The sequence below is a fragment of the Heterocephalus glaber genome, unplaced genomic scaffold (assembly GCF_053883595.1).
Source record: "Heterocephalus glaber isolate CG9 unplaced genomic scaffold, H.glaber_assembly_v1.0 deba00001532, whole genome shotgun sequence".
Classification (NCBI taxonomy): Eukaryota; Metazoa; Chordata; class Mammalia; order Rodentia; family Bathyergidae; genus Heterocephalus; species Heterocephalus glaber.
Window position 1 is genome coordinate 10,471,589 of NW_028258330.1, and position 144,179 is coordinate 10,615,767.

General features: G+C 37.4%; 1 long non-coding RNA gene and 1 pseudogene across 7 annotated transcripts; one reads left to right on the forward strand and one right to left on the reverse strand.

Moving 5' to 3' along the window:
- Nucleotides 1–32,827: 32,827 nt before the first annotated feature.
- Nucleotides 32,828–119,196, forward strand: LOC110348336 (uncharacterized). Of its 7 annotated transcripts, none has more exons than XR_015441962.1 (5): nucleotides 32,828–42,371; nucleotides 42,808–42,971; nucleotides 93,668–93,774; nucleotides 95,393–96,874; nucleotides 117,924–119,196. It is a non-coding gene; the product is annotated as an uncharacterized LOC110348336 (long non-coding RNA). The 7 variants fall into 7 exon arrangements; XR_015441960.1 differs by having other exon boundaries at nucleotides 32,829–33,153; nucleotides 36,999–42,971; XR_015441963.1 differs by having other exon boundaries at nucleotides 32,833–33,153; nucleotides 39,703–42,971.
- On the reverse strand, nucleotides 33,276–33,385 carry LOC147824643 (U2 spliceosomal RNA; annotated as a pseudogene).
- Nucleotides 119,197–144,179: the final 24,983 nt, after the last annotated feature.

The window sequence follows — 144,179 nt, forward strand, 5'->3', positions numbered from 1 at the left end:
AGAGTATGTTAGTACATTTCTATATGAAGGGTGAATGTTTGACATTATTATTATTTTTTTGCTTAAATTCTTTTATTGGTACATTTTAGGTATACAATACATTTACATTTAACATTGGGTGCTTGTACCTGTACATGATGTATCTTAGTTCTTATTTTTTCCCCATTACCTGTGTGCCCTTCCCTATTTACATAGACTTTGTTTCCATTTTTTCCTTTTCTTATAATTTTTCCTTTCCCTTCTTCCCTTTCCCCTTCCCCTCCCACTTTCCCTACCCCTTTGAACCTTTTCTTCCTATTTCAAATTATCAATTATTCATTTTAATCATTATTTACACTTTCAGTTTCTCACACTGGACAAACTATTCAGTATTTACACATGTGTGTCCTATTTATGTTTGACATTATTGAAGAAAAAGTGAACTATCTTTTAAGAAAGAGTCATATATATCATAACTGCGGCTGCCTGTGTTTGCCTTGTCGAATTCAGTGGCTAGAATGAAACATTAGCATCATCATTTGATAATCATAAAGCATATTTAGAGTTAGCAAACCAAGCATGATCAATTTTCATCTCAGGCACTTAAAAGAGGCCTGTATTTCTGTTGAAAAGAGTTAAATTGTCAATCTTTGTTGAAAAATTGACACTTGTGCTGTGCTTTTCATTTTCCTCCATGTGTTTTTCTGAATTATTATTTATCAACATGATAGTTTTCTTTTTGTAGTATTTTGAACATCAAGAGAAAGCACTTTGCCCCTTTGTAAGGAAAGTCTGCACTGCAGGTAGTGTGGGGATTCATCCTGAAGGATAAGGTGGGCTTTATGTTCTTTGTAAGTGCTAAAAATCAGTCAGTCCATTCCAAGAACAATCATTCAACAGGGCCCTCATAGAGGGATCACACATCAAAGCCAGTTTTCTCACCCTGTGCTTCTAATGTTGCCTTTTGAAATGTTCATGTTTGCGCATTCATATTCATTAGGAGTTGAAGCAGTTGGCCTTCCTGGTTAATTTCCCCATGCAGACAGAGATGAGGTTTCTATGCTACTGCCTGGGGTGGGCAGTGAGGAATCCCTAAGTCCTCTTGGTACTTTTCCCCACTGGGTAAATGATTCCTCAGAATAGTTAATAGGGCGTTGAAATCTGCACAGACATAAATGCTAATGCCTCTGCCAAATACCTACGATTTTCAGCTCAATCTTTAGAGGTAGAAATCTGACATAAATCCTCTGAATGTATTAAAGTCAGCCACTGTACCTGGTGGAGAGGCCCGTTATGTTGACCTTGGACAAAGCTTTCCCTGACAGCAATTCAATAGAAAGATGAGTGCCAAGACTGTATTTTTACAAAGAAGAGAATGAAGAAGCTGTGAAGAATTTACTCCATGCACAAACAAAGCAGGATGCAGGTTTCTGGGTGTGAACGGTGCCCCTGTGTGACCCTGAGGAAGAGGAACATTAAGCCAGGATCCCAGAAAGGGAAGTCTAAATGGCCAAGATTGCTCACTTTACTGGGGGCTGAACATGCCTGTTGAGTCTGTGCTTCTGGTAGTGTTGTCGCCAGCAACTGCGATGTTGGTGGGCGTTGGTGCCCATATGGACCCATATGGGCAGGAGATCATGTCCCTAAAGTTTCTCAGATAATTTGGAGGTAGGGATATATTGAATAAAATCACTAAAGATTTCCTAATGAGGCCTGACTGGTGAAATTAAATTCTATACCTATATAAAAACATAAAAGAAAGTGGATGTCACTTATAAAATAGCTAAAGACCCATTTATCTCTTAAATGCACATTAAAGTTATTAAAGGCCCAAGATCATAATAATGTTGGATTAATGTTTTGGAAATATTGGATTAAGTATAGTTAAAGTTAATTTCACTTTTTAAAAAACTTTTTTAATGCAGTAAAAATGTTAAATTTTAGTAAATATTAAAATTACATTTATGCCCTACATAGGGCACAAATGGGTTATTTTATTCTAGAGGGGGAGTTGAATACCCTATGGCTTATGAGCTAAATCTGTCCTGCAACCTATTTTTATTTATTTGTTTTTATTCATTACGTTTATTGGTAAATTTTAGGTATACATTATGATTGCATTCATCATTGGAAATTTGTACTTGTACATGATATATCTTGATTCTTGTCTTTTCCCCATTCCCCTTCCCTCCCTTCCACCCCTCTACTCCTCCCTATTTACAAAAGCTTTATTTCCAATTTTTCCTTCTTTTCTCATTTTTTTCTTTCCTTTCTTTCCTTTTCCTCATCCCCCTCCCTAGTTCCCCTTCTCCTTTGAACCTTTTCTTCCTATTTCACAAAGTCTATTATACACTTTGGACATCATTTATACTTTCAGTTTCTCACATTGGAGAAACAATTTGGTATTTACACATGTGTGTCCTATTTATTTCACTTAAGAGTATGGTCTCAAGATGCATCTATTTAGCTGTAAACGTCTCTAGCTTACCATTCTTTATGGCTGAGTAGTACTCCATTTTATGAAAAAACAACATCTTCTTTATTCAGTCTCCAGTTGATGGGCATCTGAGCTGTTTCCAAGATTTAGCTATTACAAATTGTGCTGCTCTAAACATGGGTGTGCATATATTGCTGTGGTATGATTTCAGCCTATTTTTGTAAATAGTTTACTAGAACACAACCATGCTCATTTGCTTATATACTGTGTATGGTACTTTTGATATAATTTTCTTCTAAAATTTAACTGTTCTGTTGGAAAAATTCACTACATTTTGATCACCTGTTTTGCATTCTCCTCTTTCTACTATATATTGCAATATTCATTTTATTGTTTGCATTCTGTTCCCTCTCTAATCCCTTTACCTTTTCCCTTGTCACACCACACTCTGCTGTCTGTTTTTCATACATCAACAAGAAGTAAGTAATATTTTAGAACTCACATAAACTGTCACTTCCTAAACTAAACCTTCCAAAGACTTAGCTTATTTAATCTAACAGCAAGTCCATGGGTTACAAGACTGTATATAACTCCAACTTTGATGATCTCATCAATCCTTTCTCCTGGCATTTTCAGTTGTGCACTTCACCCTAGCCACACTGGCTCCCTTGCTGTTCTGAATACAGTACACAGAGGCTGTGCCTCCCTCAGAGCTTTTGTAGAGGCTGTAATTTCTAGCTGGAACACACTTTAGATTTGCTCATCTTTTGCTACTTCACTTCATTTATAGAAAAAATAGCCACTCCTCCAAGGAGACTTTCTTATTTACACTACCTAAAATATTATGCCATTTTCTAAATGAGCAAATATGCCCTTAATCCTGCTTAGCTTTTCTTCATAAAGTTTATTACCATTAGCCATTGTAGTAGATGCCTCATACAACTTTTCATTTAATTATTGTTTCATGGTTTGTTTATGCTTATTTTAAGTATCTTCTCCTCAGAGGTAAATGCCATTAGAGAAATGATATGTTGTATCTAACTTGCACTGTAGTGTAAAAATCAATTTTTAAGTTTCCTGGGTTAACACATAGTCATTATGAAACACTTAGTCATCTAATTGAACACATTATATTGAAAGCAAAGGTAATGCTCAATCCTCATCACTTGCATATTGTTTTATTTCATTTCACTTTTATTCATACTTTTGAAATTACTTATATCTATTGCATCTACAGGATCGAAACTCTATACAATGGTACATCACAGCCCATCTCTTATAAACTCTGAGTTCAATTACATTGATGAGTTGAAACTGGCTATAGTGGATGTATTCATATCATGAAAAATGGCAAATGCTACAAATCAGACTCTTTTGGGGAGGGTAGTGGTTAGAGGAAGTCTTTAAAAAAACCACCAGCACATCATTATATAAACAGGAAAGAAATATATCATAAAAGATTTGGAAAGCTTAGAAGCTAAAGAAGAATGGTGTATGGGGAATGTGTGAGAGTGTGTGTGTGTGTGTGTGTGTGTGTGTGTATGCAGGCATATGTACATTTTTGGTCAAAACAACAATATAAGCAAATAAATAAAAATAAGACATTTAAAATAAGTTCAAGCGTGGCACATGGAGCCATTTATGGCTCAGAAAGATAGAGAGATGAGAATGATTTCTGCAAAGTGATAAGGATTTCAGCACAGCTCTGTATTTTTGAACAAATTAATACAAATAGGCCCACGTCTGTCCTTTTAGTGCCATGGTCTCTGAATTGGCTTCAAGATGGCTTGGCTGCCTCTTTTGCTCCCTATTCTTGGTAGCAGATGAACATTTGCATGGTTTTATGGCCTATTAAGAAGCACTTGGCCCCAGAGTTTTGCAATTCCTTGTATTTGTTCTTTTTCTAGCTCATCAGTATATAGTCTTCTTACCTACAAATTCCTGCATTTTTTATTTTTCTTTAATTTTTATTTTTCTTTGTACATATTTGTAGTACATAGTGAAGCTTTAGATGCTATGAAATATTATTTCAGACTCATACAATGGATCCATGAGCAGCACTGTGTTGCATTCAAAAGCATTTCACCTGTATCAGCTGGAGTCACTTACTATTGAGGGATGTGAGCATGGGAGAGGAGATCTGGCTTCTCCTTGTTTGACTTTGGTTTAATATGTAAACCACATAGGTGAGTTGGAAATCTTTAGAGCCCTACCAGACAGAGAGAAGCAGTGAAGATTTATTTATTTATTTTAGAGTGCAAATTGAAGAAAACCTAAACCAAACTGGCCTAAAAAGAGAAAGTATACTCACCAAAAGTGTAGAGATAGAAAATAAAACTAAAAAAGATGCTTCCCAACATATAACATCAGAGAAGTGCAAATTAAAACAATTAGATCCTACTAAAATATATAAGAATGACCAAATCCAGAATACTGACCACAAAAAATACTAGTGAAGATGCAGAGAAATGGAAATGTTCAGTCATTGCTGGGAGCAACCCAAAATTGTGCAGCCACTTTGCAAGACAGTGACAGTTTTTTACTAAACTAAACTTGCTCTTACCATACAATCCAGCAATTGTGCCTCTTGGTGTATGTCCAAATGAGTTGAAAACTTATGCTTACACATGAATGTTTATAGCACTTTTATTGATATTTGCCTAAACTTGGAAGCAGCCAAATTGTCCTTCAATGGGTAAATGGATAAATAAACTATTGTATATTTTGATGATGAAATATTATTGAGAGCTAAATAAAAATGAGCCATAACCTATGAAAAGACATGGAAGGAACTTTAATGCAAATCACTAAGTAAAAGAAGCCAATCTGAGCAGGCTAAATTTTGTGTAATTCAAACTATATGATATTGTGGAAAAGCAAAACTATAGAGACAGTAAGAGGATGATGAGTACTTGTTGGAGATTTGGGAGGAAGGAGAGTTATATATGGTCAGGAAATAGAGATGGATACATATCATTATCAATTTGTACATATCAATACAATTCATTAATCCTAAAGTGAACTACATATAGATTTTTAGTGGTAATGTGAGTCAGTGTAAGTTTATCCATTGTAACAAGTGTAGAATTCTGCTGAGTGAGGGATTTTGATAATACAGAAGACTGAACATGTGTCAAGAAGCAAGAGGTATATGGGATGTTTCTAAACATTTTGCTCAATTTTTTTTTGGTCCTGGAGATTGGACTCAGGACCTTGCGCTTATGAGGCAGGTGGTGGAACCACTGAGCTAAATCCCTGGCTCATTTTTCTCAATTTTGATGTGAATTTAAAGTTGCTGTAAAATAAAGCATACATATAAATATATAAATTATATATAGATATATATAATTTACAAAATTTTATATATATAAAATTTTCTGTGTCATAGAAAAGGGCTTTCCTTAGGGATAGCTTGATGTGCACTTTAAATGATATCATCAGGATCAGTTTTTACTCTCTCCGATCTCTTTGTTTCTCTATCTGCCATCTTTGCTTTGTTTTCAGACACTTACTACCCTCACAGCCATAAGATGATGGTGGCAATTCCTGATCTTATATTTTCTGGACTTCAAATCCCATGGTAAAGGGTAGGTAGTTCTTTCCTACAGTCTCAAGGGTGAGAGAATAACAACTAGTTTTTGAATTAACTTTTAATTTGCTTCTTGATACATTGTTTATATGAACTCATTTCATCTTTACATCTTCCATGTGAAAAGTGTACCTAGATTATTCCTACATGGGGTAAAGACAAGTTAAATCGTGTTCCAAAACTGCACATACAGTAGGCAACAGTGTGGCAACTGGAAGCCAGGCAGCTCCTCCCCAGGGTGTGACTCGTGATCTCCCCATGACCCATTCCATCTGCTATCTTCCAAGCCTCTCAGGTCTCTTTAGCTCTGATTGGGCCACATGCACCAATCCCTGAACCAACCCCATGGGCACTGGTCAATCAGGCCTGAGTTGAGTAGGGTACCTTGAAGTTGGGGTATCCTTCCCTCTGTACACTGCATAAACTAAATGTTGGGGACAGTGGCTCTGCTCAGGGCCATTATTAAGTAGAGGGAAAGAAGGAGTGTTCACTGCAGAAGACCCCCAAGCCACTGAGTGAGGTGATTTTCACCTGGGCAGGACGGATTCCCCTACAGAGTCACAGCAGGTTTTCTGAACCTGTGAGCAGGGACTGGGCCAATTCCTCTCCCAAAAGCACTTGAAGAGGAACTCTTTCCTGACCCTTTTGGGTATGGAGAGCCTATGTGCCATGTTCTGTGGGGGCTCCATTCCATTAAGAAGATGATGAGCTCTCTGCCCCCTCAGTCAATGGGGCTTTAATGCTTCCAGCCACAGTAGAAGGCATTTGCACACTCACTGAGAGAAGCCATTTGTGCTGGACTTTTGAGTGATGTGTGGCAATAAACCAGAAGCAAAGACTGCCACTTTGAGAAACGATAGAGTCATGTCTTCACTGAATGTGGCTCCTGGGGGCAAAGCATGACCCACTGGCTGTCAGACCTTTCCACCCTGTCAGATCAATGAATCTGAGCACCAAAGCCTGCTGGCAATTGTCCATGCTCAGAGTGAGACAGTGATGTAATTCTGATTAAAATAGTTAATAAGGAATTAATGAGAGGTTATCTCCTTGTCTTCAATCATTTCCTGGTGAGAAGATTCTCTAGCAGAGCTCATTAGAGCTGTTCTTTTTCAGCTGCTAAAATTGCCCTGTTTTGAAATTGCTCTGGGTTGCCAAGAAGCAAACTCATTTCAAGTCATTATTTTCTAATGTTATAAAACTCTGTAGTATGAGAAAGTTTTCTCTTTTTTTCAGTTCAATCTAGTTGAACAAATACTCACCATAAACATTCTGTGTTGTGATAAGTAGAAATATTTAGGTACAAAATGAAAGAGGATCATCTATAGAATATAACTGTTAAGAATAATGAGTTCAGGGTCACACTGAAAGTTAGAAATCTCAGCCCCATCATTTACCATCTTTGTGATTTTAGGCAACTAAATTCTCTAATTTTCAGTTTGTAATACAGAAAATGGAGATAAAAATACTTGCCCTTCTGGGTTATATGAGGAGTAAAAGAGGCAATCTATAAAATGTATTTTGAAAAGCATCCAATGTATAGTAAAGATCCAATGTATATCTGATCAAGAAGCCTAGATTATTATCAAATTAAATCTGAGAAATTTTCATTTTCTTGGTGGAAATTTGACCATGTATGTGGACCACTATCTGTTTGGCTTCTGTCAGCAAATTATGTTTTATTTCAGGTGACCCATATGGCTGTCAGAGAATCTGCTTTTGTCAGCGAATGTAAGAAGACAGAAATTACAGCCATATATAATTATATATATATATAATTACAGCCATAATATATATATATATATGAGAATTTTACCAATACTGCATTTTAATTAGGGATATTTTATTGATTATATCATGCTGAAATAATTATGACCTACATGGAAGAAAATCTGGAACTTCTTATGCACTACACACAAATATATATTCTAGGTGGATAAAAAACTAAACAAAAGTCTGGCAATAAATTATACAGTATGATTTTCATAATCTTGAAATCCCAGAACGTTCTTAAATAAGTCAGGAATCTCAGGAAACATCACACAAAAGAGATATTTGATTACATAAATAGCAAAAGGTAGTATAGTAAATATACCATTAGCACTATGAAATTTTAATTTACATAGATTGTTAACATCACTACAATAGCAATAACAAGCAAAAGTTTATTGGTTCTGTATCCCTGTGGGTATCCCTGTGGGTGTGCATATACAAAAATGGGTGGGTGTGCATTTTACAAAATGAATTATCATTTTTGTGTTATCAGATTGGCAACCTAATGTGGTATTATTTTTTGGTAGAGGGAGAAGGGGAGGGGCCTCTTTCAAATATTTCTCATGGGAGAGTAACTTGGTAACATATTTGGGAAGGTTACCTAGAAATAGGGTTTAGAATTAAAAATGTTGACATTTTGGGCAATAATCCTACCTCAGGGAATTTCACCCACAGAGATAAAAGCATAAGAAGGTGACGATATATGTAGGGGAGTGTTTATTGGAGACTTACAGAAGAAAAAAATGGAAATTAAGCTGGAAAATGTATCAACAAGGTAAGATTTGAATACAACACAGATCATACACAATATTAAACATTAGGCAACTTTTAAGAAAATTAGTTATGGGTATTCATTTATTTTTTCATTGGCTAAATGCATTTTTCCTGACTCTCTTGCATTTCTGCTGGCTTTTCTCAGCCTCAAAAAGGAAGCTTTACTGTAGCTTTAAGTTTACCTCCATATCAAGAGTAAGAGAACTGTAGCCTGGATGGAAATTCACCTGTTAGATTCATATTCTGTGCAGCATGAAATTACTGTCCCAGACACAGTTGAGGAAACAAGAGAGATGGAATATGGAAAGCATAGCAACATTAGTGTGGAGAAGAACACACGATATAAATTATTCATTTAGCTTCTTTGCTTCTTAATGAATTTTAAATAGTGGGTCTTCCTCTCTGGGGAACAGGGTACTTCCTTACAGATCACAGAGGATTTAGCCATACAGCCTTGGGTGGCTGTCATGGCACAAAGTTAAAGTAGCTGCCTTCTGGGATCTGCCAGCTGAAGTCATAACTACCTTCTGAATCATGATAATAATTCAATTATTTCTCTAATAGCTTCATCTTAGCCCTCTTTGATCACTGTGGAACATTTCTTACAATATCTGAGCTAATTCATTTATGCTGTCATTTCCACAAGTAATTATTAAACACCTGATATGAGTCATACACTGTTTTGAGTACCTGAATGGTAAATCAAATAATATTCCAAATCTAGGGCCGGGAATTTAGCTCAGTGGTTCTGGTATCTACCTCGCATGTGTAAGGTCCCAAGTTCTATTCCCGCTACCAAAAAAACCCAAATAATATTCCAAATCTATATTCTTAGGATGCTTAAATTCTAATGAGGTTCAGAAATGCAAAGTAGATGATAGAAAAATTAGCAAATGGATATTTCGAAGAAGAAGAAGAGTTTGCAAAGAAAAGTAAACATATAAGGAAACAGAGCATGAAATTTTTTTTTTTTGTATCAGGGATCGAACTTGGGACCTTGTACTTTTGAGGCAGGCAGTGGAACCACTAAGCTAAATCCCAGGCCCCACAATATTATTTTAAAGAGGATGTTAAGGCACAGTAGCTTTTCAATGAGACTCCAGTAAAGAGAGGGCAGGCACTATAGGGATCCCAAGAAAGTGTTTTAGGCACGAATACAGTAAAAGTGTCCCAGGCCAGGAGCATACTGGCCCTCATGTTCCCAGGTAGAGTGAGGTGGTTGGGCCACCCAGAGAAGCCTGAGTGATGGGGGATAGGTAGATTCACAGATCCCTGAAGTCACATTAGTTGTTGTGAGGATCTTGGATTTTCCTCTGCTTAAAGCTATATAAGGTTTGGGAGCAGGAGGCTAATGTCAGCCTGGTGTCATTCAACATTTTAAGAAGGATCCCTCTGGATGTCATGAAGAACAGAGACAGAGGAGAAGCAAGAGTAAAAACAGGAAGCCAATGAAGAGGCCCTTTAAAGGTTGAGGGGAGAATATGGTAGTTTGGACCAGGATTGGAATGGAAGCTCCAGAGGCAGAAGATTGGGGAGATTCTGAAGATAGAGCTAGTCAAACTGCTGTTGCCTCAAATGCAGAAAAGAGAAGGGAATCAAGGATGACTCTTCTAGTTTGGGTTAAAATTCTGGAAGAACTCTTCTCAAAGATATTTCCATTCTCCTCGTCTACCTCCAGAGGGATCCCTAACCAGAAGGGGTTGGAAATTTGCATACCAGACTTCAGAAGTGGAGAAGGCCTCCTAGTTCACTTGTTCTCCTTTCAACTCTTGAGGTTAATTATAAAGCTCATATTGGTACCTTGTTTTAGAATTGAGCAAAAGTTGAACTCCTTCAAATCAGTCATTTAATACTCAAAACAATCCCTATAGTCTGTCTGATCCTAAATCTTATTCTTATCCTGATTTTGTAGATGAAACAACTCAGGGCCAAAAACTAATGTGGTTTCTCCAGTGAGATAGGGCTGTGACTTGAAGCCAAACCCAATGGTCTCTTTGCCTCATGTTGCAAAATTCTACTTGCATGTGGTTGGCCATTCTGTATGCCCAATCTCATCCACATATCCCAAAGACCTCGCCCACCCTGTGGAATAGATAGAAATAGATATAGAATGTGAGCAATGAAAGTGAAGCTGAGAAGGGTGAACGTAGAGGCTCACTTTGCATAGAGATGAAGGTCATTGTCAGGACCTGAGTCTCCTGCTCCTTAGCTTACTGCTGAATGCTGTGGTTCAGTGCCAGAGAGACTGCTGGCAAAAGCAGAGATTAACAGCTCCCATCACAGAGGAGGCTTCCGGGTCAACATGCCACAGCTCCCAGTGCAGAGGAGGCTTCTGGGTCAACCTTCCAGAGCTCCCAGGGCAGAGTAGGAGTCTTCCATGCCAACCTACCATTGCTCCTAGCACAGAGGAGGTGAGCTGCATGGGTGCCAGCATCAAACCCCTCCCCACACCCCATCAAAAGGAGAAGACATGTAAATAAGCCTCAGAATCAGACTTCCAGATCACCTACAGAAACTCCAAAGGGAAACTCTGATACTCAACCACCTGGACTCCCTGAACTAGCAATGAAAGAGGATCTGGAAAAAATGAAATCAGAAATAATTTCTCACATAACAGCAGAGATTGTGCCCATAGTTCAAGACATGATTAATAAATCTAGAGGGGACAAAGATAAAAAAATAGAGGAGCTGAGGAACATGATGGAATCCCAACATAGGAAACAAATGGAATTCATAAAACAGATGCAAACAGATTTCCAGGAGATTAAAAGCTCCATCGAAAGTCCACGCAGCAGAATGAGACAATGTGAAGACAGAATTTCAGATTTAGAAGATAAGATTGCAATTAGTGACCAGGAAAAGAAAAAATTCTTTAAAATTGTAGGGGACCATGAGAAATCAACATGGCAGCTGGTAGACTATTCAAAGAAAAATAACATAAGACTGATTGGACTCAATGAAGTAACAGGAGAGAGTGCAGATGACATACAAAAATGGTTCACAGAAGTGATGGCAGAAAACTTCCCAAGCAGGGGATAAGAACTTGACATACAAATAAGTGAGGCATATAGGACTCCAACTAGTCTTGATCAAAAAAGATCAACACATAGGCATATAATTGTTAAGATTCCAGAAACTCAACAGAAGAACAAAATTCTACAAGCAGTTAGAGAAAAGAAAGAAATCACATACAAAGTCAAGCCCATCAGAATCACAGCAGACTTCTCAATGCAAACTCTCCAGGCAAGAAGAGCTTGGATTGATGTATTCCAAGCACTAAAGGAAAACAGCCTCCAACCCAGACTGATGTACCATGCAAAACTGTCTTTCAAAATTGATGGTGAAATAAGATGTTTTCATAACAAAGAACACCTTAAGAACTTCATGAATACCAAACTAGCACTCCAAAAAATTTTAGAAAAAATCCTAGGAAAAGACAATGAGGATCACAACCCCAGGAAGCTCAGCAGAATGAATCCACCAGGCATGACAAGAAATTAAAAGCAAATGGGGAGAATCCAACAAAAAGAAAAAGTCATGACAATGATAACTGAATACATATCAGTTATAACTATCAATGTTAATGGTCTCAGTTCACCAATGAAGAGTAATAGACTAGCAGAAGGTGTCAAGAAGCAAGATCCAGCAATATGCTGCATACAAGAAACACACTTAATTAAAAAAGAAACTCATAGAATGAAAGATAAAGAGTGGCAAACAATACTCCATGTGACAAGAACCTGAAAAAAAGCAGGAGTAGCTATCCTCTTTGCAGACCAAGTAGATTTCAAATCCACACTGATTAAGAGAGATGAAGAAGGACACTACAGCCTTGTAAAGGGAACAATCCAAGAGGAAGAGATGACAATCATAAACATATATGCACCAAACACTAGTGCACCCAACTATATAAAACAAATACTAATGGACATGAAAAATCATATAAGCAATAATACAATAGTAGTGGTAGACCTCAATACCCCACTGTCACAAATAGATAGGTCAACTAGACAAACAACAAGCAATAAAATACTAGAACTCAATCCAACTCTTGAACAAATGAACTTAACAGATGTTTACAGAGTGTTCCACCCCACACAATCAGAATAAACATTCTTTTCAGCTGCACGTGGGTCTTTCTCCAAAATAGACCACATATTCACTCATAGAAGATATTTAGATAAGTGCAAAGGAATTGAAGTCATGCGATGAAATTGGAGACCAATAGCAAAAGAAAGTGCAAAAATTTCATAAACATGGGGAAATTGAACAACACACTTCTGAATAACCAATAGGTCACAAAGGAAATTAAAGAAGAAATCAGACAGTTGCTTCCATTAATTGACAATGACAATAATACATATTGGAATCTATGGGACACAACGAAGGCAGTATTATGAGGGAAATTCATAGCAATGAATACTCATATTAGGAAAACAGAACGAGCCCAATTAAACAACCTGATGTTAAACCTCAAGCTTCTAGAAAAAGAAGAGCAGGACAAACTCAAAGCCCATAGAAAGGAGGAAATTATAAAGATCAGGGTAGAAATCAATGCAATGGAGACTAAGAAAACAATACAAAAAAATCAATGAAGCCAAGATCTGGTTCTTCAAAAGAATAAACAAAATTGTCAAACCCTTAGCCAATATTATCAGAAAAATGAAGAAATGGTCCAAATCCATGCAATTAGGAATGAAAAGGGTGAAATTACAACAGACCCAGCAGAAATCTAGAGGATCATAAATACCTACTTTGAGAACCTATAAGCCAATAAGATGGAAAACACAGAAGAAATGGATACATTCCTAGACATGTATGAAGTACCAAAGTTGAAAGAAGAAGACCTAAAATTTCTAAACAACCTAATATCAATCAATGAAATTGAAAACATAATTAAAAACTTATCAACTAAGAAAAGCCTGGGCCCTGATGGCCTGACTGCTGAATTCTACAAGACATTTAGGAAGGAACTACTGCCACTACTGTTTAAGCTCTTCAATGAAATTGAAAGGGAAGCAATACTCCAGGATTCTTTCCAGGAAGCAAGCATCACCTTGATCCCCAAAGCAGAGAAAGACCCAACCCAAAAAGAGAACTATAGTCCAATCTCAGCAATGAACCTAGATGCAAAAATTACTTAAAAAGATACTGGCAAATAGAAAGCAGAAGATCATCAAGAAGATCATATACCCTGACCAAGTAGGATTTATCCCAGGAATGCAGGGATAGTTCAACATACACAAATCAATAAAGGTAATACACTATATTGATAGAGCTAAGGACAAAAACCATATGATCATCTCAATAGATGCAGAAGAAGCATTTGACAAAATCCAACATGCATTTATGATAACAGCCTTACAAAAAATTGGAATAGATGGTGTCTACCTCAATCTGATAAAAGCCATCTATGAAAAACCAACAGCAATATCATACTGAATGGTCAAAAACTCAAATCCTTCACACTAAAATCAGGAACAAGACAAGGATGTCCACTATCACTACTCCTGTTCCATATAGTTTTGGAAACACTGGCCATGGCAATTAGACATGAGAAAGAAATAAAAAGAATGAAGATAAGAAATAAGTCAAATTGCCATTATTTGCAGATGACATGATACTCTATACAGAAGACCCCAAGAACTCTACCAAAAGTCTTCTAGACTTAATAACCAAATTCAGTAAAGTAGCTGGATACAGGGTCAACAGAAAAATCAATAATATTCCTCTACATGAACAACAGACTCACTGAGAGAGAAATAGGGCAACAATTCTTTCACAATAGCAGGCAAAAACCCTGAAATACCTAGTAATCAACCTAACAAAAGAAAACAAAGACCTCTTGTCTGAAAACTATAGCATTTTGAAAAGAGAGATTGAAGACAATATCAGAAAATGGAAAGACATCCCTTGCTCCTGGGTAGGAAGGATCAACATAGTGAAAATGGCCATACTTCCAAAACTGTTATATAGGTTCAATCAACCCCAATTGAAATCCAGCAGCATACTTCATGGACCTTGAGAAAACAATCCAAAAATTCATTTGGAACAAGAAGAGACCCAGAATAGCAAAAGCAATACTATGCAACAGAGACATGGCAGGGGGTATCACAACCCCCAACTTGAAACTATACTACAAAACTACTGTGATAAAAGCAGCATGGTACAGGCAAAGAAACAGACCTGAGGACCAGTGGAACAGATTAGAAGATGCAGAAACAACTCCAGATACACTCATCCACCTCATCTATGACAAAGGAGCCAAACACCTTCACTGGAGGAAAGATAGCCTCTTTAATAAATGGTGCTGGAAAAATTGGGTTTCAACTTGCTAAAGCCTAAAACTAGACCTATATCTCTCACCATGCACTCAACTAAAATCAAAATGGATTAAAGAGCTAAATATTAAAACAGGACATTGAACCCACTGGAACAGATGTTAAGTCGAACTTTGAAGACACTGGTGTAGGAAAAGGTTTTATGAACAAAACCTCAGTTGCCCATGAATTAGTGTAAACAATCAAACAGTGGGACCTCTTCTTACTAAAAAGCTTCTGCACAGCAAGAGAAACCACCAACAGTGTGAAGAGACAACCCACAATGTGGGAAAAATTTTAGCAGCTGTATCTCAGACAAAGGTCTGCTAGCTCTAGTCTATAAAGAACTTAAAAAGATCAGACCTCCCAAATTTAAAGACCCAATCCAAAAATGGGCATCTGAAATGAACAGATATTTCTCACACAAAGAAGTAGAAATGGTAAATAAACATATGAAAAAATGTTCAGCACCACTGGTCATTTGAGAGATGCAAATGAAAACAACGCTGGGATTCCACCTCACCCTTGAAAGAATGGCTGCTATCAACAAATCAACCAATAACAAATGTTGGCAGGGCTGGGGGAAAGAGGAACCCTGCTCCACTGCTGGTGGGAATGTAGACTGGTGCAACCAGTGTGGAAATCAGTATGGAGATACCTCAAAGAACTAGGACTGGAAGTCCCATTTGACTCAGCTATTCCCCTGCTGGGTATCTTCCCCAAAGAATTAAGACTCATGCCACAGTGATATATCTGTACCCATGTTCATAGCAGCACAGTTTGTAATAGCCAAAACTTGGAAACAGCTCAAATCCCCATCAACTGGAGACTGGATAAAGAAAATGAGTTTTTTTTTTTTTTTTAATAAAATGGAGTACTACTCAGCCATAAAAAATGAGAAATTAGAGACATTTATTGCTAAATGGATGCACATTGAGGCAATACTCTTAAATGAAATAAATAGGACACACATATGTAAATACTGAATAGTTTCTCTAGTGTGAGAAACTGAAAGTGTAAATAAGGACTAAAAGGTATAATAAATAATGTGAAATAGGAAGAAAAGGGGCAAAGGGGAAGGGAAAGTGGGAGGGGTAGGGGTAAGGAAAGAAAGGAATGGAATTAATATGAGAAAATGAAAAAAAAGGAAAGAAAGTCCTTGTAAATAGGGAGGGCAGAGGAAGCGGGAAAAATAACAACCAAGAGATTATATAAAGGTGCAAATTTCCAAAGATGAATGTTATTATATTGTATACCTAAAATGTGCCAATAAAAGGATTAAAAAAACCCCCCAGATTAATAGACAGCTCCTCTCTCCAATTCCACCTAACCCCAATCTAGAAGTTGCGAGAACACAAGATTTCTTTAAATACAGTTTTCTATGAAGCTAAATTTAGCAAGATCCTGCCTGTTCTTGTGCATTCTGCTCATTTGGCTAAGGATATTTTTGGCAAAGACCTCTGACCTTGGGCTCAAAACTCAGCATTGACTAAAGAGGGTCAGTGCAGGCAGGAAACACAACTGCCATGGAAGGCAAGAAAAAAATGCTAAGCCTTCCCTGTACTGCAAAATCTGAGGTTGCTTCCCCCTCCCCTTCCCTCAGAGCCTCCAGATCAGAGAAGAGTCACCATTCAGACAGCGAGAGTCCATCCTTTCCAAGGAATGGCTGCTTATGTCAGCTGCATGCTCACATTCCTGCCACCTTCTTCTGCTTGCCTCCAGCCTGCTGTGGGAGGTGAGGCTGGCTGACTGCTCTGAGGTGCTTTGCAGCCCAGTCTGCTTAATTTCCGGTGGACTCTCAGTGCCCAGGGAGAGAGCATGTTTTGCTTGTGATGTTGGTAATGGACTGCCGCTGGGAACATATTAATGAGTGTGTCAGAAACTTCAGCGGAACTGCATTACAATTCATAAACACACTGATGAAAATGCCAGTGAAGCTCTAATACAAATACACAGGAACTCTGAAGAAGCAAACTCCTTTTTCTTTTAGTGAGAGAAGAATTTAAAATAACTTCCTTCTGCTCTGACCAGTATTGCCAGGGGGCAATTCCTTAGCACATAGATAATTTTTGTTTTTTAATTTCACATTTAATATATGCAGAAACACAGGGAAGTTTAATTTTACTTTTTATATTCCTGTGCGCATACATACCATACTTGGAAATAAATACAGCCTATAGTCTATTTATCAGTATAAAATACACATAAATACAAATACCATTGACTTTCTAGACATGCTAAACCATGGTTGTTTGTGAAATGAGATTAATCTTTTCATTTTCTTGACTATCACAGATTCACATAGCCTTTCATTAATCTCATTCTTTAATATTCTGAGTTTTGAATTTGGATTTGGAAATTTAAGTTCAATAAAAAACAACTACATCAGACCACAGAGGCCTGTTGGTTTAAAGTTCATGGTGAGGAGAAGAAAGGAAACTTCAATTTCTTTGGCAGGCAGTGAACCACAATTATGCTGGCAGCACCTGCAAGCATTTGTGTTTGTGACCCTGACATGAATAAGGATGCTCATATGGTGTGATGGGAAATGTTCCTGGTTTACAAGTCCTAATGCAAGATTTCTGCAGAGCCACAACTTCCTGTGAAAATGCTAGGGGCTGCTGGAGAGAGGGAGGGAAATGAGGAAGGAATCTAAACAGTGAGACCTAACCCTTCTCCTCCCAGTTCAACCAAAGGCACTCTTCTTTTATCTACTTGTAAGAGCTCCAGGTAAGTTGTAACTTCACTACAATGTGTCATACTCAGTATAGATTGAGTGTGAGTTTTAAAATCAATGACTTGATTTCATACATTAATTCCAGTACTTATTAGCTATTAAATCCGGAACATGTGTAACTTCTTGGAGCCTTGATTTCTATTCAAGACTGAGTAATAATAATACCTACTTGCTTGGTTGCCATGAGGATTAGAGAGAGTGAATTAAAATGCCTTTACTTAATTGATCTTCATAAAAAACTGTGATTATTATAACAGATTCTAGCTGGTAACTAGTCATAGATTTAACTGATTTGTTTTCTTCCTCTGACAACTACAGAACATGAAGTCTCCTTCCTCTACTGCTCAAACGTCAAGGCTAACAGAAGGTAATTTTGCCTTGAGTCAGAGAATCTATTTTAGCTAATCATCTCAAATGTTAAGTAGCATTTTAGAAAGAACAGAACTTGTCCAAAAATATTGCTTATTTGTCACAAGTGACCAATTTGAATTTAGAATAATTGTGGGAAATGGTTTACTAAGACTTGAAGAAGTATTTTAACAGTTCTTTTTAACACCACCCATTTTCAGTCCTAAATTATTCTTTAATAGCTTCTTAACAGCACAGCCTGTGAATGTCCATCCAAGACAGTACACAAAAGAGAAATCACAAGGCAAAGTCAGTATTGGGTATTGAATCAACTTTTCAGGGGTAAGGAGACACCTGTGTTAAACTCCAATTCTGTTCCTTTTTCTTTATCTTCAGAATTGGGTTTTTAGCAGGGGTCACATTAGATCTGCTCCTTTACTTTCATTTCTCCAGTTTTATTACAAGTTCAGTTGTAGCATGACTTGTTTTCTTCTATCCCTTACCAACAGGTTACCTTCCTGTTGGCTTGGCAGTTTTCTTTTCTAAAGGAAATTCAGGTTAGCTGTTAATGAATATTTTAGTGGTCAATACAGTGAAAAAATGATAGGAAATGCACCTGTTTAAAATGGGGTCATATGAAAGTCATATGCAATAGGTTATGTATTGAAAATTACAGGAGAATACCCAAACTAAATCATGCTAGATGAGAGGTAGGGAGATTTTCCTTTCTCCTATTCCTTTTTTTTTTTCCTCCTCCAAATACACTTTGTCTTTGGGAAACTTTTGGAATGTTTATTATTTCAATTGAACAATCTCAGACTTATTTTATATGGTTCCAAAACCAAAGAAGATGAGATATTTTCAGACTTAAAAACCCAAAGTGAAATTTTGATGGATGGGTCCAGTTTCACACAAGCAAAAGATCTTGAATATGTTATTCACAAGGCATCAGTGAATGCTAAGCTCTTGTGTAATCAAAAATGGCAAGATGTGAGGCACCCATTTTTCTCATTTACAAAAGAAAAATTCTTGAAATGCTGTGAACCAAGGCCCATGAGAGGCTTTTATGAATCACTCTATGCAAAATAAAAAAAAAGTTTTGAGGATTCATTCAAATTCACATCCACCAGAGTTTCAGAAATGGTTGTTGTATTCAAGATCATCTTAGCACACCAGAGTGTTTCACCTGCATCATAGGGGTGAAGTTTCTCAAGTTGCTTGGTTGTGTAATGCCAGAGATGAAAAAAAAATTAAGAGGCAATAATATGGTACTCTGCAAGGAGTAGTGATTTGTAGGTGGCTGTGGAAAGTCCAGGGTAAGTCCCAGACTTATACTGAGCTCCCTTAGGAGAGCAGTTTTTCTGTTTTAGTTTTGCACGGTTATTTTGCAATGATATTCATTTTATAGGAACATGATTTTAGTAATGACACATATCATTGCTAGGCAGGACCCCCTCAACCTAAAATCAATTTAGCATCTTAGTTTGTCTTTCTCCAGAAGCAGTTTCTGAGATAAGGTTTCAAAAGCAAGAGGTAGAAGCATGGGAGGAAGGATATTGGTGAAGCTTGGGTTATCAGATAAAGGAGACACTGGAAACCCACTCTCACTGGCAAATTTTGGGAAATGATATAGAATATTTCCTAAGGTTACCCCACCTGGAGGGGCAAGGAGGATATGGCAGAAGGGAAACAAGGTGCAAGGAAAGGGTTTGCTACAAAGTGTGACATTGTGAGGAAGGAACTGATTTCAGGAAAGTGCTTTGGAGAGGAAGATGAGTCTGGGAAGGGCAAGAAATCCTGCACATAGGGAGGGAGATAAAGCAGGAGGGCCAAAGAGATACCATAGGGATGGAACAACATTTGGTGCATTGATTCAGTGGTGTAGAAGAGTACTGAAGTCAGTAATAACCAACTATCATTATTAATTGTCAAATAACCACATAATGGTTAAGTGTGTAGGGCCTAATATTTTATTTATTTTCCTGTTGGCCTCTATCTGATCATATCCTTGATGACTGCTACTGGTGGACCAAGAAACAAGAAAGGAGGACAAAAGGGAGGAGGAGGAAAAGGAAGAGGACAAAAAAGAAAGTGATTAAGAAGGAAGAAAAGAATAAAAGGCAATGTAGACTCCATAATGTGGGTCAGAAGTTTCTAAGAGTGGGTCCATGAATGAATGCCTAACTGGGTGTCTTAGTCACTTTCCTATCACTGGAACACAGTATCTGACACCTAGAACTTAAAGTAAGAAAGGTTTAGTTAAGATCATGGTTTAGTCTATAGTTGACTGACTCCAAGGCAGAAATGGCATAGTAAAAGGAAAGGGCTTGGATGGAGGACAGTTGCTCATCCCATGGCAGCCAGGAAGCAGGGAGTAAAGGGAGGAATCAGAGAGGGATATTTATCATTTCAGGTCACCCCCACCCCATGACCTGTGTCTTCTGACCAGGCCTCACCTCATAATAGCAATCCACTGATGAGTTGAGCACCCCATGTGATCTAGTCACTTCCCAAACCCCACTTCTGAAAACATGAGCCTTTTGTGGGACATTCTAGATCTAAAACCATAATGCTGGGCCAAGTTTTTCCTTCTAGTCCACACCAGAAAGGGAAAAATGGACTTATAGTGATGTTTCCATAAAGCTAAATTTATTCTGAAATTCCATCTTTTCAAGATTTTGATATTATTTTCTTTCTGCAGCAGTAGGAAAAACAGATATAATATTTCGTGGTATTTTAAAAAATACAAAATACCTTCTCATGTCAAAATGGGGAATTTGAGGCTTCATGTTCTTCACACAGACAAAAATGGTGTATATATTTTGCTAGTATGAGAAACTCAGAGCCCAAGAACCACTAACCTCATCGAATGACCCTTACATCATTCTGAAGAGTCAGTAATCACGACTTTGTCATCATTAGGTGCCTTTAGACCAGAGACGGAACAGTAGCGTGGATCGGGGCACAGGCTGGGGCTATAGAGATGATCTGACTCAACTTCATGACCCCGTGCTCTCCATGAGAAATTTGGGGACATTTAAACTTCTTGTGACTCAATTTGCTCGTCTGGAAGACAAATAAAATGATGTTAACATTTTCCTCAACATAGTAGTATTCCTGGGACAAGATCTGCCCACACTGAGAATGTAATAAGTGCTACCTGCTATAGTTAACTAGAGGTCCTTCTGTGCATTACTGGAAATATCTGAACCATTCAGCTGGAAATTCCCCAAATCAATTTTTTTCTGAAATAATGCTTTGTTATAGAATTATTTGGTCTATATAAATAACGACAGGTAAAGAAATATTTTTAAAATAAAGTATTCAAGTAGCTAAACATAATTTTGGACATGGGGCAGAGATAATTCTAGAGCTAATGACTTTTTAAATTGTCACATTATTTTAATGAATTTAGAAGCAGTTTTTAGATGAATTCAACTGTAAGGGATTGACATTTGTATGAAAGCATTTATAAAATATTTAAATTTTAGCTCTGACTACTTGTTTTTACTTGCATTTATTATAATTGGTATGGAAAACAATGTCATTTTCCTGTTAAGAAACTCTGGAAATTTGTAACTAGTTACAATAACTCTATACTACTATATTATAGCAAGTGAATTACAAAGTAATATTCAAATGAAAGAGGTCAATTTTATGTTTTCCAGGATTTTATTCTGTGGTTCCAATAGCATTTTACTGAGCAGGGAAGTGTGTAAGTAAGAATTTAGAAGTTGATACCGTGAGTATAAATTTTGGCTAAGAGTTTGTGAGATGCAAAATAAGCAGACAAACTCCACAAGCAGAAAAATGAAAATAGAATAGATGTGCATGGGTTAATTCTGTCATTTCAGGTGGAGTTCTCTCTACATACCAAAGCTCCTCCATGGAGAAAGAAAGAGACATTTTGTTTGAACTCAGAACTTAAAGCATAAAATGCTGACTGTTTTTCCTATTACCTCACAGGAATCTTGACCAGGCAGCAGGGAGAAAGGAAGACCAGACAGGTCTGGACATGTGAGCTTCTTTATTGTCTAATGGACAGACTAAAATTTGATTTAAATTTCAAGAAAAATCGCATTAGCTGAATTCAGTAGAATTCCTGAAAGAGTTATCAGCCATTCCCTGTCAATTCTCAAGTGGTCACTTGGTTGGACTGTCACAGGGGAGCTGGTGTCCTGATTTGCTGGAAGAGCTGGCAAGTACCTGGGTGAGAATAAATGGCACAATAGTCAACTGGTCCTACTGTGCTTGTTTTGTTTTGTGTGTTTGTTTGTTTTGAGACAGGGTCTCCCTATGTAGTTCAGGCTGGCCTTGAACTCACTATGTAGTCCCAAATTGGCCTTGAACTTGTGGTGATCCTCCTAGCTCAGCCTCTCCAGTGCTGAGAGTACAGGTGTGCATGAGCACTCCCGGCCGCTTTTATTTTATTTATTTATTTATTTATTTATTTATTTATTTATTTATTTATTTTTGGTGCTCTATATTCAACAAAGCTCCAGACATATGTTTACTATAATTTGTTGGTAAAATGCAGCTCATAATTATGATTTTTTTGCTTAAATTCTTTTATTGGTACATTTTAGGTATGTTTACATTTATCATTCGGTACTTGTACCTGTACATGATGTATCTTGGTTTTTATTTTTTCCCCATTCCCTGTCCTCTCTTCACCCTCTTCACCCTTCACTGTTTACAAAGACGTTGTTTCCATTTTTTCCTTTTCTCGTAATTTTTCCTTTACCTTCTTTCCTTTCCCCTTCCCCTCCCACTTCCCGTACTCCTTTCGACCTTTTCTTCATATTTCACATTATATTCATTTTAATCCTTATTTACACTTTCAGTTTCTCACACCAGAGAAGCTATTTGGTGTTTACACATGTCTGTCCTGTTTATTTCACTTAAGAGTATGTCCTCAATATACATCCATTTAGCTATGAATCTCTCAAGTTTCTCTTACTTTATGGCTGAGTAGTACTCCATTTTATAAAAAAACACATCTTCTTTATCCAGTTTACAGTTGATGGGCACTTGGGCTGTTTCTAAGCTTTAGCTATTATAAATTATGCTGCTATGAACATGAGTGCACATATATCACTGTGGTATGATTCTTTTAATTCTTTTGGGAAGATACCCAGCAGGGAAATAGCTGGGTCAAATGGGACCTCTAGTCCTAGTCCTTTGAGGTATCTCCATACTAATTTCTGCACTGATTGCACCAGTCTACATTCCCACCAGCAGTGGAGCAGGGTTCCTCTTTCCCCCAGCCCTGCCAGCATTTATTATTGGTTGATTTGTTGATAGCAGCCATTCTTTCAGGGGTGAGGTGGAATCTCAGTGTTGTTTTCATTTGCATCTCTCAAAAGACCAGTGAAGTTGAACATTTTTTTCTATGTTTATTTGCTGCTTTTACTTCTTTGTGTGAGAAATGTCTGTTCATTTCAGATGCCCATTTTGAATTGGGTCTTTGAATTTGGGGGGTCTGATTTTTTTCAGTTCTTTATATATTCTAGATAGTAGTCCTTTGTCTGAGATACAGCTGCTAAATTTTTTTCCCACATTGTAGGTTGTCTCTTAGCTCTATTGGTGGTTTCTCTTGCAGTGCAGAAGCTTTTAAGTGAGATGAGATCCGAATTGTTGATTCTTTGTGCTTTTTCCTGTGTTACTGAGGTTTTGTTCATAAAGTCTTTTCCTATGCCAATGTCTTCAAGAGTTCTATCTAACATCTTCCAGCAAATTTAGTGTTTCTGTTTTAATATTTAGATCTTTAAACCACTTAGATCTTAGTTTAGTGCCTGGTGATAGATATGGGTCCAGTTTCAATCTTTGGCAGGTTGAAATCCAGTTTTTCCAAAACTATTTATTAAAGAGGTTCTCTTTCCTCCAGTGAGGGTGATTGGCTCCTCTGTCAAAGATGAGGTGGCTAAGTGTGTCTGGAGTTGTTTCTGCATCTTTTAATCTATCCCACTGATCCTTGGGTCTGTTTCTTTGCCAGTACCATGCTGTTTTTATCACAGTAGCTTTGTGGTATAGTTTCAGGTTGGAGATTGTGATACCCCCAGCCATGTCTCTGTTGCCTAGAGTTGCTTTTGCTAGTCTTTGTCTCTTCTGATTCCAAATGAATTTTTGGATTGCTTTCTGTAGTTCTGTGAAATATGTTGCTGGAATTTCAATTGGCATTGCATTAAATCTATATAGCAGTTTTGGAAGTATGGCTATTTTCATGATATTGGTTCTTCCTACCCAGGAGCAAGGGATGTCTTTCCATTTTCTTATATCCTCTTTGATCTCTTTTTTCAGAGTGCTGTAGTTTTCTGTGTAGAGGTGTTTTGCTTCCTTTGTTAGACTGATTACTAGATATTTCTTTTCCTTGGATGCCATTGTAAAAGGAATTATTTCCCTAATTTCTCTCTCAGTGAGTCTGTTATTTGTGTACAAGAAAGCTATTATTTTTTGAGTGTTGACCTTGTATCCAACTACTCCACTGAATCTGTCAATTAACTCTAGAAGTGTTTTGGCAGTTTTTTGGGTCTTCTATGTAAAGTATCATATGGTCAGCAAATAATGACAGTTTAATTTCTTAATTTCCTATCTTTATTCCTTTTATTTTGTTCTGTTTCCTAATTGCTGTGGGTAATGTTTCCAGAACTATATTGAACAGGAGCGGTGATAGTGGGCATCCTTGTCTTGTTCCTGATTTTAGCATGATAATTATGATTTTTAAAATGACATTTTCCAGTCTGACAAAATATACTTCTGTTTAAGAATGTGGAAATAATTTGGATACTCCCTGGGTGCCTCTCTTCAATGGAGGGGTTGGGCTTGTGGATCTGGGTGTCTAGCCTGGATGCATAAATCTAGACAAGGGTGATTGTATATATTTAACTTAGTATGATTACCTACTTCTGTTGAGAATTCTATTTGCTTCATTTTCTCAATTTTTCACATTCCAGCTATGTGCCAACAACCATTTTTCTGGGTGATGAGATGATTACTGATGAAGAACAATGAACCATTCATACACACAGAGGTGTGATCAAAATACATATTGAAGGTTTAAATAAAATATCATTACAGTAAAAAACACATTGCCACTAATCCTCCTGAAAGAAAACCCTTGCTTTGAATGCTCTTATCCTATTGTTCTTGCAGCTTTCCATAGCAACCTCATAAGTACCTTTAGTTGCATAAGTACCTTTAGTTGCACTGCTGTGATGATCTCAGTGTCCTGAACTGATTCAAAATGTTTACCTTTCATGGTCATTTTTACTTTAGGGAAGAACCAGGAGTCCTACAATATCAGAACCAGTGAATAAAGGCATGAGGACATACCATAATGTTGTTACAGGCTTTTGTTGCCATTGCATGGCACTTGGCAGTAGCCTTTATTGTATTTTTGATTATAGCTTATAAAGATTCTCACAGACAGGGACTTCCAGAACTGCTTCAGAAATTGGCAAGAATGATGGCATAAGTGTGTTTGAAACAAGGGAGAGTATTTTGAGGGAACTTAATAGCAATATATCTTTTTTTAAATTTCAAAATAGAGCTTTTATTCTTCTTGATTTACTTCCCCCCAAAAATTTCTTAGATTTTGCCCTTATCTTTATTAAACTTGCATTATGCATTTTTAAAAATTATGATTCACTACTACTAAACATATTCCAATTTTTATTCCAATTTCTTCTTTAACTCATTAGTGACTAAAAAGTATGCCTTCAAGTTTAAAAATCCAGAGAACTTTTAAATTGTACTTTTCTTTTTTTAAAAATTAAATTCTTTTATTGGTACATTGTAGGTATACAACACAATTACATTTCTCATTGGGAATTGTACCTTTACATGATGCATCTTGGTTCTTATTTTTTCCTCATTCCTAGCCCTCCCTTCACCCCCTCCACCCTTCCCTATTTACAAAGACTTTATTTGCATTTTTTCCATTGCTCAGCATTTTTCCTTTCCCTTCTTTCCTTTCCCCTGCCCCTCCCACTACCCCTACCCCTTTGGACATTTTCTTCCTATTTTGCATTATCAATTATTCATTCTAATTATTGGTACATTTAGGTATACAATATAATGGCATTCATCATTGGAAATTTGCACCTTTACATAATCTCTCTTGGTTCTTATTTTTCACCCTTGCCCAACCCTCCCTTCAACCACTCCAGTCCTCCCTATTTACAAAGATTTTGTTCCTGTTTTTCCAGTTTCTCATATTAATCCCATTCTCTTCTATTCTTTCCCCTAGCCCTCCCAATTCCTTCCCTTTGCCCCTTTTCTTCCTATTTCACATTACCTATTAAACATTTAGTCCTTATTTACACTTTCAGACCTGAGGACCAGTGGAACAGATTAGAAGATGCAGAAACAACTCCAGACAAACTCAGCCATCTCATCTTCGATAAGGGAGCCAAACACCCTCACTGGAGGAAAGATAGCCTCTTTAATAAATGGTGCTGGAAAAATTGGGCTTCAACTTCCCAAAGATTAAAGCTAGACCTATATCTCTCACCATGCACTAAACTAAAATCAAAATGGATTAAAGATCTAAATATTAAAATAGAAACTCTGAACCAGTTGGAACAGAGGTTAGGTAGAACCCTTGAAGACATCGGTGTAGGAAAAGATTTTATGAACAAAACCTCATTTGCCCATGAACTAGCACAAACAATCAACAAGTGAGATCTCTTCTTATTAAAAGGCTTCTGCACAGCAAGAGAAACCACCAGCAGTGTGAAGAGACAACCCACAATGTGGGAAAAAATCTTCACCTGCTCTTCCTCAGACAAAGGTCTAATATATCTTTTACTATTATAAAATTTTTAAATTCAACATTCATTGTACATTTTTGTCATGTTCAAATACACTCATATAAAGCGGGTATGTGAATAAGTACATCTACTCATTAACGGTGGATTCACATATTTTCAGAAATGGTGATTAAAATTGGGCTTACAGAAATGGGGGTACTTAATATTGAGTGGCTTGTAAGATGAAAGTGCTGAATATACATTTTTAAAAAGATAATCTGCAAAAATATAATTTATGGAGCTCAACAGTTCCAGTCAAAGTGTAAATATTATGAAAGAGACTGAAAATCCAAAATTTGCAGGTGAATACAATTTGATCTGAATGTATATGTTTCCAGTTGTTGCTTTATAATTATCAAATATGTCTGAACCCCAGAGTCACACAAGGAAGTTCAGCGTAATATTTAATTTTCAGTTAAGGCATGTCTGAATCTGCAGATTTCTCATCAAATGCTAAAGCTCCCCCCAGGTTGGTATTGCAAGTAATCTGCAATATGCAAGAGCTGGTGTTTCTCTCTTTCTCTCTCTCTCTCTCTCCCTCTCTCTCTCTCTCTCTCTCTCTCTCTCTCTCTCTCTCTCTCTCTCTCTCTCTCTCTCTCTCTCCCTCTCTCCCTCTCTCCCTCTCTCCCTCTCCCTCTCTGAAGAAGGATATTGAAAGCATTAGTTAACTTCCTCATTTTTGTGGCCAGGTTAAAGATATGAATTGAAGGATTTGGGCTCTCTTTCTCTCTCCCCCACCCCTTTATTTTGTTAGGTAATGGAGTATGCAGCTGTTTCTCACAGACCACAAACCTAAAATGCCTAAGTCATGAACTCTGGAACAGAGAGCAGCAAGGATTTGAAAGAGGAGACACCATCTCACCGCACATCCTTTACTCCTTACCAGTAATATCAAACCAGGCACCTTTAGTATTTGATGACAATCCGAAGACCTGCATCTATAAACCCTATCTTCTACTTAGCTTCTCTGTGTGACTCTGGATTTCATCCTTGTTGGAAGAATAAGAAGTAGCAACTGGAAAACCTAAAAATGCTGAACAAATTATTCACCTCTACATTTCTATTAGAAAAACCACATCACAGTACTCACTCCTTAGTTGAAACTGATGAATTCCAGAAATTATATTTTCACATTGATTTAAGAGGGCTTTTAAACACATTTTTCCAGTAAATAGTGATCCTTAAAATGTTAGTTGTCTTCATAGAAGGTAAATACATAATTATTTCCTGAGGCAGCTAAGCCAAATACTAAGAAAAGATGGAGTCAGAACACTGCAACTTATTGCTATATCATGTATCTCTTTGGACCAGGGATTTGTTTTTTCAAAACTTAGGCATTAGAAAGATAACTTTCCAGTTTTACCACAACTTCTTCAGGGGAGCCCCAAAAGTAAATGAAGTGATGGGAAAGAGAATCAAGTTTCTCATGCAGTAATAGCAACTTTGGGAGCTGGGTTGCTCATCAAGGTCTGCACTGAGTAACTTTTAAAACCATCAAGCTATGTATTAGGAGAAAACATAGACCTGTAAATCAGGAAAATAGCTTAAAACAGCGTAATTATGATTTATGCTCAGTAGCCATAAATGCAGGGTAAATATTTATCTAGAGTCCTCTGTGGTATTATAAATTGCAGGCAGGGTTTCAGTGGGTTTCTAACACTGCTGAGAATTCACTTTTATTGATATCTTTCACTCAGAACACTAATCAGTAAAGCAGAAAAAACATCTACTTAAAGAAAAAGCAAGAAAGACCATCCTACTTCCTTCTCACTGTTTTTTATAGATATGTCTGAAACTCTTTGTTAGATTACAACTGTGACTCCAGACTAGGAAGGCTAATTAACTATAGCTAAATATTTTTTCCTTATCTTGCTTTTAAAAATTATTCTTAGTTTCAATATGTGATACATGCTTATGGTGAAAAAGCCCAAAAGCACAGAAGGGAATAGAAATTGCTAATTTCAGGAAGGCAGCTTAAAGTTTCCATGTATCCTCTCTCTTTTAATAAATCATCTCAAAACAAGACAGACAAACAGAAAGGAAATCTATTTAGACAGAGTGGGAGGTGATTAAAATGCTGAGTGAGAGTGAATAGAAAGGGCATCAGAGGTACTAGACAAGAGCCACATGTGAGTCACCACCCCTTCTTGATCCCCAAGTCATGGTGTGGCTCTCCGTTATTGCTCTTGTACTTCCTTAGGAGATAATCTATGTGATTACAAGCACTAATTTGTACTTTTTCCCATAATCACACAAATTGTAAACCTTTACATGCAATTCTGTGCTTGGATAATTTTAAAGGTTATCTTTCCATATGAGTTTACATAGCTTTGTAAGTTTTCTTTAATGGTCATGTAGTATTTAATTGTATAGTTACCCCTATCTTTTTCACCTAGTCCTTATTGACAGACATGTAGGTTGTTTATAATAATTCGGTGCTACAAATAATGCTCCAAGAAATGAAATTGTATATCCATCATTCCACACTTGCATCATGATAAAATAAACTCCTCTAAGGGGAATTGCCGTTTTAACTGGTATAATTTTGATATAAAATTTTATTTTAATACATCATTTTTTTGTTTTGTTTTGTTTTGTTTCTGGTACCAGAGATCGAACTCTGGACCTTGTGCTTGCGAGGCAGGCGGCAGAACCACTGAGCTAAATCCCCGGACCTTTAATACATCATTTTAAGTTGTATAAACATTGCTTCAATTAATACATTATTAGATGATGAAAGAGAAAGACTTTCTCCAAAATATCAGTTGAGCGTGTTTCAAACTTTATGATCTCTCCTAATATGTTAAGGCTAATATCAAAGCTTAATTTGTGGCTTTCTTATTATAAGTGAAGTTAGCATTTTTAATATATTTGGAACTTTTCAATGAACTCTTTGTTAAATTTTTATTCAGTTTTTTCTATTGAACAGTCTATTACAATTGATTTCTAGAAACTCTAAGTTACTAATTAATCACCTGTGATATGAACCTCAGATATTTTTATGAGTTTGTTTCAGGTTTTGAACTACGTTTGTGTGAACTAGAACACAAGTAAGAGACTTATACAATATATAAATATACTACTTAAACAATTGAACAAATGCATAGCCATCATCTAGATCAAGAGACAGATGTCAAGAGCCCCCTGTGTTCTATCTGCAATCAAAACTCCTTCTCCGCACAAAGCTAACCATTGCTCTGACTTTTTTCTTTATTCTTTATCCACTAGGCAAGCATCCTTAAACACTAGAATTAATGGTTTGTTTTTGAAGCATATACAAATGGCATCATTTAGTCTTATTCTTTGAGCCTGGAATCTTTCATTCAGTATTCGGTTTTTATTCAGCAGTCAACTCTGTTTTTGAGTGTAACCATAATTTGCTCATTTTGGGCACCCCGTGGTTGATATTTTATTATATAACACACCATCATTTTATCATTTATTTTCCATTCTATTGTTGATGGGCATTATAAGTTGTTTTGCCTTTTGACTTTGTAAACAGTAATTTTGTTTGCCTCGAGATGACATAAAAAACTTTTAGTAATTTTTTGTCTTTATTTGCTATAATAAATGCACTTTATCAATCTTTATTTTGTTTTAAGGTTAAGATCTGAAGTTTTGTATCATAAATTTTATATTGTATACATAGTATTATATACATATATGAAATTTGTCCACAGAAATCTATTAAACTTATCTATTATATTTATTAAATAAACCTTTCTTTCCCTACCCCAAAGCTGTATTATCTTTATAACATTTTTAGTTGTTATTTATGGGCATCTATTATTTTTCTGTGATTCATCACAGAATTTACCAATTTAAATCACACCATTGAAATTATTTTGGTTGTATTTTGGCTATATAATGAAATTCTCTGCTATATTTGTATGGCATAGTCTGCCATTCCTCATTGTTTCCCTCTTAATATTCAAGGTTATGTTTGCCTGCTTATTTTTCTACATGAAATTTATAGAGAATTCATTTATTTTCAAATAGAATACTACAGTATTTGTCTCAACTTCAATTTATAGATAACCAAGTAATGCTTAATATCTTTATGATGCCAAGAACAGCACTTTTTAAAGTTTTATCTTCTTTTTGAGGTAGAAAACTTTAAAAGTAGACTATGCATAATTTTGCTAAGTTTATTGTATTTGCTGCTCTACCCAATGTCTCTTATTCCATTATATTTTTTGATTATTTGAATGCATAAATCCTATTCATTTTTTTCCATTAATTTGGGGGGGCCATACACTGTTCGAATTTTAAAGTGTTTGTGATATTTTTGAACTAGGTTCCAATTTTCCATATAAACATTTGCACATAATTATTTCTTTTCATGGTTTTTCTCTTTATTTTTCATCTTATTTTTGGGGGGGAGGATTTCTGGAGCAATATTATTTGATAGTGATGATAGCAGCATTATTATTTTATTCCTGATATTAATGAGAATGGTTTTTAGTGTTTCCTTAATAAATTTGAGCTGTGATTATTTGTGTTGAAGAATTTTATTTTATTCCTACTTTATCGTGTTTGTCTTTTAAAAATAAAAGTAGATTATATTTTTATATATCAGTATTTATATAGCATGATGAATATTCACTTTTGATCTATTTATATGGTAAATTATATTAATGAATTTACTGTTATTGACACTTTCTTGAATTTTTGAATTCCCTGTTGTAATTCTGTGTTACTTTCCAAATGCACTATTACATTTTTGGGGGATTTGTAAAAAATCATTTGTTTTGGTGGGAATTATTTATTATATTAACTTCAAGCGTTTTGGTAGCAATGTTACAGTATTTCCAAAGAAAGAAATTTCAAGGTTTTTAAATCTTTTCTTGGGCTTTAGACAAATTTAAGATACTAACCATTTTAATTACTTGTTCTTCAAAAGTTAATCAAAATTCCCTGGGAAATCATCTGTGCTTTATGCTTTTGATGAAGGCAGTTCTTTGAAATATCCCCCCAGCCCCTACTTTCCCACCCTCACAAACCCCCTCCCCATATATTGCTTAGATTCTCTGTGTTTATAGAAATTTTCAGCAGTGACCACTGAGAATCATTTAACAATACAGAAATTATATTTTTAGAAGCATTGTTGACAGCTCTTTGGACATTTTACATTTCCTTGCTTGGGCTTTTGTGAAGTTAAAGATACAAAAAAAGAAGTAAATTTAAAACATGCCACAGCATTTCTAAAACAAGCATAGAAGACTAGCTTAACTATAAATGTGCTGCTGATTTCCAACAATGGAAATTGGCAGGAAGACTTTAGTGACAGGAAAAGGCAGGTAAGGTTTTCAAAGATTGTAGAAAACCTTGAAGATCCTTCATAGTTCACAAAAATAGTCTCATCCCTGAGAAAGTTACTTGGCAGAACTCAATCTCCTTACCACTTATTGTTCTAAAACTTAGCCTCTCACCCTTGAGGATCACAAATTTCTGGATCTTCTTTCCAAAGCTTTGTATCATTGTAAATATAACACACTGACCTTTCGTAGCCAAGGGTATCTCTCTTATCATCTTGGATTATGGGCTCATACTCATAGTGTTGATCTTGTGTGGTACTCAAAATGTGTTGTGCTGTACAAGCCTGCAGCTGAAAGTAAATTAGACAATAGGGAATGAAAGGCAAAAAGCAGAGAAAATAAATCATTTAAAAACACCTACTATATATATGGCAGGATAAATCTTTGTACATGTTATGCAGTTTAATTTTCACCACTTGAATTGCACAGAGAACTAAAAAATTTAGTGACATGAAATGGCTTTCCTAAAGTCATCTCATTAATGTATAATTGAGCTGTGACATGAAACAACTTGCTTTCTGCTATACTATTCTGTAACTTGAATGAGAAAAAGAAGAGCTATGGGGGGGGCAAAACTGCTGTTCTTAGATTAACATATCAATGACCCTAAGGAAAGGGGTTAAGAAATTCTATAGATAACTAAAGCTAAGGTCACCAAATTTTCTCATCTTAGCCAATTATCTTAGTTCCTGTTTTATCAAGACATCACATTCGGGAGAAACTACATTCATATTAATTTCTATTTTAAAGTTGTCAGGCACATTTTAAAGGAACGAAAATTATGATTTTGTTTTTAGCAGCTTTCTGGTCAAAGTGGTAATTTTCTAGGTTGGCAGTTAGTTTCTGGGTGTGAAAGCTTCTATTTTGGTCTGATTTAAACATTGGCCAACCATCCACAAGAAATTGGCAGACACTTCTCAGAAACCTTTTCTGGGAACATGTAGGCTTCACAGCAGAGTACAAGAGGCACCCTATACAGATGGTTTCAGGAACTAAATTTCAGCAAGGAAGCAATTCATAACAGAACAACACTAACCACAGCCCACTTTTTGCTGGACCAGAAGAAAACAGGTATTTCAAATTTTCTCATTAATTCACACATAACCTAGGACTCAAACTTTATTCCATTAGTCTAACTGTGTGTTTCTAAGTGTACTCTTGTGAACAAAACTATGCCTTTTTGATGATCTTGTGAAGAGTATTTCTTAAGTTAAAAATGTGTTTAGGAATGTTGGAAATTTGTCTCTTGGTATTCTTAGTACACATATTACACTTGATCTTAGCCAAAAGGCCGAGAAGCGATCTTAGTACACATATTAAAGACCTTGAAAATTTTAAAATAAAGAAACTTGATTAACTTTGTTTGAAGAAGCAGTTTCAAAATTATATCTGACCCACAGTTTATTTTTTTCATGGAACAGCATCAATTTCTCATGCCATTGTATAATCTTTGTATAAGTATTTTCTCTAAATCAAGAGTTGGCAAACTATAGCCCATGAACAAAGTATACTCAGAAACTTTGTGAATCCTATAGCTAAAATGTTTTTCATGTTTCTAAAAGATTGTAAAAAAAATACATAAATGTGCATCATGAATGTTTGAATTTTAAATTTTAAAATTTTTACCTCTTAAAGTTTGTATTCTCTGGTTCTTTACAGAAAACTTTGGCGTATTTCTGTTAATCTAAGTAAACAATATTAACATAATTTAAGTAAATACATAACACTGATTAAAAGTTATATAAATAAAAATGATAGTAATTTGTGTTTTAATTTAAATATTACTCCTTTTCACAGTGAGTGCAGGGTACTGCAATACTGCTTATGCCCAAAGCAGGCTGTAAGCAGTGCAGGCTGAAGAGTTAATCCTATAATTGGCTTGTTTATAGAAGTGAGTTTGACCAAAGCCTACATGCTGAGGTCAGAGTAACTTGCATCCAAATTCCATTCCCAAACTAAAACCTTCTTAACTAGAAGGACAATGTTCTAATTGCAATCATATATTTTGTGCATTCTGTTCCTAAATCAAGAGTGCTTTGTCTTATCCTTTATGAGCCTTGCTCCCATTAGTTTCCATAGAATCCACACAGTCCACACATCTTTACATGTAGTCCTATCCTTGTGCATAGCTTGCCTTTACCCCAATTGATTACCAATAAAAATCAGTGGCTTGGACTGGCCAGCACCTTTGTCAGTTGCAAGGGCATAGGTGGTCCTGGTTCCCTGATTTCTATCTTTCTTCATTCTTTTAGTTTTTTTCCTCAGGCTTGCTTCGTACAATAAACAGGAGACTGGAGCCTACTGCAGGGGTTTCCAGTAACGTTTCAGGGACTTTCAATAGTGAAAGTTTAAAATTCTCTTATAATTTAAATTTCTCTTGTAGTTGTTTTGAAACATGCAACACATTATTATTGACTATAGCTACCATGTTATGCAATGCGACAGAATTTATTCCTCCTAAATAAAACTTTTTATCTATTGACCAAATAATCCTTTTTCCCTGTGAACTCTTCCAACCTCTGATAGTCACTATTCTACTCTCTAATTCTATAAACAGAAGTTTTTATATCCCTCATATAAGTGAGATCATACAGTTATTTGTCTCTCTGTACCTGGCTTATTTCAGTTTACAAAATATCCTCTAAATTCATTCGTGTTGTTAAAAGTGACAGAATTTCCTGTGTGTTCTTGAAGGCTGACCAGTATTCTGCCCTGCACACATTATATACCACATTTTCAATCCATTCATCTCTTAATGGACACCTAGATTGTTTCCACATCTTAGGTACTGAAATACTGCAATGAGTATAAGAGCGCAGATATCTCTTTAACCTGTTGATTTTAATTGTCACATATAATAATTAGTCTAATTTGATTATTCCACTGTGTACATACATATCAAAACATCACATCGTACCATATATAATTATTTTCCAGTTAAATATAAAATAAATTTTGAAAAATTATTATTCCTTTAAATAATTCAAACTTTAGTTATTGAAATGAAAAGCATAACAGTGAAAAGATTAGATGGTTTAGGAGTCTCTTAAAAGCTTAAATCTTCATATTTAATGTCCACATCCAGGAGCAACATTTCATTGGATAAAATAAAGATAAACTTTAATCTACTCAAAATAACTTTGAGATAGTTGTGCACATGTGTCAGCACTCAGGAGGCTCTGACAGGAAGATAGAAAGTTAGAGCCCAGCCTGTGCTACAAACTGAGTTCAAGGCTAAGGTGAGCAACATAATGAGACCTGGCCTCAAATCATTTGATTAGTAAGTAAAATAAATAAGAAAACAAATAAATAAAAAACCTTCCTTTGAATCCTATGCCAATTGAAGAATTTCTATTCTCATAAAATCACATGCAATCTCCTATAGTCACTTATAACGTAAGTAGCTTGAGCTCATTGCTTAGTTTATTGGGGGAGAGTTTCAAATTAACTAATAATTTAAATACTTTAGATTCTCAAGATGAACTGCAACTCAGCTCTGTATTAATTGGACATCTGGAGAAGTAACTGTATTTGAAACCTTTTCAAGACATGGTTCCCTTGTTTAAAAACTCCTTTTGAGATGTAAACTTTTTAGATAAAAGGAAGGTCCCATATGTGAAATTTGATAGATCTTCCAGGGATTTCTTTCTGCTCTTTGCTCTTCCCTTCCCTTTCCACTACTGTGTAACTGATTCCAACATCTTTTGGCTTCCTATGTCTTATGGTTCTGTGAATTGACTGGGATTTATGGATAGTTATTGTTTTGGATCTTTTATGCAAAACAACTACACCTTGCAGGTACATCTGGTGTGCTGAAGGCTTATCTCAGCTGCACATTATAGAGGAATAGTCTCTAAGCTTTGGACCCCAGGGGCCAATTTTTTTGAAAACAATGTTTGTATTTACTGGGGTAGGGAGATGGTTTTGATATAATTTAAGTCAATTATACTTAGTATACACTTTATTTCTATTATTATTACATTGTAATATGTAAGTAAATAATGATACAACTGACCATAGTGAAGAACCAGGAAATCTGATCTTATTTTCATGCAACTAGATGATCCCATCTGGGGGTGTTAGAAGACAATGACACTCGAAATGTGTTGATTATATCCAGTCTCCTCTATAATCTCGCTTTAGTAGCTGTCACTGCAGAAAACCCTACTTTACAAAGATAGAATTTTGAAAATGCAAGCAGGTTTTTCAGTACTTTTGTGGAAATATCATAATATTCTATCTTGACTTTATTTTTAATAGTTTATTAGTATATGTATGCAGTACATAATGATTACATTCCTCATCATGTACATAATTTATTCTAATTCTTTTTTCCTTTTCCTTCCCTTCATCCTCTCCCATCCCTTGTTTCCCTTCCCATTTGAACATTTTCATCCTACTTCCCAATATCTATCATTCATTTTGGTCCTTATTTGTGCTTTTGGTTTCTCACACAAGAGAAACAATGTGATATTTAAATATGTGTGTCTGATTTATTTCACTTAAATGTATGGTCTCAAGGTGCATCCATTTACCTAAAAATGTATCACGTTTATCCTTCTTTATGGTAGAGTAGTGTCAGCATGGAGATTCCTCAAAACAGTGAAATTAGAGATTCCATTTGACCCAGCTATTCCCCTTCTTGGTATCTTCCTGAAAGAGTTAAAAGCATCATATACCACAGTGATATATACACACCCGTGTCTATAGCAGCACAATTTGTAATAGCTAAATCTTGGAAATATCCCAGATGACCATCAACAGATGAATAGATAAAGAAAATGTGGTTTTTATATACAGTGGAGTACTACTGTATCTTGACTTTAATCTAGAAGGTATGGAGATTTGAAATTGTCTCAAGCATACTTGTAAAGCCACAATCATTTGCTATCTCAGTTTTTCCTCTTGTACCACAGATAAAGTTGAATCATCTGGCTTAATCACAAATGGGCCATGGAACCATTCTTTCCCAGTTCAGGAGTCTTTTGTGTTGGAAAATAATGCTGAAACTCTTTTGAAAGCTGAGATAAGTGATCATGCACCAGCTAGGAGAAAGAAGCCCCTGGCAAGTCTCTTTCTAAGTCTCTGGTAATTTTTGAAACATGTCAAAAATCCCAATTTCATTTGATACCCCCATAAATTCAATTTGGCTTTGAATGAATCCACTTTATGTGCAAAATGAACATAGTGGTTCTCTAAGTTGACAGGTTGAGTTCACTGAGGAGACTGACTGTCACACAGGTGGGAAAGTTTTGGGACCCATTCTCTGTCATTGAACTGTGCTGCCAGTGGTGACTCTTTTATAAAAGAAATCTCTTGATTAGCTCTCATAACTCAAAAATCTGGCCAGTTATCTACCTTAGGAAAGCCATCTCACTTCAGTGTATAAGTGAAGGTGTATGTGCTCTGTGTCCATCTCCTTACATAGCTGCACAAACTGATGTGAGATAAGGGCATGTACTTTAATGTAGTTGCTAATTTTAATCACACCCTGCAAAATATTGTTAAATTCAGGTGACATTTTAAAGCTAGCCAGCATTTCTCTATTTCTTTGTGAATGACACAGTGCCTAGACTCACATTCAGAAGCAATTTCTTTAGTTTACAAGTGTAAACAAGAAAGCCATCCAGTCATGGAAGCCACTCTGTCCTTCCATATACTGTCACAAAATGACCAACTGAGCTTTCCAGATATGTAATCATGCAAAGACTTGATTAACTCTGCAGCTGTGGTATTGGATGGCAGTACAAGCACACATAACATAACTTCATACTTATCCTGCTGAAAAATATATTGCACAAGAACAAGCATTGCTGCTTTGTTGTCAGTATTGGTGGACTGGTAAATCTGGATTGGATATCAGAGGGGCTCATTCATTCTCTGTAACAATTGTGTCTCAATATCCTCTGTTATTTCATCAATTCATCTAGTTGTGGTGCTACATGAAACAGGAGCACATGCCATCATGTGAGCTGGAGCCTTTCCTAAAATTTCATACCAAATGTTCTTAGCAGCAGGCACAATCAATTATGCAATTGCAGAGAGCTTCATATCTTTAGCAATATGGTTAATCATGAGAATGGTGCTCTTAGTGCAGCCATATTTTATAAAGTGGTGGCATTCAGTAATTGATTTTGTTCTTTGTATTCTTTTTTTTTTCTTTTGAAAATCTCCAAAAGCTTTTCTTTTAATACATGTTGCTTGGTCTTCATGTGACAAAGAAGCTTTGAAGGTTTTACCTTCCTGCAATGAGCCAATAATTTAAGTAGGACTCTTGGTAGTTTCTTTTAAATGAAGCTTTCTTTTTGTTGGCAGTCATAGAGTCTTCTGCTATCTCATCACTGGATCCCCCCCCCCCTTCCCTGCCCTTCAAAGAAGCTTTCTAGTATTCTTTGTTTTTTACTCATTTTGGCTAATGTTAGCTGTGGCCTTACCAAAACTGTTACTAAATGAGACAAATACGCAGTGCAGGAAAGTGGTCCAGACAGAAGTGGTAAATAAAATAATGGGCAGACTACACATGGACTAAAATAAGTGTTAGATTCTGGATTAAAGCCTGACAACAGCTGTAGCTGTACAACTGAAGTATATCAACTCACTTGCCACTATAAAGCCTGCCACCAGATGCAGCTTAATTGTCACTTGTCTCTCACTGAGTGGGTTTTTGACAGAGTCTGCAAGCAACAGATTTAGTATGGTCACTGCATAGCCAAACCTCTCTCTTAATGTTAGTCTGTATTTGCAGCTGCTCCCCAGTGTTGGCATCATCTCCTTAGCTCCACCTCAGATCATCAGGCATTAGATTCTCATCTGGAGTGCAAGCCTAGATACCAGGCCTGAACATTCGAGATAGGGTTAGTGCTCCAGTAAGAATCTAATGCCCCTGCTTATCTGACAGGAGGAGGTCCTCAGGTGGTAAGGTGAGTGATGAGGAGTGGCTGTGAATATAGATACACATTTATTCTTTGGCGCCCTGCTCACTTCCTGCTGTGCAAGCTGCTTCCTAAAAGGGCCAGGAGTAGGAGACCCCTCTCCTAGAGGATTTACTCACATGGCTAGCAGTTGAAGCTAGCAGTAGACTTGGAGCTCATCTGAGACTGCAGGCTTCAAAATCTATAAGCATGTAGCTTGGACTCCATGTGGCTTGGACTTCTCATCACAGGGGAGCTAGATTCAGAACATGAGCATGCAAGAGACCAAGAAGAATCTTGAAAGGACTTTGTCTCAGAATTCCAGAATGTCCTTTCTATAGCTTTCCATTGGTCAAACAAGTTCCTAATTCAGTTTTGAGGGTAGGAGAATTAGCTCCCATATCCTGATGTGAAGGAGAGCATGAAGGTACAGGAAGGGAAAGACATAGTGTTCATTCTTTGAGGTCCATCTTTCCTATTTATTCATCTAAAATGCTTTACCATTCCAAGTCAATGGCAAGTATAGTGATGAGACAGCCCCCTTTTAATTTCTCATTGCAAGGAATTGAAGCTGATATCTGTTTGCAGTAGCAGAATAGAAACTAAAAGCTTAAGTGAATTCTAGTTTTCTTTCAAGAGGAAGTGTGTTAGCACGGCATAAGGTTGAAACTGCTTTTAATTTTCATGGCACTTTCCTATCATATTTTAGATGACTTAATTTACCATGGAATATCATGAAATCTGGATTATACTCTGTACACTGTTTCCATAAATCCAAAATTGATGTGATTCTGCAAACACAAGCAGTACACACAACTAGGTAGTGTGCTTATTGGGGGTGAGTATTGAGAGCTTATTTGTTTACAGAATTAATTTAAAGCTATATGTATACAGACTGATTCATTGCTTAGGGATAATTCTGAAAGCAATTGATTTGATTAAGTGTATCTGTCCATTTATTTAGCCAGGTTGTATATTTTTCCTGTTTTATAGCCTAAAGTGAGGAGTAAATAGAGGAAAAGGAGGACTATCAAGACGGCTTCACATTCATGAAAGATCTTAAATTTAGAACTGGAGATTTTTCTTCAAATGAAATTATACATCTAGAGAGATATCCAGGTGTAGATGAAAAAGACATTCATTGTATAGCAGTAGAACAAAATTCTTGGTTCAATTCCTAACTTGAAATTCATTAAAAAACTTGTAGTATGTGAGAATTATTTTTTTCAGTGCTGGGAATGGATCCCAGAACTTTGTGTACGCTAGGCAAGTACTTTACCACTGAGTTAAACACCCAGCCCCACAACTGTGTTTTACTAAAATTGAATCCTACAACTATCTTGTTTTTGTTTGTTTTGCAGCACCACGGATTGAACACAAGGCCTTCATACTGAACTTCATTCCCAGTCTTTTTTTATCTTTTATTTAAAGACAGGTCTAACTAAATCACTAAGTTGCCCAGCCTGGGTTTGAACTTGGATCCTCTGGCTTCAGCCTCCCAGAACGCTGGGAATACCAGCTTCCCACACCACCCCAAGGTGTGAATGAATGGTACCACTGTATTGTTATGCATTTGTGTGTGTGTGTGTGTGTGTGTGTGTGTACATGCATATGTTAAAGTTCTTATTTTTTCCAAAATTAACAAGTCAAATTGGTCATGATTTTTAACTCTATTTTGACCTTTATTTTCTTTAGTTCCCAGAGTACCTCAAAAGATGGCAGTGCCTCATCTTGACATCAAAAAGTCACACATTTCCCTTTTAGGAGGTCACCCCTACCCCTGCACGTTTAGTGGCCAGAGCGATGATAGAAAAGGCTGCTCTATCTGTCCAATATTGGTAACTCTCCTTTACTTTACATGCTTATCTTCTTAGCAGCTGATTTAAGGAATCTGTTTGTTGGGAAAGTCTAGCTCTTCTGAGAAAAAGCTTTTGATATGTGGCTGCCACACAGAAGTCAGCTTTAAGCTGGTCTCCACATTCACATAAAAAGTGGAAGAGAACATTAATAATTTCGTGGGAATAAGGGACAATGGCAATTGAACAGTGAGTATAGAGGCAGTTTCAAGAGGAGAAGACCTCCAAACCCAAAGAAATATATTACATTGTTTCCTAAATAAATGATTGTTAAAATGCTTGCTTTGGCAAATTGTACATTGCTCATAAATGCCTTTGTGTGAGTGTTCTTTTTGAGAAACTCAGAACAACAAGGGCAATGAGATGACTGGCAATTTGAACCACATAATGGTGCAAAATAATTGAGTGAGGAAGGGTTATAGAGTGAGACCCAGGAGGACAGAAAATGAACAGCCTGTGTTCCAGGCTACTACAGCACAAGCAATGGCTTGATGATGAGAAGCAAGAGGCAGGGATTTTTTTTAATCTACAGGGAAAGTAACCTATCCTTACCTTTTCTCCATCAATGCCAGGAAGCTCACCCCACACTTTGCTATGGAAAATCACAATCAGCATGGGCTTAAAACCAGTCTTTGGTACCACACAGACCAGAGCCCATAGCCTGGGTCTTTCACATGATAACACTGTGACATTTGACAAGTTCCTTATCTCCTGCCTCAGTTTCCCCCAGAGTGTATTATGGTTAGTGATACCCAACTTAAATTGTTTCCACGAGACTTAAATGTATAAAACATTCCTTCCAAAGACCCAAATATAGTAAGGGTTCAATGCATGACAGCTCTCAACATTAGTAATAGTAACATCACAATTATGAAAGATGTTCAGATATTAGCTGGGATAATATACAAGTACCATTTGCTTTGAAGGAACATTGTGCTCTGGCAGTTCCCTATTTTCATGGAATTTGGCAATAACAGCTCTGAACTCAAATAGCTAATGCAAAAGACACAGACTTGGTGATTTTTTAAAACTAAACTCTGAGACTTAGAGACACTACATTCTCTGAAGTTAGAAATCAGGCTTTGGAAAGCAAATACAAAGATACAAGTAAGACCAGTGTGGATCATGGACCAATGGAACCTCATAAGGGAGGCAGGAGAGAAACAAATGGAACCCATGAGATTTTGAGCTAAAAGTGATCAAAGTGACTTAGAAAGTCCCTTAGGTCAGACATTGAGAATTGGACCCTGAGGCCTGGATCAGTGTGTTCCCAGGAGGAACTGGGGAGGATGTAAGGAAGAAAAACAAGGAAAATGAAGGGCAAAAGACAAGCAAGGGTGCTGTTTTGGAGTTCCAACCTGATCTCATGAAGCTCTGAAGTTAATTTACAGGTTGTTGTAAGGGCATTGGCTTTTGTTATTCCACATCTGTTCATGTTTAGCACCTTCCAGCTCTCTCTACAGGGAAGCAACAAGAAGCAGAGTGGAGACCATTGCTGGAGACCAGTCACCCTGGCCAGAGTGTAAGTGTAGTCACTCATGGCATAATGTTTACTGGCACCACCAGAACAGTCCAACTAGTCATTAAAATGAAATGATTCTGCACAGTAACAGGTTGCTAAACAGTCACTGCTCCAAATCCCTTGAATAGCCTCTGGCCATTATGCTGCTCAAGCCCACCAACAAGACCCTTCAGATCTCCTCAGATGTTGTCACATGCTAAACTAATTATTCAGTGTCCTACCATGGAGGCTGCAGAGAGTTTGGAATATCACCTATGATTGGGTCTTGTAGATTATCAGTATATATTCTCATATAGTGTTGGTCATTTCCTTCATGATATTGTATACATGTTCCTAAACTCTGTCACCAAAAGAGACAAATTCCAAAGCATTATAGGAGATGACTAAGGCTGTAAATTTGGGGATTTTTATAGGTTAATTTTTCTTCTTTGTCTAGGAAGACCTGGATATTTTTAGTAAAGTCCATGGATTGTTTTACCCAAGTGCCTTTTAGTGAAGTGTGGGCTCACTTCTCTTGGAAACCCAAATATTCAAAGGGAAACTTGAGAGAACCACCCAGGGATCACTGTAAACTGACATGCCCTGAGAAGAGAGAGAAAGGTATTGTGATAATATTTAGTACAGCATGGCTTACAGCTATATTTTCTCCTGTGAGTTTCATTGAGTTTCTTACAATGACTGTTTTGACAAGTTAAATCTGCCTTTCATCCAAGTTGGTAAATAGAGGTATTTAATCATACCTTTGAAAAGAGAACACATCAGTAAGTGGGAGATGGAATAACCAGGGATATGGGATGAGCACTGAGGGGTTAAACTCTTTACCCAAGATATTTCCTAGTTAAATTCCAGTGGAACTTGAATTGGGCTGGGCTCTGTTCAGTCATGCTCAACAAAAGATGAGATATTTGTCTTCCTATTAGTGTTTGGATTACTTCTAATTGGTGTATAAGGTAACACACTTGATGACACGTCTTCTGGTTAGGTATGCACACCCAGATGTGTGTACATATGTGAGGGGGTGTCATAAATCAACAGACCCCAGAATAAAGTTGTGAGTGCCGGTACCTTCAATGAGAAGTGAGCCTGGAAGCTCTTAAAGATGAATGGGGAATTGAGCCTGGGTATGTCAATGAACAGTTATCACTTGGGCCACTGGCCTTCAGTCCAGCTGAGAAAGAGCGAAAGCCAGGATCAGAGTATGCATCAAGTCCCAACCAAAGTGCCACCACTCCCTATGTGCTGACAGTTTCCAGCTCAGGCTGTTGTATTACCTGTCTCATTGGCATAGGGGTGCAAGTTTGAAAATCTGCATGGGTTGCTAATTTGGAATAAATATGGTTAGATGTAAAGTTTTGGTTATTACTTGACATTCTTAATGTTTTCAATGGTATCTCTGTAACTCAATACACAGAAACATTGGAAGCCCATCTTTGTGGAATCACCAATATTATCCTACTATTAACAAACTTACGACCCCATTTTATATTTTTGGATTGATGTTCTTACTAAGAATTCTTCTTGGAGAGGATAGAGGTGTGAATACACTTCAATATCTTCAAAGTTATATGCAAGGCAAATGAGAGATTTGTCTCAGACACAATATTCACCAATTCTGTTTCAGTCCATAATCCACTGGCTCCAAGGCAGGATGGCATGGCAGAGATGCATGGCAGAGTAGAGTTGAGGAGAGCTGCTCATGGCATGGCATCCAGGAAGCAGAGAGTCAAGGTAGGGAGGGGGCTATAAACTCTTCCAGGCCACACCCTCAGTGAGCCACTTCTTCTGAGTAGAGTAGTCCTCACCTCCTAATAGCAAGTTACTTATAGGTTCCCATAATCTAATCACCTTCCAAAGTTCCTGTCTATGATCAAATGAGACTAGGGGACATGTAGATATAAGCCATAACAAGATACAGGGAAAACATTAAGAGCAAAGGTTTGATAAAAGAATTTGTTATTACCAAAGAAAGATATCAGACAGAATTTTAAGGAACAGAAAGCAGTGAAGACTAAGAAAATTGATGCCACTGCAATACTCTTACTGTAAGCTGATCTAGATGACATTGTAATAAAGTGAGCCCTGGGTTGGGGTACAGAAGTCTTAACTTTGAGTACATGGTTTGCCCATTCAGAGCAGTGACTGTTCATTACCTGTATTATTTACCCCTCCTAGCATAAGTTTTACCTTGTAAGTGAAAGGGAAACTGTTATACAAATCTCTTCTGTTGCAAAAATTCAGCCATGTTATTTGCTTCTCTCTCTATCTAGATTTCTTCCAGGAGATAATATAAGATAATATAAAATAATATAAAAATTAATTTTTAAAGTTTCATTCCCTCCACTTCTCCATTTCCAAAGCAATCCCACAAACTTAGAAAACATTTTGGAAAACAGAAAAGGAAAAGAATTATCTATATACTCTTCATTCTATTTTCATGCAGCTTTTTTATTCTTATTGACACTACTTGTATGTAGTCAGTTATACTGCATTTTTTTATATTCTTATACAGATGTGAGAAGGAAAACAGAGAGGATTGTGATAGCTTTTCTGAAATACTTGAAAGTCTGCCACATGGAACAGATGACAGATTTGTTCGTGTAGATGAAGGACCGGTGAGAGGAGGCAGTGTTGAGTTTGTCTTAGTACAGGGAAAAGCATCCTTAGGATAGATGATGTTGCTCCACTGGGGGAAAATATTGTTCTAAGGTTTTACCATTTACAGTCACTTTCTGATTCTATAACTGCCACCTTGCATCTTTCCACAGTCTTCAATCTTAATCATTTCATTGAAAAATTTCAGCAGCCATTCAGCCATTCCCATCTTTCTAGGTTAATGATTTTACTAATGACTCTTTTAGAGAAGACATAAATGTAAAAACTCTTAGACATCTCCATAACAGTGCTCAAGGCAAAGGAGAAATAGAAGAAAATAGGGAATTTGCCTAATTTGTCTATATTCCATTTCTCTAATTTGTTACTAGGTACTTTGAATAGCTCTGAATCCACCTTGTAATAAGCCAAAACTCGTTCTTTTTAATACTTTCTCATATTCTGTTTTTGTACTATTTTATATCAAATCCTTGGTATTTCTTCTGTTGGATTAATCACAGTTATGTGGGTCATACCTGCTGTGGGTAAGATACGTGACAAATGTGGTGAGGTATGCAATATCTCATCCACTAAACATTGTCTTAAAAAACATTTAAATTATTCTCGAGAAATGAGTGAAAACAAGAATTCTCATTCTTGTAAGCTTTCCTTATTCTTCCTTTTCTTTATTTTTTACTTCAGTGCAGTTCCTGAAATGCCTTTTAATGTGCCCAGGAGTTAAATTGGTCATCCAGTGGAAGCTAACTCTGTTCTGCTTGGGAACCCAACCTGAAGCAGCCATTTGGGTATTCAATATCCTTGAAAGATGAGAGAAGCATGAATGGAAGGAATTAAATCCTTTACATATCATTGCAGAAGGCAGTTAGTGAAAACATTTTTCTACCAAATTGCTTTTTAAAGGTTTTTTTGGAATTTACAACTAAGAGGTTTGAGATGGCAACCAGAGAAAGGTAGAAACTCAGGCATGAGCTAGAACAGGCATGTTTAGGAAGGATACCAATTTCAGGTGCTTTAACTTCTCTGTATTGTAACAATTATTACTCAATGATAACTATATTATTTCAGTATGATGTTTTAAACTCTTCAAGTTCTGTTTTAGCTCATATGATCTTAAAACAATAACTAAATATAAAAAATACTATAAACCGTATTCAAAGCAAACAAGACTGAAGAAAGTGGACTTTTTTGAACAGTGATGAGACTTGGTTTCAAGTCTGGTGGTTCTCAGTTTTACATTCTGTTTCCTCTATGTCAGGCTGTAGACGCTTACACATACATTTCATCAGGTTATTTTTTTGCAATAAATTTTCCATGAATGTGAGGCAATAGAAATTGAAATAAAGTTGATCCAGAAGTGGTGTATGAGCCATTCTTGCCTCTGGAGAGAGACGATATGGTCTTGTGGAATTAGCATGAGACTAAACCCTGAAAATGACTTCAAGTATACACCACCTCCTGTCGTAATGGAGAGAGAAAAAGATGGCTAGTGTATGCTTCTTCTGAAGCTTATTTCTTTACTTTCTATTTTAGAAAAGGTATGTTAGCAACCATTTTTCTTGTAGATGTTTCATTTGATGTCAAAAAATGTATTTACTTAGTCGTCTGAGCCTCAATGGCCACATCTTTCTAAATTCATTCCAGGATGACTCATAATTTGATAATAACAGCTGGCACTTTCTAATGGCTTAGAATGATGAGAAGTTAATCAGTGGCTGCCAAGCACAATTCCACTCTTCTGTAAAGTATAATTTTCTAATATTTCATAAAAGAAGAAAATATTGAAATCTATGATGCATATGACAAGTGAATCTCTGTACGTACTGAATCTCAGTTACAATCTCTGTGAGGTACCATTAATTTAGTGACTACATTCATGTCATTTTGTGTGATTACCCTATAGTTTTAATAATATCTAACCTTCCTAAGTCCTTGACTTCTAGAGAGAGCAATTCAAACACAACCCCTGCGCAGCAGGATTTTCCATGTGGAGGGCTAGGGGTTCCTTTAAGTTTGTAGTATGGCACAAGTCTTGGTAATTTATAGTAGATAAATATGACATACTAATTTTTTGTTGTTTACCAATATTCCACAATTTAAAAATTAAACCTTTTATACTGAGGTGATGTGTAGACTTGTAGACAGTTGTAAAGAATAGAGATTGTCTGTATACATTGTTTTAGCTCTCCTAATTTCTTCTGTCTTCCAAAAGAAATTCTAGAAGTTATCTTGTCTATAACTTCAAGAAAAGTGCTTTGGTTTTGATGGTAATTGCAATAAACCTACATAGTTATTTGTTGTGAACTGCCATTACTATTGTGTCTTTCAATCCACAAAAATGGTATTTCTCTTCATTAATTCATGTATTTTATTTTTATCTTCAGTGATATGTAGTTTTCAGCAAACAAGTCCTATAAATATTTCATTAGAATTAAACCTAAATATTCCATTTTTTGAGTTGTTGTAAATAGTGTTATATTTAGTTTTGCTGTCCACAATTTCAATATAGCTGAGTTTCTGGTGTTTATCTTGGTTCTTGCAATCTTGCTGAACTCATTAGCTGTAGGAGTGTGTTTTTGTAGATTCCTGGGGACTTTCCCCATAAACAGTTATATAATCTGCAATAAGGGACCATTTTATTTCTGATTGTTGTGGAATTTGCTTACTTATTTATTTACATATTTATTTATATCTTGTTGCATTGGCTAGCACTTCCACTACTAAGTTGAATAAAACTAATAAGAGAGTATATCCTTGCCTATTCTCAATCTTAGAAAATAATTGTCATCTGATTTTGAAGTGAGTTATAAAATTTTTATAAATGTGCTTTATCAGTTTAAGAAGGCTCCTTGTTTTCTCTGTTTTATTGGAACTTTTCTCTTGAATAGCCATTGAATTTTGGCAAGTGTATTTTTGGATTGATTAATGTAATCGTGCCATTTTTCTCCTTTACCTTGTTAATATGGTGCACTATATTGATTAATTTTTAAATATTTAACCAGCCTTACATTTCTGAAATGAGTCAGGTTATGTCAGCCTTTCATCACTGTGAAAAGATACCTGAGAGGTACAACTTGAAAGAGGAAACAGGGTTTCAGTCAGTGGTTAGCTGGCTCCATTTTTTCTGAGGCTGAGGCACTTCCAGACATCATAGTAAGGAGCACATGGTAGACCACAGCTGATCACCTTATGGTGGCTGGAAAGAAGGCACTGGAGGTAAAATAGAGTCCTAAGGGCATGCCCTCAAGAGCACACTTCCTCCAAGTAGGCCCTAGCTCCTATAGCTTTCACCATTTCCCAATAATGCCATGATATTATGGACTCCTCACTGGCGGTAACTATTGATGAGGTAAAAGCTCTCATGAGTCAATTATTTCCTAAAGCCCCACCTCTAGATTTTACTGTATTAGGGACCAAGCCACAAACAGATGTGTCTTTGGGGAGGACTTCATATGAGAACCAAAGCATTCTGCCTAAAAGATCCATGTCCATCTCCTAATGAAAAATGCATTCAGTCCATCTCCAAGAGCACTCAAATCTCAACAGTTTCAGCATTTCTCAAAAGTTCAAATCCAATGACTCCCCTGAGACTCAAACTCTTAGCTCTGAGCCTGAGTAAGAATTAAACTCAAGTTAAATACTTTCAACCTACAATGGGGAGACAGACACAGAGTAAACATTCCTATTCTAAAATGTAGGACTAAGGACATAGAAAGGAGGAATTGGACAAAGCAAGCCTGAAACCCAGCATAGCAGACATTAAAATTTGTAGCTCTATATTAGCTTTCCTTTGCAATGACCAAACATCCAAAACCCACAACTTCAAGGAGGAAATGGCTCACAGTTCCAGGAGATTCAGTGCACATTCCACTGGCTTTAAGGCAGAAATATCATGTCAGAAAGGTGTGGTAGAGCAAAGTTCATGGCAACCAGGAAGCTGAGCATAGAACCAGCATAGACCCCCTAGCTTTACATATGTGCCCCACAAGGTATATCCCAAAGTGTGCTCTCTTGCCCATTGACTTTCTTGCTCTGAGGGTGGGCCATCTCCATGTTGTGAGCTGACCATCTGGGAGGAGCCCAGATGACAAAGGACTTGAGAGGCCTATGGTCAAAATCTAGCTTGCAGATCATCATCTTATGAAGAATTGAGTCCTATCAACAGCTATGTGAGTGACCTTGGTAGTGAATCTATTCCTTGTTGATCTCTGAGGTGACGGCACGCCATGCCACCTTTTTGCCTGTAGCCTATGAGTGACATAAGAGACTAGAGCCAGAAGACCCGCTGAAGTATACCAGACATATGACACAAAGTACTAGCTGTTTGAGCCTACTAAATTTGGGGGTGATTCATTACATGTCAAGAAGTAGCTAATATAATATTGGAAAAAGAGACTAAATTTCTAAGACCTACTAGTGTTAGTTCAGTAAATATTTCTATGTAGAAATCTGCCCATAATGGCTCCATTTGAACCTGTAGCCATTGAAGAAATGTGGACAGTAAGACCTGTGCCTGTGCCCCTATCTGATCCACCACCTGATGTTTACCTGGTTGAACACCAATTACAATAAGCACAGCATTGAGGCTAAACAGCACAGTGCTGGAAATGGGGAGCAGAGATAGGGAGGGAAATGAATTAGGACTGACATTTTATGTCTTTTAAAAAATCTGACCTTTTGGAAATATCACTGTGTACATTTAAAATATTAATAAAGGCTCTAGCTGTTAGTAGGCAAAAGGGGTTGTTGTCACATATGACCTTTTATTGAAGTAAAAGAAAATTGACAGTTTTATTAGCAGTAAACTATCAGACAAGAAAATGAAATGGAGGAAGAAAAGCTGCCATAGTTAGTAATTAGTTACAGAAACAGAATATTGTTAGGTAGCTGGGGTTTTAGAGAAGGGGCACTGACATGGGTCTTTTGAGCTTCCTCCACTGAAACCAGTGTAAATTATGGCTAGATTGGGAAAGTACTATTCCTATAATGTTCTTTTTGCAGGGGTTTTATATGACAGTTTTTATGTTTCCATTTTTTTCCTTCATGTTTTCACCAAGACATTTTCTCCAAAGAAACTCATGTAGAAAAGCTGCTAATGTCCTATGGATGGCTATTCATTTATATATTTATTTAACAAATATAAGTATTCACAAGGTGCTGGACATTCTTGTAGGGTTAGAGGAATCAATAATTAAGAGATGAGTTTCTTGTCCTTGAGGGTCTCATGTTCCAATAAGGAAGACAGGAAAAAGACAAAGCTCGTGGAGCAGATGTAACTGCAATGTGTAAAAATTAAGATCTAGAAAGAATTGTAAAATAACTCTATTCTTTCTTTCCATATTCAAACTCTGTGAAATTAATGTTCACCCTTTCTGGATGAACTGTTACTCTAACCCCAAAACTTCCTTAATTCATTCTATAGACAACAAAAATCTTTTAATTATTTTCTGGTGCAAACTGTCTTATTTTGGTAACAAAAATCCCAACACTTACCTACCTCATGTATAGCTAAAGCATCACACTGCATCAGCCAGTTGAAGTGAGGGGAAGGATAATAGACAACTGTTGAGGGAAGCCTGATGTAGGGAAAGGAGCCGTGAACAACTGTTGCTTTGTTTCTTCATCTTGTGCTTCTCCTTTCCTCTTCTTGTACTGCTCTCTTGGATTCTGGCTTTGGCCTGCTCCAGGACTGGCCAATGCAAAAACCTGACTTTCTTCAGAGTTATTACAAAGGACTCTTCAGAGACCTTTGACACAGATGATACTCTTTCTAGGATCTAATTGCTAAGTTCTAGGGTCCATTTCAGAGAAATACCATGCTCCAAATTTTCCATGCCTTGCCCTTTCACCCTGTGGAAATGTGGGTATCAAACCACTCCCAGTATGTCTGCATCTCCTTGATTCACTGTCATGGCAGTGTGTAGAGTGGACACAATCAAGGTTTTTCCATGAGACTTTCCACATGAAGGTTTGGTACCATCTAGGAGACAAAGTCTCCAAAAGACTCACTGAGGCTTCTCTCTCAGATAGTCATCTGAAGGGTAAAGGAAGGAAAAGCTACACAAACCAGTATCTTGCCATCTGTCTTCTGAAATGTTTACTCTTAACCTTTTTACATGTTTGAATTGGATTTGGGATCAAGCCACAAAAACTTTTCTTTCCCTCAATCTTCTCTGCAAATCATGCATAAGTAGCCCAATGCCTCATTTTAGAATGTGTGAGCACCTGCAAACTATTATTGTATTCTCAGTTTCTTATGATCTTAGCCAAACTATTGACAAAAAGAATCCCAATTAAATATATATTTATCTGTATATGTATCTATATATAATTCATATTTTCCAATTAATTATAACAACAATTAACATATTAAAACAAAACATAATACATTATGTTATTGGGTCATAGAAAAGTCATGTAAAGAATTAACCCTGCCTCACTAAAGGGATTTTACAAAAAGGAAATAGGGAGGAATAGTAGCATTGAAGTGATCTTGTGTTTATTTTCCAAATAGACTTTAAACATTAACTTGAAAGAAGGGATCACAACACACGCTCCTGTAGCACTGATAATTGTCCCTAGTCCAGCACTTTGCAATAGCAAAAGTTTAATAATTGTTGGTTTGTTGACTAAATGAGAAGATAAAAAGCAGTTTGGTCCTTGGTTGATAGTCTTGGTGATATGCATGCATACCCATTAAAGTATGCCATTTTTATTGATGGGTACAATTTTCAGGATCTATCAACCTCTGAGAATTCTTCCTTTTTCTTTACATTATACACATTCTTTCTGTTTTCAAAAGAAGCATTTTTTAAAAAACTGATGTGCATTTTAGAGACTGTGAACCTCAAAGAGAATCTCAGCCTGAAGTTTAAACCTGTCTTGGCTTGATATGCAATTCTTCTTTTACTGATATATTTATGGATGTGGAAAAGAAAGTTGGACATTTACAGAAAATCTTATGAATATTTGAAGAAATGCCCATCAAGTCAAGTTGAGAGACTAAGTCCTTTTATAGCAAGAACAAAATAGCTGTCATAGAAGCAGAGTCAAGTGGGAGTTGGAAACGTAAACTACATGGAATCCATTTACCAGATAATAAATCTATGTCCTTAAGAAGGATCCCGAGGCAGCCACGATGGTTCTTATAGGTTACTCTAACACCAAACTCAGTGGGAAACTTACTCCTCTAAGGAGTTTTTCTCTTCAAACCAGCAGCCAAATGGAATTCAGGGATAATCTACTCATAAGTTGTTTATGTAATTTAAGGACGACGAGTATATTATTAAACCAGTGGACATTTAATTTCAATAACTTAAAGCCAAATACAAGGGAAAATAATATTTCACTAGACAATGGCAATATGGTCTTTAAAAGTCTTAATTGTCTAATACCATATAAACATTTCTGATAGTTATTTGTTGATCTGTGCATTTTTCTTTCATTCAGCCTAGTTTATTGGTCATATAGTATGTGCCAAGCACTGAGGTAGACACAAAGCATACAAGGATTTGCATGACCTACATTTTGCTCTTAAAAGCAAAATGAAGGTCATACTTTATGTAGATCTTACTTTATGAAGATCATACTTTATGTAGATATACTAAATTCAATGAAATATATTTTTAAATTTGCTTTCACCTGTTGACTGTTTAAATGTGACTGCTGGAAAATTTAAAGTTACAAAAGTGCCTTGCATTTCATTTCCATTTGATGACATTGGCCAGAAGGATCTGCTCACAAATGCCCAGGCCATCTGCTTGCCTCTTAGTTTCATACTAGTGAAAGCCAAGACATGAGCTTTGTTGCTAACGCTACTCATTGACATCTTAAGTATATTGCCAAGGGTCTCCGATAGTGGCATTTAACTTCTAGCCTGAACATAATAGATTCTAAATATAATAGATTCCAGTTCAATACTGTTACTTTCTCTTGGACAAGTGTGTGACAAAATTTAGGGATAGTGTCCTTTTGGAGAGAATATAAATATAAATTTTCCATCCAGAACAAATATCAAAAATATTTACCTTGTGCTATATTAGTTATTATTATAGTGTAAAGTTTTGCTCAGAAACACTTGAAGAGCAAAGAAGACAGAAAATATCACATGTGGTTGTAGCATAACCAAAACTGAGTGAGCAGTTTAGAGAGACAAAGCCACTCTAAGACCTGGTTATCAATTAGTAACAATTACAGATAGTGACCCTGTTCTTCCTTTAGAATTTCATAGGTGAACTTTTACTAACTTGTGTAGGTTCTGAATACTTCAAAGTTAGGAAATGTCTTTGTAGTGGATTGCTTGCAAAAATGGCCATACTCCCTTCCCTATATCTATACCCCCTTGCCCTGTGACTTTGAATCTTTTTTGACTGAATGGTGGAAAGTATTTCCCTCCTAAGAATCTGATGTGGTAGGTGACTTGCTTTGCTAAATGTCTCAGAAGTGACTATGTGTCTGTTCTAAGTCTGGAATTCGGGAAATTTTGCCTGTGTGGCTATCATGAGAATAAGGCCAGGCTATCTGGGAGAAAACTTTAAAAAATATAGAACAGAAATGAATGTCCCAGATAAGATCACTCTAGAACAGCCAGCCCCTGCTCTTTAGCAGCTGGTCAGGGACATATGGGTTCGCTTACCTGAGACCAGAAGAGCAATTCAAATGCGCTCAGCCTCAATTCCTAGCCCACAAAATCGCAAGATGTATTAATGTGATTACAGTTTTAAGCCATCAAGTGTTAGGTTTGTTTGTTACACAGCAAAAACTAAGTGATAAAGTCCTTGAATTGTTTTATTTCCCTCCTACCAAACAAAACCTAAGTTTTGAAGGTTGGTTGAGGACTACTAATTAGTTTCTCTAAACATTTAAATGGTGAGCCTATTAGAACATTGAAATCCTACTTCTTGTTCACAAAATTATTTAACTTTAGATGATATTGAAATTTTAGAAGACAAGAAGTAGGAGGCTAGAAGTAGTCTGGTCTTATGCTTTTAGTAAGATCAGCTAATTTTCAATGCTCAAAAATGATTTTCTTTCTAGGAAAATTCTCACTGAAAAAAATATTGATAAAAAATATATATCAAAAAAGAAAAAAAATATATATCGTATCTTCAGTGATTTTGACCATTTCAAAATGTTTTTCACTGTTTTATTATGCTCTTGGAAGATTTGAGTATAGTCATTAAACATCATCCACTAGCAGACAAATTGCTATATTTCTTCCATTTGAATGGGATAATACCATAATCAGGGTGTGTTTTGAAGCTGCTCTTTCTTCAGGGAAATTGTGTTTGCTTTAATGTAGCTGGGATTGAATGTGAAGGTGATGTGTTTTATGACTATCCTCGAGACTATCCTAGAGACTTGAAGAAATAACCATTCTATTTCAAATATACACATAAGTCAGAGGATGCTTTCAGAAACATTTCTTTAATAAACCTGATTCAATGAATGGAACTACTGATCATACAAACTGGCCCTTGACTGGAAAGTTTTTTTTTTCCTTTTAACAAAAACATGTAGAATAGGGGCACTGGAAAGGAGCTTTTATGGGGCAGTGCCAGGTAGGAGAGCCATGTGGAAGGATTATGGGTCTTTACAGTTTAACAGAAGATGGGCACAGAGTGCAGGGGTAAATGAGGTGCTGAAGAATTGAGCCCAATACTAGAGAATCCCTTACTTTCAATTCACCACAAAATTACCTGATAACTTCCTTAAATATAGGCAGGTTGTGATTATATTTCTTGAGGAAGCTGGTAAGTCATGGAGCTTTGTGTTTGAATCTCTAAAGTACTGACATGATCATGGGTTCAGAGATGAAAGGAAACCACAACAGTATGGTAACAGATTTTATGAAATTATGGGGAGATATTGGAACTATCTACAATATGAAGGTTCATATTCCAATTAAGATTTCTTAGTTTTCTGATGGGCAGCAGAGCTCAAGTTATTCACAAAGTAATACATTTAACCTACAAGTAATACATCAATACTAACCACAGTAATACATCATTAACGAATTTCCTGTGAACTAAGTTAAATCTACCAAACCCTAACTGCAAAGTTAAGTTGACCAAACCCTAGCCTCTACTCATTTTGCAAGGAGTATGTAAATACTGATGCACAGAGGACGTGGTGGTCTTTATACTGGATAGATGTAAAAACTACTTTGAGATTTATGTTAGAACTCTGAAAACATATTTCCATTTGGATGCCCAAGGTGGGTCCAGTTGCACAAGAGACCTGAAAGAAAATGAGCCAGGAGAATGAGCGAGCCAGGAGAAAGAAGTGAAATTACCAGTGTGACTCTTGTTGGTGTTTTTTAAGGGGTGTGTGGCATGTGTGTATGTGTGTGTGTCAGTGTCTGTGGTTGTATGTGTGTGTAGAAAATGCACAGCATCCTAGAAGAGAAAGGAATTTCACAGTGGATCCCTAATTGTTGCAAAAAACAATTCCAGCATACTAGACACTAGGCTCTATAAGTCCCAGGGCTGATTATTAGAAACTGTTGGAACCTTAGTTGGGGATACTCATTTCCAGAAATTGGAGATATTTGCTAGGAGTGCAGTGCCACAAAGCAGGCCATGCTAAAACCAATATTAGGATAATATCTATCAAACTAGGGTTTATGGATTCTTCAGAAGAAATTTTTCATTTGGAGTTTTCATTTGATGAATGTCTAAAAGAATAATATTGTGAAGCTATTTGGGATCCCCCAGATGACTGCTCTTGAGCACACTGTCATGCGAGTACAGTGTCAGCATTTGCATTCATTGAAATAAGCAATAGCTCTAAGCAATCATTGCATGCTCTCTGTGAAGGTTTCACAAGTACTTATTAAGAGAAAAGTGATGAGATAATTGAGCTTATCCCATTAACAGAAAACACCAAGGGTATGTTAAATTCTGGACCCAAAGCTAGTGCCCAGAAATGTTTATTTTTCTTTGAAAAGACATCTGCATACTACTATTCATATTTGAGAAATCCTCAGATAGAATGTGTCACAGAAATGCTGCAGGAGGAGAAAGCCTCTGAGAAGCTACTAGAAGAAATGTGTGGCCTCACCTTGAAATCCCTCTGCACTGTTCAACGCAGGAGATGTTAGCTATTTAAATTCAAATATAAATGCATTTAAATGCAAACAAAAAGAAGAAAAATTCAGTTTCTCAATTTCACCTTTTAAGTGTTTCAGTTGTCACTTTTCTCCAACCACATAGGATGTTAGATGTCTACGTGAACTATGATATTTACTGTATTTGATAGCACAATACAGATGGTTCATGACCCACAATTTCCACCACAGTGTGGTGTGAAAACAATACTTGTTCAGTAGTAATAATAAGTTAAATTTTGTTATTTTCTTGGTCTAGGAATATGTCATATAGTCCTTGCTTATAGTTCTGGGCAGTGAATTCACCAACAATCTATAAAGTGTGCTATGTTGCTAAACTAGATTGTTTGGTAAGTTAAATGCATTAAAATGCAATTTCAACTTAGGATATTTTCAACTTTTGATGGGTAAATAATGTGATATAGGCATTAATCAAGTAGTATCTGTCATAAAATGTCCATCATCATGGAATATTCCACCAGAAAGTACTGTTCTATGGTCTCCAAGTTTCAGAATCTTCTGTTTCTTTAGAGAAATGTGTAAAAACACTTACCCAGGTATGAGTCAATTGAAGGAGTACTTGGAATGATGTATCTATTTGGTAACCACCTGTAAGCAAGCAAGTGAAAACATGTGTGTTGAGATATGAAATATGTAGCAGGTATTGCACATGTTGAAGAATATAATTGTATAACCAGACTTGATTGAAGTTAGTCACAAGAGGAATGACAATGTGGATATTCTTTGACAACCTCCTGAAATGCCCATACATTTCAGTGAGAGAAAGAAAGAAGACTGTGGAATAGACAGTCTTTAAAAACTAAGCACAATTTTAATAAAGAGCCCTGGTTTAGCCTTGGATAAGTGGGAAGCCAAAGTGACTTAGTCTCTTCCACTTGGATTCCCAGTGTGGAGGGTATCAGGGATTAGAACTCATACATTGCACACTGGGAATGTCACTGAACTCAATGAGGAGGATGTGTGGTATCTGTAAGGAGGCTGACCTCAGAATGCTGGGGTTTTCAATGTCTATCAGGATTCCCATGCATTATTCTGTCATCACTGCATCAGGGATACCAGGCTTTGTGTTAACAAAGGATAGAGTAGAAACCATTAATAAGCTTCAGGACACCTCATGAAAGTCTGCCATGCATCTGAAATTAGGTCATAACCTGAGGGTTAGGAGACAGAGAGGTCTCGAGAAGTTTTTTGAGAACTCCACAGAATAAGAGTTTAGAATTATATCTAATTTGAGTTAAAGAGAAAATAAGAAAGAAAAAAAAAAGAATTGTAATAACCTTGCTTATCTATTGTTGAGTACTAAGAGCCATTTTCCACATAACTGTCTTATACAACAGCAAGGTGCCTTAGTTATTTTCTCATCACTGGAATGAAATATCCAACACCCACAACTTAAAGGAGGAAATGTTTATTTTGACTCATGACCTTTAGAGAATTTAGCCCATAGTTGGCTGGCTCCAAGGCAGCAAGGACCTGGTGGAAGGGCCTGGGCAGAAAACAACTGCTTTGCTCATTCTTTGTCAGTCAGGAAGTGGAGCAAGAAGGCAAAGGCTGGGGATGAGAATACATGCTTCCAGCTTATGCTTCAAGTGACCAAGTTCCAACCAGGCCTCATATCTTAGCAACATATTTAGCTACTGAATCCATCACTGGAAGAATCCACAGATGAGTATAGACTCTGTATGATCCAATTACCTTCCAAACACATGAGGATTTTAATACTAAACCATAATACCAAGTGCATTTGTCACCTTGGTCTGCTATAATTGAAGAGCATATATTCTAGGTTGCTTAAATAACAGAAATTAACTTCCCATCATTTTGAAGGCTGAGCAGTCCAAGATAAAGGTGCTGACAAGGTAGGCTTCATTCTTTTTATTTTTTTAAATAACAAAACATTCATTGGTACATTTTAGGCATACCTAATGATAACATTCATCATAGGAAATTTGCACCTGTACATGGTAATTGCATGTTCTTTCCTTTTTTGAGAAGGTTGGCTAAGGATTTATCAACTTTATTTTTTAATTTTTCAAAGAACTCACTCTTTGATTCATTGTTTCTTTGTATTGTTTTCTTAGTTTCAGTTGCTTTAGTTTCTGCTCTGATCTTTATAATTTCCTCTCTCATATCAGCTTTGAGTTTGACTTATTTTTTTTATAAAGTTTGAGGTTCAAAATTAAGTTGTTTATTTCAGCTCATTCTGTTTTCCTGATGTGAGAGTTCACCACTATAAATTTTCCTCATAGTACTGCTTTCATTGCATCCCATAAATTCTGGTAAGTTTTTTGGCATTATCATTTAATTGTAGAAACTGTTTAATTTCTTCTTTCATTTTATTTTTGACTCATTGGTTGTTTAGGAGGGTGTTATTTAATTTCCACGTGTTTATGTAATTTTTGTGATTTCTTTTGTCATTGATTTTTAGTTTCATTGCACTATGGTCTGATATTATGCATGGGGTAATTTCAATTTCTTTGTATTTACTTAAGCATGTTCTATGAGCTAGTATGTGCTCTACTTTGAAGAATGTCCCATGCGCAGCTGAGAAGAATGTGTATTCTGATGTTGTGGGGTTGAACACTTTGTAGATATGTACTAAGTTAATTTGTTCACATGTTTGGTTCAGTTCTGATATTTCTTTGCTGATTTTTTGTCTAGTTGATCTATTTGTGACAGTTGGGTATTGATATCCCCCATTGTAATTGTGTTAGTGCTTATTTGATTTTTCTTGTCTGTTAATATTTGTTTTATATAGTTGGTTGTGCTAGTATTTGGTGCATATTGTTTATGATTGTTATTTCTTCTTCTTGGAGCTTTCCCTTAACAAGTATGTAGTGACTTTCTTTGTCTCTTTTGATCTGTCTTGGCTTGAAGTTCATGTTGTCTGCAAATAAGATAGCTACCCTTGCTTTTTTATGGGTTCCTGTCACATTAAATATTGTTTTCCACCCTTTGACTTTCAGTTTATGAATTTTATTTGAGTTAAATGTGTTTTCTACATGCAGCAAATTGTTGGATCTTGTTTCTTGATCCATTCTGCCAATCTGTTTCTTTTGATTGGTAAATTAAGACCATTTACATTGAAGGCTAAAAATGATATATACCAGCTTATTCTTGTTAGGTTCCATATTTTTCCTATTTAATTGCTTGCCTTGCTTGATTGCTTCTTTCTATTGATTCTTGGAATTGTGGATGGGCATTTGTATGGGCATTTCAGGATGTGATCAAAGAATATCCACATCGTCTTTGTTATCTCTTTCAAAAATATCCTTCAGAACATTTTGTAGAACTGGTTTGGTGATCAAGAATTTCTTCAGTTGTTCTTTGTCATGGAAGTATCTCATTTCTCCATTGATTCTAAAAGATAGTTTTGCAGAGTACATCAGCCTGGGTTGGAATTTTTGTTGTTGTTCAGGATTTGAAATACTTCACTCCAAGCTCTTCTTGACTGAAAGGTTTGTGTTGAGAAGTCTGCTGTAATTATGATGGGCTTTCCTTTATAGTTGATTTGTTTCTTTTCTGTAATAGCTTTTAATATTCTGTTCTTTAGCTTAATTTCTGAAGTCTTGATTATTATATGCTTTGGTGTGGATTTACTTTGGTCATAGCTAATTGAAGTTCTTATTTGCATGTCAAATTCTTTTTCCATGTTTGGAAAGTATTCCAGTCCATCCTGTTTCTCTCTTTCCATCCTGTTTCATCCATCCTGTCACTGGGCAGGAGGAATCATCTTGTTCAATTGGCTATCCTCACTGCCCTGATGCAGTTCCTAACCTTATTTGGTAGGCTTCATTCTGAGTCCTTTTGTTTTAACTTGTAGGTAGTTGTCATCTTGCTGTGCATTTGCATGGGCTTTTCTTTGTATGTGTACTTAGAGGTATTGAAGGACTGGGTGGGTTCAGCTGTCTCTTTCTAAAAGAACAGTAGTCCTTACTCTCATGAAATCATTAGACTTAATTACCTGTTTTCCACATATCAAAACATTAGCTTTAAGGCTTCAATAAACATTTAAAGGGAGAGATAAAATTCAACTCTCAGTACAGAGGTAGGGAGCTTTCTGTATGATTTCTGTAGGATAGCAGGGAGGCAAGAGATGGGATGCTGGTAGTCCTCCAAGACAGAGGGAAGGAGGCATGGAACTTTGGGGCTGTCAGTTTAGGATTTTCCAGAGATCATCAGGGGGCATTAGATAGAGAAGAGATGCAAAATGGAAGGGGGGGTTGGGTCAAAGTAGGGTAAATCTGTGTGGGTCAACAATTAGCAACTTGTACTATGTTTTAGTTTAATAAATACTTTCTTGTGTATATGTATATTTTATATAACTGCACTCCCTATCACCTCATTTTGTTGTTTTTCATGTGACACATTTAGTTAACAAACATTTATGTTATGCTTACTGTATACAGGTCACTGTTGTAATAGTTTTATTAATATTAACTCATTAAATTCTTACAACAATCCTAGCAGATACAGCCAATTGCTAGTTTAGAAATGAAGATGCCATGCTACAAAGAGGTCAAGTAATGTTTGGAAGCTTCTCCAGGTAGGAGTGATTCTGCTGAGATTTAAGCCTAAGAGTTCTGGTTTCAGAATTCATGCTTCTCAATAGTCTGCTTTTTGTAATCCACCCTCCCTCCTTAATCTGTCATTCTGTTATTTGGTTGTTTAAAGCTAGAGCTTAATAGCAAAGGTCAGTTCATGCTTTAGCAGAGTTTACTAAATTCAGGCAAAATGAAATCCTTGCTAGTTTATGAAAAACATTTCTGGCCAAGGACGTCATGGCTAGCTTGTCTGTTTTCTGTCACTTTTACTCAACATCAATGGCACCATTTTAGGTCATGAGTCCTTATAGAGGTCTAGTTGAAAATTCAAGGCTCCTCTTTGGTTTTTTTTTTCATTTTTGTTGTTTGTTTGCTTTTGAGACAGGGTCTCACTGTTTAGTCCAGGCTGACCTTGAATTCACTATGTAGCCCAGGCTGGCCTTGAACACTCAGTGATCCTCCTGCCTCAGACTCCCAAATTCTGGGATTACAGGCATGTGCCACCATTGCCTGGCCAAGGTTCCTCTTTGGAGTTAGGTAGGACTCACTGAAAATCTGGGCCAGAACAAGATTTGCCATTTTCTATTTGAGAGATAATTCATATATCATATAATTCACCCTTATATAGTAGACAATTTGTGGTATTTAACATATTCACAATTTTTTGCAAACATTACTACTACTGAATTCTAGAACATTTTTATCACTCAAAAGAAATGCCAAAGTCTAGCAATCAACCCACTCTATCCTCCCCTTAACCCATGGTATGTTAGTCCACTTTCCATCATTATGACAAATTATAAAGGAAAGGCTTATTATGGCTCATAGTTTTGGAGGTTCCAGTCCATGATCAGTTGGCCCTGTTGCTTTGGGCCTCTATTGAGGTAGTCCATTATTATAGAAATGTAGAGTGGGGCAAAACCACTCATTTCACTGCCAGGTAGCAGAAAAAAGTAAGGAGGTGGCAGATTCCCACAATTCCCTTCAAGGTCATGCCCCAGTGACCGCAAAGCTCTCAGCAGGCCTCACCTCTTAAAGGGTCTACCATCTCCCAACAGAGCCACCCTTGGGGACCAAGGCTTCAACACAGTTCTTCAGGCAACATTTAAGACCCAAGCCATAGAATATGGCAACACAGAACTTTTTTCCATCTATGAATTTGTCCATTCTGGATATTTTACATAAATATGATCACACAAGTATTACTTATGTATGACTTCTTTCACTTAATGAGTTAGTTACTTTTCTCTCGTTGTTGAGGCAAAATACCCACACTCAAAGTTATACGGGAAAAGGTTTATTTAGTTTACAGTTTGTAGAGGTTTAGTCCATAATTGGCTGGCTGCAAGGCAGGGTGGCACATGGCAGAGGGGCAGCAGTTCAAGGCCGCAAAAGACAGCAAAAGCAACAAGGGAAACTTAATGTCATCTTTCTGCCCCCATTATCTTATTCATACTATTTAGGACTGGTAGCAGCAATGCTCTTAATCCTAGTGCCCTGGGCCCTAGCCCCACCATGAAACCATTGCATACTTTAGAATCAGCCACCTCTAAAATAGCCTATGACCACATGAGACTTTGGGGGGATATCTAGACACAAACCATAGCACTTAGCATAATGTTCTCATGGTTCAACCGTGTTGTAACATACATCAGTACCTGATTCTTTTTGACAAATACTCTAGGGTAAGGCTACAGCACATTTTGTTTATCTATTCATTTGTTGGTAGCCATTTAGGCTTTTTTTTCCTATTTATTGGACATTATGAATAATACTGCTATGATATCTGTGTACAGTTTCAATGCAGACATAAGTTTTCAATTTTCTTGGGTACACACATAGGAGTAGCATTAGTGGGTCACTATGTAACTCTTTGATTGTTTTAAAAATTGACAAACTTTTTGCATAGTACTGTGCCATTTTACCTTCCTGCCAGAGATGCAGGAGAGTTGTATTTTTTTATGTTCTTCTGAATACTTACTTTTATTGTGTTTTTGTGTGTATTTTTAAAATGTAGACACTGTAGAGAATATGAAGGATTATCTCACTGTGGTTTTAATATACCTTTAAATAATGAACAATAATGATTTTTTTCATGTGCTATGGGTTATTTGTGGTGTTTAGAGAAAAATCTATTTATTTCAATCATTTCCTCATTTTATAGGGTTGTATTTATTATTGAGTTGCAAGAGTTCTTTATATATTTTTGATAAAAGTATTTTATTATATACATGTATATTGTTCAAGTATTTTTTTCTCACCCTACAGCTTGCCTGTCCACTGTTTTATACTGTCCTTCAAAGCATAAAACTTTAAATTTTTGATTCAGTAAAATTCTCAATTTTTTTTTAGACGTTTGTTCCTTTGGTGTCATAGCTAGGAAGTCATTCCCTGGCTCATGATCATAAGGATTTATAACTATTTTCTTTTAAGAGTCTTTAGTTTCAGCTCATATACTGAAGTGTATGTTGAGCTAACTTTTGCATACATTATGAAACTGAAGTCCAGAAACATTGTTTTGCACGTGGACATCTAGTTGTTTTACCAAGATTTGTTAAAAGGACTTTCTTTTGCTCTTGAATTGTCTTGACCTTTGTCAAATATTACATTATAAACATGTATATTTATTTTTGGACTTTTAGTTCTATTCCATTGATTTAAATGCCTATTATTGTGCCATTACTTTAGTCTTGAATACTGTAGCATTGTAATAGATTTTGAAAATGGAAATGTGAGTCCTCTAATTCTTGTCTTTCAGTATTTTCTTTCTTTCTTTTACTTATTCTGACTTCTTATATTTCCATATGAATTTTAGAATTAGCTTGGAAATTTTGCCAAAAAAGTTAGCCTCAGATTTTGATAAGGATTTTATTGAAAATGCAGATTAGTTGGAGAATATTATAATATCAATATTATTACATCTTCTAATTTATGAACATAACACATTTTTTACTTATTTGGATCTTCTTTCATTTCTACCAGTGGTGTTTTATTGTTTTCAGTGTACAAGTTTTACAAAGTTGAAAATCAGGGAGAGAGATAGAGAGAGAGAGAAAAAGAGAGAGAGAGATGTGAGATGTGAGAAAAGGTTGATATCCTGCAATTATACATTCATTCATTCACTTAATTAATATTTATTGAATGCTTATGTTTACAATGAATATTCTAGCAATTATGCCAAGTATTGACTAAGGTAGGGGACCATGGATTCAAAGAAAATAGAAATATTCCTAAGTCTCTATTTGTAGTCAGTCACTTCAGAAACAGTTCCGATCAAGGCTTTTTCAAGACACATTAAAAAATTGACTACTCTGAATTTTATTACCTTGTTGTATCTCCCATCTACTGTGATGAAAAATGAAATGACCAAACTATGGATAAGTAAAAAGAAAATCAGGAGAAGGTTAGGACTCACTAACTAGTTAGTTGCTACATGAGAAACCATGAATTGTAAATGTTCCTCTTGTCCTTGCCATTTGTCCCAGAGTCTAGTGACATCTAAAAAGGTAGAAAATTGTCAGTGCTTCAAGCTGGGGATGGATACCTTTTCAGAGTCTTTGCTGCCATGAAGCTGTCATGAACAAACATAATACATCATCGCCCAGGTCTATTTTCTAAAAAAGAAATGAGCATGAGAAATTTTCTATTCATTGTGACAACAAGAGAAAAATGTTTTTTCTTATAGTATATAATTTAAAGTTATGAACTGAGTGCTTATCTGAAAATCATGTCCATCTTTTTAGAGAAAATACTACATGTTCTTCTACTGTAAAACCTACCTTTGCTGAGAATACATGTTTGTACACTATTTAGTGATCATGAAGAAATGCTCATTTTCTATCCAATTCCACCTACTTATGAGTGCGCCAGTTGACAACATCGAATCTTACAAAGAGCATTTATCCCAAATCACACTGGCATCAGGAGTGGAGAGTGGGAGTGGTATTCTGCCTGAAAGAGAGAACTACAGACTATTGTTCTTTCTCCAAGGTGCATGGGTGAAATACATATTTTTCCTCTCTATGTGTGATTGCCCATGAGGCAAGCATCCTGTGATCCTTGCTTTGATGGTACACATCATCAGACTGTGTTGTTTTTGAGACATGGTTACCATGCCTAGAGGTATAATACATCTACAGACATTTCAGCACCTGGCTAGTTCTTTTGTGTGAATTTTGATGAGGGGGTGGCTTGGGATGAAAAAAAAACCAATATAAGACTAGTGCTGTTTGTGGCCTGGAGTGGATGCTCAGGAGACAGAGAAAATGAAAGAGATGAGCTTTTTCAATGTGTAGTGTGGATTATATCAGGATTACTAGCAAATAAAAATGTATACAGAAGGGAGAATGTTCTATCTGAGATTAAATTCCTCTTCTCTTTATTGGTCATGCTTTATAGAGAGATCATGACTCATTTTGAAGGTACAAAATCTATTTCTGTACATGAAAATGACAGCAGGCGTGTGTGTGTGTGTGTGTGTGTGCACGTGTGCACGTGTGGGTGTAGTCTCCTTTTGTAAATCAAAGAAGGAAAGTTTTTAGGCAGACAGCATTGGAGATCTGAAAAGAGAGACTGTAGCACCCGAAGATGGAAATAGGGGAAGTTAAGTTTTGAAAGATACGTATGAAGAGCCTCAGAAGATGGGCCACTCCTGGGACCCGATAGCAGTCTCCAGCTGGAAGATCCCATCCCAGCACTGAGCTCTGAGCATAGTTCAACAGAGGCAGAGGCCAGCGGTCATCCTATTGCTGCTTCTCTCAATACATCTGTATGCTGACTATGTTACCTGAGTGTCCCCCAGGCATCTTACTATGTGCCTCAGTGAAACCCTGGAGCTGTGACACCTGTGTAAGAATTTCTTAACATTTATAGGTAGAAGTGCTTGGTCCATTCATGTCAGTATTACTAGCTAGTGTTTGGAGAGCCCAAGTTCTTACAATGTGGCAATGGTTGGGAGTGTATTGATAGAATGAAGCAATAACCCTTATTACTTATGTAAACCCTGCCAAAAAAAAGTGCCTTCATAAAGATCCATAGATATGTGTTTTTCTAGAGGAAAAAATTAGAATTAAACAAAAATTGACTAGGTGTTTGACTCCAGCCTTCAATCCCAACATTTTGGGAGGCTGAGGCAGGAAGATCACAAGTTTGAACCCAGACTGGGGAACTTAACAAATTAGCAAGACCCTGTCTCAAAATAAAAGCTAAAAAAATACAAAAGGTCTGAGTACATAGCTCAATGTGAATGTGAAGGCCCTGGTTTCAATCTCCACCCCCCGCCCCAAAAAAACTGACATTCTCCAGTGTGAAGACTATAATAAATAACACAGTTGAATATTGATGAAAAAATAGACAAACAGATCAAAGAAAGAGAAGTGCGAATCCAGAAACACACTCAGACACACACACACACACACACACACACACACACAGGTCAATTGATCTTTGCAAAAGGTAAAAAGGCAATTCAATGCAGATAGAACAGTCTTTTTAACCAGCAGTGCTGGAACAATTGGACATCTGCAAGATAAAAGGACTGAAATTTTATATCTTTTATAAAAATCCAAAATCTATCATAAGTGCAAAATTCAAAATTATAAAGCCCATAGGAAACAATAAAGGACGAAGTTTAGTGGGGTTTAGGTTTGACAGTGACTTTTTTTTTTTTGCTTAAATTCATTTATTGGTACATTTTAGGTATACAGTACATTTACATTTATCATTGGTTGCTTGTACCTGTACATGATGTATCTTGGTTCTTATTTTTTCCCCACTCCCTGTGCTCCCTTTGCCCCCTCCACCCTTCCGTATTTACAAAGACTTTGTTTCCATTTTTTCCTTTGACTCTTAAGACATACCACAGAGACATGATCTATGAGAGAAAAAAATGACAAGTAGAACTTCATTAAGATGAAAATTCTCCACTTAGTGAAAAATACCTTTCAGTAAATGAAACACCAAGCCATAGATAGGGAGGAAGTATTTGTGTCCAAAGTCTAGTAAGAACTCTTAAAGCTTTAAAATAGGAAAATAAGAAACAAATTCTCATAAATCTGAACATAATGTTGCCTATGACACAGCCATCATATTTCCTGGTATTTGCTGAAATGATTTGAAAACTTAAAACCACATGAAAACGTGTACATGAATGTTTAGAGCAGCTTTATTATAATTGCTGAAATTTTGAAGCAATCAAGAGTCCCTTTATATTGGATAAGCAAATTGTGCTGTACCTACATAATGGAGTGTTAGTGTTTCACAGGAAGAAATGAGCCATGGAGCTGGGAAAAGACATGGAAGGGCCATTGATACGACTTGCTAAGTGAATAAAGACCATCTGGAAAGGACAAATAAACTATGAGAGAGTAAAAAAATCAGTAGTTGATCAGAGGTTTTGGAGAGAGGATTAATAGGAGTAATATGGTATCTGGAGGTCAGTGGAGCTATTCTATATGGCATTATAAGTGTGAAGACTTGTCATCATACATTTGTTAAAACCCAAAGTATGTGAAACACAAAGATTTAATCTTGACATAAACTCTGGAATCTAATTTCTAATAATGCATCAATATTGGCTTACCAATTTTAACAAATATACCGTATTAATACTGAAATTAATATTAAGAGAAACTGTGTGAGAGAGGTGTGGCCAATAGAGACATGAAAAACTGCACAATATTGTTAATCATTAGAAAAACACAAATTGAAACCACTTCACACCAATAAGAATGGCTACTCCAAAAAAATGTGTGTGAGAGAGAGAGAGACAGTAAGAATTGGTGGGGACATGAACAAATTCAAAGCATGTACACTGTTGGGAGTGTAAAAATGGTGCAGCTGCTGTGGAAAAAAGTATACTGATTTCTCAAAAAATTAAAAACAAATTATCTAGCAATTCGGCTTGTAAGTGTATATCAAAAGGACTTGAAGAGATATTGGTGCAGGAATGTTTACAGTAGTATTATTCACAATAACCAAAACGTGAGAGAAACACAAGTGTCCACCAAAGGATCAATACATAAATAAAAGATGCTACATAGATAAGTACATACAATGAAATATTGTTCAGTCTTAAAGAAGGGAGGGAATTCTGAAACATTTTACAACATGGATTAAACTTAAGGGCATTAATATAATACAAGCTACTCGTGAAAAGACAAATACTATAGGGTTCTATTTATATGAAAAAAGTTATGAAGTCAATTTCATAAAGACTAAAATTAAAATAATGTCACCAAAGGCTGTGAGGATGAGGAAATTGGGAGGAGATATTTAATGGATGTAGAACAGGCATATGCAGTCTGCAGCCCACGGGCCACATACAGCCCTGGGTAGCTAGCATTGTGGCCCTGCAAGATCATAAACTTTTAACATTATTATGTGATTTTAGTGATATTTTTCACAATTCAGTTGTATGATACTTGAATGTGGACTTCATAGGAGACAATGGAACCAGGTATTAATTCATCAATTTCAGACAAGGTAAACTATTCCACTAGTTTTATGTTTATGTTTCCTCTTTAGCATTATAATAAAAATGTTTTTAAAAGGAAGTTTTATTGTTTATATAATCAGCTATATCATGTATTTTATATGCAGCCAAAGACAATTTTTGTCCCATGTGGCCCAGGCAAGCCAAGAGATTGGATACCCATGGTATAGAGTATCAGTTTTACAAGATGAAAATTCTGGAGATCTATTGCCCAACAATGTGAATGTATTTAATGCTACTGAACTGTATACTTAAAAATTGGTTAAGAAACTGGAACAACTCAGTGGTACATGGCTTGCTTAACAATTAGAAACCTGGGTTCAAGCATTGAGTCTAATATGTGTTGTGATTATTCATCTTGATTGTAAACTGATTGGATAGAGTGCCAATCTTGTATCTTGAAGGTGTGATCTTGAAGGTGTTTTTAAAGACAGCTAGCATGTGGGACAGCAAACTGATGGGGGAGACCCTCCCCAACCAATGAAGTGGGGACCTACATGAACAGAAACTGGAGGAGAAAGTTCAAGAGTGATGCTCTCTCTCCATCTCTTTGTTTTTTGGCTACCATGAGGTGAGTGGCTTTTCTCCACAATGCCATTCCATGATATTCTAGCATGGAACCATTTGACCATGGACTGAAACCTCTGAAACTGTGAGCCAAAATAAACTGTCTCTCCTTCAAGTTGATTTTCTCATGCTTTTTCTCTCAGAGACAAAAAGCTAGTACTTGCGAGTTTTACCACTATATTTAAAAAAGCCCATTAACTAAAAAAAAAAAAAAAAGTAAATAGACTTCCATGTCAAACTCACACAGGTAAAGAGATGGTAGTTGTTCTTAACACTCTTATACTCAGAAAAAGCTGAGAAAAGTCATACTCAGTGACCCTTTTTGAGTCACAGGGCACCTTTCACCCTAAAGTCTGGTGATGCAGGTAAATCCAATGCCATAGCCAAGATTTGTTCACTTGAAGCAGAAGACACTTCAGTTGAAAATCAGAAGAAACTCATGTGGTAATGTTGACCATTGTTGGAAACTGAGTTTGTACTAATGTGAAATGAAGCCTCTCTGGGGAGCCTCAGTCTTGACATTTTCATGGATTTTACCTTCAAGACTCCCAGCAAGTCCTTAGGGTAAGAACTAAGAAAGAGCTCTTTGTAGACCTGGAGAAGCAGGGGAAGAGTAATTATTGAGAAATGCACCCAGAGTTTTCTCCATAAGAAAAACCTACTCTCCAGAGAAAATATATTTCCACAACCTCATCCAGTGCAGAAAGGATGTTACTTAAACCCCAAACCCTCTAATATTTCTATGTCACCTAAAGAGGAAGAGATCTAACTATTAATGGAGGTCAGGAGTTGAAGGAAATAGATTTGAAAAACATTTAACTGGGGGGGGATAAAGGAAAGAGGTGATGGAGAATCTACACCATGGGAAAAACAAAACAAAACAAAACAAAAATAGTCACCACCCAGAAACCCAAGGCCAGAAGTACACTGAGGTTTAATTGGAATGTTTTAGAATGGCTAGCCCAACACCACACACATACACACCCCTTTTACCGTCAAACCATTACAATCCAGATAATAGCAAAGCATTGAAGTCAAAGGAGCTGCCCCATGCAGACTTCTTCTAAAGAAGAGTATTTACAGAAGCTCATCGCCAAGAAAAGGAGACCTAAACAATCACTCAGGAGGGTTTGAAACCGTTGGCACTTCAGAAAATTTTAAGCACAGTCAACATTATAGCTACATTAAATACATTTTCTCACAGAATGCCTACACAGTACAAGTTTCTATTAAAAAAATCTATGTCTGACTCTCAAAAAGAAAAAGGTTAAAAGTAGATTAGTCATTTTTTTTAAAGTATAGGAGTAATAAGGATACAAAGGGATGGTAGTTTAAATAGGAAGGAGAACACGGGAGGGGGAGAGAAGAAAGGGGAAGTGAGAAAAAGAATGGAGAGAAAAATGGAAACAAAGCTTTTGTAAATGGGGAGAGGAAAAGGGATTGAAGGGAAGGGAGGAGAATGAGAAAAAGAGAATTAAGATGTATCGTGTACAGGTATAAATTTGCTACGATTAATGTGATCATTGTGCATGACAAATATGTAGTAATAAAAAACAGTAAATACGAAAACAAAGAGTATGATATTTCTTTTTGAAGTGATGGGAAATTTCTACATCAAATGTGTTTTTGCACACATCTATGACTATATAAAACCCACTTAATTATATATCTTACCTAGACAAAATGCATACTATGTGAATTATATCTCAAAAAGTTGCTTACAAAAGAATCATCTAAAAAATGTGAAGAGATGGAGAAAGATATTGCACTGTAAAGAGTAAACTAGAGAAAGCTAATGTAGCCATATCAATTTGAGTCAAAGCAGATTTCAGAACAAGATAATCATTAAGTATCAAAAAGAGCAATGTATAAAGAAAAAGGAGTCACTCAGCCCAAAGTACATAATGAATCCCAGATATGTATATACTTAATAATAGTGTCACAATGCATGAGGCAAAACTGATAATACTAAAGAAGAAATAAACACATCTATTGATTTTGTTGGAGACTTCAATGTACCCCTTAGTAATAGATCAAGAAGAAAACTACAGCAGAAAAACATAGGAGCAAATGAACCTAAATATTGAGTTTTTTGATGATTTTTAAATAAAGCACCAATACCATAATCCTCAAAACTATGTTGACATACTAAACTTGATTGAACTAAAACTTCTGCCTGTAAAAGGCACTGCTAATAAAAGACATGCCATAGACTAGGAGAAAATATTTGCAAAAATACATATTTGATAAAGGATTTACAACCAGAATATATAGTGAATACCTAAAATTCAACAATCACAGAGATCTAAAGGGATACTTCACTTACAAAGATACTCAAAATGGCAAATAAGCATATAAAAGTTCCAGCATATTTGTAATTAGGGAATTTCAAATCAAAACAACACTGAGGTATCACTGTACACCTAATACAAATTGCCTTAGAATGGCAAAAATCCAAAGATTTGACAACACTAATTACTGGAAAGAATGTGGAACAACAGGAATTCTCATTCATTGCTTCTGGGAATGCAAACTGTGCAGTAACTTTAGAAGCAGTTTAGCAGTTGCTTATAAAGTTAAGCATAGTCTTTCCATACAATTCAGCCATCATGCTTCAAGGTATTTACCCAAATGATTTCAACACATATCCAAATTAAATTCTTTCTGTGAACATTTACAGAAGCTTTATGGCTATGAGATCACAAAAATGAATAGGCAACCAAAATGTCTTTCAATAGATAAATGGATAAACAAACTGTGGGACATCTTTACTAAGGAGTATATTATTCAGTGATAGGAAGAAGTGAGCTATCAAGCCACAAAAAGAAATGGATGAATCTTAGTTACATATGAAAGAAAATAGTAAAAAGACTACATACTACATAATTTCAATTATATAATACTTTGGAAAAGACAATACTATAGTAATGATAAAAATATCAGTGGTTTTCTTGGTTTAGCAGAAGTCAAAGAAGGTTGTATAAGTGATGTACAGGGAATTTTGGGGGGCAGTAGAAATTTTCTGTTTGATAATGCAATGATGGATATATGAAGCTATCCATATATTAAAGCCCATACAAATTTACAGCACAAAGATTAAATATTAATATGTAACTTTAAAAAATCATTTAGGTGTATTAGAGAGCCCAGAATGAAATGTTTAGATTGACAAAATAATCTAACTAAATTATAAATGGATGAAGCAGCCTTACGGAACAGATTGAGAGAAAAAGGATCTCAGTAACTTTGGATATGAGTAAAATCTGGAAGACTGAAGGCAAAAGAAAGTGCACATAAACACTGTATTCTGGCTAGCAATGTCACTTCTCATAAGTACATAGGTTAAAAGTTCTGATACTGATACACATATACACTACATTTGGACAATAAAGTGAATTTATAGTGTAAATGGCAAGAAAGTGATTTCTAATTAATAAGTGTGATGCTATTAATAAGTAAAGGGAGGAATACAGAATGCTCCATGTGATAATGTATTAGAGTAGGAAACCCCTGTACAAGCTCATGTTTAGCTATGTATTAAGGATATACATATGTATATTGATATGTATTAGCTATATCCATACATGTCTTATGGATATGTGCATCCATGTATAGATGCAATGATACTATAGTAGCAATCAGCACACCTGCCACTTAAATTTTGGTTCCTAATTCCATTCACAAATGTGACTCCTTATATAAATTAAAGATCCTAAGCTTGGCACATAAAATACAGGTGAATCTAGAGAGTCTGATATTGCCAGAAAGTAAGGAAAGGTATGGGAAAACACATCACTATGAGGGATATATGCCAAAGGGGCACAGGAGGCCACTTAAAGAGTTTTCAGTGACTGAGCCTGGAAAATTTAGAACAAAAACATAGAAGTAACATTGTATGATAATCCAAAGTACAAAATACATATCTATGATACCTTATTGACACACAAAAAAGGTAGCATAGATGATTAAGAAAGTTGCTGGGGTGGCCAGTGTAGAAGAATTCCAGGTAGTTTATGCGGATTCTCTACTCTCAAAGAGAGGGAGCAGAGGTTTTCACCCTTTGGTAGGTGCTGTGCATATTGGCTTCTTCCATTGAGTATAATATGGAAACAGTGGGGCAGAAAGATCACATGAAAAGGGAGAAAGCTAACAAACACTGCCATGAAGGTCAACAATCAGAAATTTGTATTGATATGTGATGAAAGAGACATTTTATTTCTGTGATCTTCCTACTCTATACACATAGCCTCTGTCTAATAATTAAAAAACATCAGATCAATACCAGTTGAGGGATATTCTACAAAATACCTGACTAATACCCCTGAAAATCATCAATATCACCAAGACCTCAAAAAGTCAACTAAACTTTCATAATCAAAACAGTCTAAAGGACAGATGACCATTAATAATAGTATGGTATCCTGGGTAGAATACTGGAATAGAATAAAGAAATACGAATGAAGCATGGACTTTATTGAATAATAATGTAGAATTATCAGTGCATCATTTATACAAATTCCTATATTAATGGAAGATGTAATTGTAGGTGAGCCTGGGTATGGTATATATAGAAATTCTGTTATTTTCTCAAATTTTTGTAAATCAACAACTACTGTAAAATTAAATGTTAAATAAATAGATGAACACAACATAACTAAGATATACATTTTCTCTCTTGATTGTTTCTTTTTATTTTGGGGACTTCTCTCATTCACTGTGTTATTTTTAACCTACACTTTAGTTCAGATGGTTTTTAGCCTAACTTACTCTTTAAAAGTAAACTGAATGGGGTTGGGGATTTAGCTCAGTGGTTTTGCCACCTGCTGCACAAGCATAAGGACCTGAGTTCGATCCCCGGTACCAAAAAAATAATAATAAAAAAATGAACCAAATGTATTTTTGAAGATAACCTCTTCATTTTAACCTTCCCCATTTGCTAAACATAGGCTGATAAGTTCTATTTTTAAAAACGTGTATGTGTGATCAAAGCAAGCACAGGCCAATATGCTCTTGAGCCTTATTATCCTTGATCCTTCTCAGGAAATGCTTTGCTTTGTGATGCTTTGTGATTCCCATATTTTTTCTATTCTTAGATTTGCTTCTCTGACCAGTTCTTATTTTTTTACTACCTCCTCTGACCTTGAATTCAATTTTAGGTTTGTAGTATGTACACATCAATCTGTAGCCTTGATCGCCAAATGCTAAGTTTTTGTGGCTATATGAGTGACAACAGTCCATTTTACTTTAGCCTTTCTATCCTAATAGCAACTCTGGAAAATATGCCAATCTCATTCCTGCCTCAGGCCCTTTGCCCTTATGACTTTGTGTCTTGGAACACACTTCTTTCAAACATTTTCTTCCCATTCTCCTCCCCTTCATTCTGGTCTCAGCTCAGATCTCAGGTCCTTAAAGACAACTTCTCTGACTAACCTACCAAAAGCAACATACCCATATCATTATATTTCTGATTGACTTATTTTTCTTTTTAACATGCTACCATGTTTTCCACCAAATAAGATCTAGCTGGAAAATAATCAGTCTTAGAAACTAGAGATCAAGGGTGCCAGCCCAATCAGCCCATCCTTGCTTTACCTGCCTTACAAAGTAGTTATGGAGCAAGAGAATAATGATGGCAGGTAAGGCAAGGCTCTAATTTTCATGCCTGATTATTTTCCAGCTAGGACTTACTTTCAGGGAAAGAGGGTGGTATTTTTCTAGTTGTTATAATTTATTGTTGAATATTTCTGTCCAAGATTTCTGCCTTGTGTATCACCCTATTCCTACAATTTGCAGTAGTACCTCCGGGACTCAAACCATATTCAACATTGAATAAGTGAATCTTGTCTACATTAATCTTGTCTTATTTCCCTCTGTTCATAAGTATGCCAAGAATATTTTAACATTAGAATAAAACAGTTCTTCAATGCTTTCAAGCCTCAGGCCCTTTTCCTGGAATAAGCAACAGGTCTCTTGCCCTTAGCTGCTTCTTCCCTACACCCATTACCAAGTGCTTTTAGATCTGCCTTGTACTGAAGTATTACCATAAACTCAACCTACTCGCTCTTTGTGGACTGTGTTCATGTATCTAAATATCTAGTTGTCCAAACTGAGGAGCAGAGAATCTGCAACAGCAAGGGAGGCAGATCTTACATCATTTGATAGTGAGCTTCTTCTAAGCCATTTACCTCAGCTACAGTCTGAGAAGGATGAAACCAAACATTGAAGACAATAAGAAGAAATTTTAAAAAGAGTTTTATTTTTTAAATTTCTTTTATTGGCACATTTTAGGTATACAATACATTTACATTTATCGTTGGGTGCTTGTACCTGTACATGATGTATCTTGGTTCTTATATTTTCCCCATTACCTGTGCACCCTTCACCCCTCCACCCTTCCCTATTTACACAGACTAAGTTTCCATTTATTTTTCTTTTCTCATAATTTTTCCTTTCCATTCTTTCCTTTCCCCATCTCCTCCCACTACCCCTACCCCTTTGGACCTTTTCCTATTTCAAAGTATCAATTAGTAGTTATTAACCCTTTTAATCCTTATTTACACTCTCAGTTTCTCACACTAGAGAAACTATTCGGTATTTACACATGTGTCCTATTTATTTCACTTAAGAGTATGGCCTCAATATGCATCCATTTAGCTATAAATGACTATAGATTCTCCTTCCTTATGGCTGAATAGTACTCTATTTTATAAAAAAACCACATCTTCTTTATCCAGTTTCCAGTTGATGGGCACTTGGGCTGTTTCCAAGCTTCAGCTATTACAAACTGTGCCGCTATACACATGAGTGCACATATAACTCTGTGGTGATTCTTTTAATTCTTTTGGGAAAATACTCAGCAGGGGAATAGCTGGGTCAAATGGGACCTCCAGCCCTAGTTCTTTGAGGTATCTCCACACTGATTTCCATAGTGGTCACACCAGTCTGCACTCCCATAAACAATGGAGGAGGGTTCCTTTCCACACCCCTGCCAGCATTTGTTGTTGGTTGATTTCTTGATAGCAGCCCCTCTTTCTGGGGTGAGGTGGAATCTCAAGTGTTGTTTTCATCTGCATCTCTCGAATGACAGGTGACATTGAACATTTTTTCATGTGTTTATTTGCTCCTTTTATTTCTTGGTCTGAGAAATGTCTGTTCATTTCAGATTCTCTTGGTCTCCATTGCATTTTTGAATTGGGTCTTTCAACTTGGGGGGTCTTATTTTTTTCAGTTCTTTATATATTCTAGATAGTAGCCCTTTGTCTGAGTTGCAGCTGCTAAGATTTTTTCCCACATTGTAGGTTGTCGGTTAGCTCTGGTGGTGGTTTCTGTTGCAGTGCAGAAGCTTTTTAATAAGTTGAAATCCCAGTTGTTGATTCTTTCTGCTAGTTCCCGTGCTATTGAGGTTTTGTTCGTAAAGTCTTTTCCTATGTCAATACCTTCAAGAGTTCTAGGGAAATTATCTTCCAGCAAATTTAGTGTTTCTGTCTTAATATTTAGATCTTTAATCTACTTTGACCTTAGTTTAGTGCCTGGTGATAGATGTGGGTCTAGTTTTAATCTCTGGCAGGTTGAAATCCAGTTTTTTCAACACCATTTATTAAATAGGCTATCTTTCCTTCAATGAGGGTGGTTGGCTCCTTTGTCAAAGATGAGGGGGCTGAGTATGTCTGAAGTTGTTTCTGCATCTTCTAATCTATTCCACTGATCCTTGTGTCTGTTTCTTTGCAAGTACCAAGCTGTTTTTTAATCACAGTAGCTTTGTAGTATAGCTTCAAGTTGGGTATTGTGATACCCCCAGCCATATCTCTGTTGCCCAGAATTGCTTTTGCTGTTCTAGGTCTCTTCTGGTTCCAAATGAATTTTTGCATTTTTTTCTCTAGTTCTTTGAAGTATATTATTGGAATTTCAATCAGCATTGCATTAAATCTATACAGTAGTTTTGGAAGTATGGGCATTTTCACTATATTGTTTCTTCCTACCCAGGAACAAGCATGTGTCTATCCATTTTTGTATATCCTCCTAGACCCCCCTTTTCAGGGTGCTGTAGTTTTCAGTGTAGAGGTCTTTTGCTTCCTTTGTTAGATTGAGTCCTAGATATTTCATTTTTTGTGATGCTATTGTAAAAACAATTGTTTCCCTAATTTCTCTCTCAGTGAGTCTGTTATTTGTGTATAAGAAGGATATTGTTTCCTGAGTGTTGACCTTATGTCCAGCTACTCTACTGAATCTTTCAATTAAGTCTAGAAGTCTTTTGGCAGAATTTTTTGGGTCTTCTATGTAGAGTATCATATCATCAGCAAATAATGACAGTTTAACTTCTTCCTTTCCTATCTTTATTCCTTTTATTTCTTTCTCTTGTCTAATTGCTGTGGCTAATGTTTCCAGAACTATATTGAACAGGAGTGGTGATAGTGGGCATCCTTGTCTTTTTCCTGATTTTAGCAAGAAAGTTATCCAGTTTTGACCATTTAGTATGATGTTGACTGTTGGTTTTTCATAGATAGCCTTAATCAGGTTGAGATAAAGACCTTCTATTCCAATTTTCTGTAGGGTTTTTATCATGAATGGGTGTTGGATTTTGTCAAATGTCTTTTCTGCATCTATTCAGATGATCATATGGTGTTTGTCCTTGACTCTGTTAATATAGTGTATTACATTTATTGATTTATGAGTATTGCACCATCCTTGCATCCCTGGGATAAATCTGACTTGGTCAGGGTGTATGATCTTCTTGATGACCCTCTGTACTCTGTTTGCCAGTATCTTGTTGAGGATTTTTGCATCTATGTTCATTAGTGAGATTGGCCTATAGTTATCTTTTTTGGTTGGGTCTTTCTCTGGTTTTTGAATCAAAGTCACACTTGCTTCCAGGAATGAATTTGTAAGCATTGCTTCCCTTTTAATTTCCTTGATGAGTTTAAAGAATAATGGCAGTAGTACTTCTTTAAATGTCTTGTAGAATTCAGCAGTGAAGCCATCAAGACCTGGGCTTTTCTTTGTTGGTAAGTTTTTATTACATTTTCAATTTCACTCATTGTAATTGGCATGTTTAGAATTTCTACATCTTCTTCATTTAACTTTGGCAATTCATATGTATCTAGGAATCTGTCCATTTCTTCTGTGTTTTCCATTTTATTAGAGTACAGGTTCTCAAAGTAGGTATTGATGATCCTCTGGATTTCTGCTGGTTCTGTTGTGACTGCCCCTTTTTCATTCTTAATTGCATGGATTTGAGCCTTTTCTTTCCTGTTTTTGATAAGGTTGGCTAAAGATTTATCGATTTTATTTATTCTTTCAAAAAACCAACTCTTTGATTCATTAATTGTTTGTATCATTCTCTTAGTCTCCATTGCATTGATTTCTGCTTTGATCTTTATAATTTCCTTTCTTGTATGAGCTTTGGGATTGTTATTCTTTTCATTTTCTAGGAGTTTGAGGTTCTGCATTAGGTTATTTATCTGAGTTCTCTCTATTTTCCTAAAATGAGCATTCAGTGCTATGAATTTCCCTCATAGAACTGCTTTCATTGTGTCCCATAGATTTCTGTATGTTGTACTGGCATTATCATTTACTTGTAGAAACTGTCTAATTTCTTCTTTAATTTCCTCTGTGACCCATTGGTTGTTCAGGAGGGTGTAATTCAATTTCCAGGTGTTGTGGGAGTTTTGCAGTTTCTCATTTTATTTATCTTCAATTTTATTGCACTATGGTCTGATAATATACAGGGGGTAATTTCAATTCTTTTACATTTACTTAGACATGTCCTATGAGCTAGCATGTGCTCTATTTTGTAGCATGACCCATGTGCAGCTGAGAAGAATGTGTATTCTGATTTTGTGGGGTGGAAAACTCTGTAAATATCTATTAAGTCCATTTGTTCAATAGCCTGGTTCAGTTCTTGAATTTCGTTGTTCATTTTTTGTCTAGATGATCTGTCTATTTGTGATAGTGGGGTATTGAGGTCCTCCACTACAATTGTGTTATTGTTTATTTGGTTTTTCATGTCCACTAATATTTGTTTTGTATAGTTGGGGGTATTCGTATTTGGTGCATATATATTTAGGATTGTCATCTCTTCCTCTTGGATTGTTCCCTTCACAAGGATATAGTGACCATCTTTATCTCTCTTAATTAGCTTTGGTTTGAAATCTACTTTGTCTCTAAATAAGATTGCTACCCCTGCTTTTTTCTGGGTTCCTGTCATGTGGAGAGCCATTTTTCATCCTTTTACTTTCAGTCTATGAATTTCTTTTTGAGTTAGGTGTGTTTCTTGTATACAGCATATTCCTGGATTTTGCTTCTTAATCTGTTCTGTCAGTCTACTTCTTTTGATTGGTGAATTGAGGCCATTAACATTGATAGTTATAATTGAGAGATATTGACTCATCCTTGTTATGATGTTTTACTGTTGTTGGCTCTTATCTCTTTTTTCCCTTTCTTTTTAGTTTCTTACCTTGCCTGGTGGTTTCCCTCTCTTGAGCCTCATGGAGTTGTGACCTTCATTGCCCTTTTCTAGGATATTGCTTAGAATTGTTTGGAGTGCTGGTTTGGTGTTCATGAAATTTCTCAGGTGTTCTTTGTCATGGAAGTATCTAATTTCCCCATTGATTTTGAAAGATAATTTTGAAGGATACAACAGTCTAGGTTGGAAGTTATTTTCTTTTAGGGCTCGAAATACTTCACTCCAGGCTCTCCTTGAGTTGAGGGTTTGTGTTGAGAAGTCTGCTGTGATTCTGATGAGCTTTCCTTTAAATGTGATTTGTTTCTTTTCTCTAATTGCCTTTAGGATTTTTTTCTTCTGTTGGGTTTCTGGGATCTTGAGTATTATATGTCTAGGTGTAGATTTTTTTTGATCATGGCTAGGTGGAGTTCTATATTCCTCACTTATCTGTATGTCCAATTCTCCACCTCTGGGAAGTTTTCTACTATTACTTCTGTGAACAATTTTTTTTTAATGTCAATTGTACTTTCTCTTGTTTTTTCATGGACTCCTATCAGTCTTAAGTTATTCTTCTTTGCATCATCTAGCAGCTGCTGGATTGATTTCTCGTGATCCCTTACTTTTTTAAAGGAATCTCTGTTTTCATGGTGTTCACCACAATCCTGTCTTCTATATCTGGTATTCTATCTTCAGATTCTCTTAATCTGCTCTGCATGCTTTCAATGGAGTTTTTAATCTCCTGGATATCTGTTTGAATCTGTTTCATGGATTCCATTTCTTTCTTATGTTGAGCGATCATGGTTTCCAATTCTTTGTTATGCTTGGTATTCATGGCTTCCAGCATGGTTCTGAACTCATCTATTTTTTTTATCTGTTTCTGTTCTAGAGCTTCTAATCATGTCTTTCACTCTGCTCACTATCTCTGTAGTTATCTGGGATATTATTTCTTCTTTGAATTTTTCTAGAGCCTCATTCATCTGTTTTGTTACTTTCTGTACTATCAGTTCAGGGTGTCCAGGTGGTTGATTATCAGACTTTTCCATCTCATTTCCCCCAGAATTTGTCTTTTGGGGGGTGGAAGTCTGAGTTTGTGACTTGCTTAAATGTCTTCTCATTTTTGTTTTTGGTACTGTCTTTGGTTTAGTTCCTGGGTTGATATTTTGAAGTTGCTTATTGCAAGTATCTTTGTTGATGTATTTAGAACCCTTATGGAATGATTGCTTCTCAGAGGTGTCTTCCAGATATAGCTGGTCTTTAGGTTTTGAGTCTCTAATGGCTCTGAGGCTATCTCATTTTCATTATATCAGGAAGGATAACTGATTAGATCAATCACAATACCTTAGCCCAAGTGATACCATCATTAACACCTTAGCATCAAATACATCATTAGTGAATGCCCATTTGTGGTAGTTATTAATCTACCACCTTTAAAAATGAAGGGCCTCCTTTAGGGTATGTCTCTGCTGTCACAATAGACAACATGGGCAGCAGTGTGCAGGTATAAGTCAATGAGTCTCAGTAAGCCAGTGACAGACCCATGAGATTCAGGCAGATTTCTGGCTGCAAGTCCCAAGTTGAGTTCCCTGTCCTCCTTCAGGGTTGCACTCTGCAAGTTTCTGTTGCAGGTTTCAGCTGCCTTTCCCCTGAAGAAAGTCCAGGTTCTGATGGGAGCTGATGATCCCTCCAACTTACCAAGCATGGTGATCTGGTGTGCCTTTATTGCAGAGATTCTCTTCACTTTTCCAGTTGGCTTGTTTTCATCATGGAGCCTGAGAGAGGCCTTCTCTCTGTTGGTCACTTCTGCAGCTCAGGATAATGGCTTTTATGTCCCCCTGTGCCTCTGCAGTGTGGAGCCAAGTAGCTGCACAGCCACAAGGCCAGAGGCGGTGGGGAGAGGGGAGGCGGGGTGGGGCCTGTTGTTGGAGGCACCCTCTTGGCCAAGCTGGGGCTGGTGAGCATGCCGGGGGGGTCTTCCTCACCCTTTCTTGGTTGCAAGCCTATCTTGGTAGCAAGCTGGTGGAGCAAGCCGGAGGAAGCAGTTTCCAGTCAGGCTGCAACTGCTAGGCCCTGCTAGGCCAAGCCGGGGCTGGTGGGCATGCCTGGGAGGTCCTCCTAAAAAGACAGTTTTAGATTGTCAAAGCTCAGCTGGCACAGCAGCTTGCAGAACCCATAAAAATACTGTAACTCTGTCACCCAGTGAAAAATCAGAGACCACTAAAACCACTAAGCATGGTCCCCTATGATGGCTGAGATCTCCACTACTGAAATGATGTTCTCTAGAGCAAAAGTCCATATGCCTAAAAGAGTGATGGGCTTAGAAGATCCACGGAGCTGCTACACTATTAATATGCTAGGGAAAACCCTTGTAATAAACTTAAACCCGGAGCCCAGCAGATGCCAATTTCATATCATTTATCGGCTGGCTTACTCAAGAAGAAAGTAACACTAGGTTCATCTAAGAAGTAATATTTCTCCACAGGCCACAGTCTGGCTTCCAGCCATCCTCCAGCTTCAGTCCATGGTTCACAGCTGAGTAGAACTCAGATGTAAAGCAGATGACTTCTAATCAATGATTCTTGGTCAAAGTCCAGGAGGCCTTAGCTTCATCTCTCTTGGTGGCAATGTGCTGTAGTGGTACCAAATTCAGACCCTGAGTACGGACAATTGCATTTCAAGCCCCCTATCACATCTCATGGTGTGGTGTAGAGCAAATACTTATTTTTTTCTCAGCTTTCTACTGGTCATCTACAAGACAAGAACAGTAACAGTGCCTACCTCAGGGCTTTATTGTAGTGTCTATGAAATAAATAATCAACGTAAGTATCCTAACATGGCTTTCACTATCATCTTGTTTTAATTCTCCAATCAGAAGTTGCTACCACAGGAAGGTAATTTCATTACTGTTCCAGAACACTAGGTACATTTTCCTTCCCCTAAGTGTTGGTCAAAGCTGTACTCTTTACATAGAGCATTCTTTCTCATTTTGTTTTATGTTCAACTTACACAGAGTTCATGTTTGGAGTAGTTTTCCCTGAGCACTCTTCATGAATTGTCTCATCTTAACTCATGATATTTAAAATCTGTGCAGATGTAGCTATTACCTGGTAGCTTATATTTTAGTGTATTTTCATTCATTAGACACTAATGCAGTGTCTAACATGAGTCAGTCCTGTAATAGATGCTGAGAATTCAAATAAGACCTTGTTCTTCACTTAGACATTTCTAGTCCATTGAGCTACAGTTAGCTAAAGAAATGATTTCCATACATAGGAAAACCTGGACAGAAGGGATCTAATTCTTAATGAACCAAGGCTGGAGGCTTTGTGGAGATGATATTCTTCATGTTCTTTTTTTTTGTTTGTTTGATTGAACTTGGGATCTTGCACTTGCAAAGCAGGTGGCAGAACCACTGAGCTAAATCCCCAGCCCCCTTCATGTCCTTTTTGGCTTTCACCTTTCCACAAATTCCATAAAGGTAGGATTACCTCAGGTCTTCTAAATCTTATGGTTGATTACACATTGTAAGAGCTCTGTAAGGCCAATTGGTTGAAGTAAAAATTTCACTGAAAATACATGTATAATAATTTTTAAAATAATAATATAAGAATAATTTGATATATAAAAATTTTGACTAAAAAGGCCACTGACACAGTAGAGGATCCTTAAATTAACAGGTCCAGCACATCTCATATGAAAACTGGGCAATGCCCTGAGAGTATGCCTCTGAATGTCAGCAAGGGCCACAAAAATGTCTCTTTAAGGTGAGCATGTCCACAGACTCTGGGCAGGAAAGACAGTAAGTAGGTGGAGTATTTGCTCTTTTAAATAATCTTAGATCAACAAGAGGGCCTCTTTCAGCCCAAATTCCCCCACTCCAAGTCCCTCTGCAGGTTTGCAGATTGGGTCTTACTCCTGAGCACTTTTTTAGACAGAATCTCCCTTACATTGGTTAGCTGAAACCTCAACGTGATTATTATGATGTTAAAGGGTATTTATTTTTTAAAGTAACTATCTAGTTTGGAACTTTCCCAATCCATCCACTCAGGCCTAGTGTTTAGAAAAGCTCTTGTCCAATAACTGATTACTCTCAGGCCACTAAAAACTCGGTTTAAGCCATCAAAGGACAGGCAAATACTGAGTGGACTTATGTCTCTATTGTATGCTACATAGGAGACATGGCTTAGTTAGGAGAAAAGGTTGCTGAGTTCAGGAACAGAGAAATGCCTCTTTGTACTCAGGAGGAGTGCCATTAAAGAAGGGCACAGGAATAGATAAATATATCTGGGGAAATAGTTTTCACTTTCTTCAGCAGCAATGAGTTCATTTGTAAATTTACCATAGAATGCACACTGACCCTCAGTGTTAGCTGTCATCCAGCACTAGGCTACCTGTGTTACAAATGGTACTCAGCGAAGTGATTCTTAAAGTAAGGTCCTTAGGCTTACAGAATAACATCATCTGGAACTTCTTAAAATGAATTTCTTGGACCTATTGAATCAGAGACTTTTAACAAGCTTTCCAGGTGATTGTGTTAATAAAGCTTGAGAACTAAGGAAATTTTTTAAAAAATGACTCATGTGGATCAGACTGTTGCCTTTTTATTTATCTATGAAGAAAATGAATTTTTCTATAATTTAGTAAATTCAGAATAAAATCAAAGGTACCATGGTTTTGATTTTGCTACAGAATTCAGAAAACTAATGGGTGTTTCAAGTAAATAGCAGAGCGTTTACTTAACTCTCTTCCCACTAATTCTCCTCCATCATATATGTAACCCTCAAAAGTATACTGTCCAGGGGCTGGGGATTTAGCTCAGTGGTTCCACTGCCTGCCTCTCAGGTGCAAGGTACCAAGTTAGATCCCCGGTACCAAAAACAAAAAAGTAAACTGTCCAGGCCAGGGGTCTATGGAGGTCATGCTGACTGGTCATGCTGACTGCTTACCTGAGTGAGCAAGATTTACCAAGCTGGTGAAAACAAGTGATTTCAACTGTGCCTGAGTTTGAGCCAGAGAGTCCTAGAAAAACTCCAAAGCATGAAGAAACATCCAAATCAGCCCACTTGCCAAGGAATATTCCTACTTAGAAAGGAAATTTTCAACAGGGTTGTGGGCATTCATAGATTTCATTCAGAATTACTGTGTTGGTTAAGCCATTTTTTGTTTCAAATCAATGAAAATTTAGTTCTAATAAACTTAGACAAAAAGAGCCTGGCCTAGATTAAAGCCAATGACATCCAAGAGAAATCAGAGAGGGAAGGGGGCTTACCTGAGTGAGCAAGATTTACCAAGCTGGTGAAAACAAGTGATTTCAACTATAAACTTCAAGAAAGTCTACAATGCTTAGGGTTTCAGCATAATATTATTTTTGAACCCTGTCATCTATGTGCATACAGAAGCCTTTACCTTATCAACAGAGTACAAATTTAGGGATAAACTAAGACCTATTAAATCCAATACTGGCGATTATCAAGGGTCTTTTTGCTATTTTCTTAATGAAAATTTGTAGTTATATAGTATTATGTCAATTGTTGAGAAGACAGCACTATATCTCTATGATTATTACTTGTGAGAATATTCCAGAAGATCAGAAAAAAATGCAGAACAATCAATTATCTAAGAATTCCAGGACTGAGTGGCCTATGAAGAACTCAGCTTTGAAAATATGGTTATAATCTCAGTCATAAAGTCATATAAATAGCTTTTTCTACTGTACATTTTGAAAACAGATGCTTGACTTGTGAAGGACAGCCTTGCTCTCTCTTCCTAGAGTAAGAACTCATACTCATTCTAGCAAACATCCCATCTCTTTTAAGAGTATGGGCTATGGCAAATCTGGTCTGAGATACTTTATAAACTCTTTCATGCTTTATGAAGAGTCACTTAAATTTTCATACCAAGTGAGAAATGGTAGGTGTAGAAGAACAAGTGCAGAAAGACAAGTGTTCAATGAAGAATGTGGCCTGCTAAATGTGGCACATAATGCACTCAGGGGTTGTCGATCAGCTGTTATATTGTATAGCTTGTCTTCGCTGAAGGAGGATTAAGAAACTCAGGCTGAACCACCAAATGCCACACCTCACTGCACTTCCATAAGACTGAAGTCTATGGTGATTCTCTCACAGGTGAAACTCAGACTTGCCCTAATAAAGGAGGTAGCTCTCTCTCTTGGTTGTTCTCAGCCTGATAGAGTGCACTGCCCCCTATAGGCCTGAAGAAAGAAGGCAGAGAGTTCTGTTCCTTTGATGGGCACTTCCAGCTCCCACCACTCCAAGAGAGCTCTCTGTGGTTATGTATTAACCCCTTTGCTGTCCTGAGTTCAAAGGTACTAACTGCAGAAGGACAAGGTAGGGTGTGACAATAGGGAGGGAGGGAAATCACATTGAAATGGCAAGGGTAGGGTGGGTAAGGGTTCAGGTTTTGACCTAGAGTCACTTTGGGTTGAATTCCAGCTCTATTGTTTCTTCACTGTGAATTGTTGGGAAAATTCACTTAGCATCAGATTTTTCATCTCTTCAGTGAAGGCTCAGATATGGTCCTGAGGTTTAAGGAAGATATGATATGTGAAGAGAAGAGACTATTTGGTGAGCACTCAATTGGTGGTAGTTGTTATAAGTATGATCTGAAATAAAATAAAAAAGAAAAGAAACTAAGAAGATTTCTGTGACCAATAATTTGTCACTTCTCCACCAAATCTAAAGGTCAGCTAGAGGTCCAGAGCCTACACAACCCTTGAGACTGTGTGCCTACCTTGTTAGTTTTTATGACTCTTTGAAAATAGTTATGTTCATTTATAGCCAGTGTTTTTCCCCTTAAGTTATTTATGCTTTTTTGACACTGGGAATAAATTGTCAAGTTTTCATATTTTCTTAAAATACAAAACTGTTTTTTTAGTAATTTGTTTTTAAGTAAATGCATTTTGAGCTTATTTGAAAGAATGCTTTTATTATTGGGAAAGAAGACATAGCAGAGGTGGCTGATGAAAATATTCATTTTAAAATGTTATTTTATTTTACAAAGTCAAGAAATGAATTGATACATGAAGGACTAAAAGGTATCTTCTTTCCCTAAAGTATATTAACTTTCACCTTATTTCCGTCTATTAAGAAGTTTATGGGCTCAAAATGAGCATCTGATTTTGAAGAGTGAGAATTAATCTTAATTCTGTTTTAAGAATAAGTGATTTGAACATAGAATATAGGCAATCTCTAAAAATTTTAAAATAGTGTTTCTAACATGGCATAAATGAAAAGGAAGGATTCATAAGGAAATGAGAGAAGTGGAAATTCCTCTTGTTAGGACCACAATTAATATCATAAATAGAAATAATTGCACTCATATCTAAATTCTAGAACACTTTTAACTGTAAGAAGTAGAAAGTCAGACTCAAGTTGGCTTAAGCAACAAATTTAATGTCTTAATGTATTAGTTCACCCATCCTGAGAAGACTAGAGGAGAGTGAGGCTTTATGTTCATACACTTCAACTCAGTTTCTCTCTTTCAGCTTTGTGTCTTAGCCGTTCATATTCTTGGGCTCAGTAATATAGAAGAGAAGAGAGAGACTCTTTTTTTATTAACATGGAGACAAGTTTATTCTACCTCTCATTGGCATGATTTCAGCTACATCCTCATCCTAGAACTAATCTTGTGACCAAGGGGATATGACACCTTGCCCAGGTAGACCTGAGTCTGATGGCCACCCCTGAAGTTTAGGGTAGGTTTCCTGTCATAAATTACATGTGTGGATGCTGGAGAGGATGAGAGTTCTCCAAGAAATGAAATACAGTTATTGTCAAAGGAAGATGACTGGATTAATCAATGTCTAGTTTAAACTCTCCTATCTCTGATTATACATTACAAAGTTACCACCTCTTCCTCTGAGTACATAAATTATATGTGATCAGTGTGCTTAATAGCAGCTGTTTTCCTAATTCTTTGTACTATTCTTTAAATCTCACTCCACTGAATACCTGTCTTAGTCCATTTGGGCTGCTGTAACAAGGATAACTAGCTGAGTGGTTTATAAACAACAGGCATTTAGTTCTCATCATTCTTCAGGTTGAAAGTTCAAGATCAGGCTACCAGTATGGTCAAGGTCTGGTGAGGGCCATTTTCTGAGTTACAGGCCACCAACTTCTTGTATTTTCCCATGGTAGAGAGCAGTAAGATATTCTTTATGGTCTCTTTTATAAAGGCACTGTCTTAATCCATTTATAACAAAGTGAAAGAGACTAAGTTATATAGAAGAGAGGTTTATTTTGTCTCATAATTCTGGTCCTGGGCCTAAGGCAGTCTGAGCATTAAATGAGCACAGACAGACAGGGGGTGGTTAGAAATGTAGCCAAGTGCTTTTATAGCCAACCCACCTTCTAGCCAATCCATTAAACCATTAGTCCATTAATCCATTCATGATAGCAAAAAGCTCTCCTACCTCGTCTCACTTCTTAATATCTCATAATAGGCGTTGCATTTCAGTATGAGTTTTGAAGATAAGAAAGGATATTTAAATCATATCAGGCACTAATCACATTCATAAACTATTTTTCCTCCTAATCTAATCACCCCTAATCTTCTAATACCATCATCTTGAAGGGTAGAATTTCAATATATGGATTGTTCGGGACACAGACATTCAGATCATAGCAGTGCTATTGGTAGTGCCCCACTCTCATACCTTCTACTGGCCAGGACACCCATCCCTTAGCTGTTATGCATTCACTGCTAACATCCTAAAACTGCACTCCTTTTTTCTAGACTCCTCAGCTGATAGGAAGCCATTTTGGCCACAGGTTTTTGCCCCACACTCACACTTAGGGTCAAACAATAATTCCTTACACTGAGTACAAAAGCCTGATTTCCTAGTCTCAAGCCAATAGTAACTCTATGGTATGAGTCACACCCTGGAGATCCCTGTGTGATCAGTCAAGGCCACACAACAGCTGGGACAGCCGCCTCCCCTTCTCTCCTGCCCTGCTTCCCTCACCCTCTTCCTGAAAGACTCTCTTTATATGTCCTATGCACCCACATCTCTTTATCCCACTGTAGATCTAGGTAATTTGACCTAAGATTATTCAAATTGACACATTCATTTATCTCTAAGCTTTAAGATGTTTGAGAACAGGGACCATGGTCTTGTCCATCCATAGTTTTTAATATAACTTAAGTATTCATGTTTTTGTAATGCCTTTCCAACTGCCTTGAGATGGCGAGAGAGGACCAAACCATCTACTGAAATATTTCTCAAACTTTAATTTCATAAAGATCCCTTCAAGATGTTATCAAAATGGCTCAATAGACCTGAAATGAGGCTTGGGATCTGCATTTCTAAGAACTTTCCAGGTAGTGCCACTGTTGCATGTCCATCGACCACACTTTGAGTAGCAAGTTCCACCATCCACCAATTATTTTAAATCACCCACAGTATTTAGTACTATGCCTTGTATCCAGTAAGCACTCAAGAAATATTTGTTGTTGGATTTATGAACTCATTTAAAAACAAAGGAGTTTAAGGTATTTTGATTGAAAGAGAACTGATTTAAACAATATATTCCATATATAATTTCTGTCCTACATAAATGGCTCTCAGTAAAAGTTACTGAGGGAAGTGTCTTTTAAAAGTTTCTAGATAGTCTATAACAGAAGTATTTCCTGAACCTGATTTCTTTTGTTCTAGGACTCAGAGATAAGAGGTCAATTAGTAATAGGACAGTATTTCTCAGAAATGCCAACAGAAATTGGAAATGGCAATTTTGGGAAAAATTAGAATGTGATGTCTTAGCTAGTGTGGGAGAGCCAATGTTCACGCTAGGCTTTAGCTGCTGAGTTTAATCTTAAATTCAGTCATGCTTGAGCATTTGATTTATCCTCTTAGCAAAGATAATGGCTGAAGTCAGCTTCTGCCAGAATGTGCATTCTAGGTCACAGAGCTGTGGGTAGCTTGGTCCCAGTGCTCAAGGATCAGACATCCTTCTGACATCTACTATGAATTATAGAGGAATGCCAGTCAATATGTCATTCTGGAATCCTACAGTAACTGATTGTTCTCATTGAAGATCAAGAGTTCTTTGGTTTTAGTACCAGATCTTTCTTTTGGAATAAAAAATTTCTCTTTATTATACTTCTTTCTGAGAGGAAGTATATAAGCCTGACAAATCCTAATTCCATACCCTGGAAGTATATAAAGTAATAAATTCTATTTAGTATAAACATGTGGTTCTTAAATTGGGGGCAGAGCTCAGGTACTTCCATTCCTAATAAAACAGTACAGGGGGTTCTAATCACAAGGTTGATCACTTTTGGTACAAAGTGTAAATTCTCAAACTTTTATATATATATATATAACTTTTATATATATATAAAAAAATATATATAACTTTTATATATATATTATATATATATATACACACACACACACACATCTCTGGGTGTAGGACTAAGGGTTGGTATTTTTTTAAGTAGTTGACTTCAGTGTACAACTAAGGCTGGGCACCACTGGTGTAGAGCAATATAAAATCAATATTTCCCTTATTTTTTAGAATAAGGCCCTTGAAGGAACATATAATGGTAAAGAACACTAGCTTTGTGATAGGCATATATAGGTTTAAATATTGACTGGCCATCCAATAACTGGGAGGTTGAATGGATTTTAAATAATGGACTTTGCTGTAATCCTTAATATCCTCACATATAAAATGAGTGTTGTAGCAATAGTATCTTCCTCAAAGCAATGGGGTTATGATTTAAAGCTTTTGGCTCAATAGGTGGTACATAGTAAATGTTCACTAGATGTACATATATGGATTTTATAGTGTCATTTTTGTCATTAGGATAGCTATTTATGAAGAATTCTACTAAAAACATCCCCTTGCCACAGAGAGCACTTCTTCCAACTAAATGCTTATGCATGTTCTTTATTTTAGAAGTCCCATATTGTGGGCGTGACATGGATTTGGATTAGTTATTCAACATTGGTTTCCTTATACACAAATGGTGCATTTAGCCTTACGAAACATTTGTCTTGTTGTTAATATGTTTCTTGATCATACATTTTAAGGGCATGAAGGGTAAAGGCTGAACATTTTGAAGTTTCAGTGTACCTGAAAAGCAAGAAGAGAGAGAGAGACTGGTTTTAACAGAGACTACTTCAACCCTTCACCTTTTCCGGAATCGATAATGTTCACTTGTTCCCACTAAGAAGAGGGATGGCCTTTGCCACCTCTTGAACTCAGGCTGCCTTATGACTTGGTTTGGCCAGTAGAATATGAGAGAAGTGGTGGAGAGCAAGTTGTGAACCTGAACCTCCAGGGCCCACATGCACTTCTATTCTCTTTTGCTCTACTGTCTTTTTCATGAACAAAGGACAGGCCAGGATGCTAGAGTATGAGACATGGGGTCAGAGTCAAGGCCATCAACTGTCCCAAATAGGCTGAAACACATGAGAAAATTCAGTTCTCCTGGCTGACTCAGTTCACAATAATTGCATGAATAGTGAACTTGAAACAACAAAATCATTTTCTCCAGCTATAGAATTATGCATAATAATAAATGGTTATTTTAAGCCATTAAATTTGGGTATAGTTTGTTATCCAGCACTACTTAACTGACATAAAAGATTGAATGGAAAAAATGTTTTTAAAAAGTGAAGATAATGAGAACAAGTGATAAATAATAGGATCAACATTTTACTGCCATCTTAAAAGTTGTTTAGAGTTGGTCATCTGAGCACATTACACATAAAATAAAGTGAACCAACATTTATTTATAATCGCAAAAATAAGTTATAGATCATGGAACTTTGGAATCAGAATTTGCTGATCATTTATTTGAATAATAGAATAAGTTTTTGTTTTTACTTATTTTTATTTTAATCAGCAGTATGTAAACAAACAGGAGATGCCTCCAAAAAAGGGAAGACCTTGTGGTAGATTGTTTTCTAGACAAGACTCAGGTGACATTTCTTATGTGCGGGTTACAGACAAGGCTAAAGCAATAATAGATTTGTGCCAGTTTCCCATTGTAGGCTTATAAGGTTTAACAGAAACTAAGAGTTATTTACTGTTATGGCTTGTATCTGGATGTCCCCCAAAGCCTCATGCACTCATAGATGGGGCTTTTGGGGGGTTGCTGAATCATGGGTGTGTGATACTGGAATTAAGGGTGTGTCATATCTAATTTGGTTTAGCATAGATCTGAGTGTGGATAATGGAAGCCCCACACTGGGTGTGGATAGCACCACCCCAAAAGCTTAGATGAGATAAAGGGGAAATGGAGGCTTGCTGCTGCTGTTGATTGCTGCTTGCTGGATACTGCCTGCCTTGCCATGGACTGTTTCCCCTCTGTGATGCCCTCTGCCATGCCACCCTGCTTTGGAGCCAGTTGACTAGGAACTGAAACCTCTACAGTGTGAGCTGAAATAAACATTTCCTCCTTTACCTTTGGGTATTGAGTATTTTGTCTTAGCAACAAGAAAAGTAACTAAAACAGTTTTTGGTACCAGGAGTGGAGTCATTACCATGACTGAATCTGACCATGTGGCTCAGGAGCCTTTGGAACTGGCTTTTGGGCAGAGTTTGGAAAGGTTGGGAGATGCTAGATGAAGAAGTAGCCCTGGAATACTATAAGCTGAACTTGATGGGAGAATCTACTCAAACTCAGAAAATCAGAATTCTGATAGAAGTGCATCTGGTAAAAACCAAGCTCAGGAAGTTTCAGTTAGGAACAAGGACTGCATTGGCTGTTGGACTCTAGACCATGTATGTTATTCTTTGGCAGAAAATTTGTCTGCATTTTTCTTGTGTCAGAGACTTTGCCTGAGACTGAGATTAAGGGTGGTGAACTAATTAATTTTGTGGAAGAAATTTTAAGGCAGTCTAATTTTGGGGCAGTAGCGTGTCTACTGTTGGGAGCTTTAAGCCAGATTCACGTTGAAATTCAAGTACAAATAGCCCAGTAGAATAATTTTAAAAGTTATGAATTTTGCCAGAAAGAAGTTTTCAGTAAACTTGTTGCCTGCAAAGATGGAACAGAGGAGAATATGATTGCTGAAAAGGTTAGCAATAGAAAACCAAGAATATCAGAAGAGGACAATGGAAAGAATGGCCTGAAGGTATCACAAGAACCAGTAGAACTCCACACTTTGCAGCCTCAAAATTGGAAAGGTGAAAGACTTTGCTTTGAAAAGCAAAGCTGAGGACCATGTTCCAGAATTGTGGTGGCCTAAGGAAGTTGTTCCTCAGGATTTGGTTCATAGTGCTCATCAGCCCAGGCTCTTGCTCCCTATAGCCAAGGGAGAAGAAAGCTTGGCTATTGCTTCAGCTGGCAGCAGACTTCATCATCATCCATATGGTGCTGGTTTTAGATGCATGCAGAATGCAAGAGTTGTGGGACCACCCAGATTTCAGAAGAAAACCTGGCAGGCCAGGCAGTATGCTTCTTGAGAGAACAGTGTGTGAATGAAGTGTGTGAGTATGAAGCCAAAGAGGCTATGAAGACCCAAGAAGATTAGAGAAGCCAGGAACATAGATTGTCTGAGGAAAGCTGCAAGGAGTGAGCAAAGTCAGCTCAAGAGAATCTATGAGAGCTACAATTATCCACAATGCCACCGAGGAAGAGCCACCCAAGCCCTTTGGAGTTCACAACTTGCCACAGGCTGCCACAGATGCTGGACATGAATATATGGGATTTAGTATTTGCCCTGATGGATTTGATCTTGCTTTGTTTCCATTCCTTTTTATCCCCCCTATTTGTACCTTTCTGAATGGATATATTTATCTTGTGCCATTGTATGCTGGAAATGTTTAACTTTCTTTTCTTTTGTACAGCAACTATTAGCCAAGAGTTTGCCTTAATTCTCAGAGGAGACTTTTGACTTGGACTTTTCAGTAATGCTGAAACTTCCAGGATTTTGGCAACTCTTAGAGATGGACTAAGTGCTTTTTGCACAAAAAGATGTGCATAAGTCTTTTGGGAGCCAGGGGAAGAATATAATGGCTTATATCTAGATGTCCCCCTGAAGCTCAAAGGTGGAGCTTTTTGGAGATAGCTGGATCCTGGGTGTGTGATACTGGAATTAAAGTGTGTGATAACTAAATTGGCTTAGCATAGATCTGGGTGTGGACAATGGAGGCCTCACCCTGAGCATGGAAGGCACTACCCAAAAGGCTTGTAGCCTGAATGAGATGAAAGGGAAAGGGAAGCTTGCTGCTTGCTGCCTCCTTCCTGCTTTGCCATGGACTATTTCTTCTCTGTGATGTCCCTCTGCCATGCTGCCCTCCTTTGAGACCAGGTGACTACAGACTGAAACCTCTACAAAGTGTAAGCTGAAATAAACCTTTCCTCTTTTACTTTTGGGTGTTGGGTACTTTGTCTCAACAACAAGAACAGTAACTAAAATACTGGCCTAACTATAAAGTCATTCCAAGTAGTGGGGATTGAGTTCAGGGGGCAGCCAAGAAACTACTAATTTTCATTTTAAAGAAAATGTCTCCCAAGAACATGAACACCTAACATTTATCTTCACAGAGCCATTGGCAAACCACAAAGAAAAGAGCTTTGAGGTCAGCAGCCAGTGGCAGTAGGCGCTTATCATTGCTGAAATCCCAGATGTGCTGATCCACCCCTCAGTGGAGGTAATAAGAAACACCAACATCCATCTTTCTGGACACATTTGTCCTTTTGTAAATGTGCTGTTCAAGTCCATAAGATTCAAATGCCTAAGAATGCCAGATCTAATTATTCCATAAAAAATTAGGTAGATACATAATTTTTAAAAAGTACTCAGATAAATTTGGCAATCTTATTGAGGGTAATTCCATGCACAAATGTTCCATTTTCTGTGTCATTTGATTTAGATAATTTATGAATCTATAATGTGGAAGGAAGGGACAAGGTGGCTATGAAATAGAATTGCTCCTTAGATTAGTTTGATAACAATGACTATAACATGGGTATCATAACCCCAGGCATCATTGTTTACTTAACAGGTGATTAATAGGTTAACATGGATTTTATTGAGAATCTTCTGTATGTAATGAGACTCAGTAGGCTGGGTCAGGGTGATTAATAAAAATTTCCTGTCTTTAGAACAAGGTAAAATTAAAAGAGAAGTCAAACAAAGTAAAAATGATTAAAGATAATTTACAAAAATCCTATTAGCAGAAACCAAGGACAGAAACCTGGACTGAAAGGGTCAGAATTAGTGGAATGGCTACTAGGACACTGAAACTGCTCTTGGAGAATGACTATGAATTTTCAACTTCTAAGAAAATGGGGGACCTTCTGGGAAAAAAGTACAAAAAATTATGAACAATGAGATGGGCTTCATGTGTTTGGAGAAATGGTAATTTCTTTAGTAGAGCTGAGGGTCATTCTCCCAGGGAAAAGTAGAAGGAACTGGAGCTGGAGGTTTGGGTGACATGGTGGATGACCTGAGGTGTTATGATAAAGATGTTATGCTGGAAGCAGTTTAGAGCCAAAGGATGTGTGAGAGTGATGAAAAGTAAAAGAGAGAAAACAAAAAGTCAAGCAAGTGTGAGTTCCAGAATAGCCTGAGCCTTCGCTTTATTTGCAGGATGAGCTCTGAAGCATAAATTGCAATTCACTCTATACTCCTAACCCTCACTGAGCTGTTGGGTGAAGCCATATTGGAAGAGATGTAAACTCTGCTACTCTTTTGACTCTCTTTGTAGCTGAGGCTCTTCCTATGCCCAGGGACAACTCTCTGAAGATAAAATATATGAGTTTTAGTGGCAAAAACACAGAACTTGGCCAAAGCTGGCATACAGGTTGTTCAAAAAAATGATTCCAGAGGAGCTGCAAAAGGGTCAACTGTATCTATGATGCAATGATAGTGGAAAAAGTGAGACAAAGAACAATAATTTCCAAACTCCATTTGCGGGCATATTTAATTATGTAAAGATTCTATAAATATTAGCAATTGGGATGGTGGTTGTAAGTTCGAAAATTCCGGGATAACCAAAATTAAAGACCTTGTTTGCTGCAGAAATTCTCAGATTCCTTGAGTTCCTGAGAGGCAAAGACAAGATAGAACATTTTCAAGCTTATTAACCAGAGCACGAGTTGGAAAATGGTTGATTTGAAAGATATTAGGAGTTTGCATTGACAGAACTAAGGGGATGAACTAAGGCCAGTGGCAAAGTTGGTGTCTTTGCAAAATGCCTGGTGTCTTAGAACTCTATTGAAAACACAGCCTGTGTTAAGAAAGGATTTTTATTTTTTGGATTCCAGGCATACCAATATTTGGCTTCTTGATTCCAGATCAGTCCAGCTGCCTCTTCTTCATCCTGCACTGTATACTACTAGTCAAGAGAAGTGCAGAAGAAAGGAGACCCTTCTGACCATTTCCAAATTCTGGATTCCAGACAGTCCCTCTCTAGTTGCAATGACCCTCTCCTACTTCCCTACCAAAAAGGTTGCTGTTATAGCAGGATGAGTTTAAGAAATAGAAGCAAAATAAATGAACAAATAAGCACAAAATAAACTTCATCTACCGTTTCATATTGTAAAATTAATTGACTCCTAACAGCAAAGTTATGGGCAGAGGGATAAGACTAAATTGCACTATGGTGATACAAGGTGGAAATAGTTAATAAATTGTTAAAACAATAAGGAGAAATAATTTCTTGGAATGTGGGAGTCAAAGCCTGTAAGAATGTAACATATAGTAGGAGTTTCTAGAAAATGGATACCATGAATGTATCTCTAGCCACCAGCCATGGAATGAGCCTTTGCCTTATTGCCTTCTGTGTTAGATTAAGTTGCAAATATATTTGGAAACCCAGTGGAATTATTTTTAAGTTTTTTTGCAATGTTCTTTCATAGGGGAAATAACGTAGAATTGAATATTCCTACAACACAAATGGTTCAACTCCCAAGGCCACCAGCTTAGCAAAACAATCTCTGCTGGGACTGATTTTTCTGCCTGGGGTGTAGTTCAACAGAATTATTTTTAAACAGAAAAACTTCCAATTCAAAAGTCACTGTTTAAATGAATAAGTAGATAGTTGAGGATTCATTGATATGCACTTTGATATGACAGGAAATGGAATTGGGTTTGAGAAGACATCTCTCTGGTAGGAGAAGAATTGTTTTGAAGAATAGATTTCAGTAAGGAGAAAAATCCTCAGGAAAAATAATCTCATCTTCTGAGAGCAAATGTACAGGGAATCGTCTTAGTTTTGTAAACTGCTTGTCTTTACTTTTTTTCTTGACAGATACAGATAAAGATAGACTGCTTTGAAGGATGACTTATAATTTAGGGGTTTAGAACCCTTAACATTTGACCCAACTTTGAAATTCTACAATATTTTTCCTTCACTTAGAACACATTATTCTCAAAATGTAACATGTTCTCCATTTATGAAAAGTAATACTTGAAACCACTCTATCAGTTAGGTTTAATCAGAGAAGCAGAGTCACTGGGGTTATATATATTCACATTTATATGGATTTGTTACAGGGATTTGACCTATAGAGCTCATGTGCAGTCTCTGTTAAATCTGTTTTTTTTGCATCTAATCTGGAGCTGGAGTCTTCAGGACAGACACGTGCAAAATTCAGGCAGGTGCAGAACTGGAGTTCTTTGCCATGTGCTGAGTTCATGACTGGCCCAGGAATTAGAGAAGATGGTGAATGATCCTGTGGAAAGTGGAACAATTGCAGAACCAGCTGCTGTCCCAAGGCATCCTGAACCAAGAGGTAAATGACAAGGTGAGTATCAAAAGCATTTTCCTCAATCTTCCAAGAGTAAAAGTAAGGAGGAAGAGCCTTACCACTCCTTTCCAACTCTGCAGAAATATGTTGGGTGGACCATCCTAACCAGAAACAGAGGAAGTGAGTTCCTAACCATGCTGCAGTATCACAGAACCATCTCATTGACATGTATGAAAGCACACTCTTAGCCCAATGTATACTGTGCACCAGAACCCAAGAGATTGGATGATGAGAGGCAGTGGTTCCAGAGACCTCAGGCACTTGGTGTGGCCAAACCCAAGATCAAGCTCACAGATTCATGAGGGCATCAATATTACACAACTGTTACAAAGATCCATTTTGTTTTTTCTTCCTCATAACTGCTTCTCTAATTTTGTCTCCAAAACCAAGGAATAAAATATATACCTCTAACTATGGTCAAACACACACACACACACACACACAAAAACACACACACAGTAAATCAATATGATGATGTGAAAGGCAGATAGATATATTTAAGTTGTCTGAGACATAGCAGCAGTTTTTTTTTTTTTAAGAAACATTTCCAAAAATTTCAGTTTTCCTCTAGAGGTTTAGGATCATAGAAAGTCCTAGTTTCCTTTCCTGGTAAAATGTTTGTAACATATTTTCCAGTATTGTCTCAAAGTAATGGACTATGTGAGAGAAACAAGATCTTCAAAGGGAAGAACTGCTGAATTAGAGGTTTTCTTGTTGTTTGTTTGTTGGTTGGCTGGTTGTTTTGTAACACAACCCATTTATAACCAAATCTCTTTGCCAGGCAGTATAATTCATTGGTGTACAATACAGAATAAACCTGGGGTGTTTGTAGCATGAAGACACAAAAGCCAAATTAGAAATTAAGAATCCTTTGTAGAACAAGAAGAATACATATAGATCACCCAGTCATGGTACAGAATTTCAGGCATTTGCAAATATTTCATAAAATGATTGTGTGTATTATACACGTGTGTATGTTTTGTTAGTGTTGTTAGTGCCCCTTGATGTGAGAATGAGTGAAATAATTTTCTGAGAGGGGATGGGGGCCAGGGAGAGCCCTGAACTTGGTTTGAAAGTGACCAAGACCTTGAAAATACAAAAGAAGGAACTGGTAGGGGTACATTATGGTGGGATTAAAGAAAAGAGAATAACAAGGGATAGTCTGAATTAGGAAACTAATAGGAATCTAGGCTGATTGACAAATCTGAGTTAGGGTGACATTTGTATTGTCAGGAATGATTTGAAGAAAATATTAGATGACTACATGAGCTAGCTAACAAGAAAGAAGTTCCAGAAAACTAGGGACCGAAGAAGTAGGGCTAAAATTCAGCTAATGAAGAAATAAAGGATCTATTTAAGGATGCTTCTTGGAAACAGAAAAGTAAGAATCTATAGTGTTAAGCAGAAGAAACTGGCCCTCAACCCACTGAAAAGTAACATAAATCCCCTCCAGTATTTGCAAAACAGGCATGAGGCCTCATTGGCCATTCCAGAAAGCCTTTTCTATCTTTGAGGAAGCACTAGGATAAAAGGCTATCCTTAAGGGATGGATTCTAATTCTCCCATAATAATATACTATATGAAAGAAGCAAGATCTTCATCTTTCTTCTTATTAAAGGTAAAATCTAGTTGAACACAACATATTTATTTTCCCAATGTGTCCATGCCTATGTCCATGATTGAGCCTCCATTATATCGTCCATCTCACTTGCTCTCTTCCTGTTTAGCACTGATACTCTTCTCTCAAGAGGTGGAACCCAGGTTCTCCCCACTTTATGGTGGGTGTGGTAAAGGAATAGAATTGATGCTGTAGAAATTCTGAGTCAAAGACATGAAGGGAATGTAAAGCAATCAAGGTGTTAGGTAAGAAGTCCAGCTGCTTGAGGCTCCCAGACTGGAAGGACCCTGTGAGGAGACAGCATATTTGGAAAAAGATACACCAAGAGTTCCAGCTGTTCTGGTGCAGAGGTCAGACATGTGCAATGAGTTTGGATGATTCTAGCTCCCAGCCTTGGGCTGTCCCAGTTATTCCCCCTGCAGCCAGGCCTCCAGCCTCTTAGTCCAGGGCCCAGACAGACTCCCTGAGCAGACTGAGCTGTCCTCAGAGATCTCTGTCAAAATTCCTTAATCATAGACTCCATGAAAAAATGCTGAAATTTTGTTTTATACTATTCAGGTTTGATAATTATTTATTATACAAACTTTAAGGAATTTTGGGCTACAGGGTGAATATAGGCTGCTAAAAATGGACACATATGTCCAACAAAAGTAGGAGTGATGTACAATAGTATTAATAGTAGGATAGTATTTGTGGTAGTATTTTCAGGGGTAGCAGCAATGACAGTAGTAAAAGTAGTAGATTTTGTGCTAATAAGTAGTTAACAAATATAATTTATGTCTTAAATCTACTCTTTCACTTAATCTTTCAAAAATGAGTGTCCTGATTTTGTTAAACCCAACTTACTGAAGAAAAACTGGAAGTGTAAAAAGTGGAAGTACTTGTCAAGGTGTCTGTAAGCAGGGGAACTGGGATATAAGACACTAGGTGATATGGCTTCAGAGTCTACACACTTAACCACCGGAGCACCTGCATAAAGATTTGGAGGTAGTATTATAGATAGGGCCAGGACAAAGGTGAAACAAATCACAGCTCCACATCAGCTGAAAACCAGGCCTCAAGATGGAGACAAGATGACCAGACCCACATACTTCTTCAAAGAACTGGGCTTAGTGAAGTATAGATAGGCATTGACCACCCTGGGGGTGACCAGAGACCTCTGGACCCACCACCTCCTAGGAAAATCCTTGTTCTTTCCATTCACACTTGCTTCCCAGTTGGACGACAATTACCTAAGTGACTATACTTGTAACCTTATTGGATGTTCATGGCTGTGGCCCAAGTTGTGCCCAGGTGGATTTCACCCTATAAAACTTCTTTGTAAAGTGGGGTCCTTGGGCTACCCACTCGGGACCCCTCCTGCCCCTCAGGAGCTTTCCTATCAATAAATATCTTCCTACTTTTAACCTCCGTCATTCCTAGGACTTATTCTTCGATTACTAGAGAACAAGAACTGGGTGTGTCATACAGTTAACAGGTTGGGAGATATAATATTTCATATTTCATATTCCCTGTGACAGTAGTAGAAATCTTAAGAATTCTTACTAGACATAATAGCATTTGGTTACAATCCACAGAGAATTTCTGCCAACCACCATGCTAAGGCAGTGTAGTGTGGCTGGCTGGCTTGGTGTTTAAATGAGCCCAGTGGCCTGAAATCATCTACTTTTAGGGGCCAAAGAGGACAAGTTCAAAATTTAGTTTTGCTCACTCATGAATTTGGAACTGATTGTGGAATAGAGTTCATAAGAAGGTCATCACAACCCTGATAACCAGAGGAGTGGACAGGAGTATAATAAAAATAGTAGTGTAGATTACAAATTAAGCACAAATGCTCCAAATCACAGGTGATCTGTGTGGCCTGAAAGCAGTCATTCATGAATGTCCTTTTATTTTAAGCGACATTCTCAATAATGTAGAATAGCACTGGAAGAGAATCCAATAAAGTTTCAGCCTGCAGGCCTACTTTAAAATTATTATTATTAATATCCAATGATTCAATATTCACTGTGAGTCACTCATAATAATTTTCAGGAGCAGAATAAAATTAAGTTCTTTTTCTCATTTACTAGTGCAGCCTTCCTAAATTAAAGCAGATGCAAATGTGTGGCTTGCCCACACACATTCTGATTCTGCTATCAGATATTTATCTGACAAATCAAAGCTTCCTCAGGAACTGGCATTTACTGCAAGATGAAATCTGGGAAGATGGAATAAGAGATTATTTTTTTCTCTATAGCCTATACAGGTTATTTTTAACTTTCCTCTACTGTGCTATCTCTTCTCCAACATCACCTGTTTGGTCTCTGCAGTGCAATTTGGATTTTGATTAAATTACGAACTTCTACCTAGCAAGTGCTGTCCTGAAGAAACTATTTTATACAGCCTTCAAACAGAAACCTTATATAGAAAAAGACATATAGGGGGAAGTAGTATGACTATGTGGTAGGCACAGTGGCTCCCACATCTCTGCTCTTCTTCATCCTTGAAACTTAAGGTCAGTTATTCCCCAGATTAAATATATACACAAATCTAGCAATGAAACTTGATTGGTTGGTTCCAATACTAGTGACCCTCCATCTTGTTTCTGTCATCCTCTGAAACTACCATCTTAAGAGGGAGTCTAGGAAAGTTTCCACTCCTAGATCAAAAGGCAGCCATTTAGCCAAGTCTATCCTTGTTTCATATGTGGTATGCTGAGAAAAGGATGAACTACTGCTGCCATCATCCAACCACGTGCAGAAAGTCAACGAAGTGAGAGAGATGGGTTGGGAGATCATTGAAAGTTAAAAAGAGCCTTCATTCTGGATAGGATCACTGAATGACTGAATCTCCACTAGATCACTTGCCTCCAGACATCTTGCTTTCCATTTCCTGACTTCTTGTTTTAAGCCAGTGTTAGTTAAGTCTAATATTATTTTGGCCAACTGCATTCTAAATTGTATAATGTTACTCTGAGTACAGAAATAAAGACTTTCAATAAGAGTAATATGTAAGAAACCTGAATAAGAGTTATATCTCAAGGCTGTACCACCCCCTAATGTGCACCCAAAACCTACTGTAGCTCTTATTACAGTACCTTCTTCACTCCTGGGGCAATCACATATATTATCAGTTAATCAAAATAACTTTAGTGTATAGAATTTTACTCAGGATATAATTAATAAAGCCCATGAGTCTTAGCATATTTTGTGGGGACAGTTGTATTGCTAGATGGTGGAAAATGTGGCAGGATAAGGGATCTCAAAATCATTAATGAACATCTGGGAGAGAGAGGAATATAATACAGTAATCAAGATAGTAGAAAAGAGGCCAGTTTTAATCAGCTGTGTGACATAAGATATTTTTACTTTATGTAAATTTCTTTACCTCTTTATGCCTCAATTTGTCTATTTAAAGTTGAAAATAAATTTATTGTTTGCAAAATTTGATCACTGTAAGGTTTAAATTAAGTAATATTATTATTACAGTACCTAGTACATACTATTCATTACATAAGGTATCTTATTCAATTTCTTCATTGCATGGGCGAAAAATCCAACAGTCAAAATGTAAAAGAGGTGAGGTTTACTTTGACTCACATTTTAGCAGTTTTACTCCCTGTGTGTTTAGCAGCATGGTGGAAGAACCTACCATGGAAGAAAGCTGCTCACCTTGTGGCAGCAGCGAAGAAGGGAGTACTCAAGGAGAGAACTATACACACTAGGAGGTCATGCTCTCAGTGACCCATCTCTGCCAATCAGGCCCTGCTTTCTAACATCACATTGAGCTATAGAGCCCCCATGATTAAATCAGCTTTCAAAAGCCCCACCTGTGAGCACATGAGATTTTTGAGCAAAATCTAGGTATAAACTATAACATTTTGCCTCTTCTCCAAAAACTCATGCCCATCTCTTTATGCAAAATGCATTTAGTACTTCTTTAAGAGTCACCAAATTCTTAACAGTGCCAGCACTGGTGAAGAGTCCAAGTCCAATGTTTCTTCTGAGACTCAAAACAAATGCTTAGGTGTGAGCTCCTGTAAAAATAAAAAAGAAAGTTAAATGCTTCCAGCATAAAATGGCCCAGGGTAAACACTAGCATTCCAAAAGGGAAGGATAGGGAAAAGGAAGCCAGTGAGAAAATTGTGAGCTCCAGACAGCTTATAGGTTCCTGCCCCTACAGCATTACTGGTGGTTGCAGCCCTCATAGCTTCTCTCTTGAGGTGGCTTTGCTCACTGCCTGTACATTTCTACAGATGTTCCATGCTCTTGGATTCTCCAACTTCCTTGGGTCTTCATTGTACTTTTGCTTCATTCTCACAGCTTCATCCACTGTCATTCCAGGGGCACACTGTCTGGCCTCCCAGGCCTTCCTCTGAAATCTTGGTAGAAGCCTTCTTGGCCTCACAGTTCTTGTATTCTGCATGCCTATAAAACTAGTACCATGTGGATGATGCCAGTGTCTACTGCCAGCTCCTTTGAATCATGGTTTCAGAGGTCTCAGTGTATCTAGATGGCTGAACACTGTGAACTGAATTTAGAAAATCAATTTCCTTGGCAGCCTTTCTTGAGCAGAGTGCTTAAAGGTCTCTCTTCTTAAAGCAAAGTCTTTCACTTTTGCATCCTTGAGCCTCCAAAGAATGGGATCTTTCTGATTCCTTATATACTCTCAAGGCATCTTTTCCATTGTCCTGATATAAATCTTGTGACTTTATTTTTAAAGCTAATATTTTCAGCAATCAAGCTCTCCTCCACGAATACTTTATGGGAAATCAAAATCACTCAGTGGTGCAATTTGCTCTTGATTCTCAATGTAGCACAGTTACAAATCCCCAATAGTATCTATGCCAAAGCCTGAATATTGGGCTCTCTTGAAATTTCCTTTGCTAGATTAATTTGACCCCTTTCCTTAATCTCAGTTTCCCTAAAGGACATGCATAAAATGCAGGCAATATTTTTGTCAGAGTGTAACACACATGGTCTGGAGTCTACCTGCCAATGGAGTCCTACTTCCAAGGAGGATCCTTCTGAGCCTGGTCTTTATCATTTGCCTTTTAAAATCAGTATTATGATCTTCTGAGCTCAGACTAGATTCTCCTACCAAACTCAGCTTGGTAGCATTGTAGGGCTTCTCTAGCTGATATCTCCAAACCCTTTCAAACTCCTCCTATGAGCCAGTTCCAAAGCCTTCTGAATCACATGGTCAGGTACAGTCTCAGCAATAACCACATGTCTCTGGTGCCAAACTCTGCCTTAATCACTTTCCTTATAATTGGGACAAAATATCCAACACCAGAAACTTAAAGGAGGAAAGGATAATTTTGACTCAACATTTCAGAAGTTTCAGTCTTTGCATGGTTGACTGCACATTGGAAAGGCCTGATAATGTGGAAAACTTCTTACCTCATGGCAGCCAGGAAGCAGAGAGTGAAGGAAGGAATCAGAGAGAAAGACAGAGACATCCTGTCAGGTCATGCTTCTACTGACCTGCTTTTTCTGGCCAAGTCCCATCTCCTAACTTCACATTTAGCTATAAAGTGCCCATGATTAAATCACTCTTGAAAACTCCCACCTCTGGGTGCATATAAGACATAAATGACAACTATGGCTTTAAGAAATCTGAACATATTTTCTGATTAAGTCATGATTCTTCCAGAATTAATTGTCTATCCTCTCATTTCCAAGTAAGGATTGGCTCCTCCTACCTCCTTTCCTTTAAGTCTCTGAGATTTGCTTTGGGAACTTTCTCCTACCCCATCTTTGTTTGTGGTTGCCTTGACTTGATTTCATCTTTATAATAAAAAAACAGCAAGGTAGGGGTTATAGATGGTTTCATAATGCTCCTTGTCCCAGTCCTCACTTCCTCTTTGATATCGACCTAAGGACAAACAATCCTAAGTCCCCAGTGGGGCCCCTTTAGAATGTAAGAAAAAAGTACATGAAAGCATTTCTAAATGAACATTGACTTGTCTTAGGCTCATGGCCCAGCTCTTCATAACTCTCTTGTCTCATTTTCTAATTTTGTTTGTGTCAGAATTGGTAAACAGGAAGCTAATGGACATAATATGGCCTGAGAGATGGTGTGTGTGTGTGTGTGTGTGTGTGTGTGTGTGTGTGTGTGTGTTTATGCATGGGTGTTTCAAAGATAGATTTTGTTCAAAATATTTGGTCGTGTAATGTACATGCTTTTGTGAAGCTTGTGGTCTCTAATTTAGTTCTACTGGGAGGGTGGTTCAAGGTCCAATGTAGATCCTGTGGGAAAGCAAATTCCTGGTCCCTCTAAGCCCTCTGAAGCAAAATCTCTGTCCAGAGCCCGGGTGCTTTCTATATGAGCTGAAGTTTGAGAGCCACTGCTTTCTTTTGCTCACTTCTTTACTTTCTATTCTCTTAGCTTCAGGCTGTTTCTCTCATGTTACTTATAGTCAATTCACTTTATGAGCCCTGGTGTAGACTCTAAGTCTGTGAGTAATGTTTATTCTGCCACCTTCATGCCAGTCAAAAACTCACCATGTGTTTGCTGTACTGGTATTCCTTAGCTCAATGCCAGGCACGTTAATAGACATCAGTCCAACTAGGAGCCAAAGTAAACTAAGCCAGGTAACTCCAGCAAGGAGGAAAGGCTTATTTGCATTTTCTTGAGAAGAAAAAGTACCAGAAAGTTAGAAGAGAAAAACCCACTGGATAAAACTAATCAGAACTATAAATGTGAAAACAAAAGAGTGTGTGGGATTTGAGGGTGGGCAGAAATTTCTGCAACCTGATTAGGCAGATAATTTTATCTAAAAGTGGGTAAATGGTGTGGTACATTATACTTTGAAACTTTAGCACATATTTATTTCCAGAGTTTGTGTCTTGCTTCAGTGTCCCCTCCTCCTCCCCCTCACAACACACATCCAGGGATGGTGGAAGCTATTGTTCTGGTCCCTCTTTCACATTCTTTGAAGTACTGTCATCCAAGAAGCTTCTAGTTTTCAAAACAACCTTCTACAGGCTGTAAGGAGCAACCATTGTTCTTTAAAGACATTTATAATTTAATTAATAAATAACTATTTTTAAAAAAGTCTCAAATAGCTACACATATCCAGGGAAGATCAAGTGTTTGCCACACAAGCAATCAAACAAATAGATGAACAGGAAGAAAATGACTCTGGAACTGTAACTGTTCTATTATTAACCAGCAATCTGCATATTTCCCCCCAATTAGTGCCTAGAATGGAATCTGAGTCAGTTGAAACCTAATTACTGGCTTATCACTCTGTTGATTAGGAGCCCTACAATAGTCCTTGTGCCTGCTTCATTTGCATACACTATGCAGCCACCACCCAGTAGGATGTCAGTCACTGCTTCACCAGAAGTCTGGGCTGTCGCTAGAACTTTCTGCAGAGTTGTGCAAAACATTCCCTGTCACTCTGCTGAGTAAACACATTCTGTCACTCACATTCCTTATTTAGTGAAGATGAAAATATGTCTTTTGCATTGTCTTTTTCGGGAACTATTCCTAGGTATGTATGATGAATTACTTTGGGGTGGCTTTTTTAATAGGATTAAGTATGGGGGAAGTGAGTTCTCAACTTGGTATTCATCATCTCATTAAACAAAGATATAAATAAGCAAATGAAACTTTGAAGGAGGGCAGTCCTATCTTCCTAACTACCCTGGGAACAGATCACACACGTATTATTACTCTGTCATCTAGCACAGAGTTGGCTGGCATGGTATAAGGACATGAATATTGGCTTGACTTTTTCCCATTGCACTAAATGTGGAGGAATCCAAATGACCTCCTTTAGAAAGGATTGCATCAGGAATTATATTCTTAGCTGTCATATTCATTAAACTTTTCAGTGTCTGTTTGCCTCCAAGCAGCTCTTGCTACCATGCCCCCAAATTTAGTTCCTCACACATTTTAGTGAGAAAATTGAAGCTGATGGAGAAACAGAGATATCTTACTTTCCTACACCTGTCCTGGTGATGTTCTAGATTTATATCTTCCATTTAGTCTTCACCTGGTCTTGGAAACTGTTGTTATCATCTCTGCAAACATGCCTACACACTGGGGCCATAGATACAAACAGAGAGAAGCATTTGCCGTGGAGTAGAGGTTGGGTGGTGTCCAGGGCATGAGAAATGTCCCAGAACATCAGATACATAGGACTGTTTGTGGCCTGAGTCATAGCCATTGTCCAGCTGAACTTCTGGGCAACTCCCTCATCCTGTGAATGTGGTGGTCCAACTGGACCACATGTAGCCTTGCTATCCTCTTTTGGACTTGCCCTGACCTCAGTTTCCCTTAAACATAGATGCACTCCATCCTTGCTTTAGCTCATTCAATCCTACTCTTCAGAACTTTGATAAGATATTACCACCTCTGAGAAGTCTTCTCTGACCTCTACAGACCATCTAAGAGTCACTCTAATGTACACCTCTGCACCTTAGAGCCATCTACTCCAAAATCCCTTTGAGATATTGATCCTATTCATGCTAAATAGCTCATCTTCTTTTTGTCAAGTCCTGCATGTATATCATGACCCATTAAAAGCAAGATCTTGTCTTTTGCATCCCTGGGATTCCTAGCACTATACACAGTATCTATAACAAGAGAGAGACCTAAAGTATAATTCACTAAGATTTAAGTAGCTATATAGTCAAAAGTCTCGAGTTTGCTGTTTCATAGATGTGCTTCAAAATTTACTTAATCTTTTATAAGTTTAAGGGTTTTTGTTTTAGTTTCTTAGAGAGCTTTCTAAACAGTATCCATTTGTTTTCTATTTTGCTAATGACCCAAAATAAAGACATTTAAGTCATGCATAGAAAACTTCTGCTCAAAAAGAAATTATCTCCCTGATAAGGTCATTAGGAAGGGTTTCTGAGAAAGGTTGTGGAATCAAATTCCTATGAAAAGTTTTACATCCATCTTGTGTTAGCTTAGCAAGAATCTGCATAAAGACTGAAGAACAGATTATTTCTTTGTAATCCCAAGGCCATTTTTTATACTATATAGGACTTGAAAGTGATCTTATAATTCATCCATTTAACCCACATCATTTTATAGATAAACAGAAGTCTCTTGATTTGTAATTTTTGTGAATGCTTTTGTAGAATCATATACAAAACATGCCATTATCAGCAGCAAACCAGAAATCCATGCTCCTTAGCAGTAGGGAAAATGAGGAGATGCTGTCAAAAATGCTGCCTTTGGAGGTTGTAATTTTTAACATTTATTTTGAAGAGAGGACTGTGATAAAAGAATATGGGCAGTGAGGAAGGCTGCAAAATGTTTACTCACTTAAAAAAATTACAGTGCCTATCTGGAAAACAATATAGGTATTTTATCAAAGGAAATGTATTTATTTAACAAAATGTGGACTTTTATAGAGAAGTATAGATTTTCTTACCAACAGACCTTAGAAAAGAAGTGGCTCCTAGGAGCACAGTGTAGAGCATAATACCTTGCAGTCATGCAGGTGCACATTCTTGTCATTTTTTTTGTTAAGGGTTTGGGGGATGTAATCATAGTTATTAGCTGTAATCTTGCACAAGCAATCGGAGACCTGATAACGTCTCATTGGAAGGCCTGTACAGACTGTGCATGCAATAAAGTTCCTTCCCACAGTAGCTAGTATTTACACTATTGCTTCTTTGCCTTTAGAGTGATGATGGAAGACTTTGTACATTGAAAGAAATATTTAATAAATTTGATTCTTATTTTCTATAACTTTAATTCTGATACACTGAGGTGTCTCAGGCAGAAACATTTGTGGGTGATTTTTCTCCCTGTCAGGACAGCAGGGAATCCAGTGGGAAATAAAAATCATCTCAAATTGCTGGAAAGCCAGGCAATGGCCCACTTTCCAGTAGATTTTATAATTCTCAAGACTTGAACATTGTGGTTACTGTGACCCGGAGATGGATCTCAAAATAACCCATGCTCCTTTGAGTTGTGAGTAATAAAATCCTCTTTTGTGGTGGAAGAGGAAGATCTGACTTATAGGAAACTTTCTCTAAAAAGGCAGTTTAATGTAGTTTCCAGTACCTAAAATAAAGTGAGATCAAAGTATTGATTTGCAGGTGATTCCTTATGGAGAACAGATAAGAATGAATAACAATTAACATGTCAGATTAGGGCTTTCAGAGGACTTTAACATAATTTATTCCTTTAAGTAAGGTAGATGTTAGCCTAATTTTCATTTGCTCTATTAATTTACTTAACAGAAAAAATTCCTCCATGGAAAGAAAAGATTGTATTTTTGTTTTTTCTTCTTGAGCTATTCCCAAGCCCAAATCAGTGGCTATCAATGGGACAAAAGTCTGGGTTTCTATGAGTGAAATTCTGTAATCTAAAGCCATGTGCAAATCTGATCCACTTTCTGGTGAGTTCCCTATGTAGTTTTTTCTCACTGGTAGAATCAGTTGAACACAGCAGTTTAGGTAGTTTGTTGATTGTCCCATTTCTATTCTGAAGTTTCCAGCTGCTATGGGTTCACAGTATGGACAGGGCTTGTTCTTTGACAAAGAGTACAGAGAAATAACCAGAATACTACTGACTGTAGCATCCACCAAACTGCTGAGTGGCAACTTCCCTGTAGGGCATCAGTATAAAAGTCTATTTTCCTGGGCTTTGTGGATCTTTCATTTTATTCTATTAATAGACACTGGACTCTTCTTTAGTGTTTGATGACTGTGACACATTCTCAGTAATAAGCTCACTACCTCCACGTAAACAGCCCCATTGGAGGGCCTCTGTTCCCTGTTTTTTGTGCAAGAAGGTACTCCCAGGCAACCCCTCCACAGTTCCTGGCCCTGCCTGCTCTGAGAGGAACCACAGTCTCCCAGGTATTCCTCTCCAGGCCCAGGAGTATTTCCAGCCCCACCGTTTTTGGGCTGTAGGACAACATTGGCTAGATTGGGTCCTGAAAAAGTCACAACCTGAATGACGACTCTAGAAATAGGGCTCTGCTTGTATGATCTCTGGACCTCACCCTTTCTTGCTCTGGTACTGCAGCCAGGATGGAGCACATGGGACCCACCAAGAGCAGGAAGGTGGCTCTGATATTATGGGATCCCACATTGCATGAAAGGTGTAAAGTTCAGTGCAAGCCACCTAGTAAACCTATACTTTTTATCTTTTTAATCAAGGACTGAAGACTTCAAGTGGCATCAACAGCAAGGGAAATTATGACTGTGGAAATTTCAGAGGAGGCTTGGAGTGAGAGTTTCTAGTCCTAGGTCTGAAGATCAGTGGGAGAAATTTTATATCAGGGCCTCCATAATAAAGACAGAGGACTAAAATGTTAATTTCTTTTTCCCTACTTCCTTCATAAGTATCTTTTCATCTGATTAATAATCGACTCTGGGTTGGTTTTTTTTTTTTTTTTTTGCCTATTTTTATGTTTACTCATCAAAAGCTTCAAATTTCATTATTTCTGGGAGCTGGAACCTGTTTTTGTTGAGCTTCTGAAATAGAAAAACTGGAAAATATTTTCTTTGGACTTAAATTGCCAGACACAGGAGAGCTGTTATGATCCTAAGTTGCATCTAGTTTGGCTAAAAATAACGAGGCACTCAAAAACCAAAGGGAAATATAATTTTCACATCATCTGGCTGAAAAGTTGCTCTCACCTCTCATTTTTCTATCACTTGTGCAGAATCATAGCTTCCTGTTGTTGCAGTTAAATATGTAGTCCCAACGCAAGGTCATTTTCTATGAAGCAGATGAATATAAGAAATTTCCACTGCAGAAAGTACTGAAGGTGAAATCTAGTCTGCACAGGATGGTAATACTGTGGCTATGATTTTGGAAATAAGGAAGGATTTTGGCCCATAGGATCTGCTCCACTACACTACGTACTCTGACTCACAGGGGCAGATGAGGCTCCTGTGGAAAATTTCCAGTGTCCATGAGATTGGCTGTAAAAATCCCTCTGAATTGGTTAGAAACTCTGATCCTTTGCCAACGCTCTCCACAGGCAGGATAAAAGTAATCAATTTGTGAGAATGAAATTGAAGATATAGAATAAAGCTAGATCCTTGATCTAGACATGAGCAGATTACTTTCCATCTTTGGGGTTATTCAATTAAATTAAGAATGTTTTTTGGCTTTGTCATTTCAAGCAAAACTGGCAAGGACACTTCTGAATTCTCTTCAAGGTTAAAAATATGTATGACACATCCTAATCTTTGCTGTATCCTTGTGAGCATAAAGGAAGTATTCTATTATTTATGTTTATGTCTCCTGATATAATTCCTTAAACTATTCTTTAACACTCAGTGATAATTGCAGATATGTTGACTCAACCCATGATATCAAAAGACTAAGACAGGAAACACTGAGAGGCCAAGTGTTGGGGTTCTTCAGGGGAACTTTTCCAAGTTCAACTACTATAAGGAAGGGGTGCTGGTCTCATCTCAGGATGCAAATTTACAAGTGGTGATCATCTTCAGAAACTTTCTGTTTGGAATATGTTGCCAAAGTTTATGGAAGTGCTTAACATATGTTCCTGGAGTTTGGAGTTGTGCATAGAGGGTTAAGGGTCTTCTGATAGTCCAGTGATTTCTGAAGGCCAGGGTTCCTTGAAAGGGATCCATGAAGCAGGCTTGGAAAGCACTGTTTAATAGTGCTGTTTTCTAAATTCTTAGAGACAGAAAAAAGACTTAAACAGTTCCTATGACTCCATGTGTAAAACCATGGAGGTTAATGAGGTACAAGAGTTGTGAGGATCCTAGCCAAATAGTGGAATTTCTAACATGGAAAAGAGTTAGAAGGGTGGATGCTATGGTCCAAGGACCAAATAAAGTTTCAACATAGCTCTTCTGAGTATTACCCATAAGACCCAGAACCAATCTGTATTCTAGGCTGATCAGACTCCCAACAACCTCACCAAGGGTATGGCGGCAAGATAACAAAAGACAACACAAGATTTCTACTGCATAAAGGGAGTTCCCAGAATGGTCAAAGCTCTTATCAGGCTGAGATGCTGTCTCCTGGAGCTTGCCTTTATTTACTGAACACACAACTTCTTGAAGGTGTAAGGGGTGGTGCAGGGAACAGTGGAGTGAAGAGCACTTATGCTAGCAGCGTCCTAGCAACAAGAGAACAAGACATTTTAGCAGAAGCAGATCATTGATTAATGGGAAATTTGTTTTTTTCCCATAGATTAATCTTTGCTTCTATAGAAATTTTCTGTCATGTTGTCCTTAGCTGCAATATTGTTTTGAAATATGACATCGCAGCATCACAGATCACTGAGACCTCTGCTGTGACCAGTGGTGTGGGAGTTCTTTGGTTCCCATACACCAATTGCTGGCTCTTCAGGCAAGCCACTGTGGGCCAATAGGCAGACTCAGACTTTTAAGATAAAATACCAATTTATATATTTGCAGCTCGCTTAGGGTGGTCTCCAACAAGCCTGAGTATCATGTCAAGAAAACCATAAATATCTACTGGAAGACAAGCTATTTCAGATGGAAACCAATCCACTGAGAGCAAGAAGAAAGATATGTCACCTTCATCATTTATAATGACCATGTGCAATAATTAAAGAGATGCTAGATATTTCCCTTTTCCACAAAGAAACTAGAATATACAAGAGGTGGGAGAAGGAGAGATCTTCACACAGTTTATGAATATGAAGTATTAAACTGAATTAGATTAAATTCCAAAAATTGAAAGTGATTAGAAAAGTCATGAAATTAAAAAGTTCAATGGGGGTAAGAATAGAGGATTTAAAGGGTTATGATGAATAGCAATAGCTTAAAAAAAGAGAAGGATTGTTATGGCTTCCCACTGTCTAGAATATCAGCTCCATAATGAAATAAATAGGACACACATGTGTAAATACTGAATAGTTTCTCTAGTGTGAGAAACTGAAAGTGTAATTAAGGATACTCATGGATGAAATGGCCTAATAACTTATTTCTCGGATTGAGTTTCCATCGCATGTCATATGACTCTATCAAAATTTAAATTAGGGAGAAACTTGGCTTATGTGGAGTCTGCTAACTAACTGGAGTTATTTTTTCAGATCATTATTTGTTCGATGTTGGTTTGGGGGAGCTTTCTGAAACAAATCACATCCTCTGGTGTCTTGTTGGTGCTTGAGATGCTTTTTTATGTTATACGGAAAAATGTTTAAGTGCTTTTCAGTTTTGTTTTGAGTTCTACTGTATTTAAATACTATTGTAGTTTTTTCCCCCTTGCATTGTTCTTCTTTGAGTGGTTTTAATTTTTTGTATGTGTGTGTGATAATAAAATTATTTAATTTTAAAAAAGTTACCAGATATTTTATTGGTCATTTAGGAACAATGGTTTGTTCTAGAAGTTGCTTTCTATGAAATTCTTTATGAGATGCTGAGTCTATTGCAATAGTCTCAGCTCACTCCCTCCACTGTGCCAAACCTGCTCTGGGTTCTTCGGCCTTAACACTGAGCAGAGGAAATGTCATCTCTCTGATACATGAAACAGTGGCAGTGCTGTTAACTTGTCTTCAAGGTCTTTGTCTCCTTTTTTATCTTCTTTTCTCCCAGGAACTCTTAGATACCAACCCTCCGTAAGGAAAAATGGTGCACATGGCCACAGCTTAACACGTGTCCACTGTTGCCTCCGCAGCCAGAGGGTGACCCCTAAATCCCTCATACAGAAATTCTGGAACCACTGCTTTCTGGATCTAGTGTCCAAGATTCCAGCATAAGCTGTGGGATCCAAGCTGTCCTGCAGGGCTCCTCTTCATGAGAATGATCAGCACCTTGTGGTAGTGGGACAGATAGAGATTATTAAAGGGCATGAAGATCTGAGTTTGGGTCCCCTGGAATTTGGATTTTTACCTGAACATAAGGTTTAGTGACTCCTTGTGGTGCAGAGAGTTCCAAAAGCAGGATGCTCACTGAGAACGGGATGTATAAGACCTGCTAACAAATCTAGAAATCTGTGTCCTTCTTTAAATTTGAAGAAAAACTAATAATTTTAAGTTTTCAGAAAATTTATAAGGATGGTGCAAAAAATTTCAATGTAATCTTTACCCAGAATTATCAATTTTTAATATTTTGCTGCAGTCATTTTCTTCCTTCTTTCTGTTTATTTTTTTCCTTAATCTATTTCACATAGTAGGTTGGGGACCACATGCTCCTTTACTCCCAGTACTTTTACATGTGTCTTATAAAATCTAGGATAATTTCTCATATAACTACTAATCAAAATCATGATGTTCAATCTTAGATATAATGCTTCCACATAGTCTGAACCTCTAATCCAATTTCATTAATACCTTTCACCAAAGTTTTTTTTTTGCAGTACTGAAGGATTTAATCCAGGAGTGCTCTACTACTGATCTATATCTCCAGCTCTTCTTTTAATTTTGAGGCAGAGTCTTGTTAAGTTTCCCAGCCAGAACCCAAACTTGAGATACTTCTGTTTCAGTCTCCTTCACTGCTGGGGTTATAGCAGTGACTACCACACCTGGCTTCTGAAACATATTTTAAAATAGTATCCTGATCTGCAATTTTCAGTTGTTAATGTTCTTTAGATTTTTAATTTGGGATAGCTGCCCAGCCTTTTCTTTGTCTTTTGTAACACTGACATTTAAAAAAGATGGCAACTTTTGTTTATCTGTTTTCTTGCTTATGTGTAGGTGCCATATTTCATGGCTATGACTGCAGCTGCAAAAGGGCTTGAGAGAAAGCAATTCAGCACAAAGAGCAGATCTAAAATTGGAGCAAAGAAAATGTCCAAGGCTCCTTGAAATAGCATGACAATATAACAATGCAGGTCCCAGTGAGAAAGTCCATATCTGAAGTGAAGATTCTCTCAGCCAAATATGGGAGGTTTCAATCCATTGCTTTTTCCTCCAAAAATGTCATCATCTCTTCTCCCAGACAAACTGATATTCTCCTCTTACTATCTTTTGACAGGAATTAAATGAACTCTTGTCTCCATAAATCTCATTTCTCAAAACACACCTCTCAACAGTTGTGAAATATGAGTATCTCCAATGTAGCCAGCTGGTTATCTTATTTACAGGATAGCTGATGGCTCTCTTCTTTTCCACCTCCTGTGAAAGTGTAGGGCACAGAAGCTGGAATTATTCACTTGCATTACTTATTTATTTGTTTGTTTAGCTTATATCACTCTGCTCTCTAATATTAGTAGTTATCAGTATGACTCATTATAGGTCATTAGATAATACAGCAGAAATGCTGATACCTTAAATTGAATTGTTTCAGCAAAAGTTTTGTCAAGAGTTCTGAAGTGTTTAGCAGTGCACTAGGCACCAGGACTCCAAAATTAATCAAGCAGATATATCTCTTGCCTTCCACAACATTATGGTTAAGTGGGAGAGAAAAAATTAAGTCTGCAATTGATAAGACATGCTACAGTGGACCTTTGACTTATGAACTCAATTCGTTCATGAGGGCTGGTTGTAACTCAGGTTGGTCTATTGAAAGCTCAGAGTTCTCCACACAGCCTTCAATGCCTCTCTCGTGTAATTTTAGGCCATACTTTCTTCCAGGCAGATCTCTTAGAGAGGAATTGGCCCAGGATTTCTCAATTAATCCCACACAGGAAAGGATGTGGTAATGTTTCTTCCAGAACTCTTTAAGGGTTAAATCTGTATCTGAGACCATCTGGAAGCACAAGCTGCCAGCATTCAGGTGGTAACTCAAGACTTTGGTAGTAAGTTGAAACTAAAATTCCAGTCATAACCCAAGTTGTTCGTGTGTCTGGCTGGCCATAACTCGAGGGTGCGCTGTATTATGGAGGTGCACCATAATGCTGAAATACAGAAAATGATTTGCTATCCTGATCTCAGGGGCATAATGCCTTTTCATAGGAGGTAGTTTCTTCTAAACTGGGACTAGGAATTTAAGTAGAGGAGGGGTGATGAGGAAGAGAGTGAGTCAGACAGAAGTTACAATCTGTAACAGTCTTAAGAAGAGGGCCAGGGATTTAGCTCAGTGGTTCCGATGCCTGCCTCCCAAGCGAAAGGTCCCGAGTTCAATCTCCAGTACCAAAAAATAAAGTCTTAAGAAGAAAAGGAGATGGGAAAACCAGAGGAATTGAAAGACTTATGTTGTAGGAGTCAGTTGTTTCTATAAACATGCTGTATAAGAAATCACTTCAAATTTCAGTGGCCCTCTACCTTGGTGTTTATTCTTATACCCATGAGCCTGCTGACCTATTGTTTGGCTGACCTACAGTGATCTCCGAAGGATGTTGATCTTCAAACTCTCATTCTTCTGGATCTAGATCTAAGATGGGGATTAAATTCCGGTGTTCTTCAATATGTTTAATTTGAGGAAACCTGGTGAATTTACCAAGCAGTTACAAGTAGCAGTTATCCAGACATGTTCTTCTTGTGACATATCATTGGCAGAAAAAGTCATGTTAAGTAGCAAAAGTAAATTTAAAAAGTCTCTGTTCATGACACAAGTATTAGTATTTGTGGCCAAGTCACAAGGCCCAAAGCTGTGGAGAGGGGGTACATACTCTTCTCTCATTGAAAAGTGGTATGTGAATATTTGTTGAATATAAACCAAAACTATTGTCTTAGTCAATTTTTCATTGCTAGGACAAAAACTGGAACACCTGCAACATAAAGGAGGAGAGTTTTATTTTGGCTCAGATTTCAGTCCATGTTTGGCTGGCTCTGAATAATAAACAGTGTGGTAGACAAATTTGGCCTAGGAAACCCTGCTTATGTCATGACAGCTGGAAAGCTGAGAGGGAAGAGAGGAGACAGGGAGGGGGATATGCCCTTCTAGATCATGCCCCCAGTTACCCACCTCTTCCAACTAGGCCCCACCTTCTAACATCACATTTAGCTATAGCAACCCTATGTTTCAGTTACCTTCTAATTGCCTGCCTATGAACACATGAGGCTCTTAAGGAGACACCTAGATATAAACCATAACAAGCTATCATATATGGTACAGGAAGAGAGGCTAGCACTGAACAATACTGATGATGGGAAGCTGTAAGAAAGACATTGTGGGGACAGACTGACCTATCAACTCATCTAGATAAACTAAGAAAATACATAAGCTAGTAAGACATCCTAGACTACTTTATTGCTTATTTTTTACTTCTTCATTTTTGTAGCTTAAAACAGAAACCAGGATTAGTGAAAGGTTCAAAGACCAAACACATTGAAATGCAGTGGTGGGAGATGAAGCAGATGATTCTGACTTTACTGTATTGGTTGTTTTATAGATATTATTTTGTTTTATAAAACAATTGCTACTATTTTAAGGGCCAGACCTTTAACATTGTGTCTTATAGAATGTTACTAGTTATAGTAGGATTCCTAGATGGCAAGAATCAAAATTCACCTGGATGCTTGTTAAAAGTATACTCCAAAGTAAACACATAATTGCTGAAATCAGAAATTAGGACTGTGCCAGCTTTCTGTCACTCTGACAAAATACCTGGGAGAAACAACTCAGGAGGAAACTTAGATTTTGGCTCATGGTTTTAGTCTATGGTGAGTTGGTTCCTTTGCTTTTGGGCCTGTGGTGCAGGAGTTTTTCATAGTGGGAGCACATTGGAGAGGAAACTGCTTACTTCAGGGGTGCTGAGAAGCAAAGAGAAAGAAACAGGAAAGGGCTAGGATCCCAGTACTCCTTTCAAGGGCATGTCCCCAATGACTTAACTTCTTTCCACTAGGCCTTCCCTCTTGAAGGCTTCTCCACGGGCCTTTAACACATGGGTATTTAGGGGATACTTATCCAAACTATAGCCAGTAGCATTTTAATTACACAGACAGATTATTCTTCTGCACATTAAAGTCTCAAAGTCACTATTATAGGATATTTATAGAGGGCATACAAGTCAGAAAAAAAGGACACCTTCAGTTATGAAGTCAGTGCCCTAACTTTATGAGACGCTATGGTCAGGAGAGTAGATCCTATAAAGATATATTATTTCTGACTTTATCCAACTATGGAGCTTGCAGTCTTGTAGGCTGAAAGTTACATAGAAGCTTCATACCTAAATACTGCAGTATATGATATGAGGATTAAAATAAAGTATTAGATTTATATAATATATAATGTTTAATATATTAAAAAATCTCCAAAATAGTTAAACTAGCTCAATCAAATCTGAGAAAAAGCAGGAAGAAACTTTAGAGTCAGATAGTTTAAAATGGACAGTAAAGAACTCGAAGTTAAAATTAAAGAATCACGGAAAACTATAGTTGGTTTGAGGCAATGAAAGCAGTGGAATTCAGCAGAGAGTAGGGGTCAAGGACACAGGCTCTGGAGTCCAGGGAGCAGGGTAAACACTACTCTGCTACTTATTAGCAGTGTGGTCTTGGTCTAGTCACTTAATTCTAAATCAATTATTTCTTCATTTTTGAAAAGGGGATGGTTGAATGTATCTTGTGCCAGGTTCTTAAAGTTATGATCCCTAAAAGAATCTCACCTCTTACTTTCTGTTTTCTTGCTCTGAGCCCAGCTGACTTTGCTGGAGTCAAGAGACTTCCAAATGTGATACAAGCAGAAGCCTGATAAGCCTTTGTGCACCGGTGCTTTCTTTTTTGGGATGCTGACCCAAGACCATGAAGAAGGCTGTTAAGAAGCAGCCCAAGTGCAAGGCCATGTGGAGGAAGAGATGCAGCCCTGTCAGTCTTTTCAGACCAGATGAGTGCAGCACCGGCTAACTCAACTGCTGAGGGCAGCCACCTGCGTGAGTGCAGGTGAGATCAGCAGGCAAACAAGCCAGCCCACCCACAAGATTATGAAAGTGAATGAATCCTTGTTGTTGTAAATTACTAAGTGTAGGGTTTTATTTTAATGCAATAGATAACTGGAACACATCTCGTAGGTTGTCACATGCAATATCTAATTTCTGATGGGATATGTACATATAAGATAACTAAATAAATATATATATTTAACTTTGAACAGGAATCTAATAAAAGACAGAAGTATATACATATATACATTGTATATGCAAGTCTGTAATTTGTCTTCAGTCTTTTCTTTTTTAATTTGACAATGTATCTCTTGGGGATTTTTTCTTGTCAACATAAAGAACACTGCCTCATTCTTTGTAATTATCTAGTATCCTATTAAGTGGGCGTTCTATAATTTATGTAGCCATTCCCCTGCCTCTGGGTTTTACAGTGCTTCTCATTTTAAAAAAATTATACATCATTCTGTACTGAATATATTTATACACATATTTCATTGCACATTTCTGAATGTAACTGTAATATAATTTCCCAGAAGTAAAATTCTAAGTGTAAGGTATATACACACTTTATTTTGTGATAGATTTTATTTATCATTTTGATATCCAATGATGTTGCAGAAATTTATACTAACATGAAGAGTATATCAGATTGCCTGGTTCCTTTAATCAATGGTTAATAATACTATAAATTATTAAATATTTGGATAATTTCCAATCTGTCTTAAAAAGATGCCTCAAGTTTGTTTTAATGAGTCTTTACTTATTAAGGATTATTTTGAACAATTTTTATATGTCTATGAACTATTTATGATTCTGTTTTCTGTTCATATATGTTGTACATTTTTCTATTGGAGTTTTGTGATCGCATTATTTATTTAAAAGAGTAGCTTATGAATTAAAATTTTACCTTTTGTACTTATGTACTAGGAGTACTTTTTTGTTTTATCAATTCTCTTTGGGCCTGTGTTCATGATATGGTGCTGCTGCCCCACAGAAAACTTTCATTTTATGTAGATAAGTTTATTGGTCTTCCGTATTTTATTTGGATAGCTTTATAGTTTAGCTTTGAGTATTTAAACAGTGGCTCCATCTGAATTTTTTGATGGAACAATTTAGATAGAGATTCACTAAATTAGGTTTCCAAATTATGGTTCCAAACACCTGACTAATTTATCTCAATTCCATGCATTGAAAACTCTATCAGTTCACATTGATTTAAAATCTTGGTTTTAGGAAACACTGAATTTAAAGTCATTTTTGGTTCCATTCCCTTGCTTTCCCTTTTTTCTATTTCATGCCCTTCTCCCAGATTGGCTTAATTGTTGTAGCATCATAGTCTTGTAGACTTAGGCTAAAGAGTTACTCATTTTCTTCTCAGAATTGTATTCATTATTTTTACATCTATCTATTTCCCTAAGAAGTTTATACTAGTCTACTCTGAAAACGTACCTTTATAGGAATTGAATGCCATCATAACATAGGAAACATTTCTCACCACCTGTAAGTATTCTTAATGTCCCCTGGAACATTTTCTAAAGTGTCGTCAGTGGAAGACTCATTTTTTTTCCAGAAATGATAAAATTCCTGCAAAGATCAAGCAGGCCAAGCGTGAGGGGTGATGTTGGACAATACTTTGCTGATCAAAACCAAGACTGAGGCTGAATAAGAATGCTATGCTTGAATATCCTTAAATTAGTTTCAAGAATTTTTCCAAAAAAGGTATCTCAAATACTTCTGAACAACCCCCATGCAACATACTCACAGCCTATCCCGCTGACCACATTGAAAGCATAATAGTCAGTTGCATGTGTACATTTAGCATATTCATTTAATCATAATCAAAATGGCAAAATTAATGCAACCTAATAAAATATGCTTGCCATCTTAATAAAAACAATACAATTTCATATTCACTATGATTATAGTTATTTAAAAATTGGCATGTTCATGATAAAAATGCCAAAAGAACATCTGATTAAAAGGGAGGGATTAGGAGAGATTTATTTTTCTCACTTAAAAATCCAGTTAATGCTGTTATAGCAATGTTTACATAATAAAGAAAGTTAAAAGCTCAATTGCTTTATAGTCATATCTCTTAAAGAAAATTTCTGTGAATAATACAGCATTAGGATAAGGACTTTGTTATTGCTGATGGATAGAGGGGCATCATGCTATAATAGCACACAAGGAGAAATTTGAGTCCAAAGAGCTGCCAGCTCTTCATACTGTCAGCTCTGTTGCATTACCAGGGGCTGTATTGGTCCTCAAGATTTCTTATCTTTAAAATGAGTTCTTTAGAATCACTTCTCAGGGTGATTTAGAACCTTATGACTAAAAATTGTGCCCCATGAACTGGCTGTTTCAGCCTCACTTGGAGCTTTTTAGAAATAGATTTTCAAGCTCTAGTCACAAACTCTGGAATTGAAATACCTGAAAGTATAACTCAGTGATCTCTGCTTTTAGATCCTTTCCATGTGATGCCCATGCATTCTGAAGTTTGAACATCACTTACTTAGAAAGCCAAATAAATAAAATGTAATCACAAACACTAAGTTTTACAAGATTATTACCATGTGGTAGGTAAATTGTGTACAATGAAAGTTAACTCTTCATACTGGAGGCCTGGGAATGATCATTTTCTCTTTATTTTGGAATTTTTTGGTTTTTTTTAGAGTAGCATTATTTGATGTTTGGATAAGAAAACTAAATTTTCAGAAAACAAAGATTCTTTTGTTTATTTTTAAATTAAATTTATTGGTTACATTTTATTTATTTATTTTTCCTTAAATTGTTTTATTGGTACATTTTAGGTACACAATACACTTATATTTATCATTGGGAACTTGTACCTTTACTTGATGTATCTTGGTTCTTATTTTCTCCCCATTCCTTGCCCTTCAATCACCCCCTCCAACATTCCCTATTTATAAAGACTTTGTTTCCTTTTTTACCATTTCTCATAATTTTTCCTTTCCCTTCTTTCTTTTCCCCTACCCCTCCCACTATCCTTACCCCTTTGGACCTTTTCTTCCTATTTTTCATAATCAATTAATCATTTTAATCATTGGTACATTTTAGGTATACAATATAATGACATTCACCATTGGAAATTTCACCTTTACATAATCTCTCTTGGTTTTTATTTTTCCCACTTCCCCTGCCCTCCTTTTAACCCCTCCATTTCTCCCTATTTACAAAGATTTTGTTTCCATTTTTTCATTTTCTCATATTAATTCCATTCCCTTCTTTTCTTTCCCCTACACCTCCCACTTCCCCTTCCCCTTTGACCCTTTTCTTCCTATTTCACATTATCTATTATATCTTTTAGTCCTTATTTACACTTTTTAGTTTGTCACACTAGAGAAACTATTCTGTATTTACACAAGTGCATCCTATTTATTTCACTTAAGAGTATTGCCTCAATGTGCATCCATTTAGCTATAAATGTCTCTAATTTCTATTTTCTTATGGCTGAGTAGTACTCCATTTTAAAAAAAACTACATTTTCTTTATCCAGTCTCCAGTTGATGGGCATTTGAGCTGCTTCCATGTTTTAGCTATTACAAATTGTGCTGCTATGAACATGGGTGCACATATATCACTGTGGTATGACACTTTTAATTCTTTGGGGAAGATACCCAGCAGGGGAACACTAGGTCAAATGGGACTTCCAGTCCTAGTTCTGTGAGGTATCCCTATACTGATTTCCACAGTGGTTGCACCAATCTACACTCCCACCAGCAGTGGAGCAGGTTCCTCTTTCACCACAGCCCTGCCAGGATTTTTTATTGGTTGATTTCATGATAGCAGTGATTCTTTCTAGAGTGAGGTGGAATCTCAGCATTATTTTCATTTGTATCTCTCGAATGACCAGTGATGTTGAACATTTTTTCATATGTTTATTTGCTTTTTCTACTTAATTGTCTGAGAAATGTCTGTTTATTTCAGAAGCCCATTTTCAGATTGGGTCTTCAAATTGGGAGGTCTGATCTTTTGAAGTTCTTTATAGATTCTAGAGAGTAGGCCTTTGTCTGAGGAACAGCAGGTGAAGATTTTTTCCCACATTGTGGGTTGTCTCTTCACATTGCTGGTGGTTTTTCTTGCTGTGCAGAAGGTTTTTAATAGAAAGAGATTCCACTTGTTGATTTTTTGTGCTAGTTCATGGGCAACTAAGATTTTGTTCATAAAATCATTTCCTATATCAATGTCTTCAAGAGTTCTACCTAACCTCTGTTCCAGATGATTCAGTGTTACTATTTTAATATTTAGATCTTTAATCCATTTCAGTTTTAGTTTAGTGCATGGTGAAAGATATAGGTCTAGTTTTAATCTTTGACCAGTTAAACCCAATTTTTCCAGCACCATTTATTAAAGAGGCTAACTTTCCTCCAGTGAGGGTGTTTGGCTCCTTTATTGAAGATGAGATGGCTGAGTGTGTCTGGCATAGTTTCTGCATCTTCTAATCTGTTCCACTGGTCCTCAGGTCTGTTTCTTTGCCAGTACCATGCTGTTTTTTATCACAGTAGCTTTGTAGTATAGTTTCAAGTTGGGGCTTGTGATACCCGCTGCCATGTCTCTTTTACTTAGAATTGCTTTTGCTATTCTGGGTCTCTTCTTATTTGAAATGAATTTTCGGATTGTTTTCTTAAGGTCCATGAAGTATCCTGCTGGGATCTCAATTGGAATTGCATTAAATCTATATAGCAGTTTTGGAAGTATGGCCATTTTCACTATATTAATCCTTCCTACCCAGGAACAGGGGATGTCTGTCCATTTTCTGATATCATCTTCAATCTCTCTTTTCAGAGTGCCATAGTTTTCAGAGAAGAGGTCTTTGATTTCTTTTGTTAAGTTGATTCCTAGGTATTTCGGTTTTTTGGATGCTATTGTGAAAGGAATTATTTGCCCTATTTCTCTCTCAGTGAGTCTGTTGTTCATGTAGAGGAAAGCTATTGATTTTTGTGTGTTAACGTTGTATCCAGCTACTCTACTGAATTTGGTTATTAAGTCTAGAAGACTTTTGGTGGAGTTCTTGGGGTCTTCTATATAGAGTATCATGTGATCTGCAAATAATGACAATTTGACTTCTTCATTTCCTATCTTTATCCCTTTTATTTCTTTCTCTTGTCTAATTTCCATGGCTAATGTTTCCAATACTACATTGAACAAGAGTGGTAATAGTGGACATCCTTGTCTTGTTCCTGATTTTAGTGTGAAGGATTTCAGCTTTTGACCATTTAGTATGATATTGGCTGTTGGGTTTCCATAGATGGCTTTTATCAGATTGAGGTAGAGACCATCTATTCTGATTTTTTGTAGGTTTTTTTTTTTTTTATCATAAATCCATGTTAGATTTTCTCAATTGCTTTTTCTGCATCAATGGAGATAATCATATGGTTTTTGTCCCTGGCTGTATTGATATAGTGTATTACATTGATTGATTTGCATATGTTGAACCATCCCTGCATCCCTGGGATGAATCCCACTTGGTCACGGTGTATGATCTTCTGGATGATCTTCTGCATTGTATTTGCCAGTATCTTATTAAGGATTTTTACATCTATTTTCATTAGGGAGATTGGCCTATAGTTCTCCTTTTTGGTTGGGTCTTTCTCTGCGTTGGGGATCAAGGTGATGCTTGCTTCCAGGAATGAATTTGGGAGTATTGCTTCCCTTTCAATTTCATTGAAGAGTTTAAACAGTAGTGGCAGTAGTTCCTCTATAAATGTCTTGTAGAATTCAGCAGGGAAGCCATCAGGACCTGGGCTTTTCTTACTTGGTAAGTTTTTAATTACCTTTTCAATTTCATTGGTTGATATGTGGTTGTTTAGAATTTTTAGGTCTTCTTCGTTCAACTTTTGTAATTCATATGCATCTAGGAATTTATCCATTTCTTCTGTGTTTTCCATCTTATTGGCATATAGGTTCTTGAAGTACGTATTGATGATCCTCTTGATTTCTGCTGGGTCTGTTGTAATTTCACCCTTTTCATTCCTAATTGCATGGATTTGGGCCTTATCTTTCCTTTTTCTGAGAAAGTTGGCTAAGGATTTGTCAATTTTGTTTATTCTTTCGAGGATCCAACTCTTGGCTTCATCAATTTTTTTGTATCATTCTCTTAGTCTCCATTGAATTCATTTCTGCTCTGATCTTTATAATTTCCTCCTTCGTTTGAGCTTTGGGTTTGTCCTGCTCTTCTATTTCTAGAAGCTTGAGGTTCAGTATCAGGTTGTTTAATTGGTGTCATTCTGTTTTCCTAATGTGTGAATTTAATGCCATGTATTTCCCTCATAAGACTGCTTTGATTGTGTCCCATAGATTCCAGTATGTTGTATTGTCATTGTCATTTAATTGAAGAACTGCCTGATTTCTTCTTTAATTTCCTCTGTGACCCATTGGTTATTCAGAAGTGTGTTGTTCAATTTCCATGTGTTTATGAAGTTTTTGTGGTTTCTTTTGCTATGGATCTCCAATTTCATTGCACTATTGTCTGATAACATACAGGTGATAACTTCAATTCCTTTGCACTTATTTATACATGTTCTATGAGTGAGTATGTGGTCTATTTTTGAGAACGACCTGTGTGCAGCTGAAAAGAATGTGTATTCTGATTTTGTGGGGTGGAACAGTCTGCAAACATCTGTTAAGTTCATTTGTTCAATACTTTGATTGAGTTCTAGTATTTCATTACTAATTTTTTGTCTAGTTTTTCTATCTATTTGTGACAGTGGGGTATTGAGGTCCCCCACTACAATTGTATTAGTGTATATATGACTTTTCATATCTGTTAATATTTGTTTTATACAGTTAGGTACACTAATGTTTGGTGCATAGATATTTATGATTGTCATCTCTTCCTGTTGGATCATTCCCTTTACAAGGATATAGTATCCTTATTTGTCTCTCTTACTCAATGTGGGTTTGAAATCTACTTGGTCTGCCAAGAGCATAGCTACTCCTGCTTTTTTTCTGGTTCCTGTCATATGGAGTATTGTTTTCCACCCTTTAACTTTCAGTCTATGAGTTTCTTTTTGAAGTAAATGTGTTTCTTTTATGCAGCGTATTGCTGGATCTTGCTTCTTGACCCATTCTGTCAGTCTATTACTTTTGATTGGTGAATTGAGACCATTAACATTGATGGTTATAACTGATACATATTCAGTTATTGTCATGACTTTTCCTTTTTGTTGGATTCCCCCCTTTACATTTAATTTTTTGTCACACACAATGGGTTCATTCTGCTGCACTTCTTGGGGTTGTGATCTTCATTGTCTGTTCCTAGGATATTGTCTAAAATTTTTTGGAGTGCTGGTTTGGTATTCATGAAGTTCCTAAGGTGCTCTTTGTCATGAAAGTATCTTATTTCACCATCAATTTTGAAAGATAGTTTTCAGGGTGTCAATCTGGGTTGGAGGTTGTTTTCCTTTAGGGCTTGGGATATGTCACTCCAAGTTCTTCTTGCCTTGAGGGTTTGTAGTGTGAAGTCTGCTGTGATTCTGATGGGCTTTCCTTTGTATGTGATTTGTTTCTTTTCTCTAACTGCTTGTAGAACTTTGTTCTTCTGTTGAGTTTCTGGAATGTTACCAATTATATGCCTATGTGTAGATTTTTTTTGATCAAGGCTATTTGGAGTCCTATATGCCTCACTTATCTGTATGTCAAGTTCTTTTCCCTTGCTTGGGAAGTTTTCTGCCATTACTTCTGTGAACAGTTTTTTTTATGTCATCTGCACTCTCTCCTGTTACTTCTTTGACTCCAATCAGTCTTATGTTATTCTTCTTTGCATCGTCTATCTGCTTCTGGATTCATTTCTCATGGTCCCTTACAATTTTGAAGGAATTTTTCTTTTCCTGGTCATGAATTGCAATCTTATCTTCTATATCTGAAATTCTGTCCTCATGTTGGCTCATTCTGCTGTTTAAACTTTCAATGGAGTTTTTAATCTCCTAGAAAGATGTTTGCATCTGTTTTATGGATTTCATTTGTTCCCTATGTTTGGATTCCATCATGTTCCTCAGCTCCTCTCTAGATTTATTAATCATGTCTTGCACTATGAGCACAATCTCTGCTATTATCTGAGAAATTATTTCTGATTTCATTTTTTCCAGATCTTCTTTTGTTGCCAGTTCAGGGAGTCCAAGTGGTTGAGTATCAAGAGTGTTCCATTTCATTTCCCTTTCGATTTGCTGTAGGTGATCTGGAAGTCTGGGTTTGAGAGTTGTTTACGTGTCTTCTCATTTTGACCCAGGGAAAGCGGGCGGGTGGGGTGTTGTTGGCACCAGTGCATCTCATCTCCTCTGAGCTTGGAGCGGTGGGACAATGGCTCAGAATTCTCTTCCTCTGTGCTGGGAACAGTGGGACAGTTGGCATCCCAGAAGCCCCTTTCTCTGGGCTGGGATGGGAGAGACAGGTTATACTTTAAATATACATAATGATCACATTCATTATAGGGAATTTGTACCTGTGCATAATATATCTTGATTCTATTTTCCCCAATCCCCTTCCCTTCCTTCATTCATAAATATTTATTATGTTCTATCTATATACTTTATCTTGCTTGTGCTTATGCCATGAAAAAAATTTTTTTTGAGACATGGTCTCACTATGTAGTTGAGGCTGGCTTTGAACTCGTGGTGGTCCTCCTGGCTCAGCCTTCTGAGTGTTGGGATTACAGGCATGCACTGTGGTGCCTAGTTTAAGCCATTAAGATTGTAGGGAAGAAAACAAGACATTGTTTCCTCACACATCACAAGGTCTGTACTTGACACCCCCATAACAAAAGACACACTATGTAGAGAGAAGTGTAACAGATTTATTTAAACATTTATTTCACCAAAGGTGTACATGATAGGGGATGCCTGAAAAATGAAGACCCAGAAACCTAGGAAATTGTGTTTATTTCTTATGTGGAGGCTGAGGAAAGCGGTGGTAGGGGTATGACCCAACGTTAATGAACAGTGTGGATCGGCAGTGAGGAGTTGGCAGATGTCCTTCTGTGTTTCTGCCTGGCCTTCTTTCTCCCCAGGTATGGAGTAGGCACCTGTCACGTGAGGATCTCAGGGGAGAAAGAAGAAAGTCAGAGAGTGATCTGCTTAAGTTTCATGGCTTGATTCTTGGAGAAAAAAAAATACTTTCTATGAGCCATTTGGATGTCATAAGAATGGAGGAAAAAGAAAGGAGGATGGGAGAAAGGCAGAGATATTCTTGCTTCTGCAGCCCTCACAATCTCCTCATGTTCAAAAGTATTCAGTGTACCAAGGTGCTAAGATAGGGGACATTGTGTCTGAGCACTGACAAAATCCACATTCTTCCTGCCTTCAGGGAGCTTATGAAGTGTGATCAAAGTACATGAAATGTATGTTTAATTTAAAAAATACTCTAAAAGACACATTGACATTAATTTCCCTTGAAGTACTGACCTCACTTCAAATAGATTTATTCCATCATTCTTGCCACTTTCTGAAGCAGTTCTGGAAGCCCTCTTTCACATTTTAGTTGCTTTGTAGTGGCTGCTCTGATGTCTTGAATCCATTCAAAATGTTTGCCCCTCATGGTAATTTTGTCTTTAGGAAAGAGCCAGTATTTGCATGGTGCCAAATCTGGTGGATAAGGTGGGGGAGGACACACCATAATGATTTTTACATTTCTGTTGAAGGGCACTCGGGAGCAGTGTTCTGTATTCTTGATTGCACCTTTTAAGGACTCCCATGAAAGAAGACTTCTAGAACTGCTTCAGAAAGTGGCAAGATGAATGGGATGGATGTGTTCAAAGTTATTGGGGGTATCTTGAGGGTGGCGTTAGTGACAATTTATCTTTTACTGTAATAAAATGTTTAATTTAAAAATTCACTGTATATTTTGGTAACATTTTGAAGGCTACCAGAAAAAGACAGAGAATAAACCAATAATAACAGGTGTAAAATTAATTACAAGAGTCATTCACTACTGTAAAATCATCTACCTTGAGGCATTACCTCTGAAGTCAGATGATGAGTGTTATGAGGTCCAAGAATCCCTAGGATTACCTTTGGATTCAGTAGACATCCATGCTCATCATTTCATTATTCTAGAGAGATGGTTTGAAAGAACTGCTTGCAACACAAATATCATGGGATCCTAGCTGAGATCAACATACATACTAGTTTATTTACACCCATGTTCTAAACCCATTATCTACATAAATGAGATCCCTTTTCTCCTATCTCCTCTAAGAATGCTTGTTTTGGCCTGAATTACCCTGCTATAGATTCAAAAATCTATTTCTTTCTCAGGATAGATATATCCCTTCATCATTATTCTATGAAAAATTGAAGGCAAATTCTCTCCAGACATGAGCTTGGCAAGGAGCACAGATGAACTGCTCTATTGCAAGATGTGGATGTACATGAAATGTCCAAAGATGAACTCTCTTGCAAAGACCTCTCCTTGACATTTGTTCACCATTTAATTCACAGTTCTTAGAGGTGAACAAGCAGTCTGGAGATATAGACTTAAAAGCCTGCAAGTTGATTAAAGGCTGTGCTGAAATCTGGACCAATTAATAACAGAATCCCCACGGGGTTAATGTTTGGGGTGGATGGTGTGTTTTTCATCTTCATTTCAGAGTTTCTACAAGTGGATTAATCAGTCCTTGTGTATTCATTCTACCACCAGAGCAAAAATTCATTTTGATTATTATGTTGCAAAAACCAGTGACATTCAGTAGACCTTGCAGAGAAATTTTAATGAGTTTGGGCAAATATCCACTGCAGTACAGGAAGCAGATCAGATAATAGCAGCTGCAGGTTCTGGAACCTCAACAAGATCCCTCCGAGACATACATTGTATAGGAATGAATGTCAACCTGGTGATATAGTTCACTGTCATTCCCTAAATCATTCCACATAAACGCAAAAGTGGCACATGTTTAAAATATTAGCTTTCATAAGCTTTTTATGCTGTCCAAGTAGCTTAAATAGTGAATTTCCAAGAATGCTTAAATTAATTACTAAATGTCAATGGTATTTAAGTCTGTCTTTCCCCAAGGGTCATAGGACTTTTAATAACCCTAGGTGTATCGAAACAAATAATAACAACAAAAACCATATACAATGAAACTTTATTGTTGATTTTTCTCACAAATGTACTCCAGTGTCAGTGAGCCTCAGTTTACCACAATTGCACACAGACTAGGTATGTTTTAAATTAGAATCTCAGTGGGTGATTTGATCAGCCTCTTCGTTGATCTAAAGGTCATTTCAATTTTTATCACATTCCCTCTGTACTTCGAATGGAAGAATCTAGAGCAGTGACTTTGCAGTTTGTGGGATCAAGACACCCTTGGATGACCTAGCAGGCTCGAGCTCTGCGCCTGGCAGAATCACAGCCTGTGATGTGCCCTGCTCCCCCACCTTGCTCCCTACTTTAGCTTCTGATAATTTCACAGTAGGGTAATGAGAGGAACTGTTCTCTCCTTTTCAACATCCTGTGTTGGATTCCTAATGGCATTATTCTGTTTCCCTCTGGCACCCTGCTGGCCTCCTGCACATCAGTGTATTTGGAACAATAGGCACAGGGAAACAAACCCAGCCTGTGCCACTGCTGTACCATACACCCACCTGGAGGTCTTCTCTCACAGGCTGGAGGCTGAATGGAACACACATGTCCACTGCCTTCTAGAAAGAGGAGAGGTGGGACCGGGCAATGCCCAGTGTTTGAGGAAGATGACTATCTTCTCATCTGGCTTCAAAATCTGTCCCCAGGCACCCTGATCTCTGCCAAGTTGGCCTGGAGGCAACATTATATGCACAAAGTGACCAGGTCTGTCACTTTGCCATCAAGAGGCAAAAGGGAAGCCTTACCTCTGATGCATTATTTGTAGTTAGCTGGGAAACATCATGGATGCTGCTCTGACCATTATCATGATCATCCTCATTGTAACAATTGCCAACCAGTTAGCACTACACAAGGCTTGAGATCATTAAAATGCACATCCCTTTCAACAGATTCTTTTTCCAAGCATGTTGTCATTCTGGGGTTTACATGGGCCTATTTTCCCTAATCTCCTTCCACTAAGTAAAGAAGATGTAGTCTAAAGAAAACAGTCACAGACTTCAGGTCTCATAGCAATAGAAAGAAAACTAGAAATAAGAAGTTTAGCTTATCTCCCAGGCAAGACAATCACAGATCCCCCTTCCATGACTTAGCCTGAAACACTACATTGGCAGTCATGATAGAGAGATGCTGTCCTCTTCTTGTCAATTTGAATTTTTAGAAAGTAAAGAGAAGGTAAAAGTTTTTAAAAGATAGGCTACAGAAGGCTGGTGGGGTGAATCTGTTTTAAACATTGGCATATGAGAGCAGTCATAAGAAATTGGCCTCTAGGACTCTTTTACCCTTTCTTCCTTCTTCTTTCCCCCTCTGCCCTCCCCCATCTCTGCCTCCCACCCTCTCTCTTGTTGTTCTTCCTCTACTTCCTTCTCTGCTTTTCTCCCTTCCTTCCAGACATGGGGCACTTGGGAAACATACGGCTTATACATCCATCCCATTCTTCTGTAGCTAGGAGTCGTTAAATGCACATAAGAAACATGAAGCATTTTGCCAGTTTAACATCTATAAACTGAACACTAGCCTTCTGGTGGTCTGTGCCCAAGATACATAGCAGGATTGGCTTCCTTCCACTTTGCTAGATTTTCTGCTTTCAGTTATGCAAGAACCAAGGGAAATCTGGGCCTTTCAGTTAGGTCTGCAGGATGAAGATGGCAGAATATCTTGGTGTGTTGACCTATGCATCTGAAATGACTTTCTACAAAGCCAAACCAAGGTGGAGTCTAGTGAATCTGTTTTCATGTGTCATGTCTTTTCATCAAAAGGCTTGGAAAAGCATAAGTCCAATCCATTACATTACACATGGGATAAATCATTTTTATGGAAATTATCAGTTATCCAACATTTGAAATGTAGTGGGAGTTGGGGGACTGGAGATTAATGAACTATATAAGATGAGAACAGACAGACTGGAAGATGATTTGATTCCAGAGATGCCAAAAGGTTGCTTGGCTCCAGAGAACTCTCAGGCACCTCAATTCTCCTGGCTCCTTCTTCAGTGTGAAGCCGTTGGATGTCTAGAAGGCATCAGGTAAAGGTAATAGATATCTTGGGAGGGAAAAGCTCTTACAGAGTTGGTGATGGACATGGGCTGGTGTCCCACTTATCAAGCAAAAGCAAAATCCCAGGGGGAAATAGATATATTTGAAAGAGGGCTTGTAAGGAGAAGGAGGCCTGAATAGACTAGGTGGGAGATGGTCCGGGTGTTGGAGGGGGTTAAGGTACAAACACAGGCCACACTGTGGCAGCTTCCCTCTTTCATTTCAAATCTATGATAGAAAAAGTAAAGGTAGTTAAAAATAAGACAAGAAAATTTGTACGTTTAAAATTTTAGTTTTAAGAAAAACTGCAGCTTCAGAACGCAAAAGTTACCCAAGGTTACAATGTTTTTTGTTTTTTTGTTTTTTTGTTTTTTTCCTTCCAGGAAGCTCCTCCCAAAATTCCTAAAAGTTTTAAAGGTATAATAAGTGTGTAAATTAGGACCTATTCTTTTTCACCTGTAAGTTACTCCTCTGCCCACAGGCTTCCACCATTAAAGAAGTAGCCTTTCAGTGATCAGCATAAACTTCAAGCCCATGCAAATGGTTTATATCTAATTTAGCCCACCAAATGGCCACCTTACAGATAGTAGAAAAGCTCATCCTGGTTCGCTAATCTTGAAGATGCCCCCAAGATTATAAAAATCCCCAACACCAGTCCATAATGTGCCTCTCTTTTGAGGGCCCCACTCAATTCCCTCTGAGTGTGTATTTTCACAATTCTGCCTAATAAGCCTTTCTAATGGCTCTCACTGGCACCGAATCTTGTAATTCTTTTCTGCAATGTACGTCATTGAAGCCATAACTTACTCCATGGGTGGGGTGAGTTGAATCCCCATCTCCTCTTTGGGAAACCTCCTTCCTCAGGGCCCAATTGGTCACATGATGTTGTTCCATTTATCAATCAGAGGGCAGATCTCTGAGGAAATGGGTGGTGTGGAGAAGGGTTAGCAAGGAAATAGGGTGGAGTGAATAGACTAAGTGGGTGACAGCTCTGGGTGGTGATGGTGGTGGTGGTGGTGGTGGAAGATACAAGCAAAAGCCACTCCAAAACAACTTCTTTTCTTGGCTTCCATTCACGATCCTCCTGCCCAATCTCTGCTTATCATTCACTATCTCTTATTAGCTTTCCTGCTCGGTGTCTGCCAGAAATACCCTGATAAATAAATATAGATGTAATGCAGTTAATGTCTCACTTTCACAGCATTTTTACTTGCCTTGCTATCTAAAATGTAAACTGAAATTAAATCTTTCCCCAAAGCACCATGAGACAATGTTACACTAAGAGCTGGGACATCGGTCACCACTGAGATGGAACCATCCAGGGCAGCATTACCACATCCCCAGTGCACCTTGAGTGATCCCAGCAAATGCTTGAGAATGTGCCAAAGCTCTCTCTCTTCTTCCACATTTAGATTTCATGGCTGCAAGCTCTGGCCCGCCTGCTATTTGAAATAGGCACAGAGAAAATACAACATAATATAAACAAGTAAAGAGGCCTGGATATGAAGTCTGAAGCTTTGAGCCACACAGTGTGATAACAGCATGACTTTTCAGTTTGGGTAGAGCCGCTAACTTCTTGAAGTCTCTGTTTCTGTATGTGTGAAATGGATTTAATAGTATGGGACTCATGATGTTACACTAAGGCTCCCTTGACCTGAGCTGATTCGAAGGCACTATGGAAATAAAAATGGAAGGTTTTCTTCTTCTTGGTCCAGGCCTGAAAAGAGCCCAGTGTGCCCTGTTTGAGCTTGGGGTTACCCTAATCAAAGGCTTTGCTCCTACAGCTGCAGGAAACAGCTGTTTTTGTGCCTCCCATACCTGCTCTTTTCTGCCTCAGGCCTTTCTCTGGCTGCTGGATGGAGTTATCTTGACTTCTGTGTAGCCTGCAGTAAGTGCTGGCAGTCAAGGCCTCCATTTCCACCAGATCCCCCTGCAGCCACAGACTAATCAAAATTGTCAATATGCTTCCCTCACCCCTCAGGTAAGGTCACCCTAGGGTAGATATCCTTGTTCTCAGAAGCATCCATGGGGATTAAATTCTAGTTGTTCTCAGTGTGGCTTAATTGACAACTCCCTTTTCTCCTTTTCCTGTTCCTTTCACTCCCTGCAGGAAGGGCTCCCACAGATACTGTCCCACGCATTCGCATTCTACTTATGCTTGAAGCCTTGCCTCTGTGTCTGCTTCTGGGGGAGCACAGCCTACAGTCTAACCAAGGTCCATCCTCAGATTCTGTACAGGCCCACAGTGGAGAAGGTAAATGGTTCTGTTTTGACAGCTGCTGTCTATCTTCAGATCCTTGGAAGGCTCTTTAGTCATCAAATATGTGCAGACACACTGTTCTTTAATAAACAACCTAAATAGCCTTACTTAGCAAACGACGTTTATCACACTCCCTCTTTTCTACAAATCCTTAGCACTTATGTATGTTGTTTATACCGTATCATTCTATTTTTAAAAATATTCTGTTGGACACCTGGCAGCAGTTGATGGAGACAAACTGAATTGAGAATCAAAGGGCCTGGGTGTTAAACGCATATACTTTTTGTCACAAGAAAGGTTAAATTCCAGTACTTCTGTGCAAGAGAGGTGTGCAGTCTGCCTTTGAAGCTACAGCCAATCTGATGCTTTTTCTGCATCCTTGGGAAACACAGGAAAGGCAGGACCTTTGGTACCTTTTATGGGGATCATATCTAGTTAGATCATATCCAGCCCCCCAAGCCCCCCTGAAAAAATCCAGGGTAGCCTCAAAGGAGGAAATCTTGGTCAGGAGACAGCACCTAAGTACAAAGCATGTTAGAAGAGGGAGGAAGAGAAAAGTTGCTGAATAAATAGGGTGGCTCTCAGGAAAGCTCGGATCATCTTTCCATTAACCTTTATTTTGTGGGTATTAGGAGCTTTCTCAGTAGCAACATTGCAAACTCTAATAGAGCAGGAATAAAAAGAATTCCATTTACTTTATCTATCCACGCAGTTAAATGATTGTGTTTCCGTCCATTTAGCCATCCATATACCATACATACATACTGCCTTCTGTCTCTTTCTATGCTTTCCTCCATTTTGTGCTTTTCACCCTGCTTCCCAGTCCTCCCTCCATATCTCTTCCTGTTCAACCTTCTTCATCCTTCCTTTCAGTACTACTCCATACTTTCCTTTCCTTTTTGTCTTTCTTTTGGCACCTTTGTATTCCTCCTTTCATCAATCCTTCCATCCTTCATTCTTTTCTTCTGTTATTGAGTAAGCTTAACATTGGCATTGAGACATGATGATTAAATGTCACACTTGAATCCAGTTATGTAGGTACTAATCCTGCTCCAATATTCATAATACATGACTCCTTGGACAATATAAAGGAAGTCCCCCTAGTTGAGGTTCTTAGTGCTATTTTTTTTAAACTGGAGCTAATAGTAGTCCCAACTGCACTGGCTTATTCTGAGAACTATATGAATTGCTATACATATGATACATACATGAAACATTGGCTTGTATTAAATGCTCTATAAATACTAGTTGCTATTATGAGTATCCTTCTGGTACTTTTTTAAGGTTTGCAAAGATACATTTTTAAGACACTGATTATGAGGGATTGTATGTCTGGAGAGAGTTAATCCAGCATCCAAGATAAGCAAATAATTTACTTCTCAAGAGGAGATTTAATTCACTGTGTTCATTTACTAAAGTGAATAATTCAACATTATCACCTCTGACAAGTGGTGAAATACTTGAGGACGCCATGTTTCCAAAGCTGTGCTGTCCTCTGATAGCTCCTGACCTTTGCTCCAGTACAGTTCCATTCTATCAGTGTGTTCATCTGAGCATTGATTTATACACCGAGTTACCTGCCAGGGCCCTGCAACGCAATTTAAAGTGAGAGACAATATAATATTCTTGTTGGGAATAGCAGCAGTTCAATAGAAGAGAATGGAACTCTAGCCAATGTGAATGTGATTTAGGTCCCTTTGTAAATCAGAAAAGATCTGCATGTTCTTTCTGCTCTATGGACACAGGGCTTTGTAGTGACTGCAGTTCTGATACTCTCAGTTGACTCTTCTTAGCCTTTTGGTACCATGTTACATGAATTAAAAACAAAAAACTACCAGGACTTTAACATCCAGAGAATCCAAACTAATCAGTGGTACCTCAATTCACAAACTTAATTCATTTCGTGGTTCTGGTCACAAACTGAATTGGAAGAGAACTGAATCAAATTTCCCCATAAGGTCAACACTGAAGTTGACCATTGAATTTGCTTCATTCTCATTCAATTCAGTTTGTGATCAGAGTCATGGAAAGAATTAAGTTCGTGAACCAAGATATCACTGTACTTAGGAAATGTCAGGCCTAATTTGAGATTTTCTTTTTTCTTTCTTTTCTTTCTTTCTTTTCTTTCTTTCCTTCTTTCTTTCTTTCTTGCTTTCTTGCTTTTTTTTTCTTGGAAGCCCAGGGGATTGAACCTAGGACGTTCAGACTGAGCTACTCACCAGCTCTTTATTTATTTTTAGTCTTGTATCTGAGACAGGATCTTACCAATTCACTAAGTTCCTCAAGCTGAGCTCCAACTCTCGATCCTACAACTTCAGCCTCCCAGAGTGCTGGGACTACAGGCATGCAACAACATATCTAACTCTAGTTTGAGAAGTTAAGAAAAGAATAACCAAGTTTATTTTAGAGATCTACTGAAACTCCTATTGGCACATTTGGATAACCTCTCTTGTCTCTTATATCTCTGAACCAGAACTTTACAAACTTGGCAGACAGGCTGATACCAAAAGTCTTCATGATCAGTAAGAAAACAAATATTAATCCCCCCCTGCTTGCATCTCAGGATTATAAATGAACTATTAGAAAAGGACAGATGAGATTATGCTATAGTAACAGAAGAATTGTGAATCTCTGTGGTATTAATATTAAGCTTTTATAGATAAATCCTTATTTCCAGTTTATGAAAAATCTGAAGTAGGTTTTAAGGAAGCATGGCTCTATTTTACATCCCAGATTACAGGTTCACCACACATCCTGCTTTTTCCATCTCAGAATGTGATTTCCAAAGTGTCTGAGGAGGGCAGCAGGGCAAAAAAGAGGTGTGTCAGCTTTTAACAGCCTCAACTGGAAGTTGGATTCCTCACTTCTGTTTACTGTCCACTGACCAAAATTTATCTCATGGCTCCATTCCAGTGGCAAATTGAGGTAAAAAATATGGGCTATTTTTTGCACCTAAATATCTTGCTCATAAGTGATAGAGCAAATCCTTAAAAGAAAAGAAGTGCTAAAATAATAAAGACAGTGGAGGATGTGAATTGCTTCCAAAAGACAAGGTAAGGGATGGGAAAAGGGTCTGGATTTTAGAAGCTCAATCTGAAACAACAAGCCACAGGCACATTTCTTGAAAGTTTCCTGGCCTATCTTTAAAATTAAACTCTTGATGATTTTAAAAACCCTAAAAGTGTGTATTACTTTACTCTCATTGCTGAGATAAAATACCTGACACCCAAAGTTAACAGGGAAGGGGTTTATTTGGCTTATAGTTTGTAGAGGTTTCAGTCCATAATTGGCTGGCTCCAAGGCTGGAATGGCAAACAGCCATTGCAGAGGAGAAACAACATGGCATGCACAAGGCAGTAAAGGTAACAAGGGGGCCATCACCATGTTTTTCTGCCTCTTTTATCCTATCCATACTACCAGGATTAGAGGGGTGCTAAACCACTCACTCACATGTGTAGTGGTTTGGTTTAGTAAGCACACACCCTTAATCCCAGCATCACACATTCCAGCTTCAATTACCTTTGACCCAAAGAGGCTTTTTTTTTGTGGGGGGCATCCAGACCCAAACCATAGCACCAAAGTATAATTTTTTCACCAAATCTAGGAAGATGGTGCATGGTTATTCTTTGGATACTTTCCAGCACATCATGTAGCTTCTCAAGTGTGAAGGTTAGTCTCACTGTGACTTGATTTGAGAGATGCCAAGAAGATTAGTAAAACACACTTTTGTATGTGTGGGTAATCAAACGTATATGACCTTGGATATATTTGGTCCCTGGATCCTTCCTATCTAGCTCTTTCTCTCTCCTCTGCTGTCCTGATGCTATAAGTTGAACAACCCTTTTCTGCCCTGCCCTTCCATCATGATGTTTTTGTGTTGGAGGCAGGTGATCATGGACTGAAACCCCTGAAACCATGAGCCAAAACAAACTGAAAATTCTCCTTGAATCTGTGCCTGTCAGATATTTTGTCCTAGCAATGAGGAAGCTGACCAACATGCCAGGCACTCACCAGGCTTAAGTAGCATAGTCTAAATATTCAATAAATGGTTATTTATTGGTTGTGATAATATTGGTATATTGATGCTATAAGAAAATATCATCATTAATTGGAAGACTCTACATCATTGTTGAATATTTGCCTGTATACCTTGAATGCCATATTCTAAACTACAAGTTCATTGATGTCATTGTGCTTCATACATTTTTGAATTAACTTTTATCTTGAATTCTTCTCAGGGTCCCGTCACAATGAGTACTGAACCCAGCTGACATAAATCTGTTTGAAGACTGTTCCATGCCATGAGCTTAACAGGGACATTTTTATTACAATTTCTCTCTTTCCAATTCTTCTCTCTTCCAAGCCAGGGATGTTCACTGAACAACAAAGGCAAGCCTCATGCTCATGAATCCTAGTGATACATTCTTGTGTTCAAAGGACAAATGAAGCTAGAAGCCTTCTGAGAAGAAGCGTGAGCGTGTCTGATCACCTGGTTTTTCTGATCTCAGTTGCCTCATAGCTTCTGCCCATGCTCCTCACTGTGTCCTCAGTGAGGCCTGTATATAGATGGCTCTTGTACTACTTATTTTCTGTGACTGGGACAAAATACCTTAGAAAACAACTTAAATGAAGAATGTCTTGTTTTTCTCACATTACAGAGGTTTCAGTTCATGGATGTATGGCTCTGTTGTTTCTGGGTCTGTGGTGAGGCAGAAATCCTGGCAAGGAAGACATGGTGGAGCAAAGCTGTTCATCTCAAGGTGGCCAGGAAGAAGCAAGGGAGCAAGAGGAAGTGTCCAGGGACAAGAAATACTCTTCTAGGGAACATCTCCAGTGGCCTACTTCCCCTTACCAAGGTTTCCACTTACCATAATGCTGTCAGATTATGAATCCATTACTGGATATATCCACTGCCAAGGTCAGAGCTCTCATAATCCAATGATTTCCCCTAAGCTCCACCTCTGAATCCTGCTGCACTGGGAACCAACCCTTCCATACCTGGACATTTCAGGTCCCAAGCATTGCAGCACTTTTACAATCAGGACCTCTCAGCCACCTGAACTCTGGGGACTGCTTGGTTCTTCAAGCCTTCTTTTCCTTCTATAACCTAATTTAATCATAGATCTCTAAAAACATTTGAGTTATTGAAAACAAAATAATTACTTTGTTGACTGAATATATACCATGCACCTACTATCTTCTAGGCACCACCAAAAGTGCCTGGGAGAGTATAAGCAGGATTGGGCCTCTCTGCATTTGCAGTTTTACTTTCTAGAAGGTAAAACAGGTAAGAAAATGAACAAAAATGATATGATTCTGGAAGATGATCAGTGCTACAAAGAAGAGGAAAGAGAGTGATATGATCATGTGTGACAGGGCCCAGGGGTGACATGCACAGATGATTAGGAAGACTTCCCTGCCACGTAAAAGAGACAGCTCTGGAAGAAGGGGCCAGTGGTATGCCAGGCTAGAGTGCCAGCAATGAGCTCCAAATGCAGAATGCAAAACACAAAGATTCCCTTCTTTCTTCTTCCTCAGCTAGTAAAGGAATGTAGTACTTATTTTTCTCATCCATTTCAGTGCTCCAGGGCTTCTGTGGAAACTAGGATGCATATTTCATGTTAAATGTAATAGTAGACCATCTCCAAGAAAGCCTACATTTCTCCCTTTTCTGAGTCACCACTCTTTCATGGCACTAAACAAAACACCTGCCTTGATCTGTGGTCAAGCTCCTCTGACCTCATTTTCTCTGTTTAGGCCAGTGGCTTATGACAAATTATAATTGAAATAACTGCTTGCTTTCTGCCTGCCCTCAATCAAGAGGACAACATCTTTCAGACTGATCAAGTCCCTGGGGAAAATATTTTCTCAGTTCCCTGCGACTGCTGATTGATGGCACCAAAGCATCCCCCTCTTCAACCCCTTATTTGAGGAGAGCTATCAATTTCTGCAGATTCCTCAGCCCTGTTGACCACCATCTATTTCAGTAGAGGGAGGAATTGCCTCAGTCAGTGCACATACATGAGGCCACACACCCTGAAGGAACTTACTAAGAGTAATGAGGACAGGGTGAGCAGAGGTATAAATGAGACTCACAATTAGATCAGCACTGAGCTCACTCACAAGAGGTCAACTTCATCGCTCTATTTTACATGACAGCTACCTTCTTTCTCCATCCTTCCTTGGTGGGGCCTTGTACCATATTATCAAGGAAAATGTAATAACAAAGAAGAAAAGGGCAAAAGAGATGGATGCCACACATGAAGGGGTGGACTGGAGATAATTCTACTCTCTTAAAGCTGGGAACTTTCTCAAAGGGGCTTATGTGGAAGAAGAGGATTTAATAACCTGGTACCCATGATGTAATATTTACTTTATTTACAATGAGCTTCTGCTCACTCTTTTCATTTTTAAGGACAAAAGACTTGAAAATCTGCAATACATAACAAGGATTGAACAATGAACAAGTATTGAGGAGGCCTGAATCAGAGCTATGTTCTACCAGTTTCTTTCTGGGCAGCCCTGGGCATTTTCCTCAGCATCTCTGCTTTTCAGGTTCCTCTTGGGCAGTCAAGCTATTTGATTCACAAAACTGAGGTCTTTTTTGTTCTAAAATAGCATGATTCCTAGGCAGTAGGAAAGATTCAGGTTAACTGAAATTAAAAAATTTAGACAGACACTACTTAAAATAAAAAGAATCCTTTTAATGTCTTTTCCTAAAAATAATATTATCTAATATGCCCATGGGTTGAGCTCCAACCTCTTAGTGTAGGGACACTGCCTAAGGCTAGATGGGACCAGTGAAAATCCTGAAAATTCCAGAAGGAGGCACATTTTTGTTTTATTTTGCCTTGTTTTTGAGGAACACTTTGAAAAGATAGTTATAGTTATAGCAATATTATAAAGGAAAAAGAGAAATTGGTATTACTAGTCCATTTATCTATCTCTTATTTGACAATTTAAAATTATTTCATTATGTTCTACCTTGCTCTGAAAAAGATGACTGCAGAATTAATCTTAAAATAATTTATCCTATAACCACTTCCCAGTTTTGTTTACCAAGATTTATGGATCTATTTGTTTATATTTCAAAAGCAAAAGATCCTCCTGCCCTATGGAAATAGGCAATCTAGAAAAACTACTTCTTGTGCTTGTTTAAATCTTGTTTTAAAAAACTTTAAACAGTATTCTGTTTCACCCACTATCAGATTCTAGGTTAGAATCAAGCCCTTCTGAATAGATTTCCAGTAGAATTTCCCAAACCAATTTTGCAAAGTTTAACTGACTATTTCAGAAATGCTAAACACAGCTCTGGCCCCCAGGAAGCTCAACATCTAGCTGGGAAGATAGGCATAAAATAATAAATAAACAAATATCGGAACAAACCACAACCCAGAGCTGTAGGGAAAGCTCTCCTGGGACCAAGCCATATGCTCCTGGTGGGTACCATCCCAAGTGAACAGTGGGTCTGGGAGCCACTCCTATTAGTCAAGGGTACTGAGCACTTTACAACCATTAAGGGGCAGGTAGGGTTTGTAGATCTAAGTAGGTCTTAGTAGATCTCCCATCTTTCTCATGAAGCTCCTGACATGGGAGCTACTTGTAAAGTGAGCTCAAAGTGTTGCCTATCTAACAGGCAGAGATGCTCACTCTATCAGAAATCAAAGGTCCTCCAGTCTTCCATGAGATTCCTCAGTGTTGACCAGGACTAGGGACTGCTTGGCACAGCTTTTCAGTCTTGTCTGCAACCAGAATCACCAAGGAAATCTTAAGGATTCTTGTGTCTAAGTAGCATCTTCAGTTGTAATTTACCAGAGTGCCTTGGAGTGAGGCCCAGACCTAAATTATCCTAGATAATTACAGTGTTCATTCAAAACTAAGGACCTCTGGCTTAACATATATTATAATATAAGATGTGTATCATTAGGATTAAATTCATGCTAAGGTAGAAATGACTTCTATGATTTATTTTTACATTTACTTTTTTACTTTTGGTATTTTGATGAAGGATAAGGTAAACCTAGAAAGATAACAAATAGTCTTGGTCAGTCACTTGATAACTTTTAGTTTTTAAAATTCACTTAATGATGTTGTTGAAGAAATCTCACTTTTCACCCAAGGTACTGGGTCTGGTACATATGGATCATAAGTCCATTTAGGGAAAACTCGTTTATAGACGCTCATCAGTACTGTGTCTTGAGATTTTAGTTTCCCATCAAAAGTACATTTCATGTGGCCATGGGTACCTAGAAAGAAAACAACAGGTTGGTAAAATTAAAAGTAGAAAATTCTTGCAGGCCTGTAAACCCAGCTACTTGAGAGCCTGAGGCAAGAGGATCTCAAATTCAAACCTAGGCTAGGCAACTTAGTGAATCCTTGTCCCCAAATTAAAAAAACAAAAAAAGGGGCTGGGGATTTAGTTCAGTGGTTCCACCACCTGCCTCGCAAGCACAAAGTCCCAAGTTCAAGTTCGATCCCCAGTACCAAAAAAAAAAAAAGGGCTGGGAATATAGCTCAGTACAAAGCCCCTGGGTCAATCCTCAATACCACAAAATTAATCAATTAAAAAAATTCACTTAATGATGATGGAAACAGAAATAAATGAAAATCAGCAGACTTTCAGTGACTGCTATATGGCAGCATGCATTATTTTGAACCCTTGGATCTCCTTAACAGGGTTATCTTGACTCCTCATTTTTGGGTGTAGAGGGGTTAAATGATTGTATGGGGGTTGTAAGAAGTAAATTGTGAAAACTATGTATGTCTCTAAAGTTTACATTTTTTAAAGAACGAGGTTTAAATCAAAGGATAATGGGATGGAAGATATATTGTGCTAGCCTCTTAGTTACTAAATGGATTGGTCTCCTCCATCCTTTGGGGAAAGTTTTCACACATTTCCTTACAAAGAAATTCCGAAAGGAGGACATGATGGTAGAGAAATGGGGACATGGAAAGAACAGGCAGCTGAGGTTCCTTGAGCATGACAGGGCCTCTGGGCTACTTGGAAGGGACTAGTTCCTGAGCTGCAGCACACAGGAGAAAACAGAAGGCTCCATGCTCAGTCCCGCATAGTTCCCTACTGAGGTGAATCCAGGTTATCCTCATTTCCTACTGAATGAAAGGAGGAGGCTGCACAAGATTGGTGCTGAATCCCTCTGCCTTCCTAAATGACATGCCGTCTGGCTTCATGGTTTCAGCTGTGATCACATTAGAGCCAGGCCTCCAGCTCCAGGCTGTGAAGAAGTATTGAATTTTCTGTACTTTCTGAGTGGTAAAAGCAAACTTTTAATTTAATTATTCTTATCCTTGATTGCATTAACCACCCACGTGGCCAGAAAGTACAGCTTGGACCTAGGGCAACCAGACACTGACCACATTAACTTCCCAGGCACTGAGGAGTCAGAGTTCCCACAAAGAGACTGATTTACTTTGCTTTTGATCAACAAAAAGCCAGCCAAAGAAGCTGTGCTGGCATTAGGTACTTGATGCTCTGAAATCAAATTCTAAATCAGGGGAGGGGGAGGATCCAAACAGTTCTTTAACAATCTTTTGATCTGAAGAATTCAGAGCTATTTTCTTTGAACCAATGAAAGCTTTTATCCTCAAAGTTATGACATTTCTGAGAATGCAGAACAGTGATTTCAAAGTGATACATATTAGCTGGATTTGATCTTGACATTCTGATGGCTGAGGAACATACCTGGGAATGAACACTCGGACACAGTATATTGTTGACAGAGTCTGCTTTTAACTACAACTCAAACATGAATTCACATTAACTGGAATGATTTGGTGGGTATTCGATGACAGCATCTAATATAATACACACACAGAAGAAGGAAATACAATGAATAGAAGGCAACATAATATTTTAGGCTTAAAAAAATCTTACCTGCACAAAAGCATAAAGGGTATATGGCCTTGAACAGCTGGAGGTGGAAAATAATTATTAATATTTGTAGATTAAAAACCCAATATAAATTTAAAAATGAGATAAAATTGATAGAGTCAAAATCATACTAACCTGTATGGAGACCAGCGGTGCCTTACCCACATCTCATTTATTAGGCCAATGCTCCTACCCCTGGGCTCCTAGGAACTGTAGGCTACTCAGTAGTGAAGAGCTAATCCCACTGGGTGAGAATTATCTTTGGCTACTAGGAGTTACATTGCCTGGGAAGTAACATTCTTCAATCAGGTATCCTGTCACCAATGACTGATGGATTTACAAAAGCAAAAGGCTAGTAGGATCCCTTGCCTTTGGGAACAGTCTAAGTCTCTGCTGCAATTCACTGCCTAAAGCTCCCTGTGTGATTAGCCTGGCTCTCATTGAGACCACATCCTTACTTAGCTCTTCCTCCTGGTCAACCTGTTTCCTTTACTCCCACTTTTCTGAAGGCAGCATTCAGAGTAATCATGTTTTTATGTTATCATGCCAGGCTCTGATTACCCGGAACCTGATCTAAATTGGTTTATATTGATGAAGTGTCTTGGCCAGAAGGAGAGAGGCTTCTTAAATCAACCTACCTCAGAGTACTTGAACAACTTTGCTAGATTTTTGGCATGTCCACCAAACAGACAAGAGGCACAAGCTAGAAGACTTGCACATGAGCTGGGTGTGGTGGTGCA